Raw genomic sequence first — 144,179 nt, 5'->3', positions numbered from 1 at the left:
TTAAAAAGGGCGTTGCTAACCATGGGCTGCATGCTATCTGAAAAATCAGTGGCAGTGCATTGATCAACAGTGGTAGAGATTCTCACTGATAATAGCTGAAAATATAAATAGATTCTCACTGATAATAGCTGAAAATATAAATAAGTTTTTAAATTACGAAACTCTATCTTTTAATTTCAACTATTAATAATAAAAATGTTCAGCTTAAGTAATTAGACAAATTCAACAGTTCAAAATACTATCCCCTCAGATAAATCTTGAATAACGTGAAGATATCTGTCATTTAGAACCACCCCAACAGATGAGTAACATACCAGCTTCAAAAAGCCCTTCTAAATATAAACTACTACATAGAAAATCTTGAGAGGAAATTGAACTAAATTTCAGCTATCCAGAGAAATGGGGGAAAAAATTCTGACTCAGGTGTTTACTTCCTTTCTATGGTATTGAAATAGTTTCTCAGGGGTATAGTTCTAGGTATTTATTCTGATCTTCTTGCATGAAGAATCATTGTTCATAAAATTCTCATGACCTGAGGTCAGTTTAATTGTGATCTCTGAGCTGGTGTCATCTAAATTGCTCTTCCCTTTCAGATGGGATGTCTAAGCCAGCGGAAAGAAAAGATTCAGGTGAGACCTCCTGAACACCACATTGAAACAGTCCAAATTTTATACGATACAATGATTATTAATGAGTTATTTCTTAGACTGTAGGGTTTTTGTTTGTTTGTTTGTTTGTTTGTTTTGTTTGTTTTTTTGTTTGTTTGTTTGTTTTAATTATTATTTTTTTTAATTCCACTTTTACACAGTGACATTAATTAGAAACTTAAGTAGTTTTCTAGTAGCTAAACTGAGAGAGAGAGAAGACTCTGAGGTACCAGACAGGACACATACCAGACACATACATACATACCTATCTATCTGCATGTATTTCCATACGGATAGATATGCAACTATTCCCTTCCTCCTCAGCCTACAGGTTGACAGTGGCTTACCTGAATCTCATATACAGGCCCCAGGAAACTGTAGGAGAGTGGTTTCTTCTCACAGCACAAAGGATGGTGGGGAGAACTTAGCAAAGACATAACCTCTTTCTTCCTACTCTGCCAGGTAACGCATACTGTGCCCAATTTTGTGGTTTCAGGATTTGCAAGCACTGGAACAAAATGAGCAGCAAGTACTTCAACCATAGTTACTGAACTGGTGTAACAGCCTATGCCAGACCTGCAAGCTAATGTCAAACCTACTTTCTGTTCTCACTGTTGAATTGACAGGAAAAAGCTAATATCCAGAGATGATGATAATATTTCTGCGTTACGTGTTACCATATTAACGAGTCTATGTATACCTCTTTCATTTATTAATATCCATTTTCCATTTCACGCCGTGGTGTCTCAGGTTCATTACTGCACCTGACCAGTTCCTATTTCAAGCATTGTCAGATCCTTCTGTTCATACCTGTAACTCTCACTTATTCTTGTGTTACATCTTTCCAAATACTAGTATACCATTCCATCATAATTTAAATAGTTTGTACAGAGAGCTATATATATAGATTATGTATCTATATATTTCTCTGTGGGTGTGTGTCTGTGTTTGTTTCCATATATGTGTATATACATGTGTGTATATACATGTATGTTTTATACAAGCAGAAATATACAGAACTGTTAGGCATTCCAGACATAATTCATTGAAAGAGCTAGAGACAAAGATTTATAGATGAGCTATCCAGCATTTCTATGTCCCTCTGAAATTTCTTACAGGCTTAAGGACAATAAAAACAGTTGAGTTGTGTTTTCCTACTGTTGTTGTGAGTTGTGTTTCATTTGTCGCCAGTGGCAATTTTCATGAGTTGAAAAGGATCCTGTAGCAGTTACCTCTTTGTGACAGGCAATTTTATCTTCAGGAAAATGAGGTCCTATGAAAAATACTGAAGAGGGAAAACAACTTTAAATTTCAAGAACAGAAATGAATATCTGGAAAATGCTACTTAATTAGTTTATCATTTTTACTAGTATTCAAACAAAACCCAAAAGAGTATTGGATAAGTAACAAAAATCTACCTCTGATTCAGAAACAACTAGAAGTCCAATGGGAACACAGCTCTGGTTTGAAAGTTATAGCCTCCTTTGTTTGATATAGTCGTATGTATACACATTTGCTCTGCTATTCCATGCTAGCACTGGCTTTACTCAGTCTATCCTATTCACTAACTAGAACTCCTCAAATAAGAAAAGAAATGTGACATTTGGACTCTACAAATTCTTTCTCAGAACATGAGACTTTGGCTTTTGAAATGAAGGGATTCTCCTTTGGAATGGACAGACCGTCACTCTCATGCTTTCCCTGTCTTTTCTGTTAGGAATTAGCTCTGAGCAGTTTTGCATGTATTTACCAAAGATATAACTGCACAGCACAAAGCCCTGGGTGGTCAGATATCAGAAACATCAGAAACACACAGCTGTGCTAACGTGGTTTTCTGACTTGGAAAAACTGCTCACCTGCCTATTGTCTCACAGTAACTGCTCTTTGTTCTCTTTCATTTCCAAAATCTGTTTCCAGAAGAGAATATGCTCTGCCTGAATGTGTGTCAGAATCATTTCCATCTGACAAACTATTTACCTCTAATGATTTATTCCCAAACTCTCTGTTTCTATCATAGAGAACAAAGCTGAGAAGTAAGCTTCATCACTGGTATATTTCGTGAGCAAAAAGGAAAAACTACCTTGTACAGTCAGCTGAGTTTGAGATTTGCAGAGACCCACAGGAACTATCATCATCTGTGTGTGCGTGTGCTTACAGCTGTTTGTGTTTTCAGAACTTCCACCTCCATTTTCCATTCTGAAAAACAAAGAGCTGACCTTTGTCTATTACCCCTATAAAACACTCATGGTTGAATGCTGGTGCCATTTGATTTTCTCATTACCTGCCTTGGCTGATCAGGTTGCCCTGTCTTCCTCTCTGAGAGTTTCATTTTCTATTGCTACAGAGGTAGCATTCTTTCAGGAACTGTACACAATGTGACAGCCAAGCAGTGGATGTCAGTGTGAACAAACACATATCTTTCAGGACATCTGAAGAGAGAGGTAATAGGGTTAGAGAGTTTAGTGCGCTCAGGTAAGTGCATTCTGGAGGGAGTCAAACATTGGCAGATAATTGATCTTTTCCTCTTTCTCTGTATCTCAGTATGGTCTATTGGAGAAGGTGCTCCAGAAGAGACGGAAAAACGTGATGACTCCCAAAGATCCACTTTATTCGTTGAAAAACCTCAGAGTGGTACAGTGAGTGTTGGTAAGTGCTTCGAAACAAAATCAAAAGCCATTTCTGGAGAGAGAAACACAGGGACTGGAAAGATGTACGGGTGGTTCAGGTAGCACTCAGCTTCTGCCCTCAGCTACAAATACTCCCACTGATTTTAGTTAGATGTGAACTCCTCTTTGAAGGCAAAACAGAATGTACAAAAAGAAGCAAAAAAAAAGAAGTGTGTACAAACGTGACAAAGCAGCCACAAGTTCCTCAATAACTGTGTTGTTTTTTCTCTTTTTTCAAGGTGGGAATATTACATTTATAGCCAAAGTAGAAGCCAAAGATCTTCTCCGAAAGCCAAATGTTAAGTGGTTTAAAGGAAAATGGATGGACCTGGCCAGCAAAGCAGGGAAGCACCTGCAGCTAAAGGAGTCATTTGAGCGACACACAAAGGTTTGTCTTTGGTTTTCCTTCATACAGGAGCAAAGCTTCTAAGCGAACTTAAAGATCAGTTTTGGACAATAGGCAGAATTTTAAGTGAAGCAGATTCTAAACCTGGCTTCACCGTAGTTTTCTGTCATGATCTCCAGTTCCAAGCAGAAAATGACTTTTCTGCTCTCCCAGAACAGGACATGTGGTGGTGTGAAAATTCATGTTTTCAGTTGTTTTTTTGAGTTTCTTTGCATGACCCTTTATTCAAGTTATACCTTACTCTTTTAGGTCTGGTCTGGAAGACAAAACTTTCTATTTGTTTCATGCAAATGTATTACATTTGATTTTTAGATTCACACATTTGAGATGCACATCATTCAAGCTAAGGAGAATTATGCAGGGAACTATCGCTGTGAGGTTTCTTATAAGGACAAGTTTGACAGTTGCTCTTTTGACCTTGAAGTCACTGGTAAGATTCCAATTGTATTTGTAAAGCTTTATAAATATGTAGTTTTTTTCTTTCTTTCTTTTATTATTTTTTTTTTTTTACTTGAAATTCAACATAATTTTGTTTAGAATCTTTAAATGAAGCAATGTTTAATCATAGCAAGGAAGAAATCTTTAACATAGACTGCAGAGAACTAAGCATCTCTATCTTCTTGTTTAAATAGACACTGGGATAGCAAGTATGTGAAACATTTAGGTTAGATCCAAGCTGGCAGATAAGTCTACTGAATTCAAATCAGGCTCTGGCACACAAGAGGGAGGAGCAGGCCTTGGGCAATTCAGAGAGGGAGAATTCATCTGGCAGGATCTGAAGGGAGAGTGAGTTGGTTCAGGCATGGATCTCCAGGATTTGTACCCTGCTCATGCATGGTGCAGTAATACTTTAGAAAGTCACAGTTCTTCCACAATGCTCCAAAATAAAGAATAGTCTAATATGAAGCGTGCTGCACTGTAATAGGTCTGACTCTGGCAAATATTAACCTGCAGTCTTACCTTTTTCCTCAAGAGCACAAGAGAGCACACATACCTACATGACCAGCCCAAGAAAGACGAATGTCTTCCAAAATTCCATGGCCATCACCTAATGGACAAGATAGTTGTGCACTTGAGTACAACACACCTAGCATATAGCCCAGGTCAGGTTGGAAGCAGGTCTACATTAGGGGACACAGTAGGCATGCATGCTCAGAGACCTGCTAGGCCAGCGTGACTCTGTCCATGCACTCCCTGTGAATCAGAACCTCTTAATCTGATTAAGATTGGCACAAATGAATAATTTACACAAAGTGGATTCATCCTTAAATGAAGAGTCAGTGCCTTTTTCCTCTGATGCTCTGCACATAGAGAAAGTGAGATGCAAGTGAAGGAGAAAGCATCGGCAATAAGAAAAATCCAGAGCAGTGTACAGGCAGGAGAGGGGTTGTGAGAAAAACACTGTTAGGACAGATATCCTATGCAGAACTGCAGGATCTAGGCTAGAGAAATGCACTGAGTAAACCTGGCTTAGTGTCAAGCAGCTTTGCATTTACCAGAACATAATGCCTAAGGAACACTCTGTGATCACTTAGCAAGTTTCTTGAACAAATTTCTCATGCCAAATTACATTACTTATGTCAACTGCATCAATTTCAAATTATGTCAGGTTATGTTTTTAAACTCTGTCCTACTGCTGCTTCACAGAATCCTCTCAAGCTGCTCCATCCATTGACATCAGATCTGCTTTCAAAAGAAGGTAACTTCAAACAGTGATCCTGCGAAACCCCTCAGTAATGGATGTGGTAGCGTATGAAACTCCTCTCTATTCTGGCAGGCAATTGTATCGGGTACCTTCAGATTGGTTTTTAAAATAAAGATTAAAGAACTGGGGCTTAAGGTAGTGGGTAGAATTAAATAGTTACAATTCACTGATAGAATCCCCTGAAACTATGGTGTCACTGCTTTAAGTGAAGGTTCAATATTCAAAGTTATTAACTATCTGTTGCTTTGGAGGTTTAAAAAATTATGTTTTCATTCTCTATGATATTCTACCATGTTTCCTGAAAATTGTGAGCTATGATATGAATGATTCTGATCCAAGTCCCGCACTGATAAAAAGCAGAGACAAAATTCACACTGATTTCAGCAAGACAGGAGCTGGACTTGTTTTACTCTACAGTAAAGAAGCATCATATGGCCATCTCTGTAGAAAAACTTCAAAATGATATACAAAATGATATGTAAAAATATAAAATATACATTAATATATATGAAATATACATAAAATATACTGAAATATTGCGAGGGCAGTAATGTAAAGTATTGTGTCTGAAGTCTGTCATAGTTATTTACCTTTGTTATAAAACAGTAATTAATACCAGTATAAAGATGTCACCTTTACATTTTGTAGAAAAAAACTGTCCTACAAGGGTAGAAGTATTCAGACCGAAAATGTTTTATAAACATAAAATGAATGCAGCTGATTAATTCACACATAGAGGCAAAGTTGTGACTCAAAATTGACTACTTTTGTTCAGAAATATTTGATTTAAAGAGTAAAGAGAAAAAAATATTATATTAAAGGTGCACACTTTTTACTTCTGTACATCTTTTAAAAAATGCAATAATAGGGGCAATTCTGCCCCATAGGATATCTCAGAATATTCTCTGTTTTTGTAAGGGATACTTTGTATACAAAATACAGGATAACCTGGATACTGATACCATCTGATTTAACATTTGCGGGATTTTGACCATAGTGTTTACAAACATTAAGGGAATTATCTTGTTTACATGCATTTTAATGATACAATTTTACTGCTTAAAGTCACATCATAGAAATATATGCACCTTCATAACCCAATGATTTCATCTGTAAAAAATGTAAAATGTGCTGTTTTTAACTGATTTTTCCCTTCATTTAGAGAGAAACATTAAGTCTTAATTATATGCTTCACAGTCTGGTGTTTGACATACGCTGTTAACAGCACCAAACAGCAACGCAAATCTTTGTTTTACATTCACAGCATAAGATCAGCACAAGCCCTTTGTTTTTATACGCATATGATATGGAAATGAAAAACAAAGCTCATTGTGTTGACTAGCTCACATTTATTTGTGTTACTGAAATCTAACACAAATCCTGGCAAATTTATGTATGCAGTTACAAAAATTTGCCATCAAAGTATAATGCAATACAAGCAATGCAAACCTTTGTGTTACTTTTCACAAGTGCCTAAGGTAAGATAACTTGTGTGAAAAAGAATACAAGTTTGTGTTGATTTTACACCATTAGTTGTGTGTCTGGACAGTGTTGAGTATGAGAGACATGAAGAGAGTTTGCAATGTGTGTCATTTATGTCTTTCTGTATTAAACAAAGATTTGATCTTTTTCTATTAATAACAGCGGTGATGGACAAGACGATGCAGGAGAACTTGACTTTAGTGGTCTCCTGAAACGTAGGTGAGAACCAAGTGATGCAGTGAGCAGGTGTGGATTGCAAACCATTAGGTTCGCACACAGAAAGAGTCAGGTGTAGCATTAATAACTTCTTAAGACTTTTCTGATGTTTCTTTTTTTTTTATGTTTCTTTTTTTTATGTTTCTAACTGTCATTCTCATGCTATAATATGCAAATGTTTACTTAATTCTACCTTTAAGTGTGTTGAAAAGAAAATTCAGACTTGAGTCTACCAGGTGAAAAGTGAGCCACAACATAAAGAGACCGATAACATTTAATCTACTTGCTATTTCTTTTGTGTTTGCATGGAGTCTCAAGGGGGAGAATTTCCTACACAGGGATGAGCAGTTCAGAAAATTGGTTTGGGTGCAAGAGCGAATAGGTGCAATGGTTAGATTAACCTATTTGCATACATCTTAATTCAGTGCTAGCACTTTGGTATGAAAATACATATATAGTTTTCAAACAGTAGAGTCCTCTATTAATTCATTTTTACCTACTATTTCAATATATGCACACAAATATTCAGTGATGGTTCATTCAGCTACTAATTTTTAAATGGGAAAACATGGACGTGTGTTTCTCTTATTCACCTTGAGAATCTGATGGTACAATAGCTATGCTGTTAGCTATTTCAAACTGTAAACCCGGTTTAGTTTCTTATTAGATTAAGACAATTCCTGGAAATGAAGATATGGCATTACACAACCTTCATCTACATTAATTAATTAAATTCTTGTATATATATATATATATGTATGTATATATATATCATTAAAAATATCTGCCATAAAAACCAATGACTCTGAAAGAGAAAGCCCAAGTATACAACAGCAGTTACATTTTAAAATTCATAGCAGGCTTGAGGGCTATAATGGGAAGAAGAGTACTTAGTCAACTGAAGGAAGAGTGAAGTGAAAGCAGGGAGGTTGAAGGAAAAGACAACATTACCTGAACCAATTCAAAACCACCAGACCTTTGTTTTCTAAACCTTTTCATCCCTAACTAGGATCTTCAGATTGATTTTTTATCCTGCTAATACAACTTACCATAACAGACCTCACAACTGCCTGTGGTGTGTTTTATTAGCAACATGAGTTGCATGTGAGAGGTCTTGGGGTTTTTGTGGAAAGAGAAGTGTGAAAAAGAATCACTATAACTTCATTAACAACTAACATATTTTATAAGATAAATACTATATAGCCATACAAGCGTGGCATAAGAATTTTGTGGTTAATGGGCAAAGCAAGCTTCAAATTCATAAACATCACTGCTTAATAGTGATGAAAGTGGTACATCTCCTTCTTGCTCCAAGCACTCAAAAGCAGCCTCTTAGTTACGAGCTCAATTAAACGGTAAGACTGCTACTTAGATCTTAGTGTGGACATTAGTATCCATTTCAATTGTAAAAATATTTGTCTGCATTTCAGTTTTCAAAAAGGAATTGTTGCAGGTGCACTTCCTCTCTTTTGTGTGGTCATGCTACCAGGAAGAGATCTAATTTTTCACTCGTGGTGCATAAAACTTAAAAAATGCCTGTTTTTATTAAACACACACACACACACACACACAAAGACTAACTGCACAGAATCTACACAGTACCATTGTGCTTGTCTTGAAGAAAGACAAATCCATTTTCATACCAGTAAGCTACTCTGCAACGGGTTGTGCTTCAATTCAGTAAGAGCCTGGAATTTCACAAGGCACAAGATCTCAAGAAGCACACATTTAGGTATTATTTTTTAAAAGTACATCTTTCTGAAACATGCATATTTTCATGGGTAAGGTCTGCAAGCACTTTTGCGGAGAGATCAATACACTGAGAAAATGTGCAGCACAGTTTGCCTGCTACCCACAGCAGAAACTATCTTGATCTCAGAACAAGGTTGGTTTGCCTTGTTTCAAAATCTGTTCTCCAGTTATGCAAGAGGGAAAAAAAAAAAAAGAAAAGAAAAAAGAAAAAAAAATTGGAATAAATTATTTCAAACTGCTTGAAAATCAAGATGCTCTCATGGATCCTCATTCTCAACTACTGCTTGATTTAAAGGGGCTCATTATCTGAAACCCCATGGAACTCAGCTCCGCTTAGAACAGACAGGAGTTGCATGGCAACTGGCCAGTCCCTGGAGAGGAGAATGACACTCCAGCAGGTGTGTCAACTTTCACATAGGTTTGAAAGCTGATCTCATCTTACTGTCATGCAGAACGAATCTCACCAAAGCTCCGGCACTCATGGTACATAGTCAGACTCCAGTAATTGTGAGCACAGAAAAACAAACAAATAAAAAAAATAAAAAAATAAAAAACATGAAATTACATATCATAGATATTTTAAGAATTATTCAGAGCTATTGACGTCAGTATTTCAAACATGATCCAAACAGATTTTTTTTGCCTTTAGAAAATATATTTGGCTTATTAGGAAAATTAGTAAGTCTCACATATTAAACAGCAAAGTGTTTTTCCATAATTACCCATAGAACCTCACAGGGATCCCCAGTGTTGTTTCTGTATTACTGTTAAACAAAATTCTGTGACTTGTTAGTACTCAGCTCTAACAGAGTACCATGGCAAATCTCAGTCTCTTTTTCGTTTGTTTGTTTCTTAACTCTTTATTTTCATATTCTATTATGAAAACAATCAAAAAAATGATTTCACTAGACTGATACAATCAAGTCAGGCTTGTCCTGGCCTGAGCTTAATGATCCTGCAGAAAAAAAAAAAAGTCTATATTTCAGCTCAATTTCCTAGATTGTTTCAGCAGTTCAATTTGAGCTAAGCTGTCATTCTCAAAAACTGCCATTTTGTTTAGGGCACTTTCATTTTTTCCCTCATCTAATGGTTGGCTGTCTTAGCCTAGAGCTGGAGATATTAATAGGATATCATAAGATAACTGTGATGATATTCACACAGGCCTCTAAAACATTTCCCATTCTTAAGACAGAGATAAACATGGAAGCCATCAGACCCATCTTGCAAGCCCAAGCTGGTTGAGAATCTCCAGTTCCTATCCATAATCCAGATTTAAGGGACTCTTAGAAGAGCTGGTGACATAGATCCCCTTGGATTACATTATGTCCTCTCACTGGTCACCACTTGCAACAGTTACAGGGTCTCCAAGTTGAAAACCATTTTTGCATAACTGAAATGTATGGATTAGACTCATATCTTAGTAGTACTGTCCTAAATCTTCCATGATTCTAGTGTAGTTACAACAAGCAAAACCAAGTTAAGCAGGTATGCAACTGTAGTACTACATTTTCAAGCCAGTTCTATACTATGATGAAGAAACACAACATTTCTCATTGCTGATTACATCAGAAAATGCCGAACAAAAACTTATATCTAAACTCTGCCCTGGAGCAGTGTAAAGTAAGGCGTGAATGTCATTCTCAGCTATACCACTTGTACTGAGTGGAACTGGGGCTTGAATTCACTTATTTACAGATGTTTGGAAAGCTTGATGTCAAAATGAAATAAAAAATATGGTGGTAGCCTTCAAATTTTGAGCAAAACATTTCTAATATCACCATGGATTCAATTCCACCCTTTTTTCTGGTATGAAAAGGCCTCACTAACTCTTCTCCCACAATTTTATTTTGCCACTGTTAGGGAGGTTAAACAGCAAGAAGAAGAACCTGAGGTAGATGTGTGGGAGCTCTTGAAGAACGCCAACCCCAGTGAATATGAGAAGATTGCTTTTCAGTATGGTATCACTGACCTGAGAGGCATGTTGAAGCGTCTGAAGCGCATGCGCAGGGAGGTGAAGAAGAGTGCAGGTATGGATAAGGCAAAGTATTATTACGTTCAGTAGCCAAACATAACTATGCATCTGATAAACCCAAACTTACTGTATTACCCTTACCCCTACCTCTACCCCTACATGTCCGGTGTGAGAAAAGGGCTGGAAGCTGATGTACAAATTGTTCAGCTTGAAGAAAGAGCTGTTTTCTACCCAAGTTCATCACAGGGAGGTGCTGGAAAGTTGTAATGGAAAAAGAGCACCCATCAGCACCTGGGACCAGTTTTTCTGGTCCCTCTCAGACGTTCCAAGATGATTAGAATGTGGATACCAGTCATATCAGGATTTTTCAGTAGACATGGTTTTACCTACAAAAAGGTCCTCACATGGTGTGGAAACTGTCTCTATAATGACATGCTGACAATAGGATGTTATTCACCCCATGCCACCTTTACTATGAATCGAAATTTCTTAACCTGTGAGAAGTTACATTAAATAAAATATCCTGTTTAAGTTTTGTAGTTCTACTACTGCTGTGTCAACACATTCAGTCTTCTGCAATTAGACATACGCATGATATAAACTTTACCAGAAGCTAATTTAGCTATTGGCAGTATTTTTGAGGCACCATTTATTTTTGAGCCACAGATTATCTGCTCCCCTGGGTTTAACATTTGTAGCTGTCAGTAGCTAAATGTTGATGCTAAAGTGTTTTGAAATGTTTGAGTTCTGACCTTACCTTTCCCAGAACAACTTGGTCTATATTTGCCCATCTAAGATAATCATTTTGAAAAGCTCCACTAGGATTCACAGAGTGACATTTTTTGTCTGGTTTCATGTATTTTCACAAACGTTTTGCAGCCAGAATATCTGTCACAGTTGGAGCTGCAATCTACGCTTTGCAGACTACAGAAAACAAGTTTGGCTTGTAGACAAACCATTCATTTTTATTCTGGACAAAATTTTTAGATTGAAATTCCTTTGTAACTCCAGTGGCATGGCTCGTAAAGAGGTTCTTTCTATTAGATTCATTCTAGATACTTGCACTGCACTGGTTGTATACAATTATACTCTGAACTAAAGATTCTCAGCAAGCTGTCAAAGTTACATCTATCCAGTCCTAATCAGTACCATATCATACTGCATAGTCATGAGGAGATATTAACTAGATCAGGATAAACTTAACTGCATTACTCTGCTGTTTTACTGGCACTATTTCTAGGCAAAAACAAAAAACAAAAAACACCTGACTTGTCTGAACCAGCCCAAAAATGTAGAGTGATGCATAACATGGAGTGTATATATTCTGATAACTTTCATGAGATATATGTAATGTCATTTCAGCATTCTTATCATTTATTTTCTAATCTTCATGTACAGTAACATCTCTCTTCCACAACAGCATTTGCCAAAGGACTTGACCCTGCATATCAGGTGGATAAAGGAGGCAAAGTTAGATTCATGGTGGAACTAGCAGATCCAACAGTGGAACTCAAATGGTATAAAAATGGCCAAGAAATACGACCAAGTGCAAAGTAAGTGATTTTATTGTATGTAGGCAATGAAACATGTACATATTTATTTCCTTGACAAGTGTCTCACATAGATCTATACCTTTGATCAGGCTTGCACTGATTTTATTTCTGGCATTCCATTACAGTGAAAAAGCAGGCAAAATATGCTATATTGCTCATGACACAAAAATGTTCTTAACATAGATTGTGTGTTTTATCTCGAGAGAAGAGAGTTAAAGATCCTTAACAGAACATACAGACATTTCCTCCTTGGTAGTTTGAAACAAAAACAAAACCAGGAAGCTTTTTGAAAAAATAAGTCTCTTGTTCTCAGTTCTATGTTAGAATAAAGTCAAAATCTTTCTGTAGTAATTGGTTACTAAAAGGAGAGACCTTTAACATAATGCCTACCTGGATCATAAGCTACCTATAAAATTGTCTCTAATCAACACTGTTAATTAGGTAATCAACTGCAGCAGGGAGTGAGCTTTTTTTTCTCTCTCCACTATCTGGTTAACACAATGAAGCCAGTAACCTGAGTTAGTTCCTAGCAATTTTAGTCACTATCTACTGTGCCCAAGCTTCTCCATTATCTATGTCACTTATGTATTGGTTTACACTGTGGATTTACCTATAATAAGCAAGAGGCTTCTTGGATGCAAGTAGAGCAATGGCTGGAACTTGAGCCCAATCCCTAATGTTCTCATATCTTTCAAAACCCAGAGTACAAAATCCCATTCCACAATCAAACAGCTAAGAATGGTAATGCATAAAAATGTAATGTTCCTCAAATATTGTTTGAAAGCACAAGAACCTTTCAATTTTCTCTTTCTGGCCTAGTGAAAAACTGCAATTAGCAAAAATCCTATTACAAGGAATGACAGATCTCTTTTTATTCTATCACTGCTTCAGTCAATGAAGAATTTTGATTGATATATGTTACTAATAAAAAAAAGGGGGAAAAATAGAAAAAAAAAACAAACAAAAAAACAAAAAACAAGGTAATAAAAGTGGTATATTTTCTTTAACTTCCATGAGAAGTTCAGAACTGCCTTGCAGACGTGCATTCTTCTGCAGTAGAAGGACCTGGACTGAATGCTCCAGTGCATTTCTTCCAGACTGCTGAAGCAGCTGTCAGATGCTAATGAGCTTTGGTCACTGCAGACCTGGAGTAGAACTAAACTGGTGACATAAAGGTGAAAGGCTGCATATCCCATTACCAAAACCCCATATCCCATTACTGATCTCTTGTGCCATCTGGCCTACCAATAATATTAACTTCTTAACCTTGGCTATTATTATACTTCACAAAAATGTTAAGAGTGTTGGAGTGAAGATGGTCTCCTGTTACTGGTTATTTTCATCTTTACTCATCTAGAGTTTCAGTCTCCATTTTATTCTGCCTGTTTTTTTTATTATAATATTTTTGTATCATGTAAGCCTGGAATGTTGGAACAAGCCAGAAACTGTTCATTATCACTCTAACCACAGCTCTTTTTGCAACAAATTCTATGATTGTTCTTACATTTTCTATTGAAACATGGAAATTGCATACTGGGACTTCTTTCCCAGGTCTGTGTAAAAAACAGGGTTTTCCCTCTAATGATCTCTAAAAGATTTTCTATATATATACCAAAAAAGGAGAGCTCCAGCAGTTTTGCTAAGGCATCTTTTCTGTATTCTATTCAAACAGATACATTTTTGAGCACAAAGGTAACCAGCGAATTTTATTCATCAATAACTGTACAATGACAGATGATGCTCGCTATTATGTGACAGCTGGTGATGAGAAATGCTCCACAGAACTGTTTGTGAGAGGTAACTACACCAGTCTGTTCCCATTTCAACTGTTGTAAATGGATGTGGTTTATTCAACTGCAGAAAAAATTAACAGGAAGGATATGGGTCAGTGTATGTTTGTATTTGCATTAGCAGGGTTACTCTGTATTTTTATTATTCCTGATCATTTTTCTTCATCCTGTACTTAGTAATTTAGTGAAAACTCAGAAACGGAGATACTGTTGATTTCATGTTTCTTACTGTCCACTGGGATCTAGCGGGACTGTGGTCCTCCTTAGCTTCAAAGACATTTTGGAGACACATTTGTCTCTGTATTGGCTTTTCCTTACACACTTAGGTACCTGGCAACCCTAATAATGGTCCAACTGACCTGTTCCAGATAACTATCAAGTCAGGCATTTGAAGTACTGATTTTAGTTTCATCTGCCAACACTTAAAGGAAGACTGTACCAAAACCTACAAATGAGTGGCCATTCCCTTAACATTTTTGATGCCATAGTGTTGATAGCCTTATCTCCTATAGCATGATTTTTAAAACCTCCTTCACCTCTCTCTCAGATTGTAAATCTCTAATTTTATCTTGTCAAAGATCCTCCAATTTTGGTGACCAAAGGCCTGGAGGATACCAGTACCTATGTTGGTGAACGTGTAGAACTGAGCTGTGAAGTGTCTGAGGATGATGCAAATGTTAAATGGTAAATCATTCTTTCAATAGACTTTGTTTACCTTGAGACAGAGATGGGGCTGGGGAGGGGGGAACAGAGCAAAGAAAGATGATTTTATTTGTAGGCATAAATGAAGAGAGCATTTTCAGTGCCAGTTAAAAAATCCTCAGGTGAACATTATTCAGTGAAGTAGTAACGGCAAAAACAGTCTTACACATTCATGGGCAAGTTTGTTTAACACTTTTTTGTGTCTTAAGTCTTGCAAAGTCTTCTCCAGAAGTTTTCGTTTATGAAAGTCTTATTCACACTGGACTTCTATTGGGAAAATAATCACTCTTTCTTTTCTGTTAGGTTTAAGAATGGTGTAGAGCTTACCAATGACCCTAAATCTCGATATCGAATCAAAGTTGAGGGAAAAAAACACACTTTGATTATAGAGGAGGCTGCAAAAAATGACAACGCAACTTACTCCGTAATGACAACAGGGGGCCAGTCAGAAGCCAAGCTTTCTGTTGATTGTAAGTATAATATATCTTGCTCTTGATATTGATGGTCATAGTTTGCTAAATAACAGAAATAATTTGCTTGCCTTTTTTCTGAGGGTTTAAAGATAGCTTTACCTTCCATGGCAATGCCTTAGCTGCAGATCTCCAGTTTGCAGTGACAGACAATGAACAAACTGAAATATGCAGGGGAAGTACTTACTTTTCTTGAATCCTTTCAGGCTTTCACAGAAAAAGCAAAACCAAGACTTTTTAGATAAAAAGGGGGGGGAAAATTGTTGGAAAAAAAATAAAATAAAATAAAATCTACTGCTAGGTGTACTTTTAACTGGCATCAGGAGCATTTGAACTAAACTAAAGGCACTAAAATGAGGCTATGTATCTCAGTATCAAACAGTATCAGTAGTGCTTGAAATGTCTTTAAAATATGTCTTTAAAACACTTGTGGTTTCCAGCAAAATCTATGCATCTTTATAATCTGCCACTTTGGTTTTAGGCAAATGGCCATTTTGCAAGTAGGTGTAGATTTGGTCTTACTGGCATAGCTGAGCAAGATAGATTCTGAGTACCTGTTTGTGGTAAATTTGTTACACTCTGTGAACTTACATATATCATATATACATGCATTCTGCTTTCAACTATTTTATACAAAATGACATCCTAAGCACAAACAATTCACAGTTCTCTTACCAAGCTGAAAATGATACACTGTAGCCATTGGACTCCATTATCTTACCTGCCACACTGATAACGTCATGCTTCTTCTGTTGAGAATGTTCCAGCTATCTTTCTGTAAAATGCAGGTTTTTTCCATCTTTCCATGTCATATTATAGGCAGGCATATTTAGTGCACATTCACAGAGCTGTGTGTTCAGCCTAGACTCTGGTCTCCAGCATCTGATCTTCCAGAAAGTGCAAGTTCTCAGGCTCAAGTTTCACAAAAGCTAGTAATATCCTTGTGTTTTCACAGGGGCAGTTAAGGCAACTTAGTAAACAAGGAGAAGTCATGTATGAAATAACTGTACACCATCCTCCATGTCCTTTGATAAAAGCCTGACACAAGAGGCTCATAACTACAGTTAAAAGTTGTAATTAACTACTTTGTTAAGTCTCCAAATTATCTTGTTTCATGTGGGAGACCTCTGTAAGTGGTTAGATTGCAGAAAAGGGTAGGTAGACCTGTGCACTCTAAGAGTAGACCTAGGGACACAAGTCTTCCACATTTTGGAAGTTTCTTACTGGATTCTAGGGGATATAAGAAGCCTCATCTTGCACTGGAACACCAGTGACACCAAGACAGAGTTCAAATACACTCAAAGTGAATACAGATCAGGTTTTCCTGCTCAGGGCATGGATATTTTGGATCAATTTGGATTTTTCTTATAAGCTGTTACTTGATATTAACATTAATATATCTACTTCTCTTTTCCCAAGTGAGACCATTGAAGATATCACTTGCACTAGAAGACCAGACAGTGAGGCTTGGACAGGAAATCCACCTGAAATGTGAGATATCTGAGAATGTGGAAGGGAAATGGTACAAAAACGGACAATTGATTGAAGCTAGTGACCGTGTAAAGCTTTATCACAAAGGAAGGTAAGCATGTCAAGTACTGATTTGATTTTTGATGAAGTGACATTGTAAAGATGTACCAATACGAGGGTTATTTCTCTGGAAACTATGTATTAAACAATGTGTTAATCCTAAACTTTGTCCTTTAAACACAGTTAGTTTTAAGACAATAAAACCTTTGTCTCCTTTTCCTTTTTTATACGGTGTCTTCTGGCTGCGAAAGGCAATAATACTAAAATCCTTGAAACATCTAATTTTAAGAGATTCTTTTTTCTGGACATTGATGTTGCTGTTAGTATGGGATATTAGGTAGTAAGGTCAAAACAATTTGGGGGCATTATTAAGAATATTTAGATTTAAAAACGATACTATTTCCTGATAGTTTTTGTTGTCGTTGTTTTTGCACATTTTACACACTTGCACAGATCTCCTAAACTTTTTTCTTCAGTTTTTTCCTCATAGCCTCAACTAGTCTTCAAAAATAATTTACATGGCTTTCTTTTTCATTTTTTTTACAGAATCCATAGATTTATCATAGCAAGTGCTGCTGTTGATGATGAGGCTGAATACATGTTTGTACCAGATGCTTATAATATTAATATTCCATGCAAAGTACATGTTGTGGGTAAGTACTTGGCACAACAAGTTACAAATTGCATTTCCTTCTCTTTTACCCTTGGAAAGTGAAAACTGTGTGATATATCCTTGAATACAATCAGTTTGTTTCTTCTTAGCAGGTGCTTACTTCAAAACACAGAGCTGCTACTTTGGCAAAGTGACACTGAGCTAGCATGAGAGTACTTTGCCTCAGGACCTGGTCATAGTTTGCAAGTTTGGGGTGGCTGAATTCCTAAACAAACTACTGTTAATAGTTCATGTAAAGTAGTTCTTGGTATAATTTTTCAGACCTGCAGGATTGTATTCTTTGAAGAATGGAATTTTTTTATATTTCAAGAGATCTTTTAGCTTAGTAAAATAGTACAGTAGGTAAATATTGGCCTATGTGATACCTACGTTTAATGATACCCAGAGAGTTAAATTTTTCTGGCCAGCATTTATTCAGTAATCTCATTAGAAGGTTTGTTAATGAGTCCAGTCTTTCAAAAAAAAATAAAAATAAAAATTAGAAAAAGAAATACAATAAGTGTTCCACAATAGTATCCCACTGACTTTTAACTTCAGGCACTGAATGTGAAGTCTAAATGACAACAATATCAATGATCAAAGTTTTAGAAAATATGGCTTGTAAATGATATGTGGGATACTTATGATAGAAATGAGATTGTCAAGAATTAGGGAGAATGACAAGAGGGTGGGTACTTTCACAGATAAAATATGTTAAAGTAAGAGCGCGTTCATCAGTTCTCAATATCCATGGATTACAGCGGAAGTAACTATTCCATTTTCAGAAAAGTATTTAGATTAAGAAAAAGTTTAAAATATCAGAGCAATGATAGAATAATGATGCCTGGAGTATGACAGTTCCAAATGTAGAATGTCTACAATTGAAAGTTTCAGGAGCCACTTAGAGGAAGTCTCTCTCGTTATCTAAATTTAAACAATACTGCCTCAGGAAGATGGATTGTTTTTCTTTTATGGACCTACTATTCCCAAATCTCTATGATTCTATGACTCATTCTTCATTGATTATTTTCTTCCTTTTTTTTTTTTTTTTCTCTGTATTTCTTCCAAACAGATATTAATTGAGTAAAAATACCAGGAAAATACGATCAGCAGAGCGTGTTTCTCTGTATCTCACACTTGTTCCCAGGTTCCTCAATTTTCAAAGTGGAAGACCTATGAAAATTTGGGCAATTTTTCTTTTTCAGATCCTCCTAAACTTCACCTTGATGGTCTTGGGGAAAATAACACAGTGACAGTAGTGGCAGGAACTAAATTACGCCTTGAGATCCCGATCACTGGCGAGCCAACACCAAAAGTCATGTGGAGTAAAGGGGATAAGGTACAGTAACATCATATGTGTTTTTAAAGATCAACAAGGAGATTTTTTTCCCTTGAAAAACAATCTTTAGTCTGGTGAAGATATGGAAGGAAATTAAAATGGGATACATTATCCTGTTGCACTTAAAAACTCTTCTCCCTCAAGTGTGAAGGGTAAAATTGATAAATAGTGTTTACTATCTTAAGGATCTTTTTGAGGAAACACTTGACACTGTTAAGACAAAAAAATATGCTTTTTCTACAAATAAATTTTAAAGTAGGTAGATATATATTTGATGCAGAAGAAATCTAATGAAAATCTACCAAGCAGATAATTATTGTGTTTGTAATATCCAGAATAGCAGTTTTGACAGGGAGCCATAGTAAGGTCTGGTTATAAGATACATAAATTATGATGAAGATTCAGGAGTAGAATGAAATATTAGCCTGGGCAGTTGCTGTTTTGCATATGGTGTTTTCTGTGCTAAACTTTGCACTCCTGAGTATATTATACCAAAAAGCCAGACTTTCCACATTTAAATTTTCATTCTGGTATGTGCAACATGTTATTTCTGCTGGGTTTGTCAGGCCTATCTCATCAAGTCTTACTAGTGTTTTCCAAATATTAGTGGTATTATTAACACCACAGACTCGTTCAAACGAGAAGTTCCTCTAGGAGATCTTATTGAAAAATGTGTAAGCACATGTACTGACCCTTATTATCCATCTCATCATTCAACTCAATTAATTATATTACAGTGTTTTTTTTAAAGATTCTTTCTTTAAGAATCTTTTAAAAATCTTTTACATTTAACCTTTTTTAAGATTCCACTACTCTCTTTCCATCAAGTAGCACTGATTAAAGCATGTTCTTGCTCATGGGGTAATTGAGCCTACTGAACCCTCCTTTGAGATGTATTGGCTGACCTGAGTACTAAAGTTACAGTATTTTAAAGCCATTTATTTATTTATCACTTGCTTAGTTTGTCTTTTTATTTATTTATTTATTTTTAATGACAATCAGATGACTGAAATACTGAGCTTTAATGTGAATTTCTCTTCAGAAAATTTTTGTTGACGTGTTCTGTAGTGCACCTGAATTTGGATTTTTGAACATTTTGATTCTTAAAGCAGAAAACCTGACTTTTCCCTCTGCTTACTTTGTCTTGCTTTTGTCGTACTTTGATTCCTAGTGGATCACAGACAGTGGAAGAATACGCGCAGAAACATACTCAGACAGCAGCTGCCTGGTCATTGACACAGCTGAGAGAGAAGATTCAGGTCCTTTCAGAATAGCATTAAAGAATGAAGCTGGGGAGGACTCAGCCCTTATCAACATTAAAGTGGTCGGTAAGTCATGTGGAAAAATGCACATGAGCGATACCATTTACCATGTATTTTTTCAATAAATGATCCCTGAGAACACTGCTTTCCTGCATTCTGACAACAGCTGAATTCTTCTTCTGTATCTCTCCTCTAAATGCTGCTATCCCTGTTTTTCCTCATTTCCAGGTGTGAAATTGACATGCAAGGATACTGAGGCACAAAGTTAATGAAGGTTATGGTAACTTAGTATGGGATTTAAGTAGGAGTTAATTATCACCCCTGCTGCTGCCTCACCTTGCTGCACCTAAGCTTCTGAAGTTGCCTCTGGTTGCTTCAAGCATTCTATATTTTTCTGGTGGTTGTGGCCCTTTCTTGGCACATTCCCTCAAGTGCCCCTCAAGCAATTTGACAGTGTTGAAGAACTTGGCATTTCTGATCCCACCTGTCAGGATGCACAAAAACATCCTTTCTCTCTGCAAAGAAGAGCTTGAGATGCTCTGATCTAAATGTGCAAGGCCATGGAAGCATCTATGGTCAAAGTTCTCTCCCCAAAGAGAGTTAGGTACAAATGAGGGCTGCAAATATATTTTAGGTACATGGAGGACTTCCCTGCATTATTACAGTATTTATTCCAGAAAACAATGGTTTGGAACTTTAAAGGTGAGTTTATGACTTCTTCCCATGTCATTTTTTTACTGGCAACCTCATGTAGCTCCCTTTTCAGCCTTTCTGTAGCCCTCTGTAACAATTGTAATTTCCCTCACGCGTTACCCCCAACTACCTCAAAGTCATAGATTTAATCAAGTATTTCACTAACAGGTTGTAACATCAATATGTGTTCTCCCTACTTATGCAAGCTACCAACTTTCAGTGTTCTCTCAGTTGAAATGAAGCAGCTTGTGCTATCTGAAATAAATAATTCTGAGTATATCAGAGGGACAAAAAGTATATTTGTAAAGGACAGGTTTTTAACATTCCTTGTAAACATATTTGAAAAATGACAGAGAAATAGTCATTTTTGTGGCTGACTCTACATTTTCTATTCTAAGTTACCCATTGGACTTCATATTTATTTCTTGTTTATTTTATTATAGACTAGGCATAAAGAGGAAAGATTTTTTTTTTCTTTTTATTATATTCACTTTTGTTTGTTTGTTTGTTTTACAACAGATGTTCCTGATCCTCCTCAGGCACCAAACGTGACTGAGGTGGGTGAAGATTGGTGTGTTATGACATGGGAACCTCCAGCAAATGATGGTGGATCACCCATCTTAGGTAAATAATTTTCCTTTCATTTGGTGATGATCTAATATAGGCAAAAGAAACTCCCTCTAAGTGACGGGCATCACAGTATCAGAGTTCAGCTCTGGCACTGGTGAATGGCACTTTGAGAAGACTATTGAAAGAATATTGCTTCCATTCTTGGATGTTATCAAGAATTTTATCTGTTATCATTCTCCCTACTTAAAAACAACTTTTTATAAAGGCAAAACTTGAAAAGTTTGAATGTTAGCAGCAATTTCAGAAGCAAATATAATATAGAAGAAGGTCATAGGTGAAACAGTAACTCCCAAAGAACTCTGAAGCTAGAAAGGGATATTGAGCCATATTGAAAACTATTGGTCAGTCAAAGCATGGACACCTCATTATTGAACATTATGCTATTACTATAATACCATCTTGTTTGGTCTATAGGATACTTCATTGAAAGGAAAAAGAAACAAAGCTCACGGTGGATGAGACTGAATTTTGAACTGTGTAAAGAAACAACCTTTGAGCCAAAGAAGATGATTGAAGGTGTTGCTTATGAGGTCCGTGTATTTGCTGTTAATGCAATAGGCACTTCCAAACCAAGCATGCCTTCAAAGTCTTTTGTTCCTTTAGGTAAGTTTTGTTCCTTCAGGTAAGACATTAGACAATTATTCTTGATAGGTTATTGCAGTCATTTAATTATATATATATAGTTCTTTCCACATTTCTGTTGCTAACAATCTGTCTATACTAGGTGCTGTGTAAATTATATATCCATGCATCTAAATCTATATCTTTCATAAACAAGAAACAAAATAGGTATAGACAGAAAAATGTTGCACTGCAATAAAATAGTAACGTACTAGAGGTGAGCCCAATATATTACGGTCAATACATTTCAAGGACCATAATTAACAGTTTAGTTTCTCTGTGTACTGAGTCAATCATATCAAACTACTGGCAATGCAGATGATTGATAATGATGAAATATTGTCTTGACTGTTCTGTTGTTCAGTCAGACGAGGACCTTTGGTCAAAAGTAGCCAGAAAAAGGTATGGTGGTGGGTGTTTTGTTTTTTGATTTGGGGAATATTTTTTTTTCAGAACAATTATGTATTATCGATGCCTTTTTCCAACTACAAACCAAATTAGGCTAGATCATTTTTCACATCATTTTTTATTTTCTCTTATTATTTATACTTTATATTAATGTAACAGCTAAAGAGCTTTGTCAGCCACCTTACAACTAATTTGGTAGCCTTTAAATGTAAAGAAAGATTTTTTCAAACTATAGGTATAGACAGAAATCCTTGTAAAATAAATGTCATGTTCTGCAAATTAGCAAAGGTTTCCACCGTCCTCGGCAGAGGAGGAAGGAGGTGGCAGCTGTTATTGCTGCTGCATGTTCCCTTCTTTTGTGAAAACACACACTGCCATGGAACACGCTACCCACAACTTCTCTACCACACCCCTCACCTCCCTTCATCCTTCTCATTCCTCAGAGGGAGGAATCTGGCTCTTTGGATCAGGCTGTGAGCAGGTAGAGGATGAGGTATCTGTTCCGGTTTGCTCCTAAATGGGAAAGAAGTTCCAGGATGACTGGAAATGCCTGGATTTAGCCTTTTGCCTGAGAGCTTGCTTGTGCTAGATTAGAGGAAAACACCAAAAATGTAAACTTTTATGATGACAGAGTTTCAGCCTTCTCCCTGCTGCCTTCTTGTTTCAGCTGTTACCAGTCCACCAACCCTCCTGGCAGTGGATTCAGTAACTGATACCTCAGTTACAATGAAATGGAGGCCACCAGACCACATCGGAGCAGCAGGTTTAGATGGCTATGTTGTAGAGTACTGCTTTGAAGGAAGTAAGTGACAACGGCTGTGGTATGTTACTCAAAGTGAAAATACGTGAGACCTCCATTTTTTCTCTGGGGTGTCAGCCGCGCTCACTTTATGGTGATTAATCAGTTAGAAACACCCCACAGCAGGATTGCGTTCAATCTCCTATTTAGTTTGTATTTCAGATCCCACTCATTTTTGTAGTTTAACCTACCTTACTTGTGATGTGAATACCAAATCAAAAACTATATAATCTGTTGCAGTTCAGGAAAAGACATATTAATGCCTTTCCTCTTCTTTGCGCTATATGAAAAGTGGAAGCAACAAAGAGAGTGTGAATGGATTGATGGACGGATGGATGGATGGATGGATGGATGGATGGATGGATGGATAGATGGATGGATGAATAAGAAATAATATATTGATAAGTGTGATCCAGATTGTATGTAGGTTGGCTGGGTTTTAGGGACAAGAGGTCCTCAAAGTAATCTCTATCTTGACATACTACTAATTGGCTACTTCAAGTACCAGTTCCCAATACATGTGGACAGCCTTCCCAGCAACCTGCTACAGAAATTATCTAGGCATATAAACTTCATGTCTAAATATTGAATTTCCCCAACCTTTCAAGCTAGTTAGATAAAGGATCTTTAACTATGCCTATGTGTCATAAAACTATACGGAACTGAAGGAGAATAATGAAGTTGTAAGAGACAGAATAAAGTCATGAAAGTAAAATAGAATGGGGAAACAACCTATATTTTACAACCAAGGGCTTTGGCAATTAGGCAGAGTCATTTAGTATTTTTCAACAGATTTTATTCTGAGCTGACATCAAATTAAATCTGTTTTCAAAAGTAACACTGAACTGCAAAAAAGTGACCAAAAAGTGTAAAAAAAAAAGTGACTGCTAACTCCTGGGTGAGCACCAAAGGATCAAGACTGGTGTGTGCAATATCCAGCCTCTGTGGGCAAACATCAAACAGTGGACCTCCAGCAATGTTGAGTGTTTGGATGAATGAGACTTTTTAATGTTAATTTCTGTTAGTTGCTGCTCTTTGCTGTGTTGTAAAACAGGTGATGAGTTCAAGGCTTTATTATTTTTTTTTCATAAATGCATCTATTTCAATAGAAGAGTTTCATGAGTACAATCCACAGCCTGGATACAAGAGGTAGAGGAGAGAACTTGTCATTCACAATGTCACATATTTCAGATTCAGTAAATCCAGGAAAACAGTAGTTCACAAGATTGGTCAGCTACCACAGGAACAGAGTATCCTCAGCTCCCATTTGAGTGAGAGAGAAAAGGAATGAAGAACACTGGCTTTTCTCAGGAGTATTCCACATGTGAGAGTATTGAGAAGAATATCTGTAAGGAACAGGAAAAGCTTCTGGCAAGAAGCTCAGAGATCTGGAGATTACCTTAAAGCAGACACAGCAGAAATGACAGGAAGGGTCTTCCCTGTATACTGTGAGGGAGCTGTGGAAACAGCTCAGGAAGAGTAAGCATACAGTGTCAGATCAAGGTGCAGCATTACTATAATCATAGAATCACAGAATTACCAATGCTAAAAAAGACCTCCAAGATCATTTAGTCTGACCACCCACCAACAACTGTATGTTTCATTTGCACAGTCAAGAGATAAAAAGGGAACTGAAAATGTGTATGTTGTATAACATGCTCTGTTTAGCATTTGTAGGATGATGGGGAAAAATTAAAAGTGTTTGTAATGTGTCACAGTCATAAGATCCCTGACATTACGGTATGTGATTGATAGGTTAAGCAAAATGAGAGGGTGAGAAATGTATATATACAATAATCCAAACTAAAGTGTTTAAAGGAATCTTCAAAATTTGCCTTTCAAGGGCTGTTAGACAGAAGATCACCGTATACTTGTTCAATGGAACAATTTTTTTCCCAGATGTGTTTACAGCATTAAACATATGTTTGTCATATGTTTAAAGTGTCAGCAAGAGTCATTTTAATGTTCTTTAACTAAGTTAAAATACAGTGGGTACCACATATTTTGTATAAGTTTCTGAGTGTTGAAGTAAATCTATACATGCCTTCTGTATATGTATATACATCTCTACATGCGAAATTGACATTATTTGTGTTTACATGTTATGAAAATGGCTAGGAAGAAGCAAGCTTAGTAGAAAATGGTAAGAACAGTTGTGTTACTGAAATATACATTATTTTCTCTACATGTAAACCTTCTTTTCTTTCTTGAAATATCTCAGTGCCTCCCTTTCTCAGTCCTTTCAGTGCCTTTTCTGTCTTGGACTAATTTATTCTATACTGTTTCTTACCTCTTTAACTTCAAAATACTTCTTATGACTGTCTATATTCTTTCTGCTGTACCTATCTTTTAGTTCCTTGTAAACTCATCTGTCTTCATTCCTTCACTGTCATCACTGACATAGCTTTAAAGAGGGTTTTTTGGAACTTCCTTATCTCAGCATTCATTAGGAGAAATAGCAAGCTGAAAATAGGAAGTCAGAATATATGTGTGTCATCTATATGTGCAATTATAATTCAGAAGAATCATGTACGATGGACATCAGTTTGTCTTTGTGAAAAATGGTATTTCTCTATAGCCTGATTCTCAGAAGCTGATCAACATGGTGGACTTTTGGACTTCATTAACTATGACAGCATATTTGACAGATCTGTATATAACTGGAGTTTCATCATACATATATCATGCATTGCACAGGAATGAATAACACATTATGTGTGGATAAAAACTCCCTTCCCCAGGGCTAGCTTACAGCATTCAACTTGAACCTCTTTTTCTGGTGTGATAGAATAGACCAAGTATTGTTGACACTGGATAAACCAGTTCTTAGCAATGTACTCTGCTGGCTGGTTCTTCTGTGGTATTTCAAGACTATCTTAATATTCCCTTGGAGGTTATGTTTATTTGCCTTTAAAGGGCCATTGTACCTGCAAATAATCTATTTTCTTAGCTAGTGAATAGGCATTTCAGAGAGTCTCTTTTGGCTGAGATCCTTGTGAGTGTTCCTATCCAGGAACACAGAGATAGTAAAGTAGTATTTTTTTTATCCTGAAAATAGCCAGTTCAGGCTTCCAGGAAATCCAGAGCAGTGATAGCTTTGATCAGGGAATAAAGCCTTAGTGATTATATTATATCTGTCATCATCTGTGATTTTCTTTCTGTGTTGCCTTTGGTTAAATGTGTTCTTCTCTGTCTCCCTAAGTTTACTTTTCAAGACTTCTTTTTTTCTGTCTCTCTTGCTCAAAATTCTTCCCCAAGTTCCTTTTATCTTCTATGATGTTATTGTTTTTTTCTCCCATCATCATTTTGATTCATTTCTCTCATTTCCAAGTATTCTTTCACCTCTTTCTTTTCATCTTTCCAGGGCTGTGAACAGCCCAAAGAAAGAACAACCAACTTCATCTCCTCCTCTTTCATTACCCTTTATCTTTCCTGTGAGAATAACTGTTCTTGACCTAGATGCCTCCTTCCCACCTCTTTCCACCTCTTTTCTACCTGCAGACTCCCTAAGTATAGGCCTTCTAATTCTTTAAAGTCTAGCATCTATCTTTGCATACTTACTAACAGGAATTTGTAACCACTGACAAAATGCTCCATCTGTGTGAAAGTGAGTGTCTCTGATTAATTTTAAAGCTGGATTCTCACAAGGTATGTCGACAGATCAGTCTGAGGAATTGATGGAGCCACCTTTCAACCTGGAAGGTATAGTATACAACAAAGGATTTAAAGCTTCTTTAGTGAAAGAAAACTCTCTTTATAAAAGTAAAGAGATTTCTGAGGGGACGTGCACTCTCAGAATTTGCAGCAGTGCATTTGTAAGGGAGGGGGAGGTGTTCAGGAAACACTCACTGATTACGATCCTCTTCTACTAGAACCTGAAGGAAGCAGCTTGAAGGAGAACTTAATTCCTAAAAGTAAGACACACACTTATGCAAATGTATTGCAGTGTTGTGGCTAAGTCTGCAGGGCACTTGGACTTATAGTAGTTCTCTTGTCTTTTATGCCAGCACTATAATGCTATCCTTACATGATGTGGAAAGTATTGGCAATGGCTTGCTACTGCAAAAATCTGACTCAAAAGGTCAAGGCGCCAGCAGCGTTAAAGTGATCTGTTTTCAGGATAGGGTGAAAAGAAAGTACTGTTTGTGTCAAAACTTATCTGAAAGATCGTACTGTTATGACCACTCCATGGATTACATGCGACCACTTAGGAGGAGGATACAAATCTAAGAATGCCATCATTAAGTGAAAGACTTGGATACAGACTTCATTTCCTAAAGGCACCAGCAGAGATGGCATTTCATTGCAATGTGTAAATAGTCGGTACTTTTCTCATCCCCACACTCTCAGTGGTATTATCTAGGATAATAAGTACTTGTTTTAAACATGAAATGATTTCAATAAATTCTCAAGCTCTTTTCTCTCCAAAAAAGTTGTTATAGCACTGACGAGTGTTTCTGGAGATATACTCTACGCCCATCTTGTTTTCTATAAGCTGAATTAAAATGCTGATCTCTCTGGTACAATTAAATGATAGACAAATTATTAAAACATTTACTTATATGTATATATATAATTGACAGAAATCCATTAAGAGTTGAAGCTTTTTTATCTGTTATAATTAAAGTAAATCCATATCACAGTATTGAAGAAGATGGATAAAAAACAAGATGGATGCATCAGTATATAATGAATAAGTTGCCATTATGTAATTTTCCTCTTTTGTGTAGTGGACGTATTCATAATTCTCTGTTCTTTTGATTCGTCCTCCTCTTTCCCTAAACCAGCTGATGAGTGGATCGTCGCTAACCCAGAACTGACAGACAAAACAAAGTTTACAATCAATGGTCTGCCGACTGGTTCAAAAATCCTTGTGAGAGTAAAAGCGGTGAATGCTGCAGGTGAAAGTGAACCTAGGTATCACCCACAACCTATCTTAGTCAAGGAAGTGATAGGTAAGATCCTCCTGCTTATGTTCTCCCAGAAAAGCACTCTGCTTCCATATTAAGTTCTGTGGGTTTTTTGTTTATATTAATGGCTAATACTTTTATTTAGAAGCTGATGATATGGCCTTACAAAGCCATTTTGTAGTAACTACAAGTCACGTAGACATCTTTGAAAAAAATCTGTAATTTTTAGAATTTCATTTCTGAGCCTTTATTGTACAGGCTTTCAAGTCTTTTCCTACAGATCTTGGTGTTCTTTTTTTAAATAGCATTATGTACCCACCTATTCTTACCACCACAGAATGTGGTGTTACAGACCCCAAAGGTGAACTGAGTATGGGACCAAGAAATTTAAGATAGCACTCACTGTCCACTTCTGGGAATTGCAGACCATACAGACTCATATTCAAATTGATGCCCACTAGAACTGCCTCAGTTAGAAAAGAAGATACATTTCAAACACAAGCTTTTGGCTTTTTTCAGAACCTCCAAAGATTCGCCTACCAAGACACTTAAAACAAACCTATACTAGAAGAGTCGGAGAAACCGTAAATCTTGTTATTCCTTTCCAGGTAAGAACAAAAAACACTGGCAAGAAAATATTCAATACTCATTTTTCTTTCATTACTTCTTCTTATCTTCTTTCTTTTCTATGTAAGTTTGGGAGTCAAGTGAGTTCATTCGAATATAAGCGAGAGCAGACAGAAGTACACAGGTGCTTGAGAGCTTTTGTCTTGATGTTTCAAAGAAATGACAAGCCAAATACTGAACTGCATAACTAGCTTAGACAGACTGATTAGTCATCTGTCATCCACAGAACACTTATGAAGTCTACTACAGGACATTATGGGTATACCAGCATAATGCAAAACAATTACACTGGCAGTAGTTAGATATGGTAATATTTGATCATTGTGTTGTCTTGAGAGGGAGGTGAAGAGGGAACAGAATTTCATTATCTATCTCCTATAGGAAATGCAACTTCAAAATCCTTGAGATCACAGCTACAGTACCAAAGTTATAGCACCCCTCACAATAATCACTGCCTCTCTGCCTATAGGGCCCTTATTCTTCTGAATTGAAGAACTGTAACTCTTCACACATAAAGATGCTTGCTTCTACAAGGCTACTAGGCTTTTAATAAAGTTTGATCACCATTACACTACAAGACACATTGTTTCAGAGAAACTAAAGAAATGTTCTCTAAAATAAGACACTGCAAAAGAGGTGAGAGTATTGTAAATGTTTTGCCTCCAGAAGGCAAATCTCATAGTAAAGCACATGGAATTCACTCCAATTTAGGTACCAAATCTGGGCACTACCATGCCACAATTGTATGCACTTCTTCTCAAATGTTGTCAAGCCAGTCTAACAACTGTTCCAACTGCTTTTGCAATGAAAGAAGAGAATTCAGAATCCCTGGAGCTTTAATCCTCTACTTAGCTGCCCAGTAGTGTAGGAAATGCAGGCAATTCCAGAAAGTGAATAAATTTGTCTCCATTTCCTTTCTTTTATTAACTTTCTTCCAAAAAGAAAAAATAAAATAAAAATAAAGAAAAAAAAAAGAAAAATAGTTGTCTAGTTTATACAGAAAATAGAGAAAATACAAATTAAAAAATTAATTAATTTTAATTAATTAATTAATGGGACTGCATCTGAAATTCTGTATGATTTAAAAATGAATTCCCACTGCTCCTTTCAGGACAAGTTCCCCTTTGAAACTAACACCCTTTTCTCTCTGAAAAGCATATATAGACCATTTCCTGGCTTTTTACAGGGAAGACCAAGGGCAAAAGTATCATGGCAGAAAAATGGTTCTCCAATAGACAAGAACCAAATCAACATCCGCAACACTGAGAACGACACCATCATTTTTATCCGGAAGGCAGAAAGGAGCCACTCTGGAGAGTACGACATGAAAGTGGAAGTAGAGAATTTGGTGGATAAAGCTACGATAGATATTCAGATTGTTGGTATGTTTTGCAAAACAGAAGCACACACATGCCAGTGAAGCAGACTTTGGCCATTCCAAACTTATAGCTGTGAAAGCAGAGTAACCACTAGAGAACATCTTTTCTCTGCATTCAATTACTTGGCTATAGATTTGTAGTCTCTAAGTAAACCTTCCTACACAATGGCATGTGCTTGTTTGAACATGCCACACTTTTTTTTTTTCAGTTTTATTTTTCACTTTCTTTTTTATTTAGGATGGAAGCCTTTTCCTTTTGACTGGTATCCATAAACAGAAATGGTTTCATAGTAAGTTTGTCATAAGCGCAACACAGAAGAAATGCTAAATGTTGGAAGTACACGAAAACAGGAAAGAAAGATGAAAAAAATATTTACTTACAATTTTTACCACAGATTTATGTACATAATAGGCATAATAATATTTGACACTTCCTGTTTTAAGAACACACCTTCAACTACTTACCAGGTTTTCAAAATGTCATGCCTATCTACAATTATACCTTATAAACTATGTGTACCTTATAAACTATATTCACAAAGTGGCCCAGTCAGGTTTTTCATGATTCTGGCATTTTAACTTTGCAGCCTCAGCACACTTTGGCATATGCCTGTATAAGCAAGAGACGAAGTAAATGGAGAGCATATGTAGAAAAGAGACAAAAGAGACAAGGTGGAAGATGTGTGTAGGAAAGAGAGAGAAATATTATGAAAAATGACGACTGCCATATTTTCATTACAGATCGCCCGGGCCCACCAGAGGTTGTAACTATTGAGGATGTCTGGGGAGAGAATGTAAATTTATCATGGAAGCCACCAAAAGATGATGGCAATGCTGCCATTACTGGGTACACCATTCAAAAAGCAGACAAGAAGAGTATGGTAAGTAATAAGATGTTTAAAAGGCTGATGTACTCACAAAGCTCTTCTTCTTAAAAATGAAATTCTTAAATGAAAATCTGCAAGGTGTTACTAAAAATTCTAAGGATTTTCTGGCTCCAAAAGCCTTCGACATGAAAAGGCAATAATAAGCAAGATATTTTTATTATTTTCATTAAACTAACAAGAAATGTAAATTCCTTAAAAGAAAGACAGCAGTTGATTTCTTACGTTTAATGCTTATTACAAATTAAAACGCTGGAAGGCTGGGACAATATTTTGGGAGTCACATTATCTAAAGGAATCCTTTTGCCCACTCCCCAGAAAACTCAGCACGTTGACCTGCTTCATGTTCTGATCACTTCATTCCTCCTGTGGATCTGTTTCCCTTCCCATTCTTCAGTTTTAATCTGCTTTCAAATTGTAAGAGGAGATCTTCTTCCAGAAGAATAAATGTTCCCTGTCTTTGAGCTACTGTCAGAGAAAGCAGCAACAGCAGTGTCTAGGATCCAGAGTGTCATGGGTCATTCAGATCATGGTTCCTTCATATTCTCTGTGGTGATGAATTCTGCAATTCTGGCACAGCTGGCATTCCACAGCAAACAATTTTGCCAAAAGAAAGCTCCTTAGCAATAGGTCCTCAGAGGAGTACAGAAAACTCCACAGGTTACACGGGATGGCAGTCCATCGGTTTCTGAGAAATCTAAAATAAACTGACTCTTAAAGACAATCAACCATCAATCAAATCAAATTCCATTGCAAACTGTGGCACAGGAAAGTCAGCAAGAGTGTGTTAGAAAAAAAAGAAAAAACTCTGCCAAACAGAGTCAGGAAAAGCAAAAACATTGTTGTCATACTTTATTCAATGTTAACTTTATTTTACCATAAACCCTTTTTTTTAAATCTCAGTTTGCTAGTTAGTTGTTATGTGCTAGGATATAATTTGCATGTCCTATTATGGCTACAAGATCAAAGTGCTAAAATGCTCCTCCACACCTGAGTCTTTAAATATTTCTTTCGCCCCAGAGGAATCACCTGGTTGAAAGTATGCTCTTCACAAACATTCAACCTGTGGATGAGGGGGTGCATTATTGCATTGGCCCCTCGTGAGTATGTGTCACAGCTGAGGACTTTGATTTTCTCCCCAGACTGCAGTTTTCTTATCTGCAGCAGTACTAGTTCAGTCAGCAGTATAGAAGTGAAATGAAGGAGCTTGCCTCACCTCACACAGGATAACCTTTGTAATGTTGGGTTTCCCAAACAGAAACCTTTGGGCTAACAGAATGTAAGCATTCAATAGGATTCACTTTCCATTCAGCCTTTAATTCTCAGTAGTGAGCTCTGTGTATGCTCATTATCGCTCACATCAGATGGAATAATTAATTACTGTTTACTTCAGCACATTGCTCATCATTAACATTCCTTTAAAAGAAAATTGTACTACCCTAAGGTCGATGATCCTTCCAAGCAGCAGATGTGTGACAGGTGCAGTGCACAGCAGGGAAGCTTAGCCTCTGTGTTTGTATGTTTCAGGAATGGTTCACGGTAATCGAGCACTACCACCGCACCAGTGCCACCATTAATGAGCTCGTCATAGGAAACGAGTACTACTTCCGAGTCTTCGCTGAAAACATGTGTGGCCTCAGCGAGGATGCAACAATGACCAAAGAGAGTGCTTTGATTGCAAAAGATGGTTAGCTAATTAGCCTTTTCCTTATCAAAAGGGATGGGGTGCGTGCGGAGTCTGGAAGGCTATTAGATTTAAAAGCCATAGATGAGACACAGTGGATTGCTAGGACATTTCACATTAGGACTTTGTTGTTTGTCCACATAGCTTATAAGCCTTTTTTGTGGAGTGGGACATTTTTTCCATGTTCTGTCACTTACTGTGGTCAAACTGGATGTCAAACTCATATGACACCACTGGCATATCTAAGTCAACAGAAGTTGGAAGAGGAGCAAAGCAGTTGCTGTTAAGAGCTGTGAGTCATGGACTCTCTATGGAGACTCAGCTCCAGCTATGTGAGTGCTGTAGTACATTTCAGGGCTGATCCAACAAGTAAGCTTAGCCTCTTGCTTTACCTCTCTCGCAAATGAAGCTGGACAAACTGAATCTCTGTTATCAAAAGTCCTGATATTTCAGAAATTGACAGCTTGGAAGAGCAATGCAAACCTGAAAAATAATCAAGTGTCTCTTTATGGAAGGAAAATTCCACAGATTGATAGTTTAGCTGAAGAAAATAGAAGTTGGCTGGTTGTGTTTTTCTGAAGGGAGGGAATACATGACTGACATGATAAAGAGCACAGGCAATCTGTACAACCCACATGGACAGGCTGAAAGACTGGAAGTTGGGGGTAAATGGAATACACTCCACTAATAAAAAGAAAAGTGCATTTCTATTAGAAATGGGATCACAAATGATAACAGAGCTATAGGAACTGCTTTTCATTGCTACTTACTCAACTCTGTAATGAAAGTAAATGTCAGGCCTAAGCTGCACTGTAGCTAGTAAGGGAGCTTGGAGAAGGTCTCAGTGACACAAAGGTGTCTGTTTGAAGCCTGTGCAAAAGATGTCAGTCTGTCCAGCTGTCTTTATTTAATATACCATCTACTCGTGAAACAAAGAGAAGCTCTCAGTCCTCTATATCAAAAGGGCAATTGTCAATTCCCAAGTCCCCTTCCAGCCTCCCTGACTATTGAAATTACTTCACCAGACTGATTCTTAAACCAGCGCAGATCAGAAAAGATGCAGATTCTTTGTAACTTTTTAAGATGTTTGGGTATTTAGTTATACTACAACACTAGTCTTCCTTAATGCCTTGTTTTCTTTTTATAGGCAAAGTCTACAAATGCCCAATTTACGATGACTTCGACTTCACAGAAAGACCACTGTTTACTCAGCCTCTAGTTAACACGTTTGCTGTAGCTGGTTACAATGCTACTTTGAACTGCAGCGTTCGGGGCAACCCCAAGGTACAGCACAGCAGAGTCAGTTAACACATGAGAAAGTTTAACCCAACAACAAAAACTGTAATACAATTGTTACTATACAAAGCCGGCTGAAGAGAAAAGAGGGGTGTGGGCTTTAAAGCACACAAAAAGGACCTATGCCTACTTACTGACAATCCCCAGATGAAACAGGGAAAGGGCAAAACCTCAGGGAAAGGTGGGGTTATGCAGAGACCTGCACTGACAGTAAAGGTTGTTATTAAAGTGAAGCCATAAGTGTTCTACAGAAAGGTCATAATGATTTTAGTAAGTGCAATGTGGGAATGCTCTGGGAATGCATAAATTCTCAGTTCCACTGCATCTTCCAATTTGAGTTACGTATTAATGAGATTTATTTTCTGCCATGAAAATTGAATCTATTAAAATGGGAACTCTGGGGAGTTTAAGAACATGTTCACTTTCCAGCAGCTTGTGGCTGTTCTTTCTGAAAATTGCTGTTAAAACATGCTTTCCATTCTGATTCAGAGAAACTGGATATCAAAAGATAAGGCTGAGGTGTCTGCTGTTATACAAAACAGCATCTTATATCGATAACAAGTTTATATTTATGACTTTAATTACATGATAGGAACTGCATTGAACAACTCAGAAACAGGGGCATGATGTAGCCCGTGTTAATGTTTAGGTTAATGGTTAGCTTCGATCTCTTTTTTATCTACTTTGTACCATTTCTGAATTACTCAGCATTAACAGAACATCACAAGCAGTGGTAAAACATTTCCATTTGTAGGTCTGTGCATATGGGTCTTCTTTTGTTTCTACCACAGCCCAAAATAACCTGGCTGAAAAACAAGGTTGCTATAATGAATGACCCAAGGTACCGAATGTTCGGCAACCAAGGTGTCTGTACCTTGGAGATCCGCAAACCCAGTCCATATGATGGAGGCACTTACACTTGCAGAGCAGTCAATGAACTTGGAGAGGCAGAAGTTGATTGCAAACTGGAAGTAAAAGGTAAGTGCTTTAATTCATTGCAAATGCACTGTTTGAACACCGTTTACACAGGAGACAAAAGTATGCAAGGCAAAAGCAAAAGGGAGATTAAACAGGTTTTTAGTTTTCCCAGATGAAAGTAACTTGGTGTTAGTACAAAATAAACTATGTTGGCAGCATCGTTTCTCTTTGAGGGCTGTGTCTTTTTCTTCTCCTTAGCCCCACTTCACACATTCAGTATCTGCAAGGACTCTTTCACAGTAGTAGAACATAAGTCTCAAAGCTCTGCGGCTTACCTGGTAAACTCTAATAAGATTCAGCCATGGAACTTGTTGAGAAAATGTTTAAAAAATCATCCTGAATAGGATACAGGTCTCTGAACAAAGTGGAAAGGAGAGAAGAAGAGAAGGGAGAAACATTAATTCACGGCTGATATTGGCTGCTTTAGAATGGCATATTAAACAAAACATTTCCAAGGAAAGCTTGTTAATGTAGTTTGTTAGCAAAATCACATAGCAACACAGGTACCATTGACAAGAACACAAGCTAGCTGATACAATTGATGAATATTCTTTAGGAGAAAGGTATTTAGATGTTACTTTGCAAATACAGGGAAAGGGGAAAAGCATTTTAGCATTGACTGGGACACCCGGAATGACAAAAGGATTTGGATTGGATTACCTACTAGTTAATTTTTCTGAAAATTGTACTTTCTGAACATTACTCCCTGGCAACAGATGTGGTCATATTTAACTGCATTAACTTTCACAAAAACTTTTGCTTTAACCATGAAATAAGCATTTCTGAAGAAATAAATGTGAAGCTGTAAGTAAGGAAAGCTGCCTAAACAGAGCCAATAGGAAGTGTTTAAGTCAGAAGTCTAGAGGAAATGTAGGCTAAGTATGGTCTAATTTTATTACTGCTATCATGCTTGTCTAGAAAGAAAACTATACTACTTAATATCCTCAAGCTTTGTATTGTGTTGTTTTTAGATTTCACTTTCCCCTTTCTGTTTTCTGATGCATCTTGTCCCACAGCTCAAATCTGCTAGCAAGAAGCCACTGCAATAGTTAGCCTATGAAGCTGAATATTGAACTAGTATAATGAAAGTATGCATAATATCATGTTTCTTAACTGTCATGATTAATTTTTATGTTGTTGTTTAAAAGGTAATGTCCTTGAACTGGATATATGAATCATTTCCATAAATTTCTATTTCATAGTACAGGAGAAGACCTCATCACCTGGGAAGGTTGCTTCATCTATTTTTTATACTCACATATATTCATCTGTTTTTTTTTATACAGCAGGCAAAGGCCAGGTTAATCTGTTATTCCATCAAACTTTCTAAGTCCCCAGGCCTTCACATCCTTAAAAGAGATAAAAACTGCCTTTGATCAGTACTGACAGAAATTTGTTTGCTATTGCACATTTATGTATTGATACTTGAAATAGGTTGGAAATGGTTTGATACTTTTCTAGTTGAAGAAAAGCAATTTATCTAGGGAGGAAAAAAGTTATAGTTCTGTTCACTAAGTTAGGTTAGTAGATACATTATGTCCCTGAGGATCTTTGCTGAGGAATATCTATCTAATGTTCCAATGTCCAGTTTTCTGAGTAGCATCCTGAAATAGAGCACAAAGTCCATTATGTCTGAATGCTTCCAGGTCTTTTCCAGCTGCAGCTGATTCTTTCCACAATGGTTGAATTAAAAATGATATAAAAATCCACATATTTATGCACATGGCATCTTACACTTAGGGAAGATAACACTGAGAATAGTGAAGAACTAGAACAGCAGAGGTTGTAGAACCTTTGGTACCATTAGACAGAGGAATGACAGCAGTAAAATCTAATGTTGGGCTATGGTATGCACTAAATGATATCTCAAGATTGCTTCTAGTTCTGGGATTTTAAGTTACTTCTTAACATTGCCAACAAACCCTAGCACCTCAGTCAAATTCAAGCATCCCTCTGATCATCCATCTCAAAGGAAATCTTGGATAGATGCTTGGGTTTGGGACATCATGTCCTGAGGGCTGTAGTAATCATCCTGCCAGCTGGTTGCAGCGCATCCTGCTGCCTCACTTGCTCTGATGCCCTATCTTGGGATTGTCATTCAGTCCATCTACATTAGGTCCAACAGTTGCTAAGCAAGAATGAGAATGTAAGAATACTCTCTTTAGTCAAGATTCAGTCTATCCTTCTCACTTTTTTTTAATAAACTCTCCCACACTCACTGACTGCAGTGTCAGTAGCACAGACACTTCTAGAATCATAAATACCTTTTTTTTTTTTTCCTCAAATAATTAATATTTCTCTTTAAAAGATTAGCTGAAAAAGTAGAATACTACTCCACAGACATCTTACTCAGAGCATCTGATTTTACAGTGTTTTGGGTTTGCATCAAACCTGAAAGAAATCCTGAAAAATGCAGTCCATTAAGCATCCCATCTGGCCCGCATGCTGTTTCTTTCCCCTTAGCTACATGACAGATTCCTTCATTAACACAAAGCTCCTAGTTAATGGGGTGCTTCAGAGCCCAACCTCATACCATCACCTGGTGCAGCCCCACTCCTTCCTACCATGCCTGCGTGGCCAGTGTTTCCTTCCCAGCACTGTGGGAAGGGCTGTGAGTCCTTGCCCTCACTGAGATCCCTCTATGCATGCTGGCAGGTCTATTGGCCACTGTTTTAAGCCTCTTGACTTCAGTCTGTAGGGTTTAGACTCCGAACATCTGTTGCAAGGTTTCAGTGCTGATGCTCTTAGCATGACTGGCAGTTTGACTGACGAATTCAAAGGGAATAGGATTAAGCAAAGACAGCAGCTGTAGCTTGACAAACCAGCACAGGCCTGGGGTTTGCTATATGACACAGACAAATTCAACAAGTATTAAATGACTAGAACATAAAAACATAATTGAACCTTATTTCAGCCTTCTATTGACTTATGTGTTGAACTCACATTCTCTTAAGTTTCCCAGCTTGTCTGTTCATTTAGAAGGGTTCTTCGGATGACTGCACTTCAAAATGACGCACAGAACTATGGATTCTGGATTGCTAGAAATGCATTGCAGTGTGTTGGGATATGTGTGTGTGCATGTGTACGTTTCTATGTCTTTAAACTGGTGTGACTTTAGTCAAGAAAGTAATGATTGGGGTATGAATCTGTAATGTCGAGATGCAGTTGAATATTGCCTGACCAAGATCACAGGATCAAGGCTATGCTACGTATCTGGTGAATGTATGAGCTACAGTGGTATTATTGGAGACATTAGCATAGTAAGGCATGCTAAAGAGCGCTGTGCCATGCAAGAGTATGTATTACAGTAATTGCATTTTCTTCATAATGGAGAGAAGAATCTCTAGCCAACTATTCTGACAAGCTGGAAATCTGAAGATCATCATGCGTGTATATATGCTCAATTTGAGGAATGCCATGGAAGAATTACAGACAGAACAGTCTAGGATTCAGTTTTGCATAGTGTTTGAACAACAGAGCAGCCATGAGTGGTATGGTTGGACCAGATGGTCTTAGAGGTCTTTTCCAACCTTAATGATTCCATGAACCCATGAGTGTATGAATACTCTGATTGTGAATGTTATCAATATGATACAATTTTCTACTTCTCAAGCCATTTACAGTATTTGAGGTGACAAATCTAAATTTCTACTTGCTACTAAATTTATTGCCCATTTTCTGAAAAAGGAATGGTGGTAATTATGATAATTATGATCACCGATAATAATAATAAATAAAAATAATAAATCCATATTTATCTTCAAAAGAAGATCCCAAGCTTACTGAGATCATTTCAGAGAGGCACTGCTTCACTCTTTTCAGTTTTGCTGAGTGAACTTAAAGAAGGATGCTCAGAGAGCTGCTCTGTAGGACTGCATATCCAATCTTTTTTATGAATATAACTGTGCTGAAAAAGATCACGTAGTACAGCTTAGGAACAAGAATACCTCTATTTTCAGAGATGACGCAGGCACAGAATATCTTGATTTATTTTTCATACCCGTTTTCCTAAGCAAAATTTAAAAAAATAAAATAAAATAAAGTCAATAAATTTGTATTCTAAATATGTTGATGTAGATCCTTAAATATGGCTTTATATCTCTATTTATGTAAGGAAATGATTTTGCATCAGCTTCAGTGAGGTCAAGGAAAAAAATCAGATAGAGCACTGTGCTTCTTTTCATCATGAAACGTGTTTTTAGCCTACGTCTGTCTTAAGGGTGAAATGAAGATCATTGTTCATTCTGATCAGTTGATGGTAACAAAGACGCTGTGTGAAAAAATATAATAAAAATATGAAAATGTGGTGTTAAAATCGACTTGGAAGAATTTCAAATGCGAATAAATACCACTATAAATATTCTAATTCTGCAGTGATATATCAAGGAGTAATTAATCCAGGAGAACCAATCATCATGGCGGGGAATAAGCAGGTTTCTAATGAGTATAATCCTCTGGCCATTCCATTTCATTCCCTTCCTCTCTTTTCACACTGAAACGTATTTTCTGCATGCAAAGTGTGTATTTATTTGCTTTTTTAGATTAAACTAGCTGGTGTCTCATGGCATACTAAGTCTATGCCCCATGAGCAAAGAAGGCCAAATTAATCAAGAATGTAGGAAATTAACAGCACAGATACAAAAGTTTTATCCATGCTTCCACTGTGTCACCAAGAATAAAGTTCCTCATATAAGAAGAATTAATTTAGTAACTGTGCCTACCATTGACCCGAACACTTAGACCTTTCCAGGGGACAGAATTTTGTATCTCAGCAACTAGATGAGTTCAGTTTGTAGAACTACTGAAATAACAGAAGCATCATGGAGCCATTTGCTGCGCTTGAAATGCATTCTTTATTACAGATTAGCTTTTGATTAGCGCTCTGAATGATAATCCGTGCCTGAATTTGCGCAACAGGATCCAGGGATAAAATCCTGATCCAGTTGAAATCAGCTGAAATTTTATACTTTCAATAATGTGAAATTTAATTCTATTGACAGCTTCCTTTAAACGTGGATTGATTGGAATTACAATGGTGGAGAATGCAGCCCTTTCCATAGAAACGTGTTTCCTTGCAAACTTGCCCAAATCCAGAATATCGGCAGAGCAGTTTTAAGATGCCCATAAAGCACTTTCCAGTATTTCATACATCTGAATGCATAATTTCAAAACTAAAACAAGTTAAGAACTCAAGCTATACAATATTCCTGTAGCATTTGAAATATTAAGGTATTTTTTTTAAATGACTGCAAAAGGTACGAATTTGAGTGTTTTTATAGGGACATAAATATGGACATTTTATATAGTCAAACTGTTTCATTAAAGGTAAGGGCTCCAATGGAGCCAATTGCATGCTGTAATTAATGTAAATGCAGGTATGTGACAAAGTACATATTTTAGTTCACAGGTACGTAATTAGTCTGTACTTGATTATTTTGCCTTACAGAGTTTCAACATATATATATATGTTTCAGTGTTACGTGTGTGCTTTTTTTCCCTGGTGGAAAATACAATATATATATATGTGTTAGCTTCTTTGAAGCTACGTTTGGAAACTTTTACAATAAATATCAGTCGCGTAATTTGGTTCCAATCTATACTGTAGACTAATGACAGAATTTATAGTTAATTGTAGGTATTAATATAGCTTTTACACATTACTGATAATTTTGAAGTGAAACTGGATCCCCACCTTTTACTCTCCATGTGTTTCTATTCCCATATGTTTTACAAGACTAAGGATTAAAACATCATCTTGAAATAATTGTAAGCATAATTTCACTCAACGTTTTCTCTCTACTTTTGTGTTTGCATTAAATTGTTACTTCTCTTTCTCTCTCTCCCTTAGTTACAGAATAAGGATTTTTGAATGTATATTGTCATCTAAGGTAAGCTTTCATATGGTACTTGCATATGAAGCTTATGTCTGTTTACACGTCATACAACGTCTGCCTAGTATGGCATGATTTTCATTATGTTTTTTAATGAAAATGGTTTTTGAAATGAGTAGCATGATGGTCTCAGTGCCTATAAAGCTCCATTTTTAAAATAACTGCTTGCTACAGTGATCCCTGTTAGTGCCTCCTCCCACTGTTTTCTAATAGTGCATGTTCCAGTGGAATTTACCACAAGCACGACGTAGCAGAAACAACAAGCATGAATAAAACACATTTTGCATTTATAGTCAGTTATTTTCACGTAGGAATATGGCTCTACATAAATGAAATATTTATTCGGCACTTGATTTAATTTACAAATGAATGATTCTTATCAAAATTTGCACTACATGAGTTGAAAAGAATGCTAAAAAGCATGCATCTTTTTGTCTGCATTGTGCATCCACCTAAGGTCGGGAACAAAGAGTTCTGCAGCAATGCAAGTGTTAAACAAGACAGTTCAGTCTATAATCACTAGAAACTAATAGCACCTTAACTGGATAATCCTTGTGTCGATAAAGGATATCAGTTCTTAAACTGTGCGCTCGGGATAAACGTTGTATGTAAGTATCGTCTCGGTTGCACTTAGCTGAAGCATTCGGAGACAGTGATCTCTTCATCCTGACAATGTACTTTTGCTTTAAAACCTTTGGTGCGTTCCAGAAAAAGCTGGGAAGGTAAGTGCTGTTATCAGCGGGTGATTTGGCAGCTCACAGAGCAGGGCATCTGTGCAGAACAACACGAGGAAGATCGGTGTTATGTAGCACTTTACCACAAATGCCACCCTTCCCCTTGTGTAAGGACAGCCTCCCGTGTTCTAGCAAAATACTTATCTTCTTTCCATTACTCATTCCAATTGAAATTAACAGAAGTACCCACGGATTTTGTTTCTTCTATAGATTTCCATGGCTTTTCTTTTTTTTTTTTTTTTTTTTCTCCAACAGAATGAGATTTCAGTTCTAACTAGGGCAGCTTGCATTCAATCACTGATACTTCAGTGCGATCTGGGATGCCCAAGCTGGTGCGTTAAACACTTCACACAACTTTTTTGGGGCACCGAAAGGAATATTTTGTCTTGGATTCCTAAATTATTCGACCTACTCCAAGAACTTTTTGCCCATGCCCTTTAGTGCAACTTATGAAGAGCGGAGCAGCCCCAGCTGTAAGCAGAGCTTTCATGGAGCGGGCAGCTGAAGGCGCGGTGATTTCATGTTCTTCACTCAGAACTGAATCCAAAATAATTCTTCATACATCCCCAGGAGATAAACGCTTTGACTGCATTCAGATACCTCTGGAGTCTGTATTTCAGTCAGCCCCTCTATCTAAAATCTTGTTTTTTTCTGTACACACACACACACACACACACACATACATATATATTATACATGCCACACCAGGTGTTACTTTCAAGCAGTGAGGTGAATATTTTGCTAAATACATACAGACCAACACAAGACCCAATTCCGGAATAATACAGACGTCTCTGCATGTTTTCCACAACTCTTTGGCGCCGGGTGTTTTCTCTGTTCTGCACTGACTTCCATCTCCAAGTGCTTTGCACCCAGCCTGATGGAAATCCAGGAGGGTTACTTGCTAATCATACAACACTGCATGGGGTGAGATAAATGACCGTATATATGACTTAGCAGCAAACAGAAATGCAATTCATCCTGAGCAAGGGAACGGGAAGTTTCTATGCAGTACAGAGATTAAATAATGGTTAATTCTTGTGCTGAACTTTTGAACGGGGATGAATTTTATCCTACCTTGAAATCAAATACTTGGTAGGGACTGACTAAATCTTTGCCTCTTATAAGGCAGTAACTAACGGCACAAACATATTCATCGCTCCAGGGTTTTGGAACCTGAAAATTGTCTTGTCCCTTGCTTGTAGGTGGGCTTTCGTTCTTCAAACTGTTAATGGATGGAGTGCCTCCGCATATCATTGATTCATATATGCGCGAAGTACAGGCAGACAAAACTGAGGGGAAGTGAGAGTCCGACCACAGTGCTTCCTGCCACCGCGCTGGGAATGGGCAGCCAGAGTTACAGCATTTTTGTCCTTGCAACAACAGAACAAACGTGTGGCTGGAGATTGTCTTTTTTTCCTTTCTTCTTCTTTGTTTTTTTTTTCCTTCTCTTTCTCATTTGTCGCTCTGTTTTCCCTGCCTGCTCTTACTGAAAAGAAAGAATACGCATGGATTGCTTTGGGATTGAAATGAAATGAACTGAAAACAACACACTCTTTGTAACATTCAGCTTTATTTTCTGTTTGATATTGTGCTTTGATTTTTTTTTAATGAGGAAAGAGGAGAAGCTGTGTACGAGGGGGCAGTCGGTTTGTACTCAGTGGTACAACACAAACCTTTCGCAGACAGAAGGTACAAAGATTTGTCAGTAGATGTGCAATAAGACCTTTGGAATACATACCTCTTTGATAATGTATCTTATCCACCTGAGAATTGCTTATCAGAATATGGTTTTACTATAACGCAATTAATTCATAAGTACTTAATGATTACTTAATCTGAACATATCTTCCTTTAGAAGTTTTGATTTCTTAAATCCAACTCACCGGTCTCTCAACTGACCCAAAATTGTTTTATTTAATGTACAATAAATACGAAGTGTTTATGATCTAACAAGTTGTTGCTTACTATCTTTTTCTCATCTCACCATATTTCTTATTTAACTGATGCATACCGCAGAGCAGGAACTTGAGCGCACAGCACCAAGGGGATCGGTCTTGAGCTCACCCTTGAACCCTGAGTGCGAATGAGAGAGATGCTAGCAGATACGTGCATTTTAATATCTATCTGTGTGTTTCCAATATTTAAAATATTATAAGTTCCATCAGTGACAGCTTTGATCAATTTGGGCCAGACACTTTTCTGAGCAAGTCACGCAGCTTTTATAGGTATCGGAGGAATAGAGTGACTCACACCACATCATCTGTGAGATTGAGGTGCAAGGCGAAAACACCATAAGCTAAAATTGCTACATTAATTCTCCAGCAATACTGTCATTACTCTCCAAGAGCACTGGGTACCAGCAGTATTTCAGAAGTAGGTCTGATTGTCTGTAAGGCTCTGGCAAACTCTGACGCATGTGAGACAGAAGGTCACGTGCAATTTGACCAGCTTGCCAATTCCCTATCACCCTCTCATTTATTTACCTGCCTGTTCTCACTCCAGCTGTGGAGATAAGATAGGTTGTGTGCTTACTCACTACTGATCGATCCTCAGTTATGGTTTGTGAAGAATCCACTAAATCCAGTAGTACCATTGTATACACTGATGTCAGCACATTTCCAAACAGCTAGCAATTAGTAATTACGCGTGAATAAATGAATTTGTTACCACTGCTGAACTGGTGGTTCTGTGTTTGAATTACCACTTCTTTCATTTGGGGATCTGAATGTCTTTTCTCTCCTTTTTTTTTTTTTTTTTTTTTTTTTTTTTTTTTTTTTTTTTTTCCTTCTTTCCTTATACATTTTATTCACTCTGAGGTCCCTTTTCTTCCTTTTATCCTTCCTATCACTTTCCTCTGTCCTCCCTCTGTGCAGGAAAGTTCTCCATTCCCAGTGATTTTGGACACCACCCATCCTGCATTTCAACCTGCTCCTCTCAAAACCATATCCCTCTTTTCTATTCACACCTATATACGAAGGACAGCAACATCCCTTCTTTGGGTAAGGAACTGGTGAGAGGGTTGCACCCAACGGGTAGTGGTTAATGGAGTTAAGTCCAGCTTGCAACCTATTACAAGTGGTATCCCCCAGGGGTCAGTCCTGGGGCCCATCTTGTTTAATATCTTCATTGATGACCTGGATGAGGGGATTGAGTGCACCCTCAGTAAGTTTGCAGATGACATATATTATGGTCAGCACCAAAGCTATAGTTACAGTGAGGTTGTGCTTTTCACCAAACAAAGGAATACATGCATAGCCAGTTTCAAGTTCATTTATCTGCCTCCTCTGCCTTAACATACCACATACAATCACCTGGAGGCCAGGTTATCTGCCATTTTGGGGTCAGGGGGCCCATGGGCCTACTGCCCCCATGTCACAGATATAGATAACTCCATGACAGAGTGAGATGTGCCATGCCAGTAAGAAATAATGGATATTATTATTTAGATGATATTAGTGTGCTATAAGTTCATACTTTCATTAGAGAAGCTGACAAGTCAAGCCTCTGGATTAAAGATTACTTGAATATGACTTTAAGAGGAATTACAGTATTGAATGGGATACAAAAGGAAATTCTAGTAAACAGAAAACAGGTTGAAGAACCTTCAATAAAGAATAAACTTTAGATTTATGATGTGTCACCTGATGTTTAGATTTATGATGTGTCACCTGATGGAATTCTACAAGGATGGTGTTCAACAGACAAAGCAATAAAAAAGATTAATTCTGAAATCTGCAGTTAATACCAGCTCAGGAGAAGGGAATATAGCAAAAGCTACAGGCAAAATGACCAAGAGAGAATGGAAGCACCAGAACATCATGCTGCAGAAGACATCACCCTGTGATCCCAAGAGGAAATTTCTCCCAGGTAGACTCACATGGGATTCATGGGAAATCAGCGACCATGAAAGAGACTTAGGAGTAAAGGGCAGCAAATAAAACCTGGTCATGTGATATAGAGTAACAGCAAAATACAGGAGCTCCAGGAGAAGTGAAACTGGCAGTGATTTTATAGCTTATGGCTGTGTTCCCTGAAGTTTAATTATATATGAAACTAGTTTAGTCTTCAGCTGTTCACCTGTTTGCTATGTGCACTCACCATCAACTACTTGGTGTTGAGGTTACAGTCCAGATCTCCTTCAATGATAGCACAATTCATAAGGATTATCTTTTTCACTCACTTTCACAAACTTGATATATTATTCCTACTTTTGAAAACTCCCCCTTTGTGTTCAGCTTGACTGAAATAGGACAAGGAAAGTTACCACTTGGAATAAGGCTGACCCATATGTGTACATACACACATGCACACACAAAGGAAGACGAATCAAAGTTGATAAAAAGCACATTCCCTAGACTAGGATCCATAGGAAAGCATTCAGGTGGATTTTGAATATCTCCAGACAAGGAGACTACACAACCTCTCTGGGCAGCCTGTTTCAGTGCTCTGCAACCTTCACGGGAAAAGAAGTTCTTACTGGTGTTTGCACGGAACATCCTGTGCTCCAGTTTGTACCCGCTGCCTCTTGTACTATTGCTGTATGTCACCAAAAAGAGACTAGCCTCATTGACTTGGCTTTGACACTGTAAATATTCATAAACACTGATAAGACCCCTCTCAGCCTTCTCTTCCCCAGGCTGAACAGTCCCAGGGCTCTCAGCCTGAGCTTGTAAGGGAGATGTTCCAGGCCCCTCATCATCTCTGGCCCTCCGCTGGGCTCTCTCTAGAAGTTCCCTGTCTTTCTTGAACTGAGGAACCCAGTATTTCAGATGTGACCTCAGCAGGGCAGAGTTCATTCAGAAGTCCAGACTGAGAGTCAGATTTTCTTTTTAAATATCCCTTTAAAAAAGAAAAAAAGAAAAAAAAAATGGAAAAAAAGAAAGGAAAAAAAAAAAACAAAACACCTCTATATGTTTCCTGTACTTTGTTCACAGGGAAAAATGTAGTATAGCTAACCTCAACAGAGCATTGAAAATGACACTTATTTGAATGCCTTTTGTTGTATTTTGAGATTCTGGAGCAAAAGGCATTCTATTTTGAGCACAGAATACTTATGGTCACTGGGTTCACAGCTTGCTTTCCTGACTGACAAGTAAAGCTGCTGCTTTGCTGAAGGAGACAGCAGAAAGTAAAAGCATACCCTGAATACCGAGGAAGTTCTGAAAACCTGAACACACCCAACTTTGATTTCTACCTTCTCTTCTTCTATGTTTTGTTGTTGAACACTTTTCAAAGCATATTGAAACAAACAAGGAAACCAAAAATAAATAAACATACGAAGTCCCTTTTCAGGTTCAATAATAAATTTGTCTACTCAGCCCCTATCTTTTTTTGTGATACATAAATAATAAGAATTGAAAACCAAAACCAAACAAATGCACGCAGTGGTGGTTCGCTTACAACTATTACAAAAACTCTTTTTCTCTTTTTCCTCTTGGCACTGAAAAGAGCTTGAGTGATCACTCTAAATACCAACACCCTTATGCTCCTTGACAACAGTAATGCCCAGAGAATTCAAAGCAGCAGTTTCACCTTTTTTTTTTCAAGCCCAGTGATTCCAATGTCCTGGGGATCTGGCTTGCATTGAATATAAGTGTTGTGTGTGCTTTTGCCTTTCTCTGCTTGGCTGCCATTGAATCTTTACTTTGTTATGCATTACCCTTCCATTTGCTTGTGGTTCCTTTCTTTTCTGTTCCAGCCTTAATCCCCAGTCACTGTCTCCTGTCTCTCACTGTATTTACTGGACATAGGATACACTCATCTGTTTCCTTCAATGCAGGGCAGCTAAGGTAGGTAACCTTTAAATGTCCTTTCCAACTCAAATGCTTCTAATGCTCTTTTGTGTATGTCAAGTACTCCTGACACTTGCCATAGAAAAACATGTTCAAAAACTTACCGGCTTCATCAAAGAAAGGGAATTGGCTTGCACTGAATAACATGAAACTGCTCTGTCCCAGAAGACTGTTGTTACTGGCCAAAAGGCTACAGTCTCTGGCCCTCAGTGGATTAATTTGCACTTGGATCAGGGCAGTCCCAAATACGTCTATGGAGTGGGAGACACCCCTGAGAGCAGCCCTGTGGAGAAGGACTTAGGGGTCTTGGTGGATGGGAAGCTGGACATGAGCCCGCAGTGCACACTTGCAGCTTGTATGGCCAACTGTGTTCTGGGCTGAATCAGCAGAGGGTGGCAGCAGGGAGGAGGTGATTGTCCCCCTCTGCTCCGCTCTTATGAGGCCTCATATGGAGTACTGTGCCCAGGCCTGGAGCTCCCAGCATAAGGCATTTGAGCCGGTCCAGAGGAGGGCCATGAGGATACTCATAGGGCTGGAGCAGCTCTTCTATGAAGACAGGCTGAGGGAGTTGGGCTTGTTCAGCCTGGTGAAGGCCACAGAGAGACCTTATTGTGGCCTTTTCAGCACTTAGAGAGCTTATAAATAAGAGGGAGACCAGCTTTTAATATGGTCTGATAGTGACAGTGCCAGCAGAACAGCAGAACTGAAATAGGGGACATTTGGGTTAGATGTTAGGGGGGAAATTTTTGAGTCAAGGGGCAGTGAGGCACTGGCACAGCTGCCCAGAGAAGCTGTGAGTTGTCAATCCCCATAGGGACTCAAGGTCAGGTTGGATGTGGAGCCTGACCTAGGCCAAAGAGGCCGAAGATGTGGGCAAGCAGTGTTTGCATACCCCACGGCCACGGGGCCCACCACTCTGCAGGCCGGTGAGACCGCTCGGCCCACGGCGCCGTGCCCGAGGGCTCGAGAAATGGCGCCGGCCGGCCGCGCCCCGAGGCGAGGGAAAGAACCCAGCAGAGAATGAACTCAGACTAAGCGAGGAGGCGCCGCGGGGGCGGTGGTTTCCCCGAGGAGGGGTGGCCGCGGGGCGTCGGCCTCTTCCGCCGCTGCTTCAGCCCCGCCCCGAGCGGCGGTGGCGGCCGCTTGAGTCCGGTGCCTCGCGGCCCGTCCGGAATGGCCGCCCCGTGGGTTCTGCCCGCTCCCCTCAGCCCGGCGCAGCTGAAGCGCCTGGAGCAGCACCGCTACAGCGCGGCCGGGCGCTCGCTGCTGGAGCCCTGGCTGCAGCCCTATTGGGGCTGGCTGGTGGAGCGGCTCCCGCTGTGGTTGGCCCCCAACGCCATCACCCTCGGCGGCCTCCTGCTGAACTGCTTCACGGCGCTGCCGCTCATCGCCTCCTGCCCCACCGCCGCCGAGCAGGTACCGCCCTGCGGGACTCGGCCTCCCCCGGTCCCCGCCGGCACGGAATGCCCGGAGGGCCGGGTCTGTGTCCGCGGAGGGCACGGTGGGTTTGCCCTGAAACAGGGGCGGTGTGCGGGTTGCACAGACAAGTTTGCCAGCATGGAATTTTCGTGGTAGTTGTAGCGGGTAATATCAGGGGAAAGTCTCTGTTTGGGGGGCTTTGTGGCCTTGAAGGGTGGCTGTTCTGTTCCGATGGGTTTAAATCTTAATGGCAGAGATGGGGGTTGGCAGTCGGGTTGTTTTTTTTTTTAATGTATATAACCTGGACATACTTCCATGAGCATTCTTGTTGACAGAAGCATCCTTACTTGTCCCTGATTGCTTTGCCTTTCATGCCAACAGTGGTGCTTGCAGTAGTCAGATGAAGAAACTGATCCAGGTCCAAACTAACACATTTTGGGCCGACCCGTTTGGCTTCCTTGGGGTGCAGCTGCAGGCGGTAAGGAGAAAGATGAGAGAGGAGAGTAAATGGCTGGAAACTGCAGGTTGTCATCTTCTAGGCCTGGGCACCCCAACAGAAGGAGGATATGGAGCTGCTGGAGTGAGTCCATGAGAGAGCCATGAGGATGATCAGAAGGCTGGAGCACCTCTCCTATGAAGACAGGCTGAGGGTGTTGGGCTTGTTCAGCGTGGAGAAGAGACATCTGCAGGGAGACCTCACAGTGGCCTTCCACTACTTGAAGGGAGCTTATCACCAGGAAGGGAACCAACTTTTTACGTGGTCTAATAGGCGTAGGACAAGGGGGAATGGCTTTAAACTAAAAGAAGGGAAATTTACTCAGAGTATGGTGAGGTGCTGGCACAGCTGCCCAGAAAAGCTGTGGTGCCCCATCCCTGGAGGCACTCAAGGCCAGGTTGAATGGGGCCCTGAGCAGCCTGAGCTGCTGGGAGGCAGCCCTGCCCATAGCAGGAGTTTGGTATTGGTGAGCTTTAAGCTCATTTCCAACCCAAGCCAGTGATTCTAATGGCTGTAGAGCTGCTACCTTCAGCTTTCTGTTGTGTATCAGTCCTGTGCCAGCTGCGTGTCATGGTGTTCATTCTAGCTTTTCTTTCTTTGCCATAAGCATAATGATAAAGCAAGTACATTTTAAGTTTTTTTTTTTTTTTTTACTTTGAGGACTCATACAAGAAGGTTATGTTGCAGACATCCAGGGAGTTACTTCTTCCGGGAAATACATCAGGTTGAGTTTTAGGGACATTTACGATCGTCACAGAGGTGGAATTCTATAAGAACATTCAGTCTGGACCAAACTTTCCCATTTAGACATCAGTATATCAATTATAAGCGTGTAGCTTAAAAGCATGCTCCTTTTCCTGTTGCACTGTTCTTTGAGCAAAGACAAAACTTCTATTGCCTCTGCTTTGCAAGTATGCCCTGGCTTCTGCTGCTTCCCTCACCATCATTCCCTTTCTTATGCTCTTCTTCAGCCTTTCTTCAATGAAGATGGTGTCTGGGTGGCTTTCTGAAAAAAAGCTAAACCTGTTGTAACACTACCAAGTGTTGTATGCACTACTGTAACATCTGCTTTGTGCTTTTAACCTGAATGTGTAGGCTGGAAGGGCTGGGGGAAGGTGGAACTGAAAGTTGTGTTGAAGATGGGCATAGCATGAGCAGAACTGATAGCATGGTGCATGTCAGCATTGCCTTGCTGTGCTAGTGAGCCTCTTCCTCCATCTATGAAGAAATCATTCTTACTAGTCCTGTTTTGAGAGCACAGAAACCATCCACAGCACATAAGTAGGTGTCAAGTGGCAAAAGCAAGCCCGTGGATGGCAGCTCCCTGGTGCCTGGTCAAACCCAAGTCTGCCTGGCTCAGAGCTCCCCGAGAGCCCCTGGTAGCAGATGCTGAAAGCAAAGCACTGCCCTGGTGTGTGCATCCCAGAGACTGGAGCAGGGAGTTCTCAGTAGGGATTCCACTGAGACACCTGTTAGAACAACGGGTGGATCAACTTCCCCTCAATTTTTGTCTTTAAATTCTTTGTTTTGAATGCTCTCAGCTTCTGTTATGTCCTATTGCAGCAAATTCCACAATTTAATAATGCTTTCCCTGCCCCACACAATGCATTTGATGTCTGAAACCATACAGCACTCCCTTGTCCTCTTACTGTGTAGCAGGTATTTCCTTATACGCTTTACTTGCCATCATCATGACCACCAATAGCTACTAAATGCCAATTTGCTGCTGACCAGCACAGCATGTTTTGGCTTTATAAATGCTGCCTGCTTGAGCAATGCCTTCCTGTGTAGAAGGAACATGGCTTGTATTGCTGTCTTCTATAAATGTACCCTTCAGCATAAGCCTCTTTATCTCCATCTGAGTCATTGCAGACCACACCCCACAAGCACTGCAGTAGCTAAAATCCACGTGTGTGGATTTTCAGTGTCTGTCCCATTTCCTTCTCTGGCTGAGGACAGGACAGCCATCTACAGAATTAAAACATGCTACACCAGCTGGGGCGTGGGGATGCTGCCTGCACATTTCGTGCCCTATACAGAGTTCATGTATCTTCTTTGCTGTGATTGAAGACTCTGTCTTTTCTTTCTTCCTTTCTCTTAGAATCATAGAATTGTTTGTGTTGGAAGGGGCCTTTAAAGGCCATGTAGTCCAACACCCCTGCAATGAACAGGGACACTCACAACTAGATTGGATGCTCAGAGCCCCTCCAGCCTGGCCTTGAGTGTCTCCAGGATGGGGCATCTGCCACCTTTCTTTTTCCTTATGTCCAGTCTAAATCTCCCCTCTTTTAGTTAGAAATAATTTCCCCTAGTCCTATCACAGCAGACCCTGTTAATGAGTCTGTCCCCTTCTTTCTTACAGCTTCCCTTTAGATACTGAAAGGCTGCTCACGAATCACCGTGGAGCCTTCTCCAGGCTGAACAGCCCCAGCTCTCTCAGCCTGTCCTCTCAGGGAGGTGTTCCATCCCTTGGGTAATTTTTGTGGCCCTCCTCTGGATGTGCTCCAGTGGGTCTGTGTCTCCCCTGTACGGAGGGCTCCACACCTGGATGCAGCACTCCAGGTGAGGTCTCACCAGTGCAGAGGGGCAGGATCACCTCTCTCACCCTTCTGGCCATGCTTCTTTTAATGCAGCCCAGGATAATAGTTGGCTTTCTAGGCTGCAAGGACACATTGCTGGCTTGCCCAGCTTGCCATCCACCAGTACTTCCAAGTCCTTTTCGGCAGAGCCGTGCTCCATCCTTACATCTCCCTATTTGTACTGATGATAAGTGTTGCCACAACCTTGCAGTTGGATTTGTTGAACCTCATGAGTTTCTCTGGGGCCCACTGCTTGAGCCTGTCTAGGTCTCTCTGGATGGCATCTTGTCCCTTGGGAGTGTTGGGCAATCATAGCTTCTGTGCTGTAATTCTGGAGGTAATGCTTTCTGGTGGAAGCAAGATCATGCTTTAACCCACTCTTTGTCTCCGTAGCAGATTTATTTTCCTACATTCTCCTGCTGAAAGGAAGGACTAAGGTTGATGATCATTGCTGACCGTGTCCTGGGTTTCAGCGTATCATAACACAGCTGGGTTTCTTAGATACGACAAAAAGTGGCGGTGCTATTGAAGTGGGAGATCAATGAGGTGGCAGATCTGACAATAATCATAGCATATTTATTATTTGAAAGTTCTGCTGATCTGCAGTATGAACACTGTGCTTGTCCTGCTTTAGAGTGTAGAAGGAGCACACTTTAGGTGAGAACTGCCTTTTATCCCCACCGTGTGTCACTGAACAGCTTTTACTGCACACCATGCAAGCTGACTTCACTGAAGCAACTGCAGTTACTCCATTAGCACAGGGTTTTCATACTAACAGCGGCTCTTACTTTGTTTCAAACCTAGATCTACTAAAAAATCCTGTAGTAGCTATAGCAGGATCTAAGCAAAGAATGGCCAAAACTGATCAGGGTGGGTTTCATCCAGTGGTAAAGATTTGTTCTGCATGCTCTTGGCTTCTTCTGTTCCATCATTTCTCATTTGTTTGTGTTCTTTCAAGGCATTTCTTCCCATTGTCTGTAGTTTCCCAGAGGATACTGGAAACAGAGAAGGGCAGCTGTGCAAACTCATCTAGGGAGCCTGCTTTGGACAGGGGGTTGGACTAGATGATCTCTAGAGGTCCCTTCCAGCCCCTACAGTTCTGTGAAGCACCCATGAGGTGAGGAATAGAGCACTCCACTGAACAGCAAAAATTGCTGTTGGATGCAAAAGGAGATGGTGAAAGGTTTGGGAAACCCTCACAGAGAGGGACAATGGCTCTTTCAAATAATCATAGAATCATTAAGGCTTGGAAAGACCTTGAAGATCAGCCAGTCCAACCATCAGCCCATCCCCACCATGCCCACTGATCACATCCCTCAGTGCCACATCCACATGGCTCTGGAACACCTCCAGGGACGGTGACTGCACCACCTCCCTGTGCAGCCTGTGCCACTGCAGCACCGCTCTTTGTAAGAAGAAACGTTTCCTAATATCCAACCTGAGGGAGCTCATTGGGGAGAGGAGGAAAGGAATGCAAGGAGTCCCTGCAGTGCGGAAAGTGCACCAAGGATGTGCTATGGTTATTTTTTCTTCTACCCTATTGTAATGCAGATTTAAACAGCCCCCTTCCTTCTGCTGCTGTTAGTACAACTGTACTGAGGGCTTTGTGCTGAGCACAAGGGAAGTTGTCCAGTTCTGGGGGAAAAGGAAGTCCAGTGAAAATGGCTCCTTTTGTGCGTCTCTGCCAGAAAGGGGAACTACAGGCTAGTGCAGAACTAGTGCTGTGGGAATTGAGGGAGTTATATTATGAATAAAAGTGGTGAGTAATGAGGAGGTGTGGGTGAATATTTAAATGTCGCAGCCCTTGGGCTGTTGACTGAACTCTGTGGGTTTGAACTTTGCTTGAAATAAGTGGCAAGGGATCTTCTCAGCATATCCACTCTGCTGCAGCTGTCCATGCTCTTCCCCATGTGCCATCACAGGGACACAAAACAAGGGCTGCTGTTGGACCTGTGCTGCTTCCTGAAGGTGGGCTGTGCCATGCAGTCCTGCCCAATGCTATGTCTGCATTCTCTTGGCATCTTCAAGCCCTGGGTTCAGCAGGTGATCTGACCTTTACAAGATCTGCAGTTGAAAAGACCCTGTATAATCTTTCAGGCTTCTTTTTAATTCAAGCAGAGAAGCCTTTTTTTGTTTGTTTGTTTTTTCTTCTCTGGGGTTTGTGTTGTATTCTAGCTTCATTAGAATCGCATGTGTCTCTGGCCAAATAATGCATTTGCTTGGACAGGATATAACTTCGGGCTGAGATAATAAACACCTCATCAGTGAAAAGCTGATGATTACTGGGAGCCTCCTGACCTTTCAGCTGAGTCCCTCAGCCATGTCAGCATTCTCAAATGCTCCCACTTCTCTAATTTGCAGACTGCTTGGGTGCAGTGTGGGAAGTGGCTGGGGACATCCCTGGACAAAGAGCCAGGCGTGTGAGAAGATGGCAGCTATAGCTATAAGGGACACATCCCTTACAGGTGTTAATGGACACAAGTGATCCTCACTACCTGGAGAACAAAAACTCTTCTCCCCTCTTTGCAGATGGGTGAGGAGGATGGTTCTAGTTTGTGAGCCTGGGGGGTTTGTTGCTGTGATTTGTGTCAGCTGGAGCTCTAAGGCAAGCAGACACGTATCAGCACTCTTGATGCTATGCTTATATATGATGCTATGCTCTGTCTTGGAAATAGACAAAAGCCACTCGAGTGCCAAAACCCCAAATAGAATGGTCTGACTTGCTTTGCCTCTTTGAGGTAATGTAGGCAGAGATGATGTTACTGTGAACAGCAGTTTTTGTATCATATATTGTGGAGTTGTAGGGCAGGAGGGAGGAATGTGGCTAGTGTATTGAGCACCGGGTACAATCTGCTTTTGTCCGTGATACAAAGAACCCCGTGACTTCAAGTTATCAGTCTGTTTCAGTTATAGGTAGAATACTGCAAAAGGAGAGGAGCCTACTAACGCAGCCAATCAGTGTCCTGGGCAGCACTGCCAGGTGTGACCTGGTTACTTGCCTCAATCCTGGGATTACAGTCATCAGTAGATCTAATGCTGTCTTCACGTGACTTGTAAAAGTGCAGGGAGGCACATCGTAAAACCCTGCGAACTACCTTAGTGGCATTTCGAAGTAATGTTGGTGATAAAATTGGGAACGTCTTCAAAATTATTACAGGATAGGGATGAAACTTTCAGTTTCTCTTAGCTTTGTGTTCATAATGCTTCCTTTTATAAATGTCTGGAGCTGGCTTGTTCGAGACTATCTCATGTTCCCCATGTAGCAAAGTGATGCTGAAAAAGCCCTTGCAGCCACTGCGGTAGCTTTCATCTGTGGATTATATCACAAGTAAAATGATCTTGGCTTCACTGGGATCCTCTCTGTGCTCTTACCCCCTGAAATGGCTAACCTGTGGCAGAGAGCACTCTGAGAGGGGTGAGGGCAGGAGTGTGGCTGCCTGGCAGCTGCTGCTGCCCAGTGGAGAGCAGCACTGGGTGAGCTTGCACCAGTGAAAGCCTCCAGCTTTTTTCCCTTTCCCCACAGCTCTTTCAGACCCAGCCACTGCAGCAATAGGCTCCTTTGTTGCCTAAATCTCTGCCTTTCTCCTTCATTACAAGAGCAAAAGTTTTTCTAAGGGCACTTAAGAATTCAGACTCATTAAACCCTCTTCCCCAAAACAAAATAGCTTCTAGTTGAGCTGTGCTGACAAGGGAGAAGAAATCTATGCAACTCAACTAATTCCACTGGTAACATGTCAAATATGTATATATACAGCACTTAGGAAAACCACTGGATTTTGTTGAAGCAGAATGTAACCTGTACCTCATTCAAGAAGTGTCAGAACTAACTTCTAATAGGAAGGAAAGCCTTTAGGAGGACATACTGACTTTATGTATGAAAACGGTGCTTCTGAAAGGTAGAGACTTGAAATCTCTAATTAGTGATGTGTTTTAGTACCTGTATGTTGTAAATCTGAGCAGGTGATCTCAGTGTCTGACATTTAAGCTGCTAAGGATGCTCCTGAGTGCCTTCATGCTACTTTTTTGTTTTAAGATTAATTTCTTTCAACCATTTTTTTTCCAGCACAAATAATACAGTGTATTGTGTATAGAATGTAGAATAGCTTTGTGCTGCACAGTATTTTACCTTTAATTGAATAGATTATTGGCTGAGAAACTGGAATCCACCTAGTGACCTTTTATGTGAATCTCTTTCAGGCACCTTTTTGGGCATACATCCTGGGTGCGTTAGGACTTTTTATCTACCAATCTCTGGATGCCATTGATGGGAAGCAAGCCAGAAGAACAAACAGTAGCTCTCCTCTAGGAGAGCTCTTTGATCATGGTTGCGACTCAATTTCTACAGGTAGCCTTAACCTACTGTTCCGCATCCCAGTTGTAAAAATAAGTTAGCTGTATTCAAGAGGAGCTGATTAATACATTTGTTGAAACTGAAAGGAACCTCTGGAGATTGGTTCAGGCCCGTGGTCAGGGCAGGATCAGTTTGTTCCCTTCTCCACCATTGCCCGATCACTGCAGCCAGGGCTGCCCTCAATACTTGCATCCCTGATGAGGAAGGGTATTTCAAAAGCACTTTTAGCAGGTGTTTTGTAATACACAGTCTGTGCTTACTTGTAAATCTTCATGCACTTGGTGCTCGATTAATGAACAACATTCAGTAAGAGCATTGCTACAGATTATATTATGCGTAGCTCATGTTTTCCAGTAAGGTACAATTGATTAAACAGGATTTACGTGCCAATAAGGCTGATGCTGGAACATGAAGCTAAGGGTTCTGCTTTATGTAAGATGTGCCAGAAAACCCTTTATGGGCATCCAGCCTGGCAGTTAGGAGGAGGGTGCTTTATAAATGTTTCTTTAAAGAATGAGCTTAAAAAAAGTTGTTTGTGAGTTTCTAAAAAGAAAGCCTTGCTTAGTTTCACTTTCTGTAACCTAGCTGCTGTTGGTGGCAATACCTGCATTTCCATGTCAGTTTAAATGGCCAAAACATTTGCCTTGAGGAGAGTTGGGATGTTCTTTATGCCTCAGTTCCCAGCAAAGCACTATCAGTCTTTGAGTAACAGCTCTTCTGTTGGAGCAGATGTTTGTGCCATAGAGGAAATTATAAAACCCAAAGGCAGAATGACCACAGTAGGCTAAGGAGCGTGGCCTTCCTTTGGAAGGAAAGGAATCTTGTGTTTTGGTCTCTCCCACCAGTACTGTCCCTGATGTTAGCTACTTAAATATCAGTCATATTCTTACCTTGTTATATTGACCTGAAATGCCTTGTGATTTTCTCTTAACTGCAAGCATAGAGGGTATGTGACTAACATGTTCGTTTCTGCTTTTCAGTTTTTGTTGTCCTTGGATCCTGCATAGCAATCCGACTAGGAACAAACCCTGACTGGTTGTTTTTCTGTTGTTTTGTGGGACTGTTCATGTTCTATTCTGCTCACTGGCAGACATATGTATCAGGCATATTAAGGTTTGGAAAGTAAGTAGGTATCTTTTAGAACTGCATATGACAATATATGAGGCTGCTAGCTACTTGATTTCCATTTCTTCTTCTTTCTTCCCCACGCTCTCTGTTCCTGTCACCCTCTTCCTAGTCTCCCTTCTGCCCTAGCAGACTTCTGTTTTACTTTAAGATCTGTGTTATACTGAGTATAAGACTTGTTCTTTTAGAAGTTGATTGTAGTAGCTATCTGTGCTTTATTTGCATGCATTTAGTACTTATTTGTAGATTTATCCACACAGAGTTGTCTTGCCTGCAGTGTAACCAAGCACCCTATATATAGGGGTAGGAACAGAGCAAGCATCTCTGATACTTCCCATTATAATCAGCCTGCCATGGAGCAGATCCAGCACAGGGGATGCTGAATCAATGCATCTGTAGCAAAATTCCCTAGTAACAGATTTCTCTTCTGTGAACATGTTCAGTCTTCCTTTAAACGAACGTTATGCATCCAGCACATCCGTAGTTTCACAGAACTATGCCAGTGCTTGGAGAAACACACCAGGTTTATTTGGGGTTTTTGCTTTTCATCTGGTTCATATTGACTTGGATGTCCTTGAGGTTTTCTGTTAGATCGCAGTTCTACTTGATTTCTGTCATGTTGCTCATGACTTTGTAGAAGTTGAGTCTGTTCTCACTGAACTGTGGGAGGAGGGGTCACTGACAATCACATAGAAGATAACAATTTTGCTTTAACTCCCAATACTGTGGAGTTAAATAATGCTCCACATACCCTCCTGTAGCTGTGGCGGTGCCTAGCATGGTCTTGTACTGTCTTCAAGCACTTTGGTAGTGATTTCTGAGGAAAGGAGAAGTGACCTCCTCAGCAGCTGTAACTGAAATATGTTGAGAGGTGAAGGCTGTCCTTCTGACAATCCCTGCCACACATTAAGCTGCCTACGTAAGAGTACTAGTGAGCTCTGTCCTGCAAGAAGCACCTCCGCAAATCAGAGTACCACTGCGGGCTAATGATCAGCTGCCCGCATGCTGATTGGTATCTATCTGAAAGGCAGGCTGTCTCTGCAGTAATGCTAAGAGCTCTTTTTATTTGCTGGCCACACAAATTGTAACTCTTGTACCTGCGTACCCGTCCTGCTTTTCTCCAAAGGGCGTTCTGTCCTGTAGACAGAAAGGGATGCTTTAGAATGATGAGTGAAAGGATAATTCTTGTAAGTGACAGTGGACAGCAATGAAAATGAACTATGCCATAAGCTCAGGGCATTTGTACCAAGCACTGTTTTTCCGTGCCTTCTGTTGCATAAAATGTGAGAATGATTTCCCCGTATCAAGAAGGCACTGAAGCTCTCATACCACATAGATCTTCTTCACTAATAATGTGGTGGCTTCTGCATAAAAACGGTGATAATGCATAGTACAAGCAGTTTGGGATACCCCGGTGTTCCATGCTTTTTGCTTGAAGCCAAGCAGACGCAATGTCTCTCCAAGATAACTCATTTCTGAGTACTGAAAGCAAACCAGGATTTTTCCAAGGCTTGCAATTTTGTCTCTTAAGAATAGTTGTTGTAGTAGTTCACTCTATGATAAAGCATAATATGCATGGAAGCTTTCACTGATGCTGTTCCTGAATTAATGGCATTTGATTTTGGAAGTGAAATTACTGATGAGTCTCAGCACTGATGGCCAGGAAGAAGAATCAGCACAGCTGGGTACGATACCACTGCCAGGCTGTACAGATAGAATGCTTCAGGGCTCAATAGAATCCTTGGCTTTCAATTTGAGCTGCATTGCAGCCAACTGAGCCTCTGTAAAATTAAGTACAAAACTTAAGCATGTATAATGACTCAGCTTGGAGTCCTGTCACTTCACTAAACAGACAGAGAATACAAACTCACACAAGATTAGAAAGCTGAATTTGTTCATCTTAGAGCCTGAACAGTGCCCACGTCTAGGAGGAGTGAGGGAGCACGACGGCACAGGAGGGAGGGAAGAGCTGCCTCTTCTTACTTAAAGCTTTCGGCAATGACAAGCACCTCAGCGTGTCATCTAATTGTATATAAAACATCGACTCTTCTAAGAGTCTGAACATTGCAATGAAACCTGGCATATTTTGTCGCTATTTTACATTAAAAAGTTTGATGTTATTTTGAGTATCAAGATCAGATAAGTGTTGTCCATTAGCCAAGAGCTGGTTCCCATCCCCTTTTGAAAACACACCACTTCCTGTGCAAACAATCTGTGTGCTAAGCAGGGAATGATGCATCTTCATTTTGGTCAGTACTTTAAAATAGCACATCTGTTCTAACTACTTAAGGAAATGTATTTTAAACATTCATTGTTACTGCTTGCTAGTTACTTTAGTACTCTGGGCCTTTTTTTAATACATACATATATATACACACATACATATTGAGCTCTTCTCAAAGTATTTCAGAAATCAGAGACAGTAAGACAGGTTGGCTCTGTCCCATTCTGCTCTTCATAGTTCCTACTTCTGTATGATACTTTCAGTGTGTTTAATATGAACTTAATATTTAACATTGTTACTTGCATAAGAAGTCTGTAATTTATTCGGAATTCTAAAATAGTTAATAGTGTATTCATTAAACACTTTTTCCCTATGATAACTGCATTCAGCTTGCATTGATTAAGCATATAGGTTCAATATTAAATGTTAACTAGAGATGTGTGCCTCCAAACAGAGTATCTTCCTTAGATAAGGGAAATGATATTCTGTATGTCTTGAGGGGTAATCTGAAATAACTCAGTTTTACTGTTCTCCCTGCCCCCCACCTCCCTGCACTTAAGGCAAACAGAACCTTTAACTGAATCACTGATATCATTTTTTTTCCCCCTAGAGTTGATGTAACTGAAGTTCAAATAGCCATAACGCTGTTGCTGTTGGTATCTGCATTTTGTGGAACAGCAGTATGGGACTACAAGGTAAGTACATGAACTATTCAGTGTTTCTGTTAAGTCAGTGTTACTATTTCCTATGGTATTTGAAGCTATGCTGTGCAACTAGGATCAATCCCTGCCAGTTGTCTGATGTTCTGTCTGGGCTTCCTGTACAACTATGGGTTATATTTATGTTGTAGTTAAACTTAGATATAATGGTGTGATTCGCTGTGCACAAATTTAAAGCTACGTAGAGGAAAATAGACTCCATCTGCCATGTATGCAAACTAATGATCTGTCACTGATACTCTGCTCATAGTGAAGCTTTAACACACTTTTTGTTACTTTGGTGTACTTTACTGCAAGATTTTCTGGCATTTCTGTTCAATTAAATGATTTATAGGATGCTTTATTTTAAAATGGAGAGGTTAACTACTTTAACAGATCTATGTTATTGCAGAAAAGCCAGATTGATGTGTCAGTGGAGATATGCTGATTTTTAATGGTTATGTCAGAGCTGGCTTTAAACATCAATCACTGTATTTATAGAATTCTTTTCTGTCCAAAAGTGTTTGTTTGCCTATCTCTGGCTTTCGGTCCATCTTTCACTATTCACTTCAGCGTGCAACAAAAGTACATCAGAACAAGCTCTTCATCCTTTCTGTTATCTTAGAAATGTAGTTCTGTTGGTCGTAGGACGTGGAAGGCCTGAGACTATTCCACAGTATTGATAACCTATGCAAATCAATCTAAAGATAAAGCACCAAGCAATTCCAATTGGTCTACCAATTTACTCAACAGTTAGGAAATGTTTAGCTGAGCTTTGTTTTCTGCAAGGTGCTTTTGCTCTATTTTCACACAGAGTTACTGGGAAGCAACTTTATATACTAATGAATTACGATTGCTTTTTCTTCAACATTAAAATCTGTGACAGTTATGCTGTATCTATCTCGAAACAATCTATATTAAAAAAATACAGTCAATGGTTTCAATTTATTGCTGCTTCTTCTTTTTTTTTTTTAAATCCTCTGCTGCCTTTGGAAGTTTCCTTGAAACTGCAATTGATTCTGAAAGGTAACTGTTTAACACCAGTTTTCATCCAGAGACGATTCTAAGTGCAAAGATACAGCATACAAAGAACGTGTATTAAAACACAAAGCAGGCAGATGGCGTTTGTGTTTCCTGTGGTTCAGAATTGTGGTACCCACTGAGAGGGAAGGAACTGTCCTTCCTGCCCTTCCCATGTCTTAGTGGAGCAAGTCTGTGGCAAGCTTTGGCTTATGGCATTAAAAAAACCACCTGAAGAACATTATAAGCACACGCAATAAAATCTAGCTCAACGTCAAGGCCAGAATTTGTTTGAATTTGACTTTTGAGTAATTATGCCTAAAAGAAATGTGATGCCTTCATAATAAGGAAATAAAGTCCAAGCATACTGTCCTCCTGAGCTTATTCTCAGCAAGACAGTAATGCAGGTAAAACAGTTCCTTAGTAAGGGGTCAGAAGTGTTGTTGTTTTTAATCAGTCACCTCTTGGGGGGGCAAAAATAAAGCTGATATCTATCTGTGACCTTTAATATCTTTCCCTTGGTTTTTCCACTAAGGTGCATTTGATAGGCCTAGAACTGAAGTTCTTTGCAGTTGTTGGCATACTGTGTGGAACAGCAGTTTCATGTTTCAATTACTTCCGCGTCATCTTTGGTGGAGGGGTTGGAAAAAATGGATCTACAATAGCAGTAAGTTGCTTTAACATTCTGAATAGGGCTTGAATAGTTTCCATTTGTAATTTATTAGTCTTCAGGTAATCAAGAGTTTTGTCTCTTTAAGCGTTTAAGCAGACAAGCATATGGATTTCACACTTCAAATATATCTGTTAGTCTGAGAGTGTTGGGTGGTCACAGCAAAGACTTATTTACCCGTCTTCTCCATAGCTGTCACTGGATTCCTAATGTCACAGGAACCAGCTGTGATTTTTCTTTCAAAGTTCATTAAAGGCTATAATAAAGGATACTAGTAGCGTTAGCATAACGTGAATGGACTTTCCCTGAGATTTAGACAGCTCTAATTGCTTTCATTCAGTGGGTGTTGTGTTGTAATACATATATAAAATATTGATCTTGCCGTGTGATTGAAGCCAAAGAAGAGTTTTCTCTCCCTCTGTATTTCAGGGAACAAGTGTTCTTTCACCAGGTGTCCACATTGGGCTACTTGTCACACTGGCCACTGTGATCTACAAAAAATCTACAATTCAGCTGTTTGAAAAACACCCGTGCCTGTATGTCTTGACATTTGGATTCGTGAATGCTAAAATCTCACAGAAGTTAGTGGTAAGGAATCTTCTTTTCAGCCCTAAACACAAACCAGTTGTTGGCTTAACAGATGCATTCTGGAGCAGTAAGCACAGCGCAAGTTTTCCAGTTTTGCTTTGCTACCACATTATATTATGACCAACACACTGACACAGGTTCGGTCTCCTACAGAAATTAAGTATGACACTGATGCAGGGAAAAGAAAAAAAACAATACAAAATAAACCTGTTCAATTTATTGGTTAGAACTTTCTGTTTTGCTGAGCTTACTCCTAGAACTAAGCCTTAATTTACGCGCTGACTTGAACATTGGAAATGCAGTCCCTTGAGCCTTGCTAATTGCTGAAGTACACTGGGATAGATGGATGTAACTAAAAAGGGCACAGAAGGTCATGTGTTATATTTCCTATATAACAGTCAAAAAAGCAGGACTTGATGATTCAAATAGCTGATATCACTGATTCAAGTGCTGTATATTGATTGAGCAACCTGCAGAGAGGTTACTTAGCCCATGAGAGAGAAACTGTGAGAGATCAGCAGGCTTTTGACCTGCCAGCTGATTGCTTTCCATAGGGCCCTTCAAAGACGCTGGTGAAGGGTAAAGACACTGTTCTTTCTCCTAAAGGTGGAGGCTTCGTGGTAGTTACAGTGATCTCACAGTAGTGCCTTCTGTGCTTTTGTGCTTTTGTTTTTTACACAGGTGGCTCACATGACAAAAAGTGAAATCAGTCTTCAAGACACTGCATTTATTGGACCGGGACTTCTCTTTTTGGACCAGTACTTCAATAGTTTCATTGATGAATACATTGTTCTGTGGATAGCATTGGTAAGCATTCTGCTTTATACTTTTGATGCGGTACATATAAAGGAATGGATTGAGAACTGCCTCTGTCATTCCACTCTGCCATTTGAGATTTGCTCAGTTTCACCTGTCATTGTGAAAGGAGTGCCAGGATACTGCATGAACATGTTTTGGGAGCTAACTGGCTTTCTTTCATTAGAACAGAGATCTGAAAGTGAAATTATGGATCTCTTTTTCTAATTCTGCTTTAACTCAGGTGGTTTGTTTAAAGTTACTCTAACTACAAACTACGCAACATATATCAAACTTGATAAAATTTGATATATTTTGATTAAAGCTGAATTTATAGCAGGGACGATTTTGTGAAATATGTTTTTAACCTGTTCTGTTTTGTTCTTTTTAAGTTCATATCCTTGTTTGATATGCTGAGATATGCCACTGGTGTATGCCTACAGATTGCTGCTCATCTTCATATACATGTCTTCCGAATTTCATCTCATCAAGCTCCTGAACAGGTTCAGAACCATAATGACTGATTAAATAGGTCAAGGAGGAAATAAACAGTTAGCAGAATGCTGAATGAAGCAGCCACTCTGGGAAAACAGATTAAACTTTTCAGTAGTTTCATGAGAAAACAGCTCATGCTATCCCAGAAATTACCAGATGCTAGAGTTACTGAATACAAAGTCACGCAGATTCTATTGTGATTAATGGTTTTGAAACAGGGTCTATCTCTGTGTTCTAGACACTATAGCTGTTACTTCATAACCTAACTTGCATTTGAAACTTTTTGTTATCTCTTGTTAAGTACCCTTAATTTTGTATTTTTGGTCTCAGACTGTAAACTGCAAACCAAGGTGCTACAAATCAGAGTTTAAGAGAGGCTTTATTTTTTCCTAAAGGAAGCGACTGATTTTCTAACATTAGTTTCTGAAGTATTCTGCTGTGAAGCGATAGTCAGAGGTCACAATGGATACAGTACAGCACTATCGAGACTGGTAAAAATGAGGGATTGGTGAGGTCAAACTACTAATCTGCTTTGATGCTTTTAAAGAACAGGATACTGCACCAGTAAGGTGAAGGAAACAGAGGAAAATTTTCTTGTTCTCTATTTCAAAATACTGTTGTCAGTGCCTTTAGGATTCCTGCATTCTCTAGTATCTAACTTACTGTTACTAAGCACAGTTGTAGCTCAGAGGTTGGTTTTTTTTAAGGGCAGTTTCTGGTTTCTTATTATAATAAGGTTTGCCTCCTTGTACCCATTATCTAGGCTGTAGGCAGCTTGGTACTGGAGGACTGTAGCTTCACCTACCTAATTTTTTTCTGTGAAACTGTTTAAGTTGAATGACCAAGTTCCTTGAACTTCAGTGTCTGTTAGACTGTGACAATGCAACACACCCAAATATGACAGTGCAACCTACCTGTGTGTAACTAATCCCCTCTGAAGTATGCTTACAATTGCTGTATTTATTTCCATTGTAATCTAATTTATCTTGCTGTACTTTATCCAGACAAAACTGTAAGGAACTAGAACCTAGTGTTTAGTAAAACTCTACAAAATAGAGAAGGTCAGTCCTAATATCAGCCTTTTTTCTTTTCATTAGTGAAAAGGTGAATTCAAGTAGCTTATTGTCTGTATAGCAAATCACAACTTGCATACACAAAACCAAAATAAGCTCAAGCTCCTTTAAAGAGGTAATGCATTAATATTGTTTTTGTGAGAAGCTGCTGAATGTACATGTTGTCACTTTTACTTGCTGCCATGTAGCTGAGCTTTAAGTTCATAACGATGTTACTGAATTGTACAATAAAGAATGCTATTATTTGTTTCAAAAACAGTGCACTGCAGCTTCTTAGCTGCTGAATTCAGAAAGCCTACCTGAGATATTCAAGGACCTTAAAAAGCGGGGGACAGAAAATACTGTGCATCATGTTCCCCTGAGACCTCAAAAAGTAGTATAGTACTAGGTATACATAAAGCTATGCTACAGGTAAGGAAATGGTAGGAAACGAGTGCAGAAGTCAGTTGGAAAGCCAGAAACAAGAGTTGATGGCAACAAATAACCCAGTACAGAACAGTGGAAGCAAAAACTGTTAACTGTACTGCACAGCATCATCTTCTTATCCTTAAAGGGCAGGACTGAACACCACAGTTAAAGTTAGCATTGCTAGTTATCTGATACTCGCCACGGACCCATACTACCTCATGCATCATTCTAGCAATGTAATTTCTGTGTTTGCTCTGTTCCCGAGTGCCATCTGACACAAAACAAGACATCTCCATAGAGGCTACTTGCTCAGTTTCAGTTGCAACCTACAAACTGAATTTTCTGTAAATTAGCTATCGTTAATCTGGCTTCTGGCACTGATGAGCAGTCATCAGATGTCTTGGCTCTGAACTAAAAATCTTAGTAAACTGCAGATAAGAAGTTGTACGGTCTGGTTTTGAAATACATTGTTTTAAAGTAATCAGATCCGCTTGTGTGGGTGGTTTTTGTGTTATCTACTAGTATATGAAACCTAACGTGTATTTTAGAAACTACCTAATTCGTAAAAGTGGTTGTTCAAGGATAATGGCTTTCTGTAAAAACAAACTACGTACAAGCTAGGCTGGGTTTTAATTCATATTCATTGGCTGTAATGAGGTGTGTAAATGAAAAATGCTTTATTCTTCAAACAGACCTCCCTGAACTGCTAGTCATTTGAAACTGCACAAATATTCCGTTTCAAGTAAGTGAGCTAGGTTACCACAGAAGAGGTGTACAAAAATGTATAAACCCAAAATGTGTGCAGTAATATTCAGTTATGCTTACTTGAGCAGATGTGCTGTAAAGCTGTGGTACTAAGCTCATTGGTCAATTAAAGAAACCTGCTTTTTGGACAAGTTACAGCAGTTGACACATCTCTTATTGGTAAAAAGAAATCACGATGACTAGCCTGACAGAAGGCCTCATGTTTCATTTACCATAATATACATCATTAAACCACTTTTCATAATCTATACGTTGAAACTACAGAAGTCTTGAAGCTGTGGCTTTTGTAAAAGGCTTCTATTTGCAGTGTACCCAGATTTGTTAAGTTACTATGCAAAACCTCAGTGTTTTTTGTTTTTTTTTTTCATTAATTCTATTGTTTCAATTGAGCATTATAAAAAGTGAAACAATCAAACAGTCCACTGCTAATTGAAGTGAATATTATTTGGACAGACCACAATTGGTTTGGGGTTTGTTCCCCTTAGTAACAAATTTACTAATATACCTTTTTACAACATTATCAGACACAAGATTAGAACATTAGAACAATGCATTGAAGTATTTATTAGGAACTTTAAAACACTTAAATCGTAAGATAACTTCTTTATGGCTAACGCCTATACTTGTATCGTGTTACTTAGGTACAAGTTGTTTCTCCATTGAGCCATCAGAATAACATGGACTGAAGAGACTTGCGAACAGTTGCCATCTCCTGCTGTTGCTGTTACGAGAAAAGGAGATAATTCTGAACAGATGCCAAACCAATATGATTCCTTAATCTAATTAAATGAATGTCTAATGACTTCCTTATGGAATGTTCTATTTTTGTATTCAACAAAGATCTTTCTAACGACTGATACTTACAGTGTCCATCATAATCTTCTTCTGTAGCATAGCCATTTCCTTGCGAAGTTCATTTTGTGCGCCAGCTAGAAGACTTTCATTGTTTTTCTCTAGCTCTTCCATGCTCTGGAGTTAAGGATAACCTTAATTCAGAACTGCTCAATATCAAAAGTTTTAATTTAAAAACAGACAATTCATATTACAGTTTGATTTTTATAGCAGTAGCGCTCACTGATAATTACAGATGAATTCTGTCATCAACTTGAAAAAGAAACTGTATAGGACTCCAATCTACACTGCTGTTTAAACAACAATACAAACCCTGTGATGAAAATAGTCCTTTCCACTCAGTATCTGCCAGGTGTAAGCTACTATCCCGCATTTCAATACAGATAAGAATTCTACAGGTCTAGACATATCTGTCACGTAATATAGGGGTGGTACAGTTTAATATCATGACAACCTTGGAGACCTGAAGCAGCAAGTACAGAAAGTGTTAACATCTTCTCCTCTTTGCTTACTTCACTCTGAATAAAAACTAAGGTAAGGTTCACTGGTTATCCCCTTTTGCTCAGATAGTTTGCATAACTGCATGTGCATAGCTGCATTTTCCTTGACCTGTACTTTAAAGTTAAGCTTATTTCAGGTGTGACTTTTACCTTTTGATCTTCTCTGGGGGAAAAAAATACACCTTTTTTTTTTTTTTAAAAAAAATCTTTGACGAAGATGTATTGACCTTTTAAAAAGGTTATTGTTTATTAAGATTTCTGTAGTTGAAGTTTACATTACAGGACACTATCTGGAAGGATAGTGAAGATAGAGTCAGGCTTTTTTCAGTGGCATCCAGAGACAGGACGAGAGGCCATAGGCTGGCACTCTTCCCTCTCAACATCAGGAGAGGCCTCTTCACTGACTGGGTGACTGAGCAATGGAACAGGTTGTCTAGAGGATCTCTGGAGTCACCATCCTTGGAGATAATCAAAAGACTCTTTAAGTAGTCTTGTTAGATTAGCTACTGGTTAGACCAGGTGACTTCCAGCAACTGTCTTTTTCATTACAAACCAAACTTAGAGTAATATTTATTTGCTCTCTTGCATGTCAGCCACTTTTTAAAAACAGGTTGATCTTTACTTCTTGTGTTTAAAATACAGTGCGCTATGTAAGCAGTGTCCAAAAATTGTACTTATAGGGACTGCTAGCAAATACAAAAGCTATTCATAAATCAACAGGAAAGTTAAACAGGACTGAGCAGAAACAATCCTGCAGGACCTGTTTTAACCATAAGCTGTTATCTGTCAGATTCTTCAAGTTAGCTTCTAAATATTTACCTTTCTAAATATTTACCCTTTCAAATCAGCGTTGGTTAGGAAGCAAAGAGGAAAAAAAGAGCAAAGCAATAATTACATAATTTTAAAAGAATGATAACTCGTTTTGGGGCATTTTCCTGGCAATAAGCAGCAGAACCTAGAGAGGTTCGTGATAAAAAAAAAAACAAACTGACATCGAATTCTCACAGGGATGCATTGAATGCATGTGCCGACAGTAATAGTAGTAGTAAATTACAGCATAAAATGTTATCAGATGGCTGATTTTCACTTTTTCTTAACACACACAAAAAACCTGAGGGACAGCTGAGGCAAAGTCCTGTTGATGTGACTAATCTATATAAAGTTTAAACTGGTAGAAAACTTGAGTTTGGTTTAGAAAGCATGCTCTGAGGGTTACAGTTAAATATTTGAAACAGGAAAGCCAATCAGACCCCTGCAAGAACACATTTAATTAAAGCATTTGTATACAGGCACAGTGTGTATGTGTATTTAGAAAGAACAACTCATTTTTAAACAAATTAGGAAACGCTACTAGTTAGCATGAATATTCATGCCAAGCTGCTGTCCTCCTTAAGCAAACCTTAAATTTCTGTATAACACAAAGGCTGGATTACTACAGTTTTCCTAAGTGATGTGATACAGATCAGCTGCTTTCTAAAATGAAAATGTACTGTACCTTTAAGAATTGCTCATATAGTTGCTTAATAGTTTTCAGTCTCTGACTTTGAACTATTCTTGCCTGTTGAAAAACTTTTTGTTGCTGACGGAACATGTTCTGAAGCAGAAGCAAAAAGAAAAATAATAATGCTATTAGTTGACCAAAAGTACTTAAGACAGCAACACTGGTTATCATTTTATCAGAATGAAGAGGTTCTACCTTCACTGACAGCCTGGGTCATAGAACTGAGATCCTTGCCTGGAGAGTTACCCTTGTTTTTATTAATAAAAGGACTAAAGATTGGATTAAGCCCTGACTCGTGACCTGCAGACCTTTCCAAACTGAAATCTGTGGCATCCTATGAGAATAGCTGGCCAGAGCAGTATTTGAGTGTTCCAGGGAGATGTGCTGAACTTGCAAACATAGCAGGAGTACAGATTCACCAATAGCATGCGATTACATTCCACTGTCTCCTTTAATCATGGAATTCTCAGATTTATTGCATGGAGCCATATTTTTAAGCAATGCATGCTTAGATACACTTTCCTGTACTCCTTTGTTCTTCCCATGCAACATCTCTGCATGCTCAGAATCAGCACATCAGTTTCTTCTCTGAAATCACCTCAGCTCTTCTCAAGCCATGCGTTGGCCTAGGGCTTCATTTATTCCCATTCATAAACTTGCAATAAAGTACTGCGCTTTTCTTCTTTTGGAAATATATCCTCAAATTTGAACATTCATTGAGGTCCACCAAAGCTGAATGAAATTCTGAAGTTATGTGTTTGTCTGAACTATGTTAAGTATTTTTGCATTTCTACATGTTTGGGTGTCCCGGTTATATCAGTATTCCATATCATGGCATCATGTGCCAGGCTGTTGGGTATAGAGGCACGTTTCCTAGTCTCATAATCTCTGTCAGTCTCACGTGAGTTCTGATTCTCTGAGAGGAATGTGTACTGCACTTCCCAAGGGCCTCTACATGACCTACAATTCTGGCTGATGGGGGTGACACAGCTTCCTAGTTCCAGTGCAGTGAGCAGCAGCACAGTCATAGCCTTCCTTTCTCTCCCATTTGAGACATTAATTATAACTCTCCTTCTTATCATCATCTTACATTCTTTTACCATTGGTAGTAAATTTGTTATCTCTCCTTATCTCAACTGGGTCATTTTTTTTTCCTTCTCCATGAAAGGGGAGGAAGGGGAGTCCCTGTCTTGTTGTGCTTGAAACTGTGGCATTGGGAGTCTCCCTGTGAATAATACGCTATGAAACACATCCCATGCTGGAAACGCACCGCTAGTTTTTCTTCTTGCTCCTCTGCTTTCTGCACATCTGCATCCCACTGCTGAAATACAGTCAGGAACTGCTGGGAGAACTCATGATTGAGCTTCTGCCTATAAACAGACATTGGCTGTAAGTATTACAAATGCTCTGTAGAATGACAAGGAAAGGTAAGGTTCTACATGCATGGAATAGGAGCTAGCATGAACTAAAAAAAAAAAACAAACCAACAAAAGGAAGCTATTTTGAATCAGTTCCTAACTGAACATCGTGCTTTAGAAAAAATAAATAAGGAACACAAACATATAAGTACTTATATAGTGAGACAGCACTGATAGATGAAACGCAGATTAAAACAAACCAACCAAAACAAACCAACAACTTTTTCTTAGCAGAACTGTCAGCATTGTACAGATTTACTGTTTTAAGCAAATTACAGATCTTGGCATTAATAAGCTTATAATGAAAAACTCATCAGCTCTTTCTTTAGTTCGTTATACTGTAGTCTCTCTATGTAAACAACGTACAGCTAACACAGATTTCAAATAGATAAAACCAAAAAGATTGCTGCAAGTCTTGGCAGTTTTTGCATCTCATTTTTCCAATTTGCTCTGCTTATAGCATCAAGACATCCCAGGTCTCAAAACCAAGGGTAAATGTTACCTCTGCTCCTGCTGTGTCTTCCAAACATGTTCAATCTTCTGGTTACTGGTTTTGAGTGAGGCTTTTGTATACATTTCTAACCTTTTCCTCTTGGCTAAGAGAGCTTTGTTAATGTCAGCTAGAATCAAAGAATAGTTAGAAGTTAAGCACACCTGGACACACAGCACATTTTATTAAAGATGCTGCTGATGGATGACCGTATGCTTTGGAAAAGCAACAAGGTGTGTTCGAACAGAAAGAAGCTCACGCGTCTGCTGCATTAGGAATCTTCTCCACCTACGACTGGCACTGGTATGAGAGCTGCCTCCCTATTCCCCCCCCCGATAGTCCCTACCTTATGCCTCTGAAGCAGCAACTGGACATTGCCCCTCTTCCTCATTTATTTCACTACACAATTAGCTTAGCAGTTCCAGGCCTTCCACTAATTTAGCTAGGCCAATGCTTTTTAGATTTGTTTTTCCTCGAGAAAGAACACTGGCTCAAATATTCTAAGAGTAATATCCAAGCAAACTGCCTAGTTTTCAGAAATACATCAACACGCTGAATGAACAACAAACTACTACTTATACATCAGACAGACTCACGTTAAGTATTTTTTAATAAGTATTCAGGTTAATGTAAGTTAATATGTTCATTTCATTTTAATTTACGTTTGAAGATCTAAGGAACACATCACAGATAGCTTAAGGTTAATATTTAAAGCAATTACTTTTCCTTCCTACAGTAGCCTTCAAAAAACATTCTCTAATTTGCTGAGGCATCTGCCCCTGCTACAAGTAAAGCCATACAGGATTTCTTTTTATTATGACTTAATTATATCCACAATAGGCAACACAAACAAATCCCTCCTCACTATGTGACCAGTATTACTTACCCTCATTCTTTGACTGTGCTAGAAACTTCTTACTCTCCTCCCTGACTGCTGAAATTCTCATTTCTACAGATTCCCAGGTCTCTAGATTTCTGCAGCTGCAGAGTACAGACTGCTACCTCTCCAGCACCGTTTTATCACAGCTACAATCTACAGTTGTTCCTTATCTTGAATCTGAATTACTTTTTCTATTCAGGTGCTTCATGCTTAGATTCCCTTAATTTCCTCACTCCAGTTCTGCAATCACTGCTTTCTTACAACAAAAAATGGAATAAGGGCAATGGATTTTTAATTCACATTGTACATTCTCTCTGTGATATAATTGCTGCCTCTCAACCACTCCTTGAAGTGGGAACTGATCATGAAAAGTTCTCATGCATCTTTGCCTTTTTCCTTTATAATGGAGTCTAGACCTATACTTTTTTTATCTGCAGTTGTGCCCTTCTATCCATCTGCTCTACATACATCACATGTTAGTTCTCACCTGCAAACTGGTGCAGCCAATGCTACGAACACCATCCATTTTATTCACATCTCAAAAAGCTATTTTACAGTAATGAATTATTGCCAATTCTGCAACTTTAGCATGAATTACCTTTCAATTTGTCAGAACGTGAGTGTACTTACCTCCAAATCTTTCCAGCATATTCTGTACTTCACCCCTACAAAACAGTTTATGATTTTTGAGTATTTTCTGACTTTTGATTAATGCCTGAAACTAATTTTATTGCATGCCTGTTACTTGTAAGCAGTGATAGAGTTGCTACTGGTGCACAAGCTAAGACTTATTTCTCCTTCCCCTCCTGCATAAGATCTTTTTAAACTAGTTTCTTGGTGAGAAAGTTAGTACAATCTATCAGCAGTGGCATTAGGCATTTAAAGGGTCCCGAGTGTGAGAGGGTGGCAAATAACATTAATCACCCCCCCCTCATACCCACAGAAAAAGGTATGCAGAGCATCAAACAACAATTTCTTTAAAGTTAACATAACTGAAATTAAAAAGAAAACAATGCCACATAAACCATCCAAGATAAATGATTTCCAGATTGTTTTTATAGCACTTAAGATGCTGTCACTGGTGCATAACGCAGTGATATGACAACTGACAGAAAATATTTACTGTGTTCTGATAGTTTTCTTTTTTTTTCCATCTCAATTTTTCCAAAGGATACCGCACTTTTCCGGGGAGGAGAAAGCAAAAATTTCAATTCAACAGCCTTCATCTCAAGAAAAACTTTTGCAACACATTACTTTGCATTATAGTTATTTGGCCAATACATTCTGAATTTCATTTCTCAGATCACTTTCAATATTTTCAATACCGTTAAAATCTCCAAGCAACTAAGATCAGAGGGCAAAAATATGATAAAGAATTAAAAGAAAAAAAAATCACCGTTATAAAAATATATTCTAAACCTTACCCCACATCATCTGGAACCACATGAGTAGTCACCATAGGTCTTTTCTTGCCATGCTTGTCCATTACTGGTGTTTCGCCTTAATGTAAATTCCAAAAAAGATTGACAAAAATACTGCATATTTTGTGGGGCCATTTGAATTCCTGGAAGTTTAATTACTTTTCCATAAGGTCACTTCTTTGAACATCCATCCCATCTATAACACATGTAGCTCCTAAAATCTGACTGTAAAGAACTGACAGATGGACCCCACATGGCTGGATTTGAGCTGGCTCTGCCCTGAGTTCCTCAGTGCTGGTCTCTAATTAGAGTTCCTCCATCCACTGCTACACAACTACTTTCAGCTTCACAATGTAACAATTATCAGAAAGCTACTCTTAAAAAACAAGGGGAAAAACAACAAAACAAAAAAACCACATAAGAATCTCACTTAACCCTAAGTACTGAAATTGCGTACTCTTGACTTTTAAGGAAGCAAAACCACAGAGATCTCTTTGTTCTCTCAATATAATAACGAATCCATGGCTGTCAGATTTCTGTTACCAAAGGCAGGGGAAAAGATCTAGGAAGATTATACCTAATTCAGGACAAAAAAACACGGGGTACCCAGAATTATTAAAGAATACCTAGAAATGTGGATTGTTTTGAAACAGTGAGTATGAGTACACAGAGCCATACAAGCTATCTTGAAAACAAGACATCTATGTATGTTGTAAAGCTGCTCAGCTCTTCTCAGAGAAATCAGTCTGGCAGACTAAACAAACAAAGACCAAAAAAGATTCTTCCCAATTCCAAGTTTTGCAAACCCGCTCATTGAAGAGGTTGTAGAAATGTACACTGACCCACACACTAGCTAATACAAACCGGATGGCCGCTGCTATTTGAAGCTTAAGACACACTGACCAGACTTGTCAGGTATTTCACAGAAAGCAGCACAGCAAACCTCACAGGGAATACGCTCAAGACGGAACTTTCATTATTCGCACATACATCTCACTATCTTACAGGAATGAAGAAATGGATTTTGTTTAGACAGATAGGATGAGGGGGAAAAGGGGTGGGAGGGGAAGATAAACAAAACCCAGCGACGGCTGCTCAAAGACAGAATACAGAAGTTAAATCAAACTTTGACCAAAAAATATCATTTGAAAAATGAGATTTTAAATCCACTCTTTGCTACAATCCGTCAAAACTTGAATGAGAATCCCTTGGCTGACTTTTACTCATTTTTCTCAGCTGTCTGTACCTCTTTTCTTACCACATTTCTTCTGTTGAGATTCTTATCCTTGCCAATGTGAGACCCCAGCTCTACCCAGCTCTGCTCTCTGTACTAGCAAGCAGAGCTTTTCTGTTCTGGCCTGACCCTTCAGCCTAGCAATAGCATCCAGCTTTATTAAGGACATTACCAACAAGTTTAAAACACAGCAGCTCAGTTCAGTTGTTCTATTGTGTACTCTTACTAATCCAAACCACACACCAGGAAGCTCTCACAAGCATTAGGAATCATGCTTGTTCAACCATTCACTGACCCATAATATTCTCCTATCTGTTCAGGCTCGTCAACATTATAAACCTTGTTTAAGAAAAAAAAATAAAAAACACAATAATCAGCAGATAAGCACCTTCTCTAATATCTTCCTCTGATCCACTCAGGTCTTTTCTTTCCTCCTGAAAGTCATAGGCAGATCTGGCTTGCTCTTCCTGTGCTGCTTTACCAGCTTTTCCTGAATGCTTCCTTCCTGACGGTGCCATAACGAAATTTTCTTCCTATTGAGGCACAGTATCAAAACATAACCTTTCCCACAGTATTTGGAAGGCAAATTTGTTTTTGTGTTTACCTTGACCTGTTACGTACTCCCCCTTGATCATCTCCACCTGTATGGATATCCAAGTAGTCACACTTTTAAAGTAATCCACAGGATTAACCTTGACAAAGTTTTTTAAGGGTAGGGTAAAACAATAAATAAATAAATAGCAGGGATAGTGGGATCACACTTCTTAGGCTGAAAAGCAAGGAATTATGCTCTGAACAGAGTGCTCGTAAGTTCCCTGCCTGTTAAGATTCCATAATCTTTTCAGATTTGATACCACCTTCCCAAAGAGCTGCGCTGATATTCTATCCTACAAAACAGAGATTACAAACGTTCAAAAACAATGTGTGGCTCTACAGCCCATTCCTTACGGGGCAGATAAATAAACATGCACAATTCTTAACAACCTTAGTCAACATTCACTGCCTGATTATTTGTTTTCAGCCATTATGTCTCTTTATGTGTTTCTGATGCAGCTTCCATATGTGGGCTTTACACATACACTTTCTCTAGTAACTCTCATTTTTATATATTCTATGTATTATTTCTGAAAGATTTAGGGAGTAGAATGCCAACTTAGAAAGAAAAGTGTATCTGTTGTCATTAAATGCAAGAAGGACAAAATAAGATGTTTTCCTTAGGACTTCAATAACTGAAATCATATACAAATGCAGCAGAAAATAGCAGGATACAATGACCTCACTGAACTATTTCTTCTTTTTGCTTCATCTCATAGCAAGAGGCACGAAGCATTTCAAATTCAATGTTATGGGATGTATAATTTTAAATATCCTACCGAGCACAGTTTGCATAGAAGATGGGAAGAATAAAGAAAACAAACAAAAAACCAAACAGAAAACTACCCTGTCTTCCAAGCTTTCGCAATGGAGAAACTTCTCATTCTCAGTGCAGCTCAACACAGCCAGATGTAACAACAGGTTTCTCAAAGGCCACTGAAATATAGTTCTGAACATTAATTGTATACAAAACTGAGAACTCCAGTAAAGATCTTTGGAATGTCCAGGGCAGGGAGCTCCTCTAACAGTAACACCTGTAGCACACACCTCAATTCCAGATTTATTTACTGAATTAGCTGCCCACAGCTATGAAAACTTCACTTCCTTTTTAAGCCACACATCCCATGGACGTAGAAAACAATCACATTAAGCTGTTAAGTAAAAAACACTTTTGGATGTCACAGCTTCTTCGGTGGTTGATGAACCCCAGATGTTCTGAACTTAAAATTTTCTTGAAATAAACATTTCTCCTTTTGTTGCTAATTGGAAGATCACAATTTCTCCCATTTGAGGATAATTATGATACAAGAAGAATCAGGGGCACTGCACAACTCCCAAGCCTCGACGACTTCAGCACCTGCTGAAAACACGATGTAAGCAGGGCAGCAGCTCACACACATTTCACCCAGCAGACAGGCATCTTCCTTTGTACTGAAAAACCAGCCTACAGAGCACTACAAGCAATAAAACAACGTTGCAGTCCCATATAACCATGATAAAGCTCCTTGCTTTGGCAGATTCCAACGTTTCCAAGCCACAGACGAGTATTTAACAACGATTTTTCAAGAGGCACTCACCTCCTTATTCCTCCCTGCCTGCAAAGATCTGAAATAAAGCAGTATGTGTGAGTCCCACTCGTGTGAGGCCGCTTCCCACTCAAAGCCCCAGGGCTCAGGGGGTGCCCAGCCCCAACCCACCACCCTTCAGCCCGCTGACGGCTCCCTCCCCGCTCTCAGCGCCCACCACAGCCTCACACCCTCCAACAGGCCGAAATGAAGGGACCCGAACCGAACCGGCCCGGCCCCACAGCCCTCCTTCGCCCTGCTCGCTCCTAAGCACGGCCCAGCCCCTACCCCGATCGCCAGAGAAAGGCGGGAAAAACGGCAGGCGGCAGGAGGGCGCATGCGCATGTCTGTGCAGCGAGCGGCGGTGCACTCGTGTTTGTACCTCAGCCGCCATTGCCCGCTGTTGGTTGTTAGCTGTGGCTTCCGGCTGCCTCAACATATTTTCAGCGTAGTACGTGCTGGTAGCACAGAATATAACCCTAAATTTAGTACGTGCTGGTAGCACAGAATATAACCCTAAATTTAGTACGTGCTGGTAGCACAGAATATAACCCTAAATTAAAAGCGCAGTTTGCAGTGCCGGGACGTTTGATTGCACTTTGAGTACCCATTCACGTATCGAATTAATATTAAAACTATTACTGTTGGAAAGTTTAAGGAAGTATTTTACCACGAGGATTTTATAAGCACCAATGGCTGTTTTTTATCAAAATGAGCAAGTTTTGTTGTACTTGAAAAACAGAAACAGACAAGCCTTACGTCACGTTTTAGTTGATTTCAAAGCAAACCAAGTATTTTACAATATATACGCACATACATTTTGTACACCCAATTACAAAATAATAATAATGCATTCTTTGAATACTGCTAGTACAATGAAGATACGCCACCAGAAGGTTCTGCCTGAAAACATACAGCATCTTCTTTCACCCCACATGAAATCACACCCGTCTGATGTCTCAGACAAACACAGGGCCGAGTCCTGTGAAATTTAGAAAAGAAAACCCCACAGAGCTTCATTTGTCAGTATAAATATTGTTTTATGAAGTGAAACATTGCTCCCCCACGTTGCTACATTAAAGCAGTTCGTTACCCATTCAGATAGAGAGGCACTTTTGTTGTTGTATTTACAGCGCTTTGAAAACAATATAACTTAATCACTTCCACTTGATTACAACCCTCTCTTTGTAATCAAGACCTCACGGCCACTGTATTCTTTGGAATATAGTACACCAGATAAAATGTAAAGTAACTCTAAAATAACCATTACCTGTTCTGCCACTGTGTATTCTTACTAGCATGCATTTCTTCCAAATTCCAATGTAATACTACAAACTGGGGGGAGTGAATTGTCTCTGTGCTTGAAGGAATGACAACGTCATTACATGTAGACTAAGGGTAAATGAAAAATTACATCATTCCCATAGGGCTGGAGAAAAGGGAAAAAGAAAAAGAAAACAGCAGTGACAGAAGTCTGCAGAAATCTTTCGGAATGCAAGATCAAGGGATCTGTTAAGCTCATCCCAAACAACTCCGCCTTCCAACATTATATGTAGTTGGCAATATCCACTGCAATAAATGCAGCTACATTTCTTTATGTAACCCTTTTTATAAAAAAGGACAGCATGGCCATGAACCAACATTTGTAAAGTAAGATCAGTTGAAATGTGCCTATATACAGGCTCCTGCCATTTTTGTTTAGCTTTCTGTCACAGTTCCAGCAGCTTGTATATCGTAGAGTACTGCAGAGATTATAAATGTAGATGCATGATTTTTTTTTTCTTCATATCAGTTAAATATCAAACAATAAAAGACACTTATGAGAAAGAGATTTAAAATGCTTATCACATCTTGAGGTAGTCTGATCTCCAAAATAAAGCTCTTCTACACTTTGATTCGTTCATGACCATCTTCCTTTTGGATCCTTCTTCTTGGAAAAATCTTTCGTTTAAGTGCGATTAGCTGAGAAGAAGAAAAGAAAATACAGTATTTAGTTCCCTCCTAGGACAGAGGTACACAGCTGGTTAGTCTTTCATCCTAGAAGCCACAGAATCTTTTGTCATCCATGGTAATTCAGTCAACACTGTCTTTCTTTTTTTTCCCCACTGCACAGGAAGAAAGAGTTATTTACTCAAATGCATCTATTACACCTACGTATATCTCAATAATCAGAATACAAGCGGAAAGTTAAAAACACCTATACTCTGATTATTTGAAGTTAATTTACATAATTAAATATAAACAGGCTACATTTCTAGAAGATAAACACAAAGCTGGCAGCATTTACATACCTAGCTGTCCTACTGAGTTGAACTCTCCCTTCTAAAATAAAGTTACTAGTGCAGGGTGAGTTTTCAGCGTATACAGAAGGCTGAAAATTAAGGGAAAGATTCATGCAAAAGTTACAAGTGGAGGGAAAAAAAAATTCAAAAGCCAACCTTTCAAGAATTACACCCTCTTCATCAGACCACGGAAAGGGTTACTTAAGGCCCCAACCTGCAAAGAATTACCCATATGATTTGTTCCATTGTCTCCCTCTTTGTATAGCAGGGTTAATATGTCCAAGAAAACCATTTTGTGCTTGCAGAATGGGAGGGTTTTTGTTTGTTTTTTTTTTCCTTTGTGTCTGATTTGAAAGATGAGATTGGATTAGTATCCTAAAATGCCTTAAGATCTTCCCAGGAATAAAGTATTTCTATTACTCAAGTTTTCTTCTTAGTAACTTTGCGCTTTAAACAACATGTTTTAATAGACCAAGACTTTCAGAAACAATTCCTGATTTTGAATTTCCAAATTTAGCACATTCTGATGTATCTGACCATCACGACACACTTGAAAAGAGAACACAATTCTCCTACTCCCAAACGTCATCGTACTTACTCTAAGAATCTCAGTATGTCAGCTTAAAGTTGAAGCAACCTGATCACTATTCACATATCATTCTACTAATAAAAATCCTAGCTATTCTATTAAAAAAAGCACAACCAACAACCATCTTACAGTACCCTGAAGGTACAGAAATGTATTAAACATTATAGTTTTGATAAGATATATTTTTTACCTGTTCGGCAAAAAATGAGATGACTGTAAATACAATAAGTGTTACTAGAACACAGTGGGTCCAGAACTTCAGCTTGTCTCTATACGCTCTCCTGCAGAAAGATGGAAACAGAGTTTCATGTACTATAAGTCAGATATAAACTTTAAAGGGTTTCCTTTAGGCAAAGAAAATAAAATGTTTTTGTATTTTACCATTTACAAAAAGCAAAATGCTTATTTACCGCATATAGCTCAAGTTCTGCATATTTCTTTACTTACTTTGCTTTCAACTTAATATTGAAAGTACTGTTAGCCTTCTTTAGTTACATGGGTTCCTAAACCAAAAATGATTGCCGTACAAGATAAAGGTAGAAAACTCATCGAAAGCTGACGATTCCTACCAGCACTTCAGCTTGCATTACACCATCCCAGTAGAAATCTGTTTTAACCACAAAAAAGTAAAAAGCCCTTTTCTGAAGTTAACAGTCCTGGTGGTGGTCTTCAAAAACAGAGCCAAGAATATTTCTAACGCTCCAGGCCAAGTTTGTACAGCTAACTGCTGAATTCCATTTGCCCTCCACTCCCTCTACTACAATAGGGCTTATAGCACTACAGTCCACATGCAATTCTCGTCACCTACAGTACTTCTCATTCTTTAATATTCCCTCCTTCCTCACAAGGAGATACCTCTCATTACTTGTTGATCAGCAACAGAATTATTTTTCTACTCTTCTTGTTTCATTTTTAATCACTCTGCCTGCCCACCTTTTGTTTATATTCCCAGATCAACCTTCTGATGACGACAATAATTAACCGTCTCTAAATTATTTCTAACTACTTTAAAAAGTCACTTAGTGAGAAACGATGGAATTTATATTACCTTTGCGCAATGTTTAGTTTTCTTTTAACATTTAAAAAATTCACAATTGTTGTTTTTTGTGTTAATTTCTTTTTTTAATTAAAACTTTTTGTTTGAAAGGACTTCTGGACAATTAGCGAAACATTAACAACTCAGAACATCCAAATCCTGCAAACTCAAGATTTAATCCATTTAAATATTTTCATGTCGTCTTCACTGTTAACTCCTTCTCAACAGCTCTGGGAAAAAAAAAATAATGGGCTTGTACAACAATGGGCTATGTTCAATAATCATATGGTAGTACACTGCAATAACCTGAAGAGAGTCTATGGAACGTACCATTCCTGGAGTTCATGCATATGAAGGAAACGATTCCGATATTCTCTTGGCAGTTCAAATTGGGAAGGAATTGGAAACATTGATTCATAAAAATCTCTAAGCACCGCTTTCACTGTCTGAGCATCCTTATGATTGTGATCAATATTGTCATTTAAGCAAACAAATTTTCTAGAAAAGAAAAGAGCTTTGTTAGACTATTTCCTTTGATAATATGGCAAAGGTATTGGCAAGCCAAGAACATGGGCCTTTTAAACCAAATCGATACAGTATCCTTTTAAAACCAAACTGATATATTTTGATACCGATAACAACCTTCTTCAATGCTGCATTATCTTAAATTAACTTGATTGCAATTCAGAGTGCGTGGAGGCTGACAGTGAGTCAGAAACTCTGAGGAATCCATTAATGAGCTCATGCTCTCCCTCTGTTTATATTAATGTTGCCATCTAACGGGCACTAGAGTGCATTGGTTCAAAGCCTAAAACTAGATGTAGACAGCAGATTAAAATAATTATCAAGATCATGATCCTTCTGTAGTTGTTACATATATAGAGTTACCATGAGTTAGTTACCTTAAATAATAGATTTTACATCCGTCATAGGATGTAAATATACTAAGGTATTAATATTTTACTATATATGCTGCATTCTTCAGAGAAGCTCAACAAAAAAGAAGACTCTACAGGAAAAGCCAAAGGCTTTCAGTTATTGGGAAAACCATTAAAGTGACTGTAACATGACCTGAATCACAGAACCCAAACTTAACTCACATACTCAACCGAAATACAAACAAATAGGAATAGTATTCACATGGAAATCACTGTGACCAAATAAAAGCGCCACCAATAATGTGTCTTGCAGAGAGTTACTTCTCATAGAAGAAACACCCAACCATCTATTTTACTGAAAATTACCGAAGCTAAAGCAGCAGCTAGTTTGCTATTCTGTTATGTACCCTTGGCTATCCTGACCTGGTGCTTGATGACAAAAATTCCCCTCCCCCCATTATGGGCAAGGTTATGTGCTTTATTTATATTGTGAGATACAAGACCTTATAATTTTACCCTCTGGGGAAAATATATCTGATGACTTTGCCATTGCTAATCTTTGTGAAGAAGTGGTTCTGGTCAGCTGCATTCATGATAGCACAGTGTGCCCTTTCAAAGAGCAGAGCAAAGTTCAGGCTTGCTATGTGAGGCTGAATGTAAGCAGAACTCTAGAGCACATGAATTTGCCTACAGAGGTCATTACTGCTTTTCCTCAAACTGTAATGAATACAGAATAATTGGTAACCCTGCTCTAGATAATTTCATGCAAGGAACTGCCACATCTGAGAAAAGCAAAATATGCCTGCCTCCCCCTTCAAATCATAGTTGGCTATAGTGATCCTATGCAAAGTATCTGGTAATGGCAATCAGATGTCTATGCTGTATCTGAGAGTTCACCCCAGACTATCCCAGGCAGGCTCCCTCAGACTGGCAGCTCCTTTAGCCCCAGGAATGCAGAAGCTGCACTGTGAAACCGGCTCTCCAATTTGGCCATCTAAATGCTTTATCACTACAGTGACAAAAGCTTCAGGAATAGCTGAAGTATTTCTATATGATTTCAAATGTTTTACATATATAATGACAGAAATTAAATAGATGACCCCTACTGTACAAATTAAGAAACAAGATACCTGGGATTTTTTCGTATGTCATCCAGCTGACCAACTACATGAGACACATTTGTGCGAATCATTTTGAAGGCAATTTCTTCTTCTCCCATGATTTCAAACCTTATTGTTAAAATATTTATGCATTATTTCAAACAGCTTAAAGTCAGGTTCAATAAATATTAATAGTTTTACAACTTATTTCTAATCAAACTTTCTAGTCTTCATTAGAATGTGACATTTGATTTCTGTTCATTTACGGCACATAACACAACCTGAGGTGCTATAGATGAGCATATAACAATGCCCAAACACTGCCCTAAGCAGCACCTGTAACCTTCATAATTCTAGAGATTTACCTGACATTGTCACCAGCCCTGAAGCAAATGCATGCTTCAGAAGAGCTCCAGCACTCTTCCCATCCAACACTGCTGGTACAGCAATGGACAGGAGAGGTTTATGAGCTCCATGCTGGCAAACTGTTCCATTATCATATCACTGGTTTTCAGGTTTCAAAGAGCAAAGATCATACAGAACCTAAATTTTAGGCAGGCCTGCTCACGTCCAATTATTCAAACAAACCTAAGTCACGATTTGGTCAACCTATTCCAAATGGGGATGGAAATTAGGGTTTTCTGTTCTGTTTTTCTTTCCTTACTTGTCACTCCTCCTTCTTGCAGGAAAAGCACAAGGCAGTTAGAGATATTTCTGTATTTTTAAAGCTTTAGTAGAAAATAAAGCAGATTTACAACATAGAATTTCAAAGCACAGGAAAGACTTTCTGCCTTTCTCTGCTGCTCTAATTGCCCTCACTGATTGTATATTGTCAGTGTAGCTGTCTATACATGCTTGCTTCTTATTAGAGTACAGCAAGCTGGATCTGGGTCATCACATATAATGAAAATATTTAGTCTACTAAATAAACTAGGTAAAAACAAAAACATCATTCAGCAAGATAAATAACTATAAGCAGTTATCACTATTTTTCTTCAGTTCCACTTAAGCGTTAGCTCACTTTATTTAATACACAATGTTTGGACTTTATGTATTTATACCTCTTCTTATTACTCTGCAAAAGCTAGCACTGATTTTTACAGAGCCACAACATACCTATATTTGTTTTTGTCCTTGTATGCCTTACGAATTCTGTCAGTCACAGGTTTGCAATTAGTCACTAGGTTTTTAGTCACCGGAGGCTGGAAGAAAATATGGATTGGTTTAAAGGTTACTGAGGTATTTATAAAGTCTGTTATAAGGGAACACATTCTAGAAAGTTATATTATTGCCACGGAGAACTATTTACTCTTTATTCTACTGGAAGAAAAAAAATCAATACTGTTTCTTGATCACCTGTTGAGAAAAATCACACTGGTACACTTTCTAGATTTCATCCTCAGTACAACATTCAGAAATAGTAGCTCATTTCACAGCTGCTTCTAACGTTCCTCTACTGGAAACCACAGTAGTGGACAGACACCCTCTGCAGAGCAGATGATACACACTAACCACCTTATTTCCATCATGACTACATTCTGTCTACCTTTATCATCAAAAAACTCAGGGAAATAATAATTCCTGTTCTCAAAGGACATTTATGTGGCAACGAAACACTCCTAGACAGACAACAGAAGCAAAAAAAAATAATAACATAGACTTCTGTGCTAAACACAAACACATTGTTGTGACTACTTCAACATTTAAAATTTGCTTAAATTTGTAATATTTTACTCTCCAAGACTTTAATAATTTCTCATTTTCAGAGACTTATTTTTAATCCTGTCTGAAAACAAACTCACAGCAACACCTTTAAAGGTTTCGCTTCACAGAATTTTGCAAACTGAATTAGTAGTCAAAGAGTCAATTAAAGAGGCAAAACAAAGAAAGGGAATGTCCTCATACTATGCAGAATTTTCAGATCCACACTTTAATGTCATCAAACCAAGCTGGCACAATGATCTTGTACAGTTTAGCTGGATTTTATACTTAGAGAAAAAGTATTTTTAATACCTTGTAACCTAATCTGATCAAGAAACAAAGACAGGATAGGTGTTCAATGTAAGAAAAAACAAGGCCAATCAATACTCAGTGCTCCATATACATTTATCAACACAAATACTTCAGAACTCTTTGCTACTGTTTTGCACGTGTTGGGGGATGTACGATGGTTGTTTATTCCCAACAACTCTTGACCTGTAGTCAAAATTCTTTTAGCTTTGATACAATATTGGTTTCAATGCATAAAATACCAGGTCATGAATTTAGCCAAGTTCATGCACACATGCTTTTGAATTAAATTATCACTGCAAAAGATATAAATGTCAGATCTAAATACTCTAGATTCCTAAATTCCCATAAATTTCAATAAGAATTTAACAACTAAAACAGAAATTAAGGACATAAATACTTGATGAATTTCTTGTCTGAAAGCCTTCAATCTAGGAAGGTTAAAAGGTGTTACTTATAAGCCTTTGAATTAGGAAGGATGGCTCTGAAGATATTCAGCTGATTTTTAAGTTGCTTTGAATGATGCCCTATGTATTTATCGGAAAGTTCTAGTCAGGAAAGTACAACACACACTGTCTTCTTTTTGGTTCACAACACTGAATTTTCTTAACAAGGATGACTTTTTGAAGCACGTATCATAAAATTCTAAAGCTCAGCTTTTCTGTTTTTGAAGGAAATTTTAATAGATTTCAAAGGTAAGAAGTAGCTGGTAGAATTTTCACATTTAGATATTTAATATACACACGGTTAGAAATTTTTGTGAATAATTTCCTTCTAGAAATCAGATCAACATTTCAAGCACTTTAACTAAATGCTCAGGAAAGAAACCAACCCCACCTTTTAGGACCAATATTCCTTACCAGATTGGGATCATAATATGCTTCCTGAGTTGGTGGAATGACGTGGATCTGAGTGATGTTGGCAGGAAGAGATTTGGAGCAATTTATTAGCATTTGTTCTAGACCTGTCAAGTCCTGTCAGAAATGGACAAGAGAAAAAAAAGAATATTGCTTTTTCATTGTGATAGTCCTAAAATCTCGGATGAACATACTTAATGCTGTATACATACAATGTTTTCTTACTACTGTGGAGAATAAAAAACAAAACATTATCAATCCTCATTTGTTAACTGCTAAAGTCAGATGTTACCTAGGTTAAAGAAAGGACAAGCAAAGATTTTATTCATTTTAATGTAACAGATTTGGACTTCAGAAATTAAGTTACTCTAGAAATTATTACTGAGGAAAGTACCTGCAAACTTAATGGTAGTTCATGGATTCTTGTGGCCAATGTGCGAATCTCTCGGTCAGACAAAATCCCTGACTGGTCCGTATCAACCTCATCGAAGATCTGAGAAACATTCAGGGGCTGAACTGCACTCATAAGATAGTAGAAGTATGAAAAAGCAAACTGCATATCTTCTGAGTGCCGCACTTTGTGAAATGACGTCTTGTCAAACTCCTCAGGAAACCTACATAAAAGTATAAGTTAAAATACTGGTTTCTGGTAAAACATTGCTTATCTGAAAGCAAATTCTCATCTAAATTTTTAAAAGGTCCTTGACAGCCTCCTTATCTTACAACAGCCAGCATGTTTTAAGAAGTTCCCTTTTTCCCTATAGCTATCGACACATCAGGAATAGTTATAACAAAGCATTAACAGAAATATAGGATTATCTAGTTACGTATAACTCCAGAGAAAGACATACTCACAAGTCCTGCAGCTCTTGCATAACAGTGCGGTCAATCATGTGAGGCATATGAGCAGGGACTTTGCGAGATGTAAATCCAAATTTACTGTTTAAAAGCTTATTTACATATCGAAGGGAATCAGCAAATGTATCTTTCAGCTGCCTTCCAAGATATCTACCATCAGTAAAGTAGGACATTTCTTTGAGTAACGACTCTTCCTCCTAAACAGCAAGATAAGCATACATTAAAGTTCTATTATCAATAAAAATCAAAAGTATAAAACACATAGGAAAACTGACATTGCAGGCAGGTGCTGGTTCTTTTTTAAGAGGTGTAAATGGAAAGAGAAGCTTTGAGAACATGTTTCTTCATGTTCTTCTGATGTCTCTTTAAAAATAAAAGAAATAGAGGATAACTTCTTATTTAAAGTTGCTGCGGTCTGAGGAAAAGTGGTTAACAGTGGTTAATATTCATTATTTGTCTTCTGACACCTCTTCTGACATACACACTTGAGTCATTTTTTGCCATATTTGTAGTATTGCCCTTTTATTTATTTTTTTCTACATTTGGTAGTTGAGATCTCACAAATATAGAGATTTCTCATGCAAAATCCAATCCTCGCTGACCATAAAGAGGTAGGCTTTTAGAAACAAACCTTTGCTGTCTGGAGTAGTGCAAAGCAGTTGCTGCAAAGCACAACCTCTATCTTCTCTTCTAGAGGGTTTCAAAACTGCCAAAATGCTTTGGCTGGAAGTTTCCAACATATGTTCTGGGCATGGCATAGATATTCATTGTTGGTGGTAGACTTTCAATTTAACTTTTAGAATGTACATTCTTACTGTTATATATTTGAATACTTTCATGGACTTGATCCACATTTGTATAAGCTTTCAAAAAAATCTTGATACACGCATCAAAAGCAAGTCACATGCTAAATTTATAAATCACATTAGCAGTATGCAGAAAGATGCAGCTATTCCAACAAGCAGTTGTTGTGGTTTAACCCACTGTCATAACTAAGACAGCAGCGTTGTTAAGATACTCACATCAAGTAGGTCCTGGAAGTACTTCTTTTTCTCCCATGGTAAAAAGCCTTGGTAACTTCCTGTGTAAGACTGCAATTTTCTTCCCACCAACTCCTCTCTTCCATTTGTATCCAACTGTACATGCCCTTTCCTTCCTTCCATCCCCTCTGTATCTTCTCCAGCTTCTACATTTGCAGTATTTTTTGATTTCTGGGTTCCCCTTATTATAAGTGCAGTCAATACTTTAGGTTCTTTTTCATCTCCTATGCTCTGGGCTGGATGTGTGGATTTAGGCTTTATTCTAGAAATTGGTTTATTTGTGTTCACTGTCACATCAGTCTCCTTCGTTCCTCTAAGCCTTGGTAGGAATTCATTAGCTTTTGTTTTTTCAATTTTGCCATTGTTTACATCTTCATAAGGCTTCTGCCAGCTGGTTACATTCTTCTGATCTTGTAAACCATAATGCCCTCCGTTCTTTTCCAGGCCTGCAATCTTCTTTACTGTAGTTAAGAACTGAAAAGGTCTCAGGAGTGCAGCCTTGGATAGGTTAAATCCCTTCTGAGTGATATCACCATTCGCTAGCTTTAAGTCTAGGTTCTGCAGTGCTAGTTGAACATTTTCAGGAAGGAGAGATGGATTTACTGAAGGTATTATCACCTGTTCGTGGAGACTCTTTCCTGTGCCATTTTGACGTCTCTTGACCCTGGGAAAGCGTTTTTCTTCAGGAATATCTTCAAATATCATCTCAGCTTCTGGTATAATTGTTGTTTTAAAATCAGAGTCGGATTTTTGCACTGAAGTTGTGTTCAGTTTCGGTTCCTCTCTAGTATCAACTTCAACAGCTACCTGCATTTTAAACTCTTCATCATTTTTATTTAGAAACGTAAGATTAAAATAGATCACGGTTGTATTCATGCCACTGTGCATTATGAGGTGGATAGTCTTCCATTTGTTAGCAACTGAAGCATGCCGGATAATTGGATTATCGCTATATGAACCCTCAATTCCTTTCTTAGCTATTTCACTGAAGCTGAAGTAGGGCAGACATTCGCCTTTTGGAACAACGTAGTAGGTCTGATTTAGCTGAAGTGTCACCTTGTACATTTCTTCAAAGTGATCTGGGAAAAGAAATAAATTCTGTCAGTTTGTAGTGGGACGTTTCTTCCACCAATCTTTTTTAGGTGTAATATACCCAGCACCGAGACTGCATCGTGAAGGAACACTTACTGCAGCTTTCTTCCTAATCTTTAATAACGGTTTACTAGCGTAGAATTACAAGCCTGACATTCATTCCACTGGCAGTTACAAAAATACCTGTAATTCTTCAAAACACTCCTTCTATAAATAAGTAGCTGAGTTAGCTCATTACCTCAACTCACTAAAAATTAAGTATCAGTTGTAAGTAACATGCTCATATCACATTCTTGTCACATTTTAGTAGACTCGCATTACAGAAGTTACTTTTCACTACTACACGGCATCTTGATTTGGAACTTCCAAAATCAGATAGGTTGATAGGAAATTTTCCCTCCCACAGAGAAGACATAGCAATCTCATGCATCCATTACTGATGCTCTCGACTCCATGGCATGGCTCGTGGCTTAAATACAACAAGATTCAGCAGTCCACCCTGAATCCAGTTGCTAACTCCATTTGAACACCACAATTAAAAGATGAAAGCCTCTGTAGCCAGAAGCACACAAGGAAAAGACACACCCAGGAATCTCACTCCACAGCAGAACCCACAGGTGACTTAAAGTCGCTTCCGGCAAGAGTGCAGAGTCAGATTTAACTCTCACCTTCAGCATTACAGAGATCCTTTAATTTCCTTTTTTAACCATTATGAGATCATCAAACCAGCAGTTCTCATTTGGGTAAAGACAGTTTGCATAGCTGAAATTATTTCTACACTTAGAGACTTCTTGGGTAGTGACTGATGCTCGCTGTTCCATAACATATCAAGCACCTTACCTTATCAACACTTGGTAAATACTTATTAATGAAAATAGCATACAAAAATTGATTCAAGTATAGATTAGTGAATACAGAAAGTGCCTGATCATTTCTTTCAGCTGCCAGCAGCTCTTTTCCATGACACCGCTGAGCTCTTAAGAGAGCTATTGGAGAATAAGGAACCAAAAAAGCTAATGCAATCCAAAAGAAATTCAAGAGAAAAGTTATCAGCTATGTATTTTGCATACCTTGTCCACAGTCACCAGCATCAAATCCGCAGGACAGGACATTGCAGGCCTGATCACAGAATTTATCTGCTAGCCAGGAATTAGCACAACCTTGGTTACAGTATGAAACACCACTTATTCCTGCACCGAATTGCCACGGTGGTCCGTTCCCTATACCTCCTACTGCAGCACCACCAGCAACATAGCGACTACCCCCACTGTTACCTAAAGAGAAAAAGGAAAAATTACAAAGATCAGTCATTTGAAATTCTTATTGCTGAGGAACGGACATTTTAACATATAGTGTTAAGGCAGGATTGAAAAAGTCAGCAGAATCTTATTTATCAACAGAAAAATTGAAACGCGATTAACTAGCTCTCTGTAAAGTCTGTAAAAACACACTGTAGAGTTTTGCAAACCAACTTAAGCCTGCAACAAAACCAGCAACGCATTTTATATTAACTTCAAAAACATAGGCAGAAAACTGATTTACTTCTGCTTGCGTTCTTGACTTTGCAGTTCCCCACAGTACTGTGCCACTTCCTCAACTCAGAAGCCTCACTTCATTTTCATAATCTGAAGTCTCAAAAACAGAATTTAGGTTCAGCTTCAAAATTGAGACTGCTCTGACTGCTTTCATGTCAAACGATTCACTTTTCCTGTATGTCAACAATCACTGTGGCTTTTTAGGGGAGGAAAATGAGAGGAGATCATCCTCTGGCTTCATAAAGGATGAAAATAAATCTTAAGTGTTCAATATGAAAAAAGGTAGAAAGAAACCTTGTAATCAAAGTTATCACAGTGCGTTCACTTCCAGATAGCGTTAAGGAGTTTCAAGGCTTGGAAACAGATCCAAAAATGGAAAAGCAGTGGAATACAGATCAGAAAAGTAACAAAATCTACTTAGACTATATTTGATTGTGGCTTTACAAACACAAAGTGAAATCTAGGAGAGAAGCATGTACAGACAGCCTCCTCCATGAAGGGAAAGTGGGTCAGGACTGTGAAAATTAAACTACATCATAAAACTCTGCAAATAAACTTTCCAGCAACTCCTCCGGTCAGGCATTTAAATGCAAATTCAACTTTAAATTTAATTTTAACATGAAGCAACCAATATTGAAAAGAAGTGAAAGGAGACGTATGACCCATACTGTGCAAAACACTGCCATCATATCCACAGGACTTCAATTCATAGTACAGTACTAAATGCCTCAGATACTGATATTCTGTTAATGCTTCTTAGTTATCTGCCAGTCTCTCTTTTCTCACTTGTTTTGTTGTCTGAACAGATAATTTTGTTAAGGAATAAAGCCAGGTCTGAAATTCCCTTGAAAGTACAGTATTATTTGGACTCTTAGGTTCAAAAATTTTTCTGTCATGCAGTCAAATTTGGTAGATAAAGAAAGGATTTCCTTTGCTCTACTGCTGCCATTTCATATACCTTTTAGTATATAGGAATTAATTGATCTACCTTTAACATTTAGGATGACTACCTTTCCCCTGTTATTGAAGGTTAGTTTTGTTTGCTTTTTAAGTTACAGGAGAATCACAAATTACAGAATTGTAACAAAAAATAAAGTCGGTTATTTTTTTTCTAAATTAACCTTGCTGTCTTACCTATGCAGTCACCTCCATCCCAATCACAAGCCGAGTTATTACAGGCTTTATCACAGTAACCATCTTTGATCCATGAACCAGGACATCCTTCGGCACAGTTTGGCACAGGCCAAGTCAAGTAAACCTGGAACAACATTACAGTCTGAGTCAAGGTCTGTCAAATAAAAGTCAGCTGAGATTGTTTCTTGGAATATAGTGACTTAAAATAATTACTCTGTGTATATGTGTCTTCAGTGTCTGCAAAGCTTTACAAACTGCATTTAAACTTCATCAGGTGAAATAGATTTTATCCCTTTCAAACACATGGATATCAAGTCTCATATGTTAAATAAAATCCCTTGGCTATAGAGCAAGGTAGTAACAGCTGAAAATAGGAAGTAGAACGTCCCAGGACATCCCAAATCCACTTTTGCAAAACATATTCAAATGAAAATTAGTATTTGTATTTTTTTTTTAATCTGATAAAGGAGGAAACTTCAATCTAAAATAGCTCTGCAGTTCACTTGTTTCCATGACTAAAGATGTTTCTTTATCACTTACAAGTCATGAGATAAGAAGCACATGCTGAACATCTGATTCTCTTTGATCAAATAATTCTCAGAATTACCAAGATAAAAATAAGGCATGTCAGTATGTGCATTTTCAACGGGGAGGGCATTAAAAACCACATACATTTCCCTTTAGACACTACTGTTTCAAGCTTTTTTCCAGCATATTTGCTACTGAAATACTGATCATGTTATTGCAAATATTTTACCCAAACTTACTTCATTCTTATAACTGAGAGCAATAGCTGAAGAACAGTAGAAATGCCACTAAAATAGGACTTTCCCATTATATGCCTACTTCATCAAAGACTTAACTGGACTTCTAATGTCCTCAAGTACTAGAAATTAGTATTTATACAGTAGTTTATTTTATACAACTCAGTGTTAGATGTGTTTTGAAAGAGCAAACCACTTCATGTTCTCTAAAAACACTATCTTTCAGTAAAGAAATATACATAATTCGACAAAGATTTGGCAAAGGTCTCTAGAATAGGGATTGTTAATGGTAAATTTAAGCATTAGACCAGTCTGAACATCGTCAGATCTCAGCATTTCCTTGGAAGAACCTATTTGGAACAGAACATGTTCCATGAAACAAAAGTCATTCATAGGAGAGGAAAGAGTGGCAGCTTTCAATCACCAAATCAGTCTTCCCAGTGTTCACCTTTCCAAGTTGTGTTTCTTTAGTTTTTGCTATATGAGCACACAGAAGTTTCAAGCTTAAAACATTCTTTCATAGGAGCTTACCTTTTGACCTTTAGAGTGACTGTAAAAATCATCAGGCCAAACATCCTTCCCAAACATAACATCATCATTGAGATAGATAAACTTCTGAGAGAGACCACTGATACGATGAATGTGGCTTTCAATAGCTGGTGAACTGAAGGTTGGCAAGTGACTCACGTTCTGAAATATTTCCTGTGAGAGCAAGAAGAGACACATAAAAGAAAAAAGTGAAAAAATATTACCAAAAAAAACCCCTAAAACTTCACTATTTCCTTTTCCCATGTAAAAACATTTTCAAGTCTGATGTTCAACAAAAAAAACTGCACCTCATTCAACGCAAAGACACAAACTATTTCACTGGCCACTGGATCAGGCCCAGTGTACATATATTTATACTACATTGCACAGTACAGGATGAACAAAATTTCAAGTTGAATCTGTTCCAACACTCAAACAGCATTCTTCCATCTCTTTCAGATAACTTAGCAAGCAGATAGTTAAATTAGTATCACATTACCACTTAAGAGCTCCTATGTCATATCCACAGATCAAACTTATTCTTGACTTTGTATTAAGAAGCTAACAGAATATTTTTGTAGTTTCACTTATCTGGGAAACTTGCAGGATTCCCTTTCTCTTTTAAAGAAGCTTTACAGAATGCATAGCTACTTGAGTTTTGGAGCCATCTTCTTCGTTTTAACAATTGTTGTCCATCGTGTCAGCAAATTTATTAGGTTAGCACTAGTTTTGAGTTCATGGATACAAATTATCTTTTCTTGCCATATGTTTTTTGTTGTTGTGGTTGTTTAATAAATATACTTTTATAAGGAAATTAGCACACATTGGCTGAAGTCTCAGTATTTGGAGAAATGAACTCAGTGAAGGACTGACGTATCTTCAGTTACCTGCTTACCCTGAGACATCTGTATCTGCAGTACAAAAACATATTGGGGTTTAACAAAACAGTGCATGGGAAAGAGAAGAGTTGGTCACTTTGTTCCTAATAAAAGCAGCCTTCAGCTGAAAGGGGATAACTACATTTCCGGACAGAATCTTTATTAATGGTACTTCTGTGCTTTTTTCTTTATTGTTGTTGGATGGGTTTTTTTTTCAGTTGCTCTTATGGCTTTTTTGTTGTTTTGTTTTTAATCCCCCAGGGTTGGAGGGATTTGTTGCTTATTTCTGATGGGTTTATTTTCTGTTTTTACCTGGTGCGTCACTATGGTTATCCGGGGATTATCCAGGTTAAGCCAGGAAGGAATCTGACCATTAGTGACAATGAAAATATGTCGCACCCAAGGAGCGTGTCTCTCTATTGATCGTAAGGAATACCTCAGCTCTTCATTATCTTCAAAACGGCTGGCAGAAATATCTTCATCCTGTTTAGACTACAAAAAAGAAGAATCTTTTTGATTTTAAACAAACCATTTAAGTTCCAATCCAGCCAGATAACAGTAGAATCCTTTACCAGATGGGTCATAAGTAATTGAGACTTAAACATTAAAAACAACAACAACAAATAAATACAATGATTAAGTACTGATATTCCTCTAGAGGATTATACTCTAGTAAATTGTCAAGGTGAACAGTACACCAGTGGCTCACTGCCTGGCATCATTAGGTCATCTGCTGACCACACTGCAAGATGACAGTGCCTCGTGTGATCCAGTTCTTAGAGAAAGAACTTCAGTTAAAAACAAAATAACAAACAAAACCAAACAAAGAAACAACAAAAAAATCCCACCCTCTTGCTCTCGCGAATTATCAGCCTCAATTATTTGCTGATCTTGATCAGAAGCCAAGTTGCATTTCATACCACTAACATCACCTTTCATAACGGCTGTTTTAAGAGACTGGGGCCTTCCAAGTACATCACATCATAAACCATATATAACTGTGTCACCTAATATAGAGATACTGCAAGAGTGATGATGTAGCTGCTCTTCAATCATCTGCTGGTCTTTCATTAAAAAAAAAAAGGCAGGAGGCAGTCAGCTAAAATAATCCTAATATTCACTATCAAATAGCTGAAGTAACGGTTTCCCTAAGATTTTATTAAAATACTCCTTTTAAATTAGAATTTTCTCAAGTGAGTATCAAACTTAGGTTTTGTACCACATTTCTTTTCCATTTATAAGAACTTAATGGCCTCCCCCTAAGCTGAGAACTAAAGTTGCCGTTAAAGAATACTTCTAAAAGAACCATGCCCAATTAGAACAGGACATTTCAGGAAAAAAAAAATGAATGTTTAACAATTAACCTTTTTGACTGCACTGTAAATAAGTCTCCCTTTCCAATATATACAATAACAACGTATGGATTCTCCAAAACATAAAAGAAAACATCTAACAACATTAGCTAAGTGCCCATTTACAAAATGATGAATAATTTAAACATGGCAAAATATATAAAGTTTGAGTTCATGGATTGTACTGATAAGCAAAAGTTCCCCAAATCCATGTTAAATGGCTACAAAAAGAGACTGTAAGCATTATTAGAAAGGGCACTTTAGCCACGCTACTTGACATTATTAGGTGAAAAAAAGAGACTTTAGATCTCATCTTGAAAGTGGTATCCTGGTGATTTTCTTTGTTGTCCTCTTGATAAACTTAACATTCTTGCATTTATTACTTATTCAAATCAAAACTCCTTTTCCTACAGACACCTGTATTTAATTTCTTTTATTTTTATTTTTTTCCAGAAGGGAACTAACCAGCATTTGTTCAGCAAATGTAACACTGCAAAGCAAAATAAGAACCCAAAACTAAGATAAACAACAAAAAAAAAACACCCACCAGAAGTCCCTAAGAAACATCTCAGGAGAAAGGTAATCATATTTGCTAATAAACCCTTGTCTCTCTCCCACACAGGCAATCTGTTTATCTGTCAGTCAGTACCAATTAAGCCTTTTGGGACTTTACTGCCCACAACTTCATCAGAACACACACAGAGGGCAAAATTTTTAATTGAAATTTCCTTCTTCTCTATGAAAAGAAATGCCACTCTTCACAACGCTTCTTCCTTTTTGATTTCAGAATCTGGCAGTGTTCTTATGAAATGTAATTGCAATATAACAATTAACAGATTCTTAACACATCCGTATGTTTTTAATAGAAATCCCACACTCCCTGTCATTAGTTAGTTAACTGTAAGCCTCTGCATGCTGCAACCTTTACGTTCTGTAACAGGGTTTACCTACCTGACTGACGGAGCTTAGGTCCCATAGTAAATAAGCAGGATTAAGCGTTAATTCTTTTCCATCTATAGTCATGTTCTTCTTCGCTTGTTTGCTCAGTTCATGGAAACCCTTGGGGTTATTCAGTTGCAAAAGAGCCACACTGGCTTCTGAATAGAGCTGCAACTACAAGTGGAGAAAATAATTTTTGGCATGTACCCACAGCAGCACTATTCCTTGGCCAACTCAACCTTTCTGTTCTATCTTTCTTGCTGGCTTTACCAATAACAATGACTATTAAATACTGTTTTTAAAGCAGTACAATTTTGTGAGAACACAAAAAGGGGTATAGCAAAATGGGAAATAAAAACCATTTAAAGATACAGAACGCTTCTAGATGCAAAGCCTTCACTTTCCAAAGCAAACATTTCACTTAACACAATAACCCAGCAACAGTAAGCCTGTGTTAGAAACATTTCTAAGTGAGTAAGTCTCCTCCATCACCTCCTACCTCCAACATCAAAATCTGAGTATTACCACAATTCTGTTATAAGGCTGAAAGAATTCATAGGTTGCCCCTTTTAATCAACCGCTACTTTTCTGATGAAAATAAGGCCATCAATTCATCTTTGCTGTCAGAAGCGTGAAATATTCAGAATGGCTTTGAGATCAACATACAGTTCAGAAATCTGAGATACAAAGGGCTCCAGAACTAATCCATACGGGTCTCAGAGTCCTTAATGCTGGTTGCCAATATGCTGTTAAGGTCATTTCTTAGTTGGAGATCGTTTGATCTGTTTGCTGTTTTTATCTCTTGCCACCAGTAAATCTGGATATCAGATTTCATAATGCACAGGATAAGTAGAAGCTTGCAGTAGATGCCCCATCTAATAGCACTATAACTTACAAATTGCAGGGCAGTGAAACATTTCTGTTAAAATATAGCATAGCCCAATAAAACACTGTGTTTACCATACGCAGGAATGTGAGAAGATGCTGTGCATGAAATACAGCTGCACTTTCACGCTCCAAATGCTTGCATTCAACAACACTCAGACTGAGAATAAATGCAGTTAACCATTAACAATACTTATTAGATGCAGGGCTTAATTTTTGTCCTTTCACGAAGCATAAGACTAATAAGCAGGTTTATCAGATTTTTACAGTTGGATGCTATTTGTAAAAGCAACAACATCTTAAACACTGATAGGCCAGAAGACAGCAAAAGAACAAAATATCTTTCTCCCCCATAATTCCCTTAAGGATTTTTTTTTTCCCCTTTATTTAATTCAACTACTTCTGCTCATTTTAAAGTACCACTTGTCCCAGAGTCAGCACCCCCTCCCTTAGCAAGACCAGCTGTCTCACTTGTGACATTTTAAAGCTGTTGATGCTTTGAGTCATATGCTATTTGAGATCTTTCAATCTGACTTATGAAGCCAGCCATTAGAAAAATCTGATAAATCTCAGACCTTCCAAGGAATCATCTGAACCTATGGGTGGAAAAGGTGGCTTCGGTAGTCCAGTGGCTGAGGTATAGTTACAAAATGCAACTAGCAACCCCATAAAATATCTAAACACTACAGATTGCCAAACTACCCTTAGTGGTTATGCGCTTTATTTAGGAATACAACAGTGTCACACAGTCCCTGTCACCTAAAATATACATAAAACAAAACAAAAATATTGCTACTCTAGAAGTACTTAAGTTTAGTTTCTCTTTAACTACAAGATTTATTGCAAAAACTTTCCCTTTGCTCCCAACTAATATAGTATTTAAGCTCAAGCTATTTAAAATTAACAGTCCAAGCACAAACAAGTAGAAGAAAAGCATGCACTACTGATCAGCTTAAGAGCTTGTTTCAGTTTTTATACCAATAGCTTTTCTTTTCAGAAAAAAAATGTATTTTCATAAGCAGCGTTACAAAGAAATTTAGATTCCAATGAGGTCTCCTTATGACATAACTTACCACACCTCTGAAATCCTGCAAGCTTTGATCAGAACTTTCTGTTGCTGCTACATTTAAAATAACATTCTCCCTTGCAGATTTTCTGAAGTCACATACCTACTGCCCTCCTCTCAGTTACCCATTTTCTTGAACAATGATATTCTAGAGACTGCCTTCGTCCTGATCAAACTGGTCAGACAAACCAGTGATGTTGTGAAAGCAGAACGGGAACAAGCAAGCAGGTAGTTGCCAAGAGTCAGAGTGATCCAGCAAGTTTCGGCTTCCAGCAGCAACAGCTGAGAAGACACCCAGCAGGCTGGCACATCAACCACCACCCATGGAAAACAGCGTTTTCCACATCAGGTAACTTCAAATGCAAGTTCTCCTTTGGAGCTGACATCTTTGGCACTGCTAAGTCTAGACTAGCAAGCAAGCTGGATAGGAAGTAAAATGCTCCTTTTTTCCACACTCCCATAGGGATACTAGGAAAGGCCACATGCCCACATAGCAAGGAGATGTGAGGCTGGGGTAGGGAAGACTTGTGAGAAGAAGTAGAAAAGTTCTTGTGAGGATAAAATACTGAGGTCACTATACACTTTTCAAGCTTCCTTTATAAAGTAACACAGTAGGAGAATCTACTCTGGACAGTCAAAACCAACACAATGCCTTAAGGCTCCTCTCTGAGAACACAAAACAACAGCTCCTGATGCCAACTGTCTGCTCCTTCAATAGGAGCATGCAGCAGGAATCCCAGAACTCCATTCTCAGGGCATCCAGAAACATCCAGTTTCACAGTGCCTACTGGTTCCTATGTAGATTTTCTTTCATTGATAAGGGCAGTAAATGATAACTATGCACCTTGGTTTCTAACACAATTTGTCCACATAAGTGTGTGTGTGTGCACTTCAAAGAAGAATCAGAATTTCACAAAGGAAGGAAACCTGCAAGCCTTCAGCTTTATCTGAAGCAATCAGGATACTGAATCTTCAGAGAAAGTCACCTTTGTACAAAAAGAAATACACTATATATCTTAGGGGAAAAAGGCATGATGGCCTCAAAAACAAAACCCTTCAAACCTTCTCCTATCAAACTTCATATCACTACCAGCTCCCTGGTTCTTGGATCACGAGGTTCTATTTTAGGCTGAACAATAACAGTTTTGTTTAGAAATGTAGGTAAGGAGTAAGGAAAGGAAGAGTAAAGAACATTTTTTTTTTCCTCTTCAGCACATTTAAGTTCAATTAACATCCCTCCAGCCTCCAAACAAATACAGCTTAGCAGCAAACACATAATCAGAGTAACATCACCACCTAGTGGTTTACTAATGCACTATTAAGAAAGCACAGGAAATAATAGCCAAACATTCCCAGCCACACTTATTAAAACATAGGCAATACAAAGAAACAAATGCGACCAGCAGATATAATGCTATTTACCACCCAAAAGGAATGAAGTTTCCACATTACTACACTACAACATAGGCCATTAAATATAAAATTTCAGGAGACCATAACACACACAATACACCCTTAAAACCTCCTCTTGATGAGCACAAATGCTTCTCTCAGAGAACCACCGTAGCTTTCTAGAGAAAAAGAAACGTGTGCTCCAGAGGTAAGAGCAATTCTAGAAGGAGAACTGAATCTTAGAACATGAGTCTATAAAAACAAATTATATGTACAAATCATATGCAAAGCTTTAGACCCTCTAAATAGGCACTTTAAGTTTATAATGCACATATTCCATTACAGATTTAACATAAATAAATTGCTGATCAGTCAACTGGTTGGCAAAGAAACTGTTACCTACCTCACTATAACTACACAGGGTACATTAATCTCAAGTTAATTGCTCTAAAGCTTCTACTACCAGGTGGAATACAGACAAATGACACAGTGACAACCAAGCAGAGAATTTGCAGAATGCAATGGATTCCTGAGGGAAAAAAAACAACAGTTTACACAGAGAAGCATCTAACTAAATTGCAGAGGAGAAGCTCTCAGGAACAGATAATGAGCTGGTCACCATGATAACGTTTACAGAAAGGTAAGAGCACATAAAGGAAGACAACTGCCAGCAAATATTGAACAACCAAGACAAGGTAAAGAAATATCATGTAGAAAGATCACATAGAAAGACAGGAGTCATTGAATGTCACCCCCATAAAGAGACAAGAAGGTGGGAAATAGGCTGCATCTCTGGCATCTTAATGTTCTTCTGAAGAGGAATCTAAAACCATAGAGAAACTGTAGCATTCTTCAAATTTGTTAAAGCAGACTAACCAGTTACTTGGACACAAGAAGCTGAACTGAAATGCAGAAATAATCTATCCGTGCTTCTTGCTGGACTAAGAAATACTGCTAGGAGAAACTGCTGGAATGAAGGGGAAAAAAAGATGATTAAATGTAGCTGCAGATGGCAGTAAAAAAAATAAGGATCCAGGCAGAATCATTCCACTCTAACAAATCTTGAAACAAGAGAATAAAGACCAGTAGATCACTCAATGTAATAAGGGTTAATCAAGGTATCTCGCTCTTCTAAGTCATCCACTAAAGAAAGCACCTTTTGATAGAAAATCTTCACTGTAACCCAAGAAACGCATGCTAGTCTGAGAATAAGGCCTGTGCTTTACAGATATGTGGCAGAAAACCTGGAGAAAATTACCAATTTCTTAATCCTGGAAGCAAAATTCCAGACAGAACTATAAAAGAGGAAAGAAAAAGAAGAGCAGCATTTACACCGACTGAATAATAGTTTGAAAATGTGATTAGAGAAATAATCAAAACTAATAGAATTAGAAAGTGTCTTGAGGAGAGAGGGATTAAAAAAAACAAACAAACGGGTATTTAAATATTAAAAAAAAAGCCAACAAAAAAAAAGAACGTTTCAGCAGCAAAAATATTAGCTTGAGCCAGATATTACAGGTAAGATGAGAAGGTGGTAGAATATCAAGGACAGAAGGATACTTAATGGTCTAAGGAAGACACAGAATAGCCACTCTGCCAAAGAAACTCAGAGGGTACTCTATGGATAAAACCAGTCAGAATTATTTTGGAAAGCAGCTTCTACCTAGGGAGGTAGAATGTAATTCCAGATGCTAAGACTGTGCTCCAGTATACTTCCAGATGCGGAAGCAGACATTTAATTTCCACCAAATTATCACTGAACTGAACCAGTACTATTTCAGATACCAATTTGGCAATTAATGAAGATGTTACAGAAGAGCTGCTCCTAGAAAATAACCCTGGGTAAAGAAAACATAAGTTAAGTGCTCTGAAATTAAAATAGAAGGAAAACTAAAGGAGCATCTTGTTACTAAATTTCTTAATTGCTAAGGGGCAAGTTAAACAAATGAAAAGAGCTGGTAATTTATGTCAAATGCATTCTGAACAAGTCAGCTTCATTAAATCAAATGCGTAACAACTATCAGAAACCTCTAACCTATGCTAAAAGGATGAACGTGCACTCAAAGATCTTCAGATACTGTACATAAAAGCAGATTTTCAGTCTTTGATTGCAAGTGTGATGTTCAATGTGTCCGCATGTGTCTGCACGATTTTGGTCTGCAAACTGCTATTATTGATTTATCGTTTCTGTTGTCTACAAACAAGCTGGGACAGAACTCCATAGGAAATGAGAATCTGGTGGCAGCAGTTTTCAAGGAATAACTGTTATATGAGGCAAAAGATGCTTCAACTTGCTTTTAAATGCAGAATAGCACTTTGGCACAGGGATTTCCAGTTACCGTGACTGCTGTCAAAACAAGGTCAGCAGCTAGAAAAAGATATTTTCAAGCAAAATTATACTGTTTTAAAACTTTGAATTCAAATGTGTCCACACACATTTCACTTCCAGGATACTGTTTAAGTATAAAAAATATATGATTTGTTCTCAAAGCAATTTGAGCTGTGAACATTTTTCAGTATAGCTCTATTAGAAGTGAGAATTGAATACCATCCACTCCCTCAATAAACTTAGGTTCAAATTCTTCAGACATCTATAAGTCAGGAAGCATTCAAACAACGTTCCTCATGCAAGCCTGAAATAAAGAATCTAGCATCTCAGATGGCAAAACTGAAGTACCATCATATGTTGGATAACCATCTGATCTCCCTACAGGAAACACCATTAGTTTAAAGTGATTTAAAAATATACATACTGGTAGCATATAAAAAATAAGCATAGATTGGTGGACTGACCTCATGAATACCCACTGTAATCTAACCAATGTAGCTACTAAGAAAGAAGAGGAAGGATGCTGCTGTCACAGCAGAGCACATCGACCATCACTCACCCAAACAGCAAGAAGTCATTTTATGAGTAGCATTAATATAAAGCAGGAGAAGGAGGTAATGGATATCATGTAGAAACACTGGCAAAACTGTTTGCAGTGAGTGTATAACAGCACACAAGTCTGTGGCCTTGTGTTACCTACGTAATTGCCACTGCCTAAAAGTTGTGGTGATGCTTCATTTAAAATGCTGTAATCATGTTGAAGACATGATTAGGGTACTATGGTTAGGTTAGGCTGTGGTTGGTCTTGATGATCTTCAAAGTCTTTTCCAACCTGGGTAATTCTATGATTCTATGAAGACAGACAAATTCACAGTGGAAGCATCACAGAAAAGGGCTGTCAGAAGAATGACAAAAATGGAGAGACAATATTGCGGGAAGAGCAATGCCTAATTAACCCAGTGAAACAAAAAATGCCAGGAGAAAGTCATACCTTAACTCTACAAATTCACAGAAGATGTAAACAAAATCTAAAGAGAAGAGCTATTTAAGCTTTAAAAGTTAATTAAGAGCTATTTATATTAAGCTACTTAAGAGCGATAGGAAGAGAGGTAAAAGTGTTTACTTAGTGTTATTCCTAACCATTGTCAGTAAGATTCTAAACCAATCTGCTAACAGGAGCCAAGCAAGAAATTCAGCCTGCATTCATCTTGAGTATGACCAGCCTATGAAACCCACCACACTTTATTCAGTTGTAGCACAATACACGATTTGATAACCTAACCTGCTAAAGAGATACAAGGAAAGTCATGCCCTTTCAAGCACCAACAAGTCACAAAGTGAATTATCACATCCTGCAGGTAGACATCAGGCAAATGAAGACAGACTTTTTGTACGGACTGACATCCCAATTCTCTATATGCTTCCAATTCCCTTCACATCACCCTCAGCCCCTTTCACACTACCAACATCCCTGAGTTCCCCTTACAGAATACTTGACTTGGTTAACTGATGGCAGACCAGCTATTCTTCACCTTCTTAAGCTCTTACTTCAGAAACAGAGCTCGGTCTCATCTCTGCAGTGCCTAAGTCAATGATTTTCACAGAGTTCTGCAGCTTTTTATCTGTCTGTTAAACCAGGTTGTAACTGCAAAAGGTGTGCAAATGATGGAAGACACAAAATGTTAGTGAGTTGCCATCTTTTGCCGCCGTGCAGATGGGTAAACTGATGTATAACTGGCTTAGGACTGTAAAGAGTATATGGCAAAGATGATGGTTTACATTCAGCTGTGAAAAATGTAATTGCTTTAACTATTTAGATTACTCTTCCAAAAGCAAAGGGGAAAAATAAATAAATAAATAAATAAATAAAAGCTAAGAAACCACACAAAATTCTGCCACATTAAACAATCCTCTGATTCAGTGCACTTCAGCTAGGCAACAGCCTACAGCACATGGCTAAGAGAAACTGACAAAACATAGCATTTTATTTTATTTCTACTTATTGCAGGCTAACAAATCTAATGCCTAATAACTTACAGTCACAGAATGGATAACTGGCATTTTGAAGGCAACTGATTTGCTGCTTACTGCTCTTCACAACTCAAGAAGAGTCTCTCACACACAAAAAAAGATTACTATCAGAGATAGGACTACATCACCTGCAACAGTACTCTTGCTAGATAGGCAAAATCTGTATATGAAGCACTCAAAATAAACAAGCAAACAAAACCAATACAAATAAGATACTCTTTACTCCAAATCCTTACCAGTTTTACTTTAGAGGCCAGGCTCTCTGGTAGTTTTGTTCGTAGCTGATTTGTTTCTTTGAATGTAGCTGGAAATCCACTAAGGAAGGCTAAGTCGTGCATTAACACCAGACCTGGAACTTCTTTGTCCGTAGTCTAAAAACAAGAATATAGGGTACAATGTCAGTCCTTTTTCTAAACATCTACAGTAATTTACATCATTTGTAAACCCTTCAGCAGCTGACAGATTTAGTAGCATACAGTTTGTCATTTAACTTAAACTGCAAAATTGAAATAGGGGTAATTTTAAAACATCTTTCACTTCTTAATATGTGTGAGTTATGGAGAGATAATAGCACAGAAATGCTTTCTAAAAACATATTAAGTTTAAGATACACAAAAGCAAAAGGAATTAACATCTTTTGAAGGTACATACCAAGTAACCCCTCCATACCATATGCTTGCTGTTGTCTTTCAACATTCCAGAATGGGCAGCTTCAGCTAGAACAAATAAAACGTATTGGCAATCAAAAACTGAAAGTCCCCTTTGTTCTATACTGCAGTAACTAAAATATATTTTTGTAAATTGAAAACTGTTGACTGGTCAAGAAGTAAAGATTTGTCTTTATACCTGGCAAGTAATTCTTAGCGATAAAACAAACTCTACTGAAGTTTGGGTAGTGGGTTGGACACCACATCTTTAAATAAGAAGCCTGTGCCTGTTATATGACCCTACTTACGTGTGTTGAACATACAGATAATTTTAAGGTGTGCAATTGTTTGAGGAAAGGCAGAACTGTTGCACAATATTCAGCCTACATACCACAGCAATTAAAAAAACATTTCAAAATCTAACCCTCAGTCTTGTGAGATTATCAGTGCAACACAGATTTTCAGATATCAGGTTTGTTTTTGCAACAGTACTTTAAAACACGGAACTGTTTAATCTTTCATAATCAATTGTCTGGTAGGCAAGAGGCACTATCTCTGATGTCATCATTTAGAGGAACAGTCTTAGATGGAGAGACTAGATGACTTGCTGAAGACAAAAAGACTATTAGCGGTAGAGTCAGTAGTGGAAGAAAATTGAAGTAAAAATTCTGGAAAACGGTCTGGAATCTGACAAACAGAGTCTTACCATCTTTCGGGTTATCAAAAACAATTACTGTCACATTGGTAGAAGGGTTTTTTGGTTTTGCTACAAAGAACATATTGTTAGCAGCTTGTAAAGTAGGATGAATGGACAGAAGGTCTTTCAGCGTGATGTTGGTCAGCAGTGCAGGATCCAGAACAAGCATTGGCACTTTAACACAGTGTGTCAACAAACACTCCAGTTGCTTCTCACTACAGAAAAATAACAAAGCCATATTTAACACCAATATAAAATTTACTACAGATCAGTAACAGGTGCAACAAAAGGTGGTTTAGTAAAATCTGATCCATTATTTCCTAATGTCTGTTGGGGGAAGGAGAGAACAATTAAAGAGTATGCTTATTTTGCAGAAGACATACATCCTACTATTACAGCTTACTGCATCCCCATAACTCATTCTCCCATCCCTTACTCCCTCCCTCTCTTTCCTCATTCATACTTTTATTTTCCAATTTGTTTTTAATTTATTTATTTATTTTAAGATACTGAAGATTCTTCAGATTTCAAAATTTACTGAGATTTGATGCAGAGAAGACCTAATAAAGATCTCTCAACAGCAAAACAACCAAGCCAAATTGAGAACGAGACAGAGCAGGCCCTGCTGCTTCCTGGCAGCACACAGACTCAAGAGCCTTGGCCCCTAACAAACGATTATTCATAGTGCCATGTACACAAATGGCAGGTGAAGATATGGTTGAAAAAGAATAAAATCTTAATATTATTCAACTGTAAAACTCCAAGTATATATAGATTAAAAAATCCACCCTCAGAATATGAACTATGCCTACACAATGACAAGCATCTTGTTTTTGAACTTCCGCTTGTCCCACTAAGGAGCTCATGTTCGTCACAATCACATTACTATTATTTAGCATACATGTTATTATGCTGTCAACCACACTTGGAAGTGTATAGAAGGACAGCATGCTCTGGCTGCAGAAAAATAAACAGTACCCCCCTGCCAGCATTTTTCTTTCAGATGAAAGTGAGTAGATCACAGTTTATTTCAATTTACACCAATAACCAAAATAAAATAAAAATAAAATAAAAATCTTACCTCTTTTTTGTTGGTTCTGTTGCATTCTTTCCAAGGATTTCCCTATTACGAAATTAAAATAACTCCTTTAAATGACACCAATTTGACCGTAAAGAATTTAATCTAATTTCAGAGCTCTGATTGAGTCAGGGACATGTTGTGAAAGCACAGATATCACAGCCATAAAAGTGCCAAGACTTGGCCTGTGGCCTACTTTAGGAGAGCGCAGGCTGACATGTACTTCCTCACTGCTCACCCATGTTCAGTAGAACTTGTACAAGTTGGGAGCTGCAGCAGACAGACTCTGCCAACAAGATTTTTAGGGATTATTACTAGATTATTTCATTAAACTGCTGTTAAGAAGAACGGCAACAATAATAAACCAGGATGAAGTGAGCAATTTACTAAGTTTAACTCTGCAGTACTAAATATATACTCATTAGCAGAGATTCACAGACTCTCTTCCTTTTTCTTCTACAGTCATCTTGATTTCAAGAAATAACGTTTTCTAACCGTGCTAACCAATTCAGTAATACCCGGGGGGGAGAACCACCAACATTACATAAAAGGGAAACCAGCTGTCCCTTTAGATGCTGAAGCTGACACTGACTTGAACCTTATACTTGAGTTTGATATGAACTTTCCAAATCAGTGTTACGAAGGAACACAATCTGTGTTTTTCTCTTGGTAAAATGAGCAGTACAGCAGCTCTTTGCCCATTAGCCAAAAGGATAAATGTTTGCAACATAAACGCGAAATCTCTTCAGAGCAGAGACTCTGTCTACCTTTAAGATGTTTAAACAACGTCGTTCACAGTGAAAGTAGCAAAACAGAGACCTAGAGCTTCACTTGTGAAAGATATCTAATTGCAAGTCATAACATGACAAAAATCACACTCGTTAATTTCAGATTATTCTGAATTAAAATATTATGTTCAGTGTTTAAAATATGTCCTTGTTCTTTCATTTAATATTTTTTCCTGGCTCAAACAGAACACATTACCACAGAGTTGTCTATAAAGAACTAAACCAACGGTTACAAGGTAATGCAAGATGCCTGTCTTTGTTAAGCACAAAGCCATGTATTGTTTGAAGCTCTTAGATCAGTAGTTTCACAGGCCAGAGTAGCACAATCTCTAACACTCTGAATGCAGCATCACATCTTCTTCCTTATTGACTTAGTTGGAAGGCTGAAAGGTATGTTGCTAATGTGAATGAATGATTTTCCTCAGCTTCTGTATTTGGGAGACCATAAATCAAATTTGAAGGAGCCTTTAGAAAAATATCATAGTATCATAGTATCATAGTATCATAGTATCGTGCGAGTTGGAAGGGACCTTAGAGATCATCGAGTCCAACTCCCGGGTTTCGAGCCCTCTGTGTAGCAAAGTGGCACTTCTACCCCTGCGCCACAGGGGGGATTCGAACCCGGGCCCTCCAGTGCCGCAGGCAGCAGCTTAAACCACTGTGCCACTGGGGGCACACAAATATGCTCAAATATATTTTATTAAGTCCAGTACAAGCAAAAATGTGATGTACAGATTTTATGATTGTTTTATTATTTGCAAGCAGTTACAGGAATCAGTACAAAATGACGTGTACGCAAAGCAGAGTTTTCTGAAGAGCATTTTACAAATTCAAGATAAAATGGCCTTAATTACTTTAAATTATTATGCTCTGTATTTAAAGCAGCTTCCTGATTGGGCACTGCTTTGCAGCTAAATGTAGAACTGAAACAAGGTTTTGAGAATAATCAAAACAAAGAAAAACTTGCTTTGAGCAACATGGGAAAAAAGCAAGAGGGCTACTACATCAGATTGCTGTTTTCAGTAGGAGTGAAAAAAATATGTATGATTATTACCTCATTATTTTCTGTTCTTCCTCCATCTGTTCTCTGACCTGTTGCAGCTCTTTGATCAGTTCAACATCTGTGCCATTCACCCAGGTGTATACCACATCAATTGGCATGGGTAAACAAAGCCTACATAATTCAAATGAAAGCTACATGAGCTGTTTAATATTACATTACAAGCATCTGTGGCATCCTACAATAGCAGTTGCTGTCAAACAACAAAATTACTTGGTGTCTGAGCTGCAAACCAGACAAAGAAAAAAAGCTTTCCTTTAGCTATATATATCATCCCTTAATTATAAACAAGCCTTTGGCAAAACAGCTCAGATAAAACCTAAAAAGGATACAGAGCAGGCATAACAATTCAGTAACTAAAGAAATCTGAAATTTATGCTCCAGATTTCAGTGACACATTAACCTATAACCCAACTCCCGACAGCACATTAAATATTTCTCAAGCCAGTACCAGAGTCATTAAGGCACATCTTTAATACACCAGCTGCTAAAATTAGACAGGACAGCATGAAGTCTTAAATCATTTGTGGTGTCAGGTAATTTCCCAGAGGCAGGACCTCAGAAGGACCAGGTCTCTATCTTAGAATACCCTTTAGATCTCCTCCTTGGGATTTCACAACCTAAGCAGGCTATATAACTTCAGACACCAGAAACAGCAATCAAATCTATGCCTGACACAATTTAATACTGTGGAATTGTAGATGAAGCTAACAGTTGTCCCAGCATACTTAATGCAGATGCAGCGAAGAAAGGTCTGTGAGTACCTTTCTTCTGTTTGTTGATGGTTATCTCCTCCCTGAGGCCCAGACCTTTGTTTTTGCAGGTGCCCCAGGCTGCTGCCAGGCACAAACCCTTCAGTCCCACACAACAGGTGGCAGCCCCAGCTGTAAGTTCAGAAGCTCCAGTGTCAAGCTATTCACTAATATCTTCTAAACTGTAGATGGTCTCTACAGACTTCAGCAAAATGCAGCAATCCAGTCTTGCCAAGCATATTAAGTTGTACTTAATAAGTTTACATCCTCAGAAGTTAATCTCTCTCTGATGTCTTTGTTTCCATGAAATATACAAGGTAAGTGAAAACATAGCTAGGAGAAAAGCAGCAGCATTCAGATAGCAAGCATTAACCAAGCATTCCAATGCTAACATCCACGGGACCAAGCAATGAAGTACCCAAGGAAAGGTGTTCCTTCCCCACTTAACTCGCCCTTCAGACAACATGCAAAGAGAGACACAGTGAACATCTCTTTCATCTGCCCTCTGACTCACGAGCTCAATGACGGAAGCTTTAGGTCAGATAAAAGGAAAAAGTCTTTTACAGTGAGGGTGGTGAGAAACAGGTTGCCCAGAGATGTGGTTAATGCCGTGTACCTGGAGACTTTCAAGGCAAGGCTGGATCGGTCAGCCTGATCTAGCTGGGGTGTCCCTGTTCATTGCAGGGGAGCTGGACTAGTCTTCAGAGGTCCCTTCCAACTCTAAGGCTTCTAAGGTACCTAAAGGATGCTGAAGGGTCATTCTGAAGATAATCTGAATGTCTAGCAAGAGGAGATAGAGCACCCTCTGGTTCATTAACAGGCACAGCTCAGTATGCATTTTGTGACAGAAGCAGAAATTCAATGGCAGGAGCTCCTTCAGCTTTTCTGCGTATGTTGTGATCAATTAAACAATTGGCTTGGCAATGCCTTGACTTCTACAGCTAGGAAGAGCATTTCAGGTGGAAGCACCTGACTGAAGTCAGCTGATTGCAAAAGTGCACAACACTCAGTCTTCTGGGCAAAGTGCAGAGTTTATTTAAGCAGGCTTCACTTAAGAACATAAAACGTGGAAAAGACTGAATTCCAACTTGTTCTACGGTATGAGGCAAATTTAGCACTATTTGCACACCTGTGGAGCCTTTCCCAACTTATCATCTGCTAATAGCACGTTTCTGTACAGTAGCAAATATAACTATGTAATTCTCTACACTCAATTTGTAGCAATGAATAACAGCTCTAAATTAACCCTCGTGTGGCAAGCTCGTTCTTTATTAGCAATGGCTATAGATATAATGAAAAAAAACAGCTACCAAAGCAAGTGATTTGCTTGCAGATCCATTAGCTTATTTGTTTACAATTTATCTGAATGCTCAAAAAAAAATCCTAATGCATTTTAAAATGAAATTAGCATACATTTTGGGGAAAAGTAGTGGCCTTCAAACATAATAAAAAACACACACAATTAATTTATTGCTCCTAATTAACACTGATCCCAGTTAGGATCAGTAACAGTGCAATGAATTCATCTTCTTGGTCTTAGTCAAAGCTCTCTGATTTATTTCAACGCCTATTAAAAAAAAAGCATTGAGACTTTGAGGATTTTTATCTTTTTCAGATACTCCTTTACACTTTTCTTATCCAAAAGAAGTCCCTACTTCTACACACAAATCAAAAGAGCATGACTAGGATCTGAAGATGAAACCAGAGCTGTCATCTCTTGCAGTAGGGACAGGAGACTCACTGTGTGCTGTCTGTAGGTCTGTGCACCTGCCAGGAGGCATTTTCCATCCTGGTGATGTTTGCATATGTAGGAGAGCCATGCTTGCAGCAGAGATTAGAGCCAGAAGACAAAGCCTCATTGTCTCAGCGTCCACAGTTGCTGAAAGAGTACAGCAGCCTCTGGATCTCTCCCAGGCTACCTCAAGCCTTGCTGACTCTCTTTTAAGAACAAGTATAGCCCAACCTCACCCTTAAGCTCTCCGCTATAAGCTTTCACCAGAAGTCAGTGCTAACTAAGGAGTGCTTTACACAATGAAAATGAAATATGACAATACACCCTAGAAACGGAAGTTAACTATTTCTACACCAATCTTATAAAAATATTGTAATTACTTAGCACAAAGGCAGCATTTTAGTACAGACAGGAACAATCACACTTCAACCCTGCAGAAAGATGTATATACAAAGCTAATGATCTGCATGAGCTGTATCACTCTGTCTTCATCTGTCTTTCCTTGGAAGTCAGGGGAGGGAAATCAGATGAGCTTATAGAAGTGAGTAGTATTCACAAATATAATGTAACAATTATCCTGCACCCACCCACCCACGCATGACAAACTCATCCGATCATTTCTGCTGTCCCGTGACTCAACAAAGCTCAGTGCTGATTAAACATCTGCTTTCAGGGCTTTTTCCATCAATGCTTCAAGATTCAGATGACAACTCGTTAGTAGCTTCTTCCACCTACCAATTCACAGTCCACTGACTTCCTGAGCAACAGATCCCATGACTGCTCAGACACAAACTCAGAAACCACAAGAAGCCACATAGCAGTTAGCACAACTGAAGCAAATGACCCATATGACTTGGCTTCCAATTTGCTGTGGGTGACTTCAATGTGTTCAGCTTTAAAATGCTGCTTCTTGTTAGCTTTGTGACTTTTCTACCAAATAATAGCCCTTCTTTGAGATGTCGTGGAAAACACAAGATAAATTCCCATCTTTATATAGAAAATATCTTATATTTCCCCTTCACTGTCAACATTATTGTCATTTTGCTGTCTCCTTGCAGACTGGATAAATTAAATGTATTTAAGATTCCTATATCTAAGATTAGAAATTCCAAATTCCAGATGTCCACGATGGGATATTAAGCACCAACTCACAAACTCGGAACCCCAACGTTAGTAATTCATTACACATTCAATTGCTCGTACAAGAAAGTCATACTCGACAGTTACTTACTTCATCTAGAATATTTGATTTAAATACTTGAGAAATCATTCAACAGTAAAACGTGCAATATTCCAACTGCAAATAAAGCTCACCGATTCTGAAACGACTTGCCCGCAACGTTGTCTCTGTATGAATCAAACATAACATGATACTGATCTCTACTCCACTCCAACACAACCTGCAAAGAAAAAAATAAAAACAAACGTATGTCACCACCTTCTAAACTTAGACTCTTATTTCTGAAGTGCTCAGACATGACCGATTTCATTCAGGCTGATCTCTGCATTAATGCACATGTGACAAGAAATGAATCCAACCTAAGCTATTACTCTCAGGTAGGAATCAGGTGCAGAACTTACAGCACAGTCAATTTAAGCAAGCTTAGTTTTTATTCCTGCAAGTAAGGGCTTCCTGTTACTCAGATGTAGTTTTTAAGTTACTGTTTGTTTTGTCCCCCTTGCCTCTTACCATTTCAAAACACAGCAACTTCTCAAAACTGAGACCTTAAAGCAAACATGATTCAAAGCGAGTGAGAACCACCTCCTCACCTTGCGCAAATCTCATCGTCTTCCATTCTATTCTCATACCTCTGAGATCTGACCTTTGAAAACAAACAGTCAGGCCAGAACATATCAAATTATGCAGATTAACCCAGGCACAAACACAAAGTCAGTCGCTGTTTCCCAATGCAGGCCATGGCTTACACAGCAGCCCAGCTCATGTAGCAGCTTGGTGTTTCTACAAGCTACAAACTTCCGTCCTCCTGTGTTTCTGCCCCATTGAACGTGACACTGGATTTCACCCAGCCCTGCACTGAGCCAAGTCATGGAGATGGACCGCTGCTTTGAGATTTAAAAATAGATAAATTAGAAAGATTTTACTCTGAAACAAACTTACTACGCTATCTTCTGCAGCAGATGATAAACTTTAGAAACTACTGTATCATCTCACAGTGTTTTCAAGAGATAAAAGGGTAGGGGTTTATTTTATCTGTAGATGTACCTACAGATATGCACTGAGGGGTGGGGGTGGGGGGGGAGCACCAGATAATGATAGTATTACCTTTCACTACTTGTCCTAGATTTAAGTGGCACTACTCCTTATTTCTTGTGGCAACACTGAAACCCACCATTTCTCTAAAATAGCACAAAACCCCATAATTTTTGAGGCTGCATCCCTCCATTTTAGAAGACAAGTCGCTATACCCTTATGCCTGCTGAATTAAAGAGTTCTACAGCATACACAGGACAGGGAAGCCTCATCATGTGTCAGTGACAAGCAGAGACAAAATTATTTCCAAAGCTGCACACAGTCTCACTGCAATCACAAACACATCTGTACGAGCTCATTCCTCCTAGACACAAGGACATGTGATTTGCAAGGTGAGCAAAGATATCTACTTCCTTATATACCAAAAACATTGTTACACTTCTTCGTGCTCCAGACATGATGTCCTTTTGCCAAACAAATTAGTTTGAAACCCTACACACTGAAAGCTATCTGCACATAAACATCTGTAATTATGGCTAATTATGAATTGACGCACACTGGCCTGCTCCTAGAAGAAATACAGAAGGATCTGAGCAAAACAATGCTTTGTTGTACAGCTCTCCACTAGAACAACATTATCCATTCCAACACTTATTTTTTCTACTGGTGCAATTATGCTAAGAACCACAGTAGCTCTCTTTAGGCAGATGCCCATTAAGATGGCACCTATTTCCCATCCGATACATTTTCTCTACCGTTTTCTTCGTGCTGTGTTAGCACCTGAAGGCCTCTTTGCTTCAGCTTTACATACAGATATATAAAACCACTGAGGAACAACAACAACAACAACAGAATAAACATGAAGATACCCCAATTAGGAGATACTGTATCAGCTGTGTGATAACAATGGCTCCCTTGTTCCAACTGAAAAACGTTTTACAAGGCTGAGCGATCAATGGAAGGTCAGCTATGAGTTGTCTGTAGGCCAACTGTCATGAAACTCCGAAGTTTAACTTATAACCAGGCTACAGCAGTGGCTGAGGCCTGGCTATCCTGTACTTTGTAGCTCCCAAATCATGCTCGAATGCACTGTTATTTCCCCAGGCTAACCTTTTTCTTGAACTGATGCTCTTTTTCATCTTTAAGGCTGTTAGGGTATTATTCCCAATCTCAATGTTTTTGCTGTCATCATTTATGTCAGCACTGACACAGACATCAGTATGGCTCCAAACAAGCAGATGTAGCTTTGCTCACTGGAACATGAAATCTGATTCTGAGAGTGCAGGGAGGAAAAAAAGGAACTGCATATTCTGGTCAGACGACAGGGACCGAAACACATCACTGCACGCTGCTTGAGAAGGCCCACAGAACGTTAAAAACAGTTCATCTGATAATTACTTGAAAGATGTCTTGGTTTCGTGTGTAAAATTCTTACATACACTCTAGTAGCTACTGCCTAGCAGACCACACTACAGAACAGAAATGCTTTCTACTCTTAGTATGGTTTACCAGAAAAAGTCTAATATAATATAGTGGTTTATTCTCAGAAGCTCAGTCTACCGAATCCTTTGATACCACTGTTTGCCAAAACACCAACATTTTAAAACATAAACAGCAAAATGCATGCAAACATCTCTTACTGACTCCTGTATTAAAAATGACAACCAAAGAGACTGTGGGGTTATTTCTGTATTTATGCTGACATTTGGTTTGGTTTGTTATTTTGGGGGGACAGGAGTAGGAGCGCGGCTGCAGAGTCCCATTGGAACAATGCTGGTCAGCTGGCTTTTTGCTTAACATGCACATATTTGCCAGTTACTTGCCACCTAAATAGTACCTAAGCTTTCTGAATAGTTCTGATAGTAACAGGGCTGGAAGAAGAAAGCTAAGATTCGGTAGGAAAACATCTAATTAGTGGCTTTGGTGCTCAGCAAAATCAGTCGTAACTGGGACAAGGACTAAAGTGGTTCTCAGAAACGCTAGCTTGTTTGAAGTCCCCATTCTAAAGAAAACCAAAGGCTTATTAGAAGTTTAACAGCACCAAGAGATACACCTCAATCAGCTTCCAGACCAATCTGACAATTACAAATAAATGGATGGCCGAAAGCATCACACTATTTATTCAGTCCTGGCTTCTTAGTGTTTCAGGAGTTTCTGAAGGCTGGAAGACAGCAGGCAGGGAGCACAGCCAGACAAATCTGAAAGTTCTGGCTGAAACTGAACTTCTGACTGCGTGCCACTGCAGACTTTCAGATAACCCCATCCGTGGTTCTTCTCTTAAGTGTGAAAGAGTGCATCAAAACGAAACGGGTGATAAAAAGGAGAAACCAGGGAACGCAACAACAAGGAGAGAACAGTGCTTTCTGGAATCTTGGAATCAGGAAATACCAGCCTGCTTGCATGTGACACTGACCAAGAAAGCTGCATCCCATCCCTTACAAAATTGTACTGAATACACAGTATACTGAATACTGAATTGTAACACAGCCCACGGCAGGCTGTATTTAACTCCTTAATCTCTGGAAGGGAGAAAGACCCCGTTGCTCCCGGCTACCGTATCTGTTAAGCACCGGTTCTGGAAGAGTCCCACCAGCCTGTCCAAAACCAGAATAACAGCGCTGACAAACCCCCCGAGGGCAATGCAAATAGCGGCTTAGGTCACAACAGCACACTCCCGGGGCGCACAGCCTTTTCCCAGCTCCTCTTTGCCGGGGCTGTTAGAAACAATCTAACAACGTCGTTCGGGTCATTCAAAACTCGCATCGCAGCTGGAAGCGGCCGGGGAGCGGCACAACTCCGTGAGGGCGGATTTCGCACCCGCACCCAGCAGCGCCAGCAAGTGCGAGCAGCTTCCACCGGGCGGGGGAACATCGCCCAGCAACAGCAGCCGCCTTTCCCTTCCCCTGGAGCCGCTCCGAACCACCCTGGAGCACCGGGACGCAGCAATAACGCCGGCAAACCCCGCGCACGCTCCCGATGGAGCCCCCCGCTCCCCCGGAGGCGGCACCCAGCCCGAAGGAGCCGCAGACGCGCCGGCAGCCCCGCCGCCCGGTGGAAGGGAGCGCGTGAAGGGGCTGCCACGCCGTACTGACCTCCCCGAACTGCAGGGCGGAGACGATCATGAGGACGAGGCCCCCGAGGCAGAGGCAGGGCCCATAGCGGTGAGACAGGCAGGTGTAGGTCTGGCGCTGCAGGAGCTTTAGCAGCATGGCCCGTCGGCCGCCGCCGCAGCCACCCGGCCAGGCGCGGCCCTGCGCGGTGCGGCCCGGCGCGGCCCGCCTCAGCGCGCTGCCATGCGCCGGGCCGGGCGGGCGGGTCCCGCCGCCGCCGCCGCCGGTCCCGTACCGCTTCCGGCAGCGCTACGGCGCCACCTGGCGGCGGGACCGGGCGGGCGGAGCGGGGATCACCGCTGTAATACGTCTCAGCGCTTCTAGGCACCAGAGCCAAGGAAGGAGCAGCCATCGGCACTCACGAGACTCTTGCGCTGCACAGAGTAACAGCGCCTGCCCGTTTCCAGCTTCACAGGTCACAGTGCTGTGTAGCGCATCCTTGCTGCGTGTTATACAGGTTGTTCCATTTATTGTGCCCTCCATGGTTACTCACTCTTTCAGTGTCAGTATGAAGAAGATTCCAGCCAAGATTTCATCCCCTGTTGTGCACTGCCAACATTTTCTCCTCCTAAGTGTGTTCTTCCATCAATGTGCCAAAGTACCGGCCTGGAAGAAAATAATCATTAGTGACTTGCTGGTACTTCCCTCACATCTACCACCTGTTCAAGCACAGAGCTATTACTGCTGGAAGGGAACGCCTCACTCACACTCACTGCTGCATTATGGCAACAGTGGAAGTGATGGTCTGGGTTTCTGGGTGAGAACTGAGATCTTCCTTGAGAATTCAGCTGTGCGTGAAGGTTATGGAATCAAAAACATTCATTCTGGTCAATAATAAGAACATAAATACAGAAATTGACTAAAATGTGCTTAAGGTATCAAGCTGGGAGATAGAACATCAAAGTCAAGTAGAATATAATTCAAGAAAAAACTGGATGACTTCAAGGCCTGAAATAAGAATTAGTACAGAGTGAGAGATGTATCTGCACAGGGTGCTACATGTTTCCATATAACACTGATGTGATAAAACCATTAAGAGCCAAGCAGTCTTCACAGAAGTTTGTGAGGTATCAGCCAAGGTATTCCTGTAGATAAATGGATGTAAACTGTACAGGTCATGTACAAATGATGATGGAATTGTGTCTGTCTTCATAAAATGCTCATGTTCAAGTAATATACATCTAAATTGAAACATATGCACAGAAAGGAACAGTGAGATCCAACCTTCTGATGGACACGAAAAGGGTTCATTGTGTTCACACTATATGAATGATGATCAGGATGTAACCTAAACAGAATTCTGCAGTGTCTCCATATGAAAGAGAAAGAAAAAAAGAATAAAAGAGAAAAATGATTTTTGTAAAAAAGGAAAAGAAAATAGGAAATGTGTCCACAGCCAAAAATCAGACCTCAGGTCAGGGACCTTACAGCTTTTAATCCAGATTTATAAGCATGTCTCTAACAGGGCAGAGCTTGGGACAAATTCTTCTTTCACACTTTATCTAATTTATTGCTTAGACAGTCTATTTTCAGGTAACTATCTTCTTTTTTCTGTCCAAGGATGTGTTACATAACTTTCTTAATTTTCCCCAATTGCTCTACAAGAAGATTAACCTATATATTCTGCTTGGAGCAATAAATTCCACTAGGTGTCAGGGTAACTAAAAATTACAGGCTGCAATTACAATTAAGCATATACTTAAGGGCCTTGCCAAATCACTACCTGTGTAAACCCATGGACTCTTGGAATAATCTAGATAACTGTGCTTGTGTTTGTACTAACTTTATGATGCATGTAGCAATACTTAAAGCAAAGTCACACCTTTCGCTGAATATGAAGTAACCTGACTAAAAGTCAAATACGGCCTGTTCCACAAACATGAATGTATCTTGTAGCAACTTTGTGAAGTACATATCACCAAGCACAAAGGCAGAGATAAAACCCTGCATGCTTCATGCCTTCTACTTTAGGACTAATTTTTCTCAGTCCAAGGCAGGTAAGCAGTAGTACACTGAGTACAAATGCTGTGAAGGCTCAGCATTTAGCTCTTAGACACTTCATTTACATTCATGAACTTCTGAGCACTGTGCTATTTCGGACAACAGAAATGAAGCACAAAATGGTGATGACTTACCCATGGAAAGTTTCTGTGAAGAGATTTGGCCATCATCATGTAAGTTTTGCATGATAGGCTAGTTTATATTCATTTATTGTAATTAAGCATCCATTCCTGGCCAACAGGAGAGGAGAAAAAGTGGCCAGATATTTCACCTTTAACTCTGTTGTAATGCACATGCTCAGGATGCCTTTAACTTCGGAGTTTCTGCATTCCTAACAATGTTTCAATGTACATACTTTGTACAAATATTTCCTACATAAACTACATTGTTAACATACAGAATAGCAGTTGACTACACGAAACACTGAACAGACACAATTCTACCTGCAGCCCTCCCCTATAGCTCCTCACCAAAGCCTATGGAGGTTTTTCTGCTACCACTGCAGGTTCATTTACTATGCTGACATACCTGCTCCTCTAGGAAGTCCTGTATTTTCCTATGCTCCTGGGAACCGACAGAGGATATTTTTAGAGGGGTAGAGCCTTAAGAGCACTCAAATCATACTGGTAAATTTAGCTGTCAGTACTTTGAAGAGCTGCATTACTACTTTCTCTGCGAAGGAGATGAGAGACTATAGTAGGGTGTTCTAGGTCTTCTCTCTGTCCTTCCCCCAAGATATATTTATGTTAATAAACTAATATACTAAATTTAATCATCTATGCTTCTGAAGGCCTCTTTAGGGCAGGAAACTTAGGCATGTTGGGATAAGTAGTTCAGTACAGCACAGTGAATTGTTAGCATTACTATCTATAAATACAGTGATTAAATCAACATCTGTCATTCAGGACATCCTGAATGGACTACCATCTGTTCTCCAGAATTTAGGCTTTTATTAAAGCAAAAATCACCTGTAAAGTTTTTGGATTCATTCACAGTAAAACCCCTCATAGCAACTGAGGACTCGATCATGGAAGAGTGGAGATTCAGATGTATTAGAAAGAAATTCTTTACTGTCATGGTGGTGAGACACTGGAATGGGTTGCCCAGAGAGGTTATGGATGGCCTCTCCCTGAAGGCATTCAAGGCCAGGCTGGATGGGGCTCTGAGCAACCTGGTCTAGAGTGAGGTGTCCCTGCCTACAGCAAGGGGGAGGAACTAAATCATCTTAAAGCTCCCTTCCAACCCAAGCCATTCTATGATTCTATGACAGGGTAAAATAACAGTCATCAGTTTGTATTCACTCATTCAGAAGAATCCCATTATGACTCGCTGTTTACAGTGATCTTTGTCATTGTTAAGACTCTTTCACACAGAGAGCACTCCTAGAATAGAGGTCTGCATCAGTTTCTGAGAGATAATTTTAGACCCCGATGTTGTACCTTGTAGTGGATTATCTCTACATTAGTCTGTAGCTCCATGAGTGTATGCACTCTGATTAACTGCACCTAGTGAGATTTCATACAGAACTGCAAAAGAAATGTTTGAATTTGAAAATCCTGCTGAGGAGAGACTGCATTGCTCTCAACAGCTACCTGAAGGAACACTGCAGTGAGGAGGGTGTTGATCTCCTTTCTCAGCTGACAAGTAACACTGATGCTATTGCACTTTTACTGAACAGGAGTAATCCTCCTACCTTTATTTCATATTCTTTCTAGCCTCATCAGTTCCTATGAAGCACAAATCTTTGTTACTGAAGAGCCATGGAAGACATTGGCAGAGGCCAAATAAGGATGAAGAACATAGTTTGTTACAACTGGAAAATAAAACAACAACAAAAAAACCCCAAACATTCTCAAAAGGGACCAGACAAAATATTTAGGTTTTGTAAAATTACATTTTGTTTGTTAGATTTGTATCGACTCGAAACAAACAGTTCAGTCATAAAGAGGTTTCACAATGTTCCCCGAAACATCTGTAGCTGATCTCTGTGGCTATTTTAGATGGTGGTGTCAACGGACTCAAAAGAAAGAAGTTTATGAAAGAAGCAAACACTAAGGCCAACAATATGCTGAGTAAGCTTGGTATAAACAGGAAGAAATAGTTGAAAATCCCGGATTTAGCAATATGCTGTGATAGGGACAGACCAATCAACAGCCTTGAACACAACAGAGATTTCAGTTCTGGAAAATCTAGTTCAATGTATGATAATAAAAGCTGTTCTTTTTTGAGAATAAAATAAATAAATAAATAAATAATAGCCTTTTCTACAACTGGCCAGTTTAGAATCTGTTTTCCTTCTTCCCTTTGCATCCTAACTGAACTTGAGATGATGAATATCACGACTTCCCTTCCTTTTCAGCAGACAACTGTTCTAAGTCATAGTTACTGTGTTCTACTAAGAAACCTTTAAAGGCACTTCTCTCAGATGGCAAAGCTGTGTAAAAAGCTACCATTTTATTCTGAATGATTGCCTTTCCCCTGAAAACGTTTCCTCCCTCCCCACCCCCTTCCCAAAACTATAGTGTTAAATTAAAATGCTAGCTACAAATTCACACGCTACCTGTTTCAGGATGTTGACTACTTCATTCACAGCACAAAGCCACTGCAGAATGACTCATCTGAAGCTGAATAATGTCTCTCTCTTGCCACTGGTAGCCCACAGCAGTCTTGCAGCTTGTGCTTTCCGGAAGCTAAGATTTACCCCATTAATGCCTTTGTTTCGAAAACCATCACTTTTAAAGCTATATAGCAAAAATAGGGTGTAAATGAATTAAAAACATACCTTTGGAGATCTGATCTTCTCCAAGAATTCTGAACTAAAACTTCCCTGATCTCTGTATTGTTGGGAGATATCAGTCCAGAATCTGACTCCTGTCAGATGGAAAACATACAACTGCAACTCAAGAGATACCTCTCCTGGTTCTTAATAGACTTCACAATAGTTATGATATGTCTGCTCTTTTTTGAGAGTGGAGAAGTCTTTATCAGTTCTGTGGTTAGACATCTGGTTAGATATAGCAGTCTAGCTAACCATATAGGAAACCAAAACAAGCTGAGCAATATAAAGTATATTTTCTCATCTTCAGTAGTACCTGATAACTGTTTTAAAACATACTGCTTGTCTGAAATATTAATGCAATATCATAAATGCCTCACAGCACAACTGATTGCAGATTGCCATTTTTATTGCCATTCCTGAATTTATATCACACGTGAGAATAGCTTATATGTGCTTCTATTACTAAGGAGGTTGCAGAACTTTGGCACGTGACTAAGAATAAAGGGAAGAAGTACCACATGCCTGCCTGAACCCTTCATAAAGCCTTATGCAGAAGGCAGATTGACAGATTCCTCCTGTAAATGTCCAATTCTGGCACAATCTATGTCTGGAAATTTCTTTGTTTTTTCCAGCCATTAACTTGTTTAACATAGTGGTGCCCAGCTGCCACACAACTATTGCATCCTCCTTACCCTATTTAACTATCCATAGCTTTTCTTTAAGCAACAAACCTCCTGTTCTCCCTCTGTTCCCTGGGAAGGTGTAGTTTTGCTTATGAGCAGCCATAAGTCTGTGAATTCCAAAGGATATGTTGTTACAGAGAATCTCTCTAGATATCTGGATTTAGTTTCTTATACATAAGCCCCAGAAATAACCTCTAAGTACAAAAAGCCTTGTTTTTGTATTCTAAATGTTTTCCTCTCACAGATATTTTAGAGCTTTTTGTTTCTCTTTTACACTGGAAACATTCTCAAGCTTAAGGAAAAGGTGAAAGCACAAAGAGCTATAAATATTTTTATATGTGTATATGTACATATATATATAATTGTGTTTCCAATTTTATTTGGGGCTTTTGAATATCTGTGCATTACAACCAGAGGATGCCCAGGGCAAATCTCTTACTCGCATTTGAAAAGTACACATGATGTCAGAGAAAAATCGCTTGGTTTTGCTGTAATGTTTGCTAAAGGATTGGCAGGTGTTGGTAATAATTTTTAAGCATTCAATGATCAAGGCTGCTGAGATGCTAACAGTTTTATCCTTAGAGCTTCTGCATAGCAAAAACCAAGACTTTGAAAATTAACTGAAGTATTTAGCTTCTCCTTTGTTCAAGCTGCAGACTTCCACTGCTGTCATGTTCTCATTTCGCTTGCTCTTCCCTCTTCCAGCAAGTTCTTTACCAAATTGGGGAAGAAGAAGCTATCATAACTATTCTCCACATAATCTGTCTGAAAACTAACCAAAGGTAATGGGGACTCCCTTATCCAGGAAGGGAGTGCCTTCTAAGGTCTTTTATGTTCCACATCACTTTACAACAAGTGATCTTGAAATGAAAAACCACAGACAGCATTTTCTCATTTTTATTTAGATCTTCAGAATGAAGCTATGCTTCTCCCAAACTCTTATTTTTAAATAACTTTCTTGTATATGCAACTTACACAATTTATTTAGGTTACAGTTTATGAGCAATGTAAAAACAGGTGAATGGGACATATTCTGAACTTCTACCTTCCTTCTTTGACTTGTTTAACTACCATAACCTGAATCTTTTGAGCTAGAGATCACTCTGATGTCCACTGCTTGCCCAAACACACTGCTTTCCCAAGAACTGCCCTTAAGAGCGCAGCAGCTGTACATGCAGACTTCTCTGGCAGAAAGGAGTTTCAGATCACAAAGTGGGAGGACTGAAAGAAATCGATGTCAAGGCCATACTGATGAAACAAAGACCACCGCAATGTCTATTTCAGCTCCTCTCAGAGGAAATGAGGACTATTTACAAGCCAGTCCAAATCCCTCCCAGCCCCTTCGTTTAAACACTAGAATGGTTTCACAAGACAAAAAAAAAATGGTCTGCGTTTTACAGACATAGATACCAGAGAAGTGAAGCATGAAAGTATTCAACACTCTTTTGTTTTTTTTTTTTTATCAATAGTATGAGTGAGATGCGTATGTAGCTAGAAAATGTGACTGCCCAGCTGTTGCTTCAGTACCTGGGCCTTCAAACCAGCCCTCCCATCCAAGTTAGTTTTAGCTATGCATGTTTCTGCTACAAAGAGAATGCCTGTCAGTGACAAATAGTTTTCTCATCGACAGTTCAAAAAGGTCCACAGAGTACACAACCACACGGCAGTAGGTGTACATTCAAGTAATAAGCAAATTTTGGGGCATCAAAATACAGTTATGGGCTTTAAGAACGGAAGAAAAATCAATATATAAACAGCCTCAAATTAGAGATGCCAAGGTAAAATTTATTCCAGGACAAAACATTTTTAAAAGCAATGAGTACTCTTTGGGTGATAGAACAAAGCTTCTTACGGGACACTTTGCAATGAATATCCCTTAGGCAACTTAGCTGATAGAAATTACTTAATTTAATTCAGAAGGTAATGTGATAAAGAAAATATTATATATTTTTTTCTTTGTATTCATTACGTATGTAAATATACAGTGAGTGTAAAACCTATGGAAAGAAGACTGCAAATGGAACATAAGTGGGAATACAACTACCACCAGCACAATCGATTTTTGATCTCTTACATGCTTTCAATTCACACACATATGTTATTATTTGCACATCCTGTCTTTGTTTTTCTTATAACTCTAATAAAATATTACTCTGAGAAATGTAAGTTCACACCAATGCTTTAAATATATTTAGGAAGTACTTCACATAATCACAGAATAGTAGGGGTTGGAAAGGACCTTCAGAGTTCATCGAGTCCAACCCCCCTGCCAAAGCAGGCTCCCTACACAAGGTCACATAGCTCAGCATCCAGGCAGGTCTTGAATATCTCCAGAGAAGGAGACTCCACAACCCCCCTGTGCAGCCTGTTCCAGTGCTCCGTCACCCTCACCGTAAAGAAGTTCTTGCGCACATTCATGCAGAACTTCCTGTGCTCCAGTTTCTGGCTGTTTCCCTTTGTCCTGTCTCCACACACTGCTGAAAAGAGCCTGGCCTCGCCACTTTGCCCCCCACACCTCAGATATTTATAGACCTGGATCAGGTCCCCTCTCACTCTTCTTTTCTCAAGGCTAAACAGACCCAGTTCACTGAGCCTTTCTTCATAAGGGAGATGCTCCAGGCCCTTCGCCATCTTTGTGGCTCTCCGCTGGACTCTTATATACATAAGACATTCTCTGAAATACCATACTAATGTTCCCAAACACGGTAAATAAAAGCTCCTCAACTTTGTAAGTAACCTGTTTTTATTACTCCTTGCAACTGCTAATGATCTTGTAAAGAACAATGTAAAAATGCCGCTGACAAAACCAATTCAAAGATCATCACTTACAAATTCTGCGCTCTCACTACTTCCTGCAATACATGTATCACATGAGCAATAATAAATGTTTACATAGCAACAAAGCAAGCTGCCACCTGCCAAATAATGCCCGAGCATTGCAAAAAGTCATGTGAAGAATTTAAGTACTCAGCTCTCACTTGAGAGTGAGTTATTTGCTACTTACAGAAATATGGCCAGTATAGTTTTGCAGAATAGGGGATGAAACCTTTGACATTTTCCCATCAAGGTCCCCTTCAGCACTCACTGACATTCAGGTGATGTTGGATCTATATGGATCTACAAAGAACCAAAATGAAATACAGTTATTGTTAAAAAAAAAAAAAAAAAAAAAGAAAAAAAAAAAAAAAGATTTTTTTCCTCCTTTTTTCTGTAAGTAAAGAAAACCTCAATAGATCTCTGCAGTCTAATACACGGACAATGCATTTCTGTTATTCAACACATTCTCACTGTACCAGAGAGTCTGGGTATAGCGCCTGAATAGTTCCAAGAGACAAAACAAGGTTACCTGTCATAGAGAGTAACACAAAACTTAATTGCAGCGCATGTTAAGGCAGCTCAGATATTAATTTCTACCCATTATTTTTTTGCATTTCTAACTTAAAAGGCAATAAACACATCACAAGAAAGCTTCTGCCACTTCCAATTGCTGAGACAGATGAGCTATGGAAAGATTATGTGATTTTTTTATTATTATTTTTAATAAAGCCCCTGCTTTTCCTACACCTAAAACACCTCTCTTGCAGAGCAGTACGGAACTAGTCACCATGAAAATGAATGGGCTTTCTTTTGTGTGTGTGCGAAGGTGCTCCGGCGTAATTGTGAAGTATAAGCAATATATTAGACTCAAGTTACACATCAAGAATACGAGCAGTGCTCTATTCCAAAAGGCATTTGATACGCCTTCAGCACATCTGCAGTCTTAGCTGTTGAGAAGTTTGTGCCGTTACTTCTCTATACTTACACCCAAGTATGCTGTCTTAAGCGTCTTGGTTTCTTGTGTCTTCAAAGGCCGGGGGAATAGTGAGCTCCTACCTCAGGAGGATGCTTTCAGTATAGGGTATTTCTACTGAAAGTGGAGCTCATGTGAGATTTTCAAGGAGATGGAAGAGATGGGTGATAGAGATATGGAACCACAGAGCACCCTGAGGTGGAAGGGACCCACAGGGACTGCCAAGTCCAGCTGCTGGCTCCACACAACACCACCCACACTCACCTTCGGGAACGGTGACCATGCACATGGGTGTTAGTCCGGAATGCAGACAAACACGTACAGTCAAAGCAAACAGAAATGAACTGGAGTGGTTGTTCACAGCTTCGGCTTCAACCAAAGCAAGAACATGGAACAGTGCGAGCTGGGATTCAACCCCCTCTCAGCGTGTGAAGTGAAACCCCAGACACGTTGCATGAGGTCGCGCCGTGGATCAGAGACGATTTGAACGCGTGTGTGTGGAGGGAGGGGAGCTCCAAAGCCAGCCCGTAAAACCTACGGCCTCCCGCCGTTCCCCCGCTGCCCACCGCCCCGCGCCTCCCGTTGGCCGCTGTCGGCCGTTAGCCGGGCGGGGCGGCACCGTCGGCGTGCGGAGCTGAGGAAAACGAAAGCGATAAGGGCAGGCTGCGAGCGGCGGGGAGGGGATCCCAGAGCGAGCTGGAGGCAGAAAACACGCGTGAGGCGGGAGGGTGGGGTCGGCCCGAGGTGGCCTCGGTGACTCCCCGCCGATGTGGTCGCCGATGCCCGGGGCAGGGCGGCAGCGGGAGATGCTGTGCTTTATGCCCGGGGTGGCTGCCGTGCCCGCGCTGCTTGTCTGTTGGTCCTCGGCCGCCTTCATCATCTCCTATGTGATCGCCGTGCTGGCGGGCCACGTGGAGCCGCTCGTCCCCTACATCAGGTGAGGAAGGTTCGGGGGTGCCGGGGAGCTGGGCTCCGCGGGCAGAACCGTGCTTCACCCGCGCTGCCCCCTCACATCCTGCCCCCTCGGAGCCGCGGGATCTACATGCTGCCACATGTGCAAAATAGGGTCTGGAAGAGGTTTTGGCTGGAGCCGAGGTGTGCTGCTGGCCTGATCCTAGGAAAACTGAAGCTGAATGATCTGTACTAAGTGATGTAAATGCTGGGGGGGGGGGGGGGGGTTGTTTGTTTGCATAACTCCAGAACTGGTCCAAAGTGCAACAGATGGTGATGTGACTTGGAGAGCCACAAGTGGCTTGTTTAGGAAACAACAACAACACAACAACAACAAAAGGCATTTTTAAAATTGCACCATAGGAGCAACGGGTGTAGAAGACTACCCAGGAAATGGGTGGGTGTCCAGAGAACAGCAGTGGAGCTGTGAGGCATCTGGAGCACAAGTCTGATGGGGAGTGCCTGAGGGAACTGGGGTTGTTCTGTCTGGAGAAGAGCAGCTCCAGGAAGACTCTTCTACAATGACCTGAGAAGTTGTGGTGGGCTGGGAGTTGGCCTCTTCTCCCACATAACAGTGATAGGACAGAGGTAATGGTCTTAAGTTGCACAAGAGGAGGTTCAGGTTGGATGTTAGCGAAAAATTTCTTCTTGGAAAGAGTGGTGCTGCAGTGGCACAGGATGTTCAGGGAGGTGATGGAGTCCTTGTCCCTGGAGGTATTCCAGAGCCGTGTGGATGTGGCACTGAGGGATGTGGTCAGTGGGCATGGTGGGGATGGGATGGTGGTTGGACTTGATGATCTTAGTGGTCTTTTCCAGCCTTAGTTATTCTATGATTCTATTCTATGACCGGTATGTTCTTTCTAATATCTAGTCTCCAGAAACATAGTCAGTCTAGATTCTAAAAAAAAAATTCCTTACCATAAGTGGTCAAACACTAAAACAGGTTTTTGCAGCGCTGGGTTGGCTGGGGCCTTTGGAAACCTGATTTAGTGGTTTGCAACATTGTCCATGGAACAGAGTTGGAACTAGATGATCTTTCAGGTCTCTTCCAACTCAAGCCATTCTATGATTTTGATTCATTCAATTCCATTCTATTCAATTCCATTCCATCCCACTGTCTTAGTCATTGAAGCACAGTTTTGTATGAATCATTTCTTATGTACAGTTAATATTTAAATCCAAATAGAGAAATTACTAGCATTTGTCTCTTAACAGATTAAAGGTGAGCCAGAAATCTGAGAGAAGAATCTTTTCTATTACGTTTCAACATAAATCTATGTCAAATTCCTTGACATATGCAATTTTGTAAGACTGCTAACCCGAGTTGTACATACACTTTGCATACACTTAAATTTGCTTGAAAGTTAAGGTCTGTTAACATAAGCAAGTTAGATGGTGCAGTCCACTGCAATATACAAGAAAGCTGAGCTTTAGTCAAACTGAGACAAAGAAAATTGGGCTTCATAATTATGTCATCCTTCTTAGGGATCTTCTACTCAAATACAGCTCTTAGAAAGCCTTGCTCTTGTACATGCAAATATCATCTATCGCCTCAACAATCATACTCAGAGTTCCACTCTCTGATTATATACAGTTTTACTGGCACAAAAATACAATTTATCCAAGAAAAATATACCATTGAGTGTCTACACTCAGTACATGGTTTGTGCTCAGAAAGACTTTGAGGTTTTATATTAAGAAATTTGACAAACTGTTGTTGCAGTATATGCCAAGTCCTTGAGTAAAACATGAGTGAATAGGGCATATTTTATGTACAATTGTATTTACGGTTGAGTTTTTGACAGCAAGGATGTTACTTGTACGATTCTTGAAGCTGCAGATCAAACCAAGAAGTCACAGATGTAAAACTCTGATGAAGGTATCACAACTAACTGCCATAGCTAAATCAGAAAGAAGCTGTGTGCAGGTAATACCTAACTGGAAAAGCTAAACCGAAACAGTACAAAAAAAACACCCTAAAACATTCTCCTCGTTTAGCTAAGGAATAACTATAAATATCCATATACCTTAAAAATAATAATAATTACATAAATAATAATAATAATAATAAAGCAAACAAGAAAGTTAAGGCATTTTCAGTAATAAAACAAACGAACAAACAGATGCAATATTTCAGGCCATTTGCATTATCTAGCAAAACACTTCTATTTTTTTTTTTTCCTCAAGAGATGTTTTGCTTATTTAAATCGCTTTTAATACAACATTTTAGTCAGGTTTTACACTGACTGCTGATGAATTTTAAATAGTTCTATAAATGTATGGTCCAGGTATATGATCTCTGTAGAAGGTGCACTTAGGAATACAGTTCTTCCTCCCAGGCCAATATTCATAGTTCAAATGCTTGTTTTGCACATCACTGCTTTGGGCTGAAAATCTGAATCATGGGATTCAGAATGTGATTTAGTGAAACTTTGTGTGATAAAAAGAAAGAGGAAGAATGTCGCAAGATTTCAGTTGTGCAATGTCTTAAATGAAATTGATTTGCATGGGGAAATTCCTGTTGGACAAAGGAGTCAAGTATTGACAATTTTCAGTTCAACATTTCTCAAATTCTTTAGATTCTTGAGTAACCTATGCATGCCTTCAGGTAACTTGTTCACTGTATTTATTTATCATGTGACAGCTGCCTCAGTGAGAGGAAGACCACATTTACATTTGCCTTTGAAACTGTGCCAATGTCAGAATAGCCTTCCTATCTTGTAATTTAAGTCTTCAGTTTGGAGTGAAATAGCTTAAGATGTCTATACATAAAATATGATGATGAGTCTTTTGGCCCTAAACTATTTCTTCGCCACCTGCTCTACTTTAAGTTTTTAAAAGACCATTGGACTTGAAAGAATTTGGCTACATGAGCTGGTGATTCAAATACTGTCATTCTCATACTACATTTCTTGTCCGTGATGTGCTCACCTGTACACAACTGCAAATAAATGAGCACAAGTTTTTGTTTCTCATGTGCTTTTTTCTTTCTTCCTTTTCTTTAAAAGACAGTTACTATCACTGAATATTTTTACATTTTCTTCCCCCAAAGTGTCAGATCAGAATAAAAGTAAAAATATATCTAATTATTCATTTAGTCTTAGGGATATTTTTAGTTGAAAATAGGGCATTAGAAAGACTGCATACTTTCTAAATATATTGCAGATATGATATAATGTTCTCAGTATGAAGTAACTTGAAAGCATACTTCTAAGATCATTGAGTTTAAAAGTCTACAATAGCAAAATTCATCTCCTATAAGGATTTTACTTAAGAAAAGCTTTAATTGAAAAAATGGCTGGAGATCTGTGCAGTTTCAGCTTATTTGGATTGCTCTTATGGTGAAGTGTTCCAAGAACTCCAAATGGTTGTTTTCTTTACATGTTCCAATTCCATTCTTTTCTCACCTACACCCTTCAAAAGCTTTGAAGTGATCACAATCCCGTACTTAGCATAGAGCAGCCTCTGATTTGCAAAAGTCCTTCAAGGTTGCCACAAGTGGCCCACTGTTTAAATGCAGTCCTCAGCTGTATTTATGAAAACACTCCAGAAAGATGAGGAAAAGATGTGAAGTTCAAGGTTAAAAAACTGGCCAAACAAAGCAAGGATTAAGATGGTTTTCAGAAGTGTCAAACAAAATAATAAGAATCTCCATATTGATCTCATATTGATCTCCAATTCCATATTTAAGAGGAAAAAATTAATACAGGATACAAGCTGCAACAAGTCTTCAGAAGTCATGACGTCAAGAAAATACGTATGAGTAGGATTCTTAATGCTTGAGAAGTTGTAAAAACTTGTCTAAAAACTGGAGTGTCCCAAATCTTTGTTGTCTGAACATTTGGAAGCTGTCAAATGAAATGGAATTAAAAGATTGTTCTGCTTTACATCATCTTGTAATTGAAAAGGGTTCTCCCTGTGTTCCAAGCTTCCTCCCGTTCTTTATAAATCATATTAGCAGCTGATAACTCAAACGGTTCTATAACGTGTAAGGGGATGATTATAATGTAGTTTCATAATGCAAATAAATATTTTGGTATTGCCATAATTTTCTGTCTTGAAGTTAACGAAGTTGCCAACATCTTTATTTAAAAGCATGCAGAGAGAGCTTTCTCTTTTGGCTGCTTGTGATGAGAACCTGCCATTTTGTCTGCATTCAGTGGTAGGTTTTGATATCCAGCATGAAAACTCACTGTTGGAATGAAGAGGATCGAACTTCGTGAAACATTGAAAATCTCTAGCTAGTACCTACTTGCCTCATCATATACCTAAGAGAAAGTTTCATTCTCAGGGTATATGTTCAGTTTCCTCTGAACTTTGGCATTAACTAAAATCCTTCCCTGTGTTTATGAGAGTAGTGTTCCTTGGGTGCCTTTGTTTATAATACACAGCCATGTCAGTACTCATGAGTAGATTATACCACAGCCTCTCAATAGTGGTGAGTGACTGGAAACTCAGTCCACACCCAAATTATGTAAGGGTTTATGAGGTACCTACTTACTGTTGGCGTGACCAATAGAGTCTGACCTAATAGATATTCTCAGCTGGCTGTGTTTTAGACAAGAAAAAATAATACGAACAGGTGATGGCATTGCTGTATTCTTATTTACACAGAGCGCTCTCATAATCTCAAGAATCCTCCTTGAGGGACTTGAACCTGTGTCCTCCCAGGAGTATGCCCATCCTGCCAGGCAAAGGCATTCTCTGGTATGGGTGTTAACTCCTATGTAGGGAAAAAAGGGAAAAGGGTTCTGTGATGAAGGCATTCTATTTTCTAGGCAATATATGTTTTTTAAAGATGACATTTTTCATATGAGTGTATTTGTATATGTACATTCTGTGGATATTCTCACACTCATACTTCATTTCTCTGGCCCAGGGAACTTCTAATTTTCTATTATAAGAGGGATTTGCTTCAGCAAAAGGAACTTGCAACATCTTGGACTGAGAGTACTCTTAAGCTGTATCTACATTACAAAATTAAATACTGCCCAGAAACATTCCCAGGCATTGGAGCACAACCGTTCTTCTGGGGTACAACCCTGTGTAATAAGTTAGGAAATTAAGCTCAATTCTCTAACAATTTAGGATACTGAATGTTACTAGGTAAGGTTATCATAGTGTTAGCTTAGTGGATAAAATATCATTTATATAATAATGTATTTAGTTTATGATCAAAGTATTGCAATCTGACACATCTGTGCATATTGCATACAGAAAAGGAAGGAATACGGTTCAAATATTATGCTCAAAATATGTGATTTCTTTCTGAAAACAAAGGTTCATTACTACAAATAGAGCTTAAGTATGCTGCAAGTGACGTTTAAAAGTGTTAAATGTGTTACATACATAACAGCAGTTCATGCAAGTTACATTCCTCTTGGGGTTTCATTTGTGCATCTCATTTATGTTATAAAGATCTTAATTAACTTTTAATTTCTCTCTTCTTGCTTTAGTGATACTGGAACTAAACCTCCAGAAAGTGGTGTCTTTGGTTTTATGATTAATATTTCAGCACTTTTAGGTATGTATAAGCTATTTGATCTGAACACAGTAAAGAAACGTAAACTTGCAAATGTTCTCTACTTGTATTGGACTACATGCAGTGTTCAGCGTAAAACATACTCTACAATTCAATAACCATTTAATGGTATATCAGTGGTAAGGAATTCTCATACAGAGGGCCAGGTGCTTGCCAGTAGTGTCACTTTAGTGGCCCTTCTGTCTCATAAGAGCATTTCATCCGTGCAAAGTAGTTGGTGTAAGAATGCTGCAGCAAGATAAAATGGTGTTGAGGCAACACTTGGCTTGTGAGAAGATGCCTACTCCTCTACTGTATCTGCTTATCTTGAATGAGAAAGTTTAGCAGTTCCTATTCACTTCTAGGGGATGGAGGGTCAGTAGCTGTGTAACTGTGTGTATGGACTCTGTGATGGCCTCCAATCAGAGTAAAATCCCACATTTTACCTTTTCAAAGAGACTCATTTTGTCACACTGTCTAGTTGAATTTCATTAACATCTTAGTACATGAACAACATACAGTGGTTTATTTTTCTAGCTGTAGATTATTTTGTGTTATCAAACTGGATTACAGCATTGCTTTTTTTTTTTTTTTATGGAATCTGGTCTGCTACTTATGATATACTAATAAACCTTTATCTTCTAATTCAGAAGAGGTTTTTGTTAGGAGTGAACTGCACATAGGGGTCATGTAAGCTGCAATGAAATCTGTGTGTAATGCAGAAAGAGTAGTCAAACTGCCTCAAAATTTTGTATTTTCTGAATACACAGCGAGTTACTATTTCTTTTTTCTCCTGTTTACACACTATGAAAATGTATTAGTTCTTCAGGGTGTCCATTATAAAAAGATGCCATTCTAGTACAAAATTATGTATCAAAGCAGAAGGAATGCTTCCACTTTTATGTTATGTTTCTTCTCCCTGTAACAGCTATTGCAAATGTGGAAAGCCAGTGCCTGGTATTTCATATGGTATTCAAATTCATATTTTTCTTTAACCAATTTGCAGTTCTTTCTAGACAACATTGATATACAATGTTGAGTTTAAGATGTGTAAGAATAGTTGCAAAATTAAAGGCAGTATTATCTATGCCATTATGCTTATAATTTAATTCTGTATGTAAATTTATTATAGGGCGAGATATTGAAATATAAGAGATACATGAACACTGAAAAATGTTTTGTTTTGTTTTGTTTTCCAGGTGCAATTACAATGTATATCAGATATTTAATAATAGAGAAGCAAAATGAATCATTGCGCTTTGTTAGGTCTTCATGCAACATGTTTTCATTGTGTATTGGATTGATGGGTTGTACTGGAATGGGGATAGTTGCAACTTTTCAGGTATGATCACATTTTCATATCGTTACTAAAATTAAAGGGTTTTTTTTAGCAGTTAAAAATGAAATAGATCTGAATGGTTAACATTATCCTAATATGGATATTTGGCAAGTGGAGAAAGTCTTTCTTGTCAGAAACAGCTTTAAAATTATAGATTTGGTTTAACTCTCTGAACTCAATCTTTTTTTCCTGCATAGCTATGTCAGTAAGGGGTTCAATGTGCACTTATCCTGCAATATGCCTGTACTAGAAAACAACTTCATACTACATATACATTCTTCATCTCAGAATCAAATCAAGTTTCATCGACAGGTAGCTTGAGATATTGCCTTTAAATCTTTGGGAAAGGCTAAAATATTTCCTTTATAGGATGGTCTACTTCTAGAAATGTTTTGGTAAAGACCATTATGCTCATGTAATGATGAGAAAAAGTGTAGAGAAATGGAAAATAAAGATTGTGATGGCTTTAGCAGCCAATACAATTTTTGAATGTAATTGACATGCTATTTTCAAACTAAAACTTCTCTGTCTTAGACTGCTATCTTGCTGTTTTTATTCTTACCTCCAAGCAGTGCATGTAGGAAGCAAATGCTACAGACAGTGCATATTATTCTACTTTTAAATATCTATTCTCACATTCATACATGGCATAAAAGAGTCAGATGATGGGTAGTAGTGTTCTGGTCTAAAATATACAACAAACTCAGCTTAAATAAGGAAAAGGTAAATAAGACATGCTAAGTAATTTGGAGAATCAGGGAAGCAGAAATTTTGCTCTTAGTGTTTCAAGAGGGGTCCACTGACAGTAACAACATTAGTTCTTATCTAACCTTTATTGGCTGTCCTTGCCTGTTCATAGATTCCTCCATACTCAAGTATGGTAGTAGAACTGAATGACATTTCTGGGCATCACTTCATTTTCACTCTTCCCTAAGCAAAATACCTGGTTTATTGAAAAGACTTCAGAAATACTGCTGGAAATGTGTAAGATGTACACTTACACAAATCTAATGCTGCTTATGAGGAGTTTTAAGCGGCATAATTACCTGCAAGGAAAAATTTTCATGCTTTTGCTTCAAGGTAAGGCATGCTAGGTAGAATGGGATTTTAACATTACTGTCCTCTGAACACTTAATAAAAGCGAGAATAAGGTGGTAGGAAACCCTAGCAGTGAATTCTCCAAAATCAAAAGGCGTTCTGGGAAAATAAGTAATGGTCATGAATAAGGTGTTTATTCTCTATTTTGAATAATGAAATGCCTGATGTGGAAATGAAAGACAGTGAAAGCATAGCTTTAAGAATATAATTGGATATAGAAGGAAAAGCCTTGTAGCTCTTAATGAATAAGGCAGAGTAGGAAGTCTGATCTCAGTAGGTTTGTCTTTGCCTTTTGGACATTAAACATGATTAAAGAGAGATCTCACTGTCTTGGACTAGAAGACTTAGGAGACTTACTGTACCAGATGTATCAAGATATCCTGCGGTTCCGTAGGATTTATGTGTAATGTGTATCTTAGGGAAGCTGTGCTAGTTTGAAAGGAGCAAGACTGAGAGCTGTACTAGAAAAGCTCTGCATATTGTTTATAAGGCTTAATGTAAAAGCCAGCAGTTATGCTTTATGCTTTTTAATCCAAATACTGGCATTTCTGCATGGAAGGCAAAATCTGGGACAGAGGAGAAGAAAGTCCAGGTATGGATGAGAGACCACTGCAGTGCCTCTGTGAGAAATGTGCTTTAAAATTTGTCAGAACTTAATACATCACAGAGAGATAGAAGGGAGGTGAGTAGAAAAAAGAAGGCATAGAGAAAAAAAAAATCAAGCAGAGCATGTGAACATAATCCCCACTAAAAGAAAACAAAAACAGTGGCCTCCAGACAGAAAAGATATGAAAATACAGATCTTAAGCTAATTTCTCTGTCTGATGCTGGATTCCAGGATAGCATAACTTGGTATTCCTATTGTTTTTATTTTAACATTTAGAATACTGTAATTTCTTTGGAATCTCAGACTGTTTTGATACAGGATTTTTTACCTGTTAGCGTTTTAAATGAGAGAATATCCTATGTTTAGATTTTTACTAAACTCCAGTTTAGTGATATTTTCACCTTTTGTGGAAACTGAATAAAGGTTACTGTTGATATGTTAAAGAGTAAGAGTAAGAGGACTGAATAATTCAAGAGACTGAGAGTGGAAGATCTTTGTCTCAATAACTTACTTTAGGTAACACTTTTTTTTTCTTTTTAATATATAACCAGTTTTCTGCTAATTCATTTTCTGAGATCTTGTGACTGAAGTGTAGTTTAGTGTAGGAGACAAAGCTGTAGCGGTCAGGGTTCAGATCAGCTGCCATGAAACCTCACCATTAGTTAAGAGAATGGCCATACAAATGCAGATTCAACTTTCAACATAAAAGAATGGAAATCTCCAGCAATGTAAAGGGAAAAAGGAGGTATAAGAATCTCTTAAGAAAAACACAAGCCAGTTCCTGCTCATGAAAACAGTAATCATCAACAACCAACTGCTGAATAGCACTAAAAATGACCTGCGCTTTTTCTGTGTTTGACTTTGACCTGTTGGCTTTGGACAAGGTTAGTCTACCTCTCTGAGCTATACTTTCTCCTTTTTTCTTCTCTATGCAGACTACTGGGAGAAGAGACAGTTTCCTGCTGCTTCTACATGCTCAGCATAATATAGCTGTCATCTTCTCGGTGTTCATTGGCTCCTATCATGGCAGAAATAAACAGCTAACCACTGTGTTGATTCTCTTTCCAGGAGTTGTCTGTTCCCAGTGTCCATGACATAGGAGCTCTGGTGGCATTTGGCTGTGGTGTTGTATACATAACGCTTCAATCTATAATCTCTTACAAGTCCTGCCCACAATGGAACACTTATTTTGTGTGTCACATAAGGATGCTCATATCTCTAATATCATGCATTTCTTTCATTCCCAGTATCCTTTATAGTGTATCCCACTGCTTTCCCTTTATGTCTTCATGATCTTTCTTTGAGGTTACGCCATTGCTAATACAGGATTAAAATGAGGCTACAGTCTTTGCTTAGGACTCTCAAATATTTCTTCTATAATCATGCAGATACCCTGTCAAAACACTGTTAATAGCATAAAGATGAGCTTCAGGGTCATTTCAGAAAGATGTATCAATGACCTGGTGCTCTTCATGGAGTTACACATTAATTCAGATAGGAAGGAACATTAGGAAGTCAGCTAGACCAGCTTCCCCATCTCCTTTATTTATAGAGGGTTGCAGAAGACCTGCAAAGATAGGGCACCACTTCTACAGAAAATCTAATTTACAGACATTCTAAACACCGCTGGCATACATAAGATTTCCTTCAAGCTTCAGCAGATGCTTTAGTTCATGTTTGCTGCTATTTGGCTTAACTACATGCCTCCTTAAAGACATACTCAATGCCCTTACTGGATTCTGCCACAGTTCACTGAAATTAGGGTCATCCCATTGATTTTATTAGATTTTAAGTGATCTTCCAGTGTTAAAACTGGTTGCAGCAGATTATCATGTCATCCAGCTGCAGTCTACTATTGTTTTCAGCAGCTGTGAAGTGTTTTTAAAGAGGGAGCCAATCCTGAGAGAAAATTATACAAATGTATCAAGGTCCTTATTGTGGGACCTATAGAAACTGAGCTCATTTCCCTTCCAACATTGCCAGGCTCTGTTGCCATAGCCTTCACTCGTCAATTTGAGCTATGCTTTGGAATGTCTGCCTGTACTCAGTATTTTGGAAGAACTCCACGAGACCTTCATTTGTTTAGAAGTATGTTTTGATTGCTAGTATTAGTTCCCTTTTAAAAATATACTTCATTTACTGTCTTAACATTTTGATGTGATATTCTGGTTGTTCAGGATCTCTGGTGCTAAAGAAGGGGGAAACAGAAGGGGGAAATGGAATCTATTTTTATAAGCAGACATTTTTGCTATCACTCATTAACTTCTATAGTTTCCTTTACGCTGCTTTTTTTCCCAGTGATCGTGTTTGCTTCAAGAATTTCCATGACAAAAATAGATTGGACTCCAAGTGAAAAGGTAAAATTCCATTAGGAAGCCAACTGACTGAGTTTCATACTATTTGCAGAATTCTGTTATATTTGTCTGAAAGTGTAAAGCATTACACACCCCTCAGAGACTTTGAAGAGTACATTCTCACAAACAGAAGGCAACTGTTTTACGGGTTTTGTTAGTTTACTGTTATTTCTTCATTAGCAAATTGCAGCTAGTTAAAATCATGGATGGGTAAAACTGAAGACAGTTAGACTTTCATTTCAACTAGGCACTAGAAATTTACTGGTAGAAAACAGCGTAAAAAACAAATGTTCTGGTAATGACTTGTTCTACTTACTTCTATGGTCACAGTTCTTGAAAATGAATCACACACATGGAACAAAGGTGAACCAATTTGATTCTGACATTCTCAAGTTTTTTTTTGCTTCATTTCTTCTCTCAGTTTTTACTATCGTTCCTTGTTAGTTAATCTTTACTAGCATGGTAAACATTGAGGGGGCTGAGGTAAAACATACTCAGGTAAGTATCAGGTATTTGAATGGCTTTTGGTGTTATCAGAATGATTATTAAGAAGGGCAAGTTTTATTTTTAGACAAACTTTCCCACATGGAGATATTCAAAAAATCAAGTTAAGTAATACAGAGAGTTTATCCAGCCTTAAGTGTTTAATAAAAGCAAATTTGGTAAATGTATTTCAACAGCAAACATTTGGAAAATGTATTTCAAAAGCCAGATAAACTTAGTAATAACTACCTCCTGAGGTTTGTTTTGTTGGTTTTATTTTTTTTTTAATTGAAATGTAAAAATGTTTTTTATTGAAAGATGGAGTATTTGTTGATGGCGCATAAAGAAATACTTCTCATTCTGTTTGTGTCATATTACATAGGTCTTTCCATGATAAGGAGCAGTCATACAATGGCTGCCATCCATTATAAAGCATTGTGAGAATTTCCTGTAAGGGAAAGTACCACTTAACTCAATGACTCTGAGTAAAAGCTTTGAATATGGGCACTTGGATATTCTTTACATATGAACACACATTTTTCAGGTGAAAATTATATGCTCTGATCTTGTGCTAACCATAATTTTCTTATACATTTATACATGATAGATACCTTATACATTTCCATAGTCATGCACAAGACATTTTGCTTAATGGGATGTATACAGTCTTGATAAATATACTTACTATTTGCTACAAATGAAATCTGCATTAACTTTTATACAGTAAGTCATTAGGATGATGAGTCATAAGTTTTAGCATATTTGTGGAATTTTTGAAATGTTACTTATTTAAAAATATCTTTATCTAGACATGATCTAACTACATGTGACTTTACATACGAAATCAGATTGCATTTCCCTTCAAAATAAAGTAGCATAAATTTGGTGACAATGCTAGCTATTCACAAACAAGCACAACGGATTCTTTGATGGAAAAGAAACATACTTGAACTTATTGAGTATAATTTGCTTGTAAGATTGTTAGGCTTGATATTGCTTCTGTTTTTTCCTTTGTGCTACAGCAATACATGCTGTATGTATTTGAATGTATCTTTATGCATTTGAATAGTACTGTTCTGTTTAATTATTGTAAAGTTGGAGCTCCTAAACAAGAGACCAGGATCCCATCATATAAACATGAAACACATCTCTCCAAATGATTTATCAATTGAAGCATATGGATTCCTTTCTCAACTCACACACTGTCTTTTAGGGATTACCTTTTTCAAAGCCTCAGAGCGCTAAGCTTCTGACAGACATGTAAACCCCCAGCACTGTACTTACTACCTGTTGGCAATGTAAGACTATCTCATTTGCGGCCTGGAATAAAACCTTTTCAACATTCATCGTCAGAATTTGCAGATTTAGAAGAAGTCTTATATGCAAATAATAATAATAATAATAATAAACCTGACTTCAAAAAACAGGAATATTTAGGTGTTTGTCACCGATCAAGATTTGTTTACACAATACTTTCTAAAGTTTGATATTACTGTGAATCTTCTTTTCCCATGCAAAATAGTAAGAAAAGTTTAATGGCAAAATGTAAGCAGTCCCTCTTCAAAATATTCTATATTTCTGCCATGTACATCAATGAGGATTTCTATTCTCAATCTTTTTTTAATTTATTTTTTAATAGCATTTGACAGTTACTTTTTTAGCTGTTTTTTTTTTCCTGAAAATTTATTTTGTGCCTCATTCCATCAGGATTATACTTATCATTTCATGAGTGCAATCTGTGAATGGACAGTGGCCTTTGGTTTCGTCTTCTTCTTCTTAACATTCATTAAAGATTTTCAGGTTGGTATCTGAATCTTTTAGCAGTGGCTGAAAACTATGAATTGAGTAACAAATGCAATAGAAAATTGCTACTCTTTTATCTGTACTAGAAATACCAAAGCTATATACAAACAAATTTTCTCAGAGAACTGATTTCTGCCTACCTCATGAATGTATTTCTTCTGTATTTTTAAAACAAGAAATAGTGCTATAAATCAGTTTAATAGGTGTTTGATCTTGAAAATGGCTTCGTAGAAGGAGACCCTTAAAGGAGAATATAACAGCAAAATAAATGCTGCAACTAAAGCTGCATTTCTTTCTACCTGAGGTATTTTATATAATAATGCACTTTATTTCAAATGTAGCTGTTTCATTTCTTTCAGTGAATTACATATTTTGATACATGTTCCCTCATAATGTGAAGAATATCAAGTACGTTTTGATTTGTACTAACATGAAAATGTTTTGGGTAGTTGAAGTGACTTCAGTTTCTGATGATACATCAAACCCGACTTTAAGGAAGAGAAAATCTTAGATGAGTTAAAAAGAAAACACTTTTATTTGACTTGAACTTAGTTTCTTCAGCTTACTCTTCCCATATTTGGTGTTTATCCACCACGTTTTAGCTGCAGTTTCATGGGTTTTTGATTCAGTGCAGGGACATAAAGTGCTATAAATATGAATATTAAAGCTTAAATTCAGCAAATAAACTTGTGAAAAAATGTCATAAAACACTGCTTGAGGTAAATGCCTATTGAAGATGCTACTGTACATCTTAGGAAGTTCATGGTTTCCTTGCCCATCGCAGAGTTCTGGATATTTGACTTCCCCATAACCTAGCTGTCTCATCCCGAGGTAGAAAAGATGGTAATGCTGCTTTACATCATAACTAAGAACTAAATCATTCGTAATCACTCTGGACATTGTGTCACATACGTGGGTCTTTCACAAATAATATTTTCTCACACAGCTCCCAGACAGTTAAAAACCTTAGATCCAGATACTTGCATAACTGTAGAACTACTTAGGATTACATATGTGAGCCAACTGGTGCTGCTATAAATTGCTGGAAACCGTAACTAGAACTTTTGGAGATGGGGCGGTAAGGAAAATAGTGAGAGCCCTCTAAGTCATAAAACTGAAACTTGACACGAGATCACATAAAACTTTGTGATTAGCATAACTTGCTTCTTCACTTACATGCTTGCTAAGTGTGGGAATAGTTCAAACATACATATGTATTTTATCCATATGTAATCCATATATAACTTCCATGAGCATATGCAAAAATGGATTTTCAACTAAGGATAATAGTGGTGAGGTGCTGGCACAGGCTGCCCAGAGAGGCTGTGGATGCCCTTTCCCTGGAGGGGTTCAACACCAGGCTGGATGGGGCCCTGGGCAGCCTGGTCTAGTACTAAATGTGGACGTTGGTGGCCCTGCCTGTGGTGGGGAGGTTGGAGCATCATTATCCACGAGGTCCCTTCCAACCCTGGCCATTCTGTGATTCTGTTATTCTGTGACTAATAATACTGAATAGACTACAGCTGTAGGCTTTTCTCATATTAAAATGAAGGCCAGTTTACGCTGAAATAAATGCACTGAAAAAAAAAAAAAAAAAAAAAAAAAAAAGTAATTGTCCAAAATCGCAGAATGAAATATATTAAAAACCTGTAATTGCCTCCCAAAACTGACAAAAAATATTCAAGTACCATTCAGGAATACATACATCATCAAATGTACCACTTGTCTTCTCTGGTATTTACTGCCAGTCCATCACGATTTGATGATTACATTTCTGACAGCATTGATTTTACTACTGAAGTCACACCTTGGAGATAGATATACATTTATAGTCAGTATGGCAGTGCTGAGAGAATAATTTAATTAGTCAATGGCTCTCTTTCAAATCACAGAACTCAAACACTGAAAGTTTAACTATATACAATCTCACAATCTCAATAAATAAATGAAAGCAATAGAATTAAACTAAATAAAATGTGTGTATTTTAATTTACAGGCTATAAGATAGCATGGCATTCAATGTCAGTGTTTGACTATGACAAAGATTTCTTTTTATTACATCCTCTTTTTTTTTGTCTTAATCAGTGCTCACAGAAAGCCAAACTATTGATCCAGAAAACCAAACATCAGACTATGAGAAAAATAATCCTTTATTTTTAAATGTTCCTCACAATACACGTTACATTGAAATGATTTTGTTGTTGTTATAATTCCTTGTATTCCCTGTAGATCACAGAACTGTAAAAATAATTTCTCTTAAGCTGATCTTCTTCTTTGATTTTTCCTTTAGAGAGTTACTTTAAGGATATCAACAGAAATACACGAAGAATCCTGATAGCAGAGAAAGCTGTATTTTATGTTGATGAATATTCTGTTTCTTTTTACTTATGGAAGACACTGCAGAGGAGCAGGGATTTTAAGTTCTGTGAAGAACACGCACCATTAATTCTGCAACATCTTTAAGGGTGCCCACCAAAACATTTTAAATACTATCAGCAATATTTCTGCTCTCTTTTTGCATTACTTTGTAATTTTTATACTGCCTTTTGTACTCAAAATACTGCAATAGAAGTAACCTATAGAAACATTTCGAAGATGTGGACCTCCTCTGCTCTTCCCTTCTGGGCAGAGCCATAGTTTTTTTGCATTTGTTATAGTCTGATAAGTTGCATTGGTTTTAAACTTGAGAAAATACAACCTGGGAATAGTTTGGAAAGTTTAAGGACAATGAACAACACTAAACCTGAACTCCTACTCTTAAGTTACAAGGACTGTGGAGGCAGACGAAAGCCAGCATCTTTGTTTCGAGATTCGGTATTTGCAGTGAGTTGACTGGGACATTATACTACAACATTCTGATAGTGCACACAAATCCTACAAGTTTAAACTATACTGCTTGAAAAACGTTTTCTAATCATCTCTGCACAATATACACTGTAAAAGTTTGCCCCCTTTTTTCCCTTTTTATGCATTGCTGGCCATAGGAAGCTCAAAATTGAAGTGGAATGGGAAGGAAATTTACATTTATGTATGATGTACTAAAAAGAAATCGTACTGCTGTTTGGTTAATACAGAGCAGAAGTTTGCCAGTCTTTGCTTTAATCTACAATGATGGTCTCCAAAAAGTCACTGAGAATGAATGGAAAACGAAACAACAGTAGTTTTCATGTATTCAGTTCTAAGGGTATGAGTATGATTTATGTAAAGAAATGAAAAAATAATGCTGGAAAGCTTCTGTGGTTAAGATATGTCATATTTACTGCTACTAATGCACTTCTGTAATGGAGTACTTGGAAAGGGCCTAACGGGGAAGTCACACATTACCAGCATCTGAAGGCAAAATGTTCTTTCATGGGCTGATTCACTACCTCCACTTAACACATTAACCACTTGGCTACCAATCAGTATCCCCCCCCCACCCAAGGTAATATTGATGATTTTCAGTTGCTAATTTTCCCTGAGATAAAAAATAGATATGTTTATTTTGGAGACTAATGCCTTCAGATTAGTCTTCTGTTGGTATCTCCTTTAATGGGTATTTTTAACTGTAATAAATTCATCTGTTTCACAACTTAAAAGCCTCCATGTTTTCTTCATAAGTTCTTCCAAATAATTAAAGTAAAAATGCTTTCCGCTGACAGATTTGCCTACAATTTTTGGGTTACCCCGCAGAGGTTTATAGTTACGATCATGCTGACAATAAAACCTAGTGCAGATCAGATGCAAGACTTCTGTATTGCTGGTTAAGTGTTCATATTCCTTGGCCTAAAGCTCATCAGAAACCATGAAATGACATTCTGTTATTCCCAAAGGCCAAGCTAAGACTGAGTTTCATATATCTGTTGAGAACTATTGGTGATAGGTGGATGGTTGGACTGGATGATCTTGTAGGTATTTTCCAACCTTGGTAATTCTATGATTTTATGATACTGTAGTGTGAAATTTCTTTGGCTTTTTATTCCTAGTTCTCTTCAACTAAGGTATAAGAAGCTTGAAAGTATTATTACAAATAAGATGTGATGTAAACTCATCAGTTTACGAAACTCTTTAAGTGGACAAAAGAAATCATGCTAACTTGAAGTTCAGCCTTTAGTAAAGTTTAATGCATTTTTTCCAGTGATTTCACTTATATAAGAAAATAATTCCTTGGACTCTACTGACTCAAGAAATAATCACTACAATGTTATATAAGTTTTAAGGCCCAGAGTGAGCAAACACTGAAGAAAACATTCAGTCACTCCCAATGAGTGATTGAAACTCCTGAAATGAGTTCACACTTATTTAATCTCTTATACCTTGTCCAACAATCTTAACCAATCTGTCAACTTTTACACTGCTTACAGTCTCCTGAGAGGGAAAAAAAGACAACCCCCAAAAAACAAACCCCATTTCAGAGTAAGCAAATGAATACAAATAATCTTTTCTGCTAAAATCAAAATTAATTAAATTAATGCACTAACGTAGTTTAACAAAACTCATCCAGTTTTTCTAAGCTTTATCATGCTACTTTATATGAGTTACAGCCATGCCCAAAAGAATACATCAACATGAATTTGCTCTTCATTTAAGTCATTAGGCCAGAGGTGTCAACATGCAGGTGCAGACGATGGATTTACCTTTTCATCCGTGCAGTGAACAACTACTGAAAATACTTTGGTTATTCTCAGAGTTGTGGCATCTTTTCATCCCAGATCCCAAGTACTTCTTCTAGTTGCAGTTCACCTTTCAAGCAATCCAAAGAATTTTGTTCTACCAAGTTTTATCATGACTCTTGCTGAGTAATGCTGTTTAATTTGTCACAGATAATCCCTAGAGGCTCACACAGATAACGTCACAGCATACTTCCCTTACTTTATTTCTGTTGCCCCTTTTTCTACTGCTTTCACATTTCAGAGCAACAAGAAACAGAGATCTTTTTTTTCCTTAGGAACTATGCTAGGAGTATTTTTCTGATCTACTCCATTTGCATGTTTTCTGTCAGCACATTATGAGTGAATGAGAAACTTTAGTATAAACTATAGTAAATCATATGACAGTTGTTCTTTTCAGTGGTTATGCTAAATCCTGTCTCCGTCTCTTTCAAAAGTGCACAGCCTCATTTTCCTAGCTACCACTAGGAAATGCTACCACTCTTTATCACAGTCAGAAGTCACAAGGAGATGAAACCCAGTCAAACTACTTAAATAATACTTCACCATAGGACACCTTTACTCTCTGCTCGTCTCCCATGTATGCTGAGCCAGAGATCACAGTAAATTGCACTATTCAGAGGAATGCAGGAGCAAAAGGACTATAGAAAAGCAACCTCCAATATGGACTTCAGAGTGAAGTTGAAAACTGTGAGAAATGATTCAGCACCCAAGATCTTAGCAAGGAAGAGCAAAATATTCATTTGGAAGATAGAATCACTGTGCTGGGATCTGGCCAACAGGAATCTGTGAGGCAAACTCAAGAGTCCTGTCACAAGCAAAAAGAGAGATTTTGAA

The 144,179-nt window shown here is 38.5% G+C and overlaps 5 protein-coding genes across 8 annotated transcripts in view; 3 read left to right on the top strand and 2 right to left on the bottom strand.

Moving 5' to 3' along the window:
- The window catches only part of MYBPC1 (myosin binding protein C1), a 55,962-nt gene extending 12,979 nt beyond the window's left edge, over window positions 1-42,983 (top strand). The window contains exons 5-32 of the mRNA XM_072331741.1: window positions 594-629; window positions 3,189-3,293; window positions 3,553-3,701; window positions 4,032-4,149; window positions 5,367-5,418; window positions 7,069-7,125; window positions 10,735-10,901; window positions 12,267-12,399; window positions 14,072-14,196; window positions 14,768-14,873; window positions 15,195-15,361; window positions 16,781-16,943; window positions 17,438-17,544; window positions 18,749-18,882; window positions 20,054-20,210; window positions 21,357-21,461; window positions 21,882-22,070; window positions 23,164-23,298; window positions 26,929-26,997; window positions 27,168-27,209; window positions 28,083-28,250; window positions 28,725-28,813; window positions 30,019-30,214; window positions 30,952-31,091; window positions 32,622-32,781; window positions 33,926-34,062; window positions 34,866-35,052; window positions 42,883-42,983. Of these exons, the coding sequence (XP_072187842.1) occupies window positions 594-629; window positions 3,189-3,293; window positions 3,553-3,701; window positions 4,032-4,149; window positions 5,367-5,418; window positions 7,069-7,125; window positions 10,735-10,901; window positions 12,267-12,399; window positions 14,072-14,196; window positions 14,768-14,873; window positions 15,195-15,361; window positions 16,781-16,943; window positions 17,438-17,544; window positions 18,749-18,882; window positions 20,054-20,210; window positions 21,357-21,461; window positions 21,882-22,070; window positions 23,164-23,298; window positions 26,929-26,997; window positions 27,168-27,209; window positions 28,083-28,250; window positions 28,725-28,813; window positions 30,019-30,214; window positions 30,952-31,091; window positions 32,622-32,781; window positions 33,926-34,062; window positions 34,866-35,052; window positions 42,883-42,983 (3,494 nt within the window). The remainder of the gene's footprint in view (window positions 1-593; window positions 630-3,188; window positions 3,294-3,552; window positions 3,702-4,031; window positions 4,150-5,366; window positions 5,419-7,068; window positions 7,126-10,734; window positions 10,902-12,266; window positions 12,400-14,071; window positions 14,197-14,767; window positions 14,874-15,194; window positions 15,362-16,780; window positions 16,944-17,437; window positions 17,545-18,748; window positions 18,883-20,053; window positions 20,211-21,356; window positions 21,462-21,881; window positions 22,071-23,163; window positions 23,299-26,928; window positions 26,998-27,167; window positions 27,210-28,082; window positions 28,251-28,724; window positions 28,814-30,018; window positions 30,215-30,951; window positions 31,092-32,621; window positions 32,782-33,925; window positions 34,063-34,865; window positions 35,053-42,882) is intronic.
- Window positions 42,984-48,518: 5,535 nt separating this feature from the next.
- On the top strand, window positions 48,519-67,030 carry CHPT1 (choline phosphotransferase 1). Of its 2 annotated transcripts, XM_072355896.1 has the most exons (9): window positions 48,522-48,888; window positions 56,164-56,311; window positions 57,298-57,439; window positions 60,277-60,361; window positions 61,920-62,051; window positions 62,484-62,642; window positions 63,324-63,449; window positions 63,830-63,940; window positions 66,820-67,030. In XM_072355896.1, exons 1-9 carry the CDS (start codon window positions 48,646-48,648, stop codon window positions 66,862-66,864), a joined length of 1,191 nt encoding a protein of 396 aa, XP_072211997.1. In that variant the 5' UTR covers window positions 48,522-48,645; the 3' UTR covers window positions 66,865-67,030. The 2 variants fall into 2 exon arrangements, with proteins under 2 accessions (XP_072212089.1, XP_072211997.1); XM_072355988.1 differs by lacking the exon at window positions 63,830-63,940 and having other exon boundaries at window positions 48,519-48,888; window positions 66,820-67,005.
- Window positions 63,970-77,116, bottom strand: SYCP3 (synaptonemal complex protein 3). The gene is made up of 10 exons (XM_072356120.1): window positions 76,825-77,116; window positions 76,646-76,673; window positions 74,863-75,007; window positions 73,244-73,319; window positions 72,450-72,484; window positions 70,952-71,069; window positions 70,302-70,401; window positions 69,026-69,124; window positions 67,043-67,147; window positions 63,970-66,899 (listed from the first exon to the last, which is right to left on the bottom strand). The coding sequence occupies exons 1-10, from the start codon at window positions 77,070-77,072 to the stop codon at window positions 66,846-66,848; spliced, it is 1,008 nt and encodes a 335-aa protein (XP_072212221.1). The 5' UTR covers window positions 77,073-77,116; the 3' UTR covers window positions 63,970-66,845.
- A 270-nt stretch (window positions 77,117-77,386) lies between these two features.
- On the bottom strand, window positions 77,387-115,469 carry GNPTAB (N-acetylglucosamine-1-phosphate transferase subunits alpha and beta). Of its 2 annotated transcripts, XM_072355758.1 has the most exons (22): window positions 115,267-115,469; window positions 111,277-111,362; window positions 107,473-107,592; window positions 105,634-105,675; window positions 104,562-104,767; window positions 103,860-103,924; window positions 103,445-103,579; window positions 95,518-95,679; window positions 93,527-93,706; window positions 92,340-92,510; window positions 91,045-91,168; window positions 89,446-89,649; window positions 87,266-88,362; window positions 86,241-86,440; window positions 85,780-85,999; window positions 85,389-85,502; window positions 83,635-83,720; window positions 82,549-82,647; window positions 80,871-81,038; window positions 79,695-79,785; window positions 79,072-79,129; window positions 77,387-78,595 (listed from the first exon to the last, which is right to left on the bottom strand). In XM_072355758.1, the coding sequence occupies exons 1-21, from the start codon at window positions 115,381-115,383 to the stop codon at window positions 79,082-79,084; spliced, it is 3,735 nt and encodes a 1,244-aa protein (XP_072211859.1). In that variant the 5' UTR covers window positions 115,384-115,469; the 3' UTR covers window positions 77,387-78,595; window positions 79,072-79,081. The 2 variants fall into 2 exon arrangements, with proteins under 2 accessions (XP_072211859.1, XP_072211782.1); XM_072355681.1 differs by lacking the exon at window positions 79,072-79,129.
- Window positions 115,470-125,177: 9,708 nt separating this feature from the next.
- DRAM1 (DNA damage regulated autophagy modulator 1) lies at window positions 125,178-142,267 on the top strand. 2 transcript variants are annotated; one of them, XM_072351582.1, is made up of 7 exons: window positions 125,212-125,474; window positions 130,945-131,012; window positions 132,209-132,351; window positions 135,122-135,299; window positions 136,352-136,410; window positions 138,598-138,690; window positions 140,984-142,266. In XM_072351582.1, exons 1-7 carry the CDS (start codon window positions 125,305-125,307, stop codon window positions 141,026-141,028), a joined length of 756 nt encoding a protein of 251 aa, XP_072207683.1. In that variant the 5' UTR covers window positions 125,212-125,304; the 3' UTR covers window positions 141,029-142,266. The 2 variants fall into 2 exon arrangements, with proteins under 2 accessions (XP_072207692.1, XP_072207683.1); XM_072351591.1 differs by lacking the exon at window positions 138,598-138,690 and having other exon boundaries at window positions 125,178-125,474; window positions 140,984-142,267.
- The last annotated feature ends 1,912 nt before the right edge of the window (window positions 142,268-144,179 follow it).

Source organism: Excalfactoria chinensis, chromosome 1 (genome assembly GCF_039878825.1).
Source record: "Excalfactoria chinensis isolate bCotChi1 chromosome 1, bCotChi1.hap2, whole genome shotgun sequence".
NCBI classification, from domain to species: domain Eukaryota; kingdom Metazoa; phylum Chordata; class Aves; order Galliformes; family Phasianidae; genus Excalfactoria; species Excalfactoria chinensis.
The sequence above is the reverse complement of the archived record's forward strand: the minus strand, read 5'-3'. Positions and strand labels throughout refer to the sequence as shown.

Excerpts from the sequence above, each read along its gene's own strand:
- GNPTAB (XM_072355681.1), bottom strand. The coding sequence starts at position 115,383 with ATGCTGCTAAAGCTCCTGCAGCGCCAGACCTACACCTGCCTGTCTCAC. Across the intron at positions 104,768-105,633 it reads ACAGAACCAACAAAAAAGAG|TGAGAAGCAACTGGAGTGTT; the intron begins GTAAGATTTTTA and ends ATTTTTCTGTAG. Across the intron at positions 82,648-83,634 it reads AAGGACAAAAACAAATATAG|GTTTGAAATCATGGGAGAAG; the intron begins GTATGTTGTGGC and ends TTTAACAATAAG.
- CHPT1 (XM_072355896.1), top strand. The coding sequence starts at position 48,646 with ATGGCCGCCCCGTGGGTTCTGCCCGCTCCCCTCAGCCCGGCGCAGCTG. Across the intron at positions 56,312-57,297 it reads TTGCGACTCAATTTCTACAG|TTTTTGTTGTCCTTGGATCC; the intron begins GTAGCCTTAACC and ends TCTGCTTTTCAG. Across the intron at positions 57,440-60,276 it reads GGCATATTAAGGTTTGGAAA|AGTTGATGTAACTGAAGTTC; the intron begins GTAAGTAGGTAT and ends TTTTCCCCCTAG.
- DRAM1 (XM_072351582.1), top strand. The coding sequence starts at position 125,305 with ATGTGGTCGCCGATGCCCGGGGCAGGGCGGCAGCGGGAGATGCTGTGC. Across the intron at positions 125,475-130,944 it reads CCGCTCGTCCCCTACATCAG|TGATACTGGAACTAAACCTC; the intron begins GTGAGGAAGGTT and ends TTCTTGCTTTAG. Across the intron at positions 136,411-138,597 it reads ATTGGACTCCAAGTGAAAAG|GATTATACTTATCATTTCAT; the intron begins GTAAAATTCCAT and ends TCATTCCATCAG.
- SYCP3 (XM_072356120.1), bottom strand. The coding sequence starts at position 77,072 with ATGTTGAGGCAGCCGGAAGCCACAGCTAACAACCAACAGCGGGCAATG. Across the intron at positions 73,320-74,862 it reads AGAGGAAGATATTAGAGAAG|GCGAAACACCAGTAATGGAC; the intron begins GTGCTTATCTGC and ends ATTTACATTAAG. Across the intron at positions 70,402-70,951 it reads AAGACACAGCAGGAGCAGAG|GCAGAAGCTCAATCATGAGT; the intron begins GTAACATTTACC and ends GTCTGTTTATAG.